Source organism: Perca fluviatilis, chromosome 17 (assembly GCF_010015445.1).
Source record: "Perca fluviatilis chromosome 17, GENO_Pfluv_1.0, whole genome shotgun sequence".
NCBI classification, from domain to species: Eukaryota; Metazoa; Chordata; class Actinopteri; order Perciformes; family Percidae; genus Perca; species Perca fluviatilis.
The window spans coordinates 12,448,091-12,592,269 of record NC_053128.1 but is presented as its reverse complement, the minus strand read 5'-3'; the positions used below and the strand labels follow the sequence as shown (position 1 = coordinate 12,592,269).

Sequence of the window (144,179 nt, the reverse complement as noted above, 5' to 3'; positions counted from 1 at the left end):
TGTTTGACATACTATACTATTACTGTTTTCGACATACTATACTATGACTGTTTGACCTAATATACTATAACTGTTTTCGACATACTATACTATGACTGTTTTACATACTATACTATAACTGTTTTCGACATACTATACTATGACTGTTTTACATACTATACTATGACTGTTTTCGACATAATATCCTATGACTTTTTATCACATTTTTCGACATACTACAGTAAAACTATTTCAATGTACTGTGCTGTGGTTTATGGTGGCTTAGAGGTTAGTGCCACTATAAAGAAAACCAGCAAGTCGGCACTACAAAGTCAGTCCCTGGTTCGATCACCAGTCTAGGCTGGGTCTCTGAATATTATCGACATTTTTATCACTTTTTTTGACATGCTATACTATGACTGTTTGACATACTATACTATTACTTTTTATCACTTTTTTCGACATGCTATACTATGACTGTTTGACATACTATACTATGACTGTTTTCGACATACTATACTATTACTTTTTATCAATTTTTTCGACATACTATACTATGACTGTTTGACATAATCTACTATTAGTGTTATCGACATACTATACTATGACTGTTTTATCACTTTTTTCGACATGCTATACTATGACTGTTTTCGACATACTATACTATGACTGTTTGACATACTATACTATGAGTTTTTAATCACATTTTTAGACACACTACACTAAAACTCTTTCAATATTCTATCCTATGGTGTATGGTGGCTTAGAGGTTAGAGCTACTCTAAATCAAACCAGCAAGTTTGCACTGTAAACTCAAACCCTGGATCGATCACCCGTCTTGGCTGGGTATTTGAATATCATCGACATTTTTATCACTTTTTTTGACATGCTATACTATGACTGTTTGACATACTATATTATGACTGTTTTCGACATACTATACTATGACTTTTTATAAATTTTTTCGACATACTATACTATGAGTGTTTTATCACTTTTTCCGACATACTATACTATGACTGTATCACTTTTTTCGACATGCTATACTATGACTGTTTGACATACTCTACTATTAGTGTTTTCGACATACTATACTATGACTGTTTTATCACTTTTTTCGACATGTTATACTATGACTGTTTTCGACATACAATACTATGACTTTTTAATCACTTTTTCGACATACTACGGTAAAACTATTTCAATATACTGTCCTATGGTGTATGGTGGCTTAGAGGTTAGTGCTACTCTAAACAAAACCAGCAAATTGGCACTGCAAACTCAAACCCTGGTTCGATCACCAGTCTAGTCTGGATCTCTAAATATTATCGACATTTGTATCACTTTTTTTGACATGCTATACTATGACTGTTTGACATACTATACTATTACATTTTATCACTTTTTTCGACATGCTATACTATGACTGTTTGACATACTATACTATGACTGTTTTCGACATACTATACTATGACTGTTTGACATACTATACTTTGACTATGACTGTTTTATCACGTTTTTCGACATGCTATACTATGACTTATTATCACTTTTTTGACATACTATACTATGACTGTTTGACATACTACACTATTACTGTGTTCGACATACTATTCTATGACGTTTTATCACTTTTTTCGACATGCTATACTATGACTGGTTGACATACTATAATATTGCTGTTTTCGACATACTGTACTATGACTTTTTATCAATTTTTTCGACATACTATACTATGACTGTTTATAACTTTTTTCGACATGCTATACTATGACTGTTTGACATACTATAATATTGCTGTTTTCGACATACTATACTATGACTTTTTATCAATTATTTCGACATACTATACTATGACTGTTTATCACTTTTTTCGACATGCTATACTATGACTGTTTGACATACTCTACTATTACTGTTTTATCACATTTTTCGACATGCTATACTATGACTGTTTGACATACTATACTATGAATGTTTTATCACTTTTTTTGACATGCTACACTATGACTGTTTGACATACTATACTATTACTTTTTATCACTTTTTTCGACATGCTATACTATGACTGTTTGACATACTATACTATGACTGTTTTCGACATACTATACTATTACTTTTTATCAATTTTTTCGACATACTATACTATGACTGTTTGACATACATCTAACTTAGTGTTATCGACATACTATACTATGACTGTTTTATCACTTTTTCGACATACTATACTATGACTGTTTTCGACATACTATACTATGACTGTTTGACATACTATACTAGTATTTTTAATCACATTTTGACACACTACACTAAAACTCTTTCAATATTCTATACTATGGTGTATGGTGGCTTAGAGGTTAGCAGCTACTCTTAAATCAAACCAGCAAGTTTGCACTGTAAACTCAAACCCTGGATCAATCACCATACGTCTTGACTGGGTATTTCAATATCATACGATATTTTATCACTTTTTGACATACTATACTATGACTGTTTTGACATACTATATTATGACTGTTTTCGACATACTATACTATGCATTTTTATACATTTTTCGACATACTATACTATGAGTGTTTTATCACTTTTTCCCACACATTACTATACTATGACTGTTTTATCACTTTTTTCGACATGCTATACTATGACTGTTTGACATACTCTACTATTACTGTTTTCGACATACTATACTATGACTGTTTTATCACTTTTTCGACATGTTATACTATGACTGTTTTCGCATACAATACTATGACTTTTAATCACTTTTCGACATACTACGGTAAAACTATTTCAATATACTGTCCTATGGTGTATGGTGGCTTAGAGGTTAGTGCTACTCTAAACAAAACCAGCAAATTGGCACTGCAAACTCAAACCCTGGTTCGATCACCAGTCTAGTCTGGATCTCTAAATATTATCGACATTTGTATCACTTTTTTACATGCTATACTATGACTGTTTGACATACTATACTATTACATTTTATCACTTTTTTCGACATGCTATACTATGACTGTTTGACATACTATACTATGACTGTTTTCGACATACTATACTATGACTGTTTGACATACTCATACTTTGACTATGACTGTTTTATCAATTTTTCATACGCTATACTATGACTTATTACTTTTTGACATACTATACTATGACTGTTTGACATACTACACTATTACTGTGTTCGACATACTATTCTATGACGTTTTTATCACTTTTTTTTCGACATGCTATACTATGACTGTTTGACATACTATAATATTGCTGTTTTCGACATACTATACTATGACTTTTTATCAATTTTTCGACATACTATACCATGACTGTTTATAACTTTTTTCGACATGCTATACTATGACTGTTTGACATACTATAATATTGCTGTTTCGACATACTATACTATGACTTTTTATCAATTATTTCGACATACTATACTATGACTGTTTATCACTTTTTTCGACATGCTATACTATGACTGTTTGACATACTCTACTATTAGTGTTTTCGACATGCTATACTATGACTGTTTGACATACTCTACTATTACTGTTTTATCACATTTTTCGACATGCTATACTATGACTGTTTGACATACTATACTATGACTGTTTTATCACTTTTTTCGACATACTATACTATGACTGTTTGACATACTATACTATGACTGTTTTCGACATACTATACTATGACTGTTTGACATACTATACTATGACTGTTTTCGACATACTATACTATGACTGTTTGACATACTATACTATGAATGTTTTCGACATAATATCCTATGACTTTTTATCACTTTTTTCGACATACTATACTATGACTGTTTTCAACATACTATACTATGACTGTTTTCAACATACTATACTATGACTGTTTTCAACATACTATACTATGAATGTTTTATCACTTTTTTCAACATGCTATGCTATGACTCTTTGACATGCTATACTATGACTTTTTTCGACATACTATACTATGACTGTTTTATCACATTTTTCGACATGCTATACTATGACTGTTTTCGACATACTACACTATGACTGTTTAACATACTATACTATGACTGTTTTATCACTTTTTTCGACATACTATACTAAGACATTTTATCAGTTTTTTCAACATACTATACTATGACTGTTTTATCACATTTTTCAACATACTATAATATGACTGTTTGACATACTATACTATGACTGTTTTATCACATTTTTCGACATGCTATACTATGACTGTTTTCGACATACTATACTATGACTTTTTATCACTTTTTTCGACATACTATACTATGACTGTTTTCGACATACTATACTATGACTGTTTGACAAACGATATTATGACTGTTTTATCACTTTTTTGACATGCTATACTATGACTGTTTTCGACATACTATACTATGACTGTTTGACAAACTATACTATGACTGTTTTATCACTTTTTTCGACATGCTATACTATGACTGTTTGACATACTATACTATTAGTGTTTTCGACATACTATACTATGACTGTTTTCGACATACTATACTATGACTGTTTGACATACTATACTATGACTGTTTTATCACTTTTTCCGACATGCTATACTATGACCTTTTTGACATACTATACTATGACTGTTTTATCACTTTTTTCGACATACTATACTATGACTGTTTGACCTACTATACTATGACTGTTTTCGACATACTATACTATGACTGTTTGACATACTATACTATTACTGTTTTCGACATACTATACTATGACTGTTTGACCTAATATACTATGACTGTTTTCGACATACTATACTATGACTGTTTGAAATACTATACTATGACTGTTTTCTACATAATATCCTATATTTTATCACTTTTTTTCGACATACTCATACTATGACTATTTTATCACTTTTAACATGCTATACTATGACTGTTTTACATACTATACTATGACTTTTTCGACATACTATACTATGACTGTTTTCAACATACCATACTATGACTGTTTTATCACTTTTTCGACAATACTATGACTCTTTACATACTATACTATATGACTTTTTTTCGACATAATATACTATGACTGTTTTCAACACATACCATACTATGACTGTTTTATCACTTTTTTCGACATGCTATACTATGACTGTTTGACATACTATACTATGACTTTTTCGACATACTATACTATGACTGTTTTATCACATTTTTCGACATGCTATACTATGACTGTTTTCGACATACTACACTATGACTGTTTAACATACTCATACTATGACTGTTTTATCACTCTTTTTCGACATGCTATACTATGACTGTTTTCGACATACTATACTATGACTGTTTTGACATACTATACTATGACTGTTTTGACATACTATACTATGACCTTTTATCAATTTTTTGACATACTATACTATGACTGTTTTATCACTTTTTCGACATGCTATACTATGACTGTTTGACATACTATACTATGACTGTTTTCGACATACTATACTATGATTGTTTTTATACTTTTTCACATGCTATACTATGACTGTTTTATCTTTTTCACATACTATACTATGACTCGTTGACATACTATACTATGACTGTTTTCCATATACCATACTATGACTGTTTGACATACTATACTATGACTGTTTTCACATACTATACTATGACTGGTTTTCGACATACTCATACTATGACTGTTTTATCACTTTTTTCGACATACTATACTTATGACTGTTTGACATACTATACTATTACTGTTTTCAACATACTATACTCATGACTTTTATAAATTTTTTTCACATACTATACTATGACTGTTTTCACATACCATACCATGACTGTTTTATCACTTTTTCGACATACTATACCAAGATTTTTAGCATTTTTTTTCACATACTATACTATGACTGTTTTCGACATACTATACTACTATGATGTTTTATCATTTTTTCGACATACTATAATTAACTCTTTGACATACTATACTATGACTGTTTTCGGACATACTATACTATGACTGTTTGACATACTATACTATGACTGTTTTCGACATACTATACTATAACTGTTTGACATACTATAATTTCATGACTGTTTTCGACATACTATACTATGACTGTTTGACATACTACATACTATGACTGTTTTCGACATAATATACTATGACTTTTATCACTTTTTTCGACATACTATACTATGACTATTTTATCACTTTTTCACACATCTATACTATGACTGTTTGACATACTATACTATGACTTTTTTTCAACATACTATACTATGACTGTTTCAAACATACTATACTATGAATGTTTTATCACTTTTTTACATATGCTATACTATGACTCTTTGACATACTATACTATACTTTTTTTGACATACTATACTATGACTGTTTCAACATACTATACTATGACTGTTTTATCATTTTTTCAACATAAGCAGCTATAATGACTGTTTGACATACTATAATACTATGATTTTTCGACATACCATACTATGACTGTTTTCAACATACTATACTATGACTGTTTTATCACTTTTTCTCGACATGCTATACTATCACTCCTTGACATACTATACTATGACTTTTTTCAACATACTATACTATGACTGTTTTATCACATTTTCACATATAATCATGACTGTTTTCGACATACTATACTCATGACTGTTTGACAACCTATACTATGACTGTTTTATCACTTTTTTCGACATGCTATACTATGACTGTTTGACATACTATACTATTAGTGTTTCTACATACTATACTATGATTGTTTTCGACATACTATACTATGACTGTTTGACATACTATACTATGACTGTTTTATCACTTTTCCCATGCTATACTATGACCTTTTGACATACTATACTATGACTGTTTTATCACTTTTTCGACCATACTATACTATGACTGTTTGACATACTATACTATGACTTTTGACATACTCATAATACTATGACTGTTTTATCACTTTTTTCGACATACTATACTATGACTGTTTTACATACTATACTATGACTGTTTTCGCACATACTATACTATGACTGTTTGACATACTATACTATGAATGTTTTCACATAATATCCTATATTTTATCACTTTTTCGACATACTATACTATGACTATTTTATCACTTTTAAACATACTATACTATGACTGTTTGACATACTATACTATGACTTTTTTCGACATACTATACTTTGACTGTTTTCAACATACTATACTATGAATGTTTTATCACTTTTTTCGACATGCTATGCTATGACTCTTTGACATGCTATACTATGACTTTTTTCGACATACTATACTATGACTGTTTTATCACATTTTTCGACATGCTATACTATGACTGTTTAACATACTATACTATGACTGTTTTATCACTTTTTTCGACATGCTATACTATGACTGTTTGACATACTATACTATTAGTCTTTTCGACATACTATACTATGACTGTTTTCGACATAATATACTATGACTGTTTTATCACTTTTTTCGACATACTATACTAAGACATTTTATAAATTTTTTCGACATACTATACTATGACTGTTTTATCACATTTTTCAACATACTATAATATGACTGTTTGACATACTATACTATGACTGTTTTATCACATTTTTCGACATGCTATACTATGACTGTTTTCGACATACTATACTATGACTGTTTTCGACATACTATACTATGACTGTTTGACATACTATACTATGACTGTTTTCGACATACTATACTATGACTTTTATCACTTTTTTCGACATACTATACTATGACTGTTTTCTGACATACTATACTATGACTGTTTTGACATACGATACTATGACTGTTTTATCACTTTTTGACATGCTATACTATGACTGTTTTCGACATACATATACTCATGACTGTTTTAATAAACTATACTATGACTGTTTTATCACTTTTTTCAACATGCTATACTCATGACTGTTTGACATACTTAAAACTATTAGTGTTTTCACATACTATAATTATGACTGTTTTCGACATACTATACTATGACTGTTTTGACATACTATACTATGACTGTTTTATCACTTTTTCCGACATACTATACTATGACTTTTTCGACATACTATACTATGACTGTTTTATCACTTTTTCGACATACTATAATAAGACTGTTTTACATACTATACTATGACCTTTTGACATACTATACTATGACTGTTTTATCACTTTTTTCGACTATACTATACTATGACTGTTTGACATACTATACTATACTGTTTCTACATACCATATACTATGACTGTTTGACATACTATACTATTACTGTTTTTCGACATACTATACTATGACTGTTTGACATACTATACTATGACTGTTTTCTCGACATAATATACTATGACTTTTTATCACTTTTCCATACTACACTATGACTATTTTATACTTTTAAACATGCTATACTATGACTGTTTGACATACTATACTATGACTTTTTTCACATACTATACTATGACTGTTTTCCACATACTATACTATGAATGTTTTATCACTTTTTTCGACATGCTATACTATGACTCTTTGACATACTATACTATGACTTTTTTCTCGACATACTATAATTATGACTGTTTTCAACATATCTATACTATTACTGTTTTATCACATTTTAGCTATGCTATGACTCTTTTGACATACTATACTATGACTTTTTTCGACATACTATACTATGACTGTTTTCAACATACTATACTATGACTGTTTTATCACTTTTTCAACATGCTATACTATGACTCTTTGACATACTATACTATGACTTTTTTCGACATACCATACTATGACTGTTTTATCACATTTTCACGCTATACTATGACTGTTTTCGACATACTACACTATGACTGTTTAACATACTATACTATGACTGTTTTATCACTTTTTTCGACATGCTATACTATGACTGTTTTCGCATACTATACTATGACTGTTTCGACATACTATACTATGACTGTTTTGGACATACTATACTATGACTGTTTTTGACATACTATACTATGACCTTTTATAAATTTTTTCGACATACTATACTATGACTGTTTTATCACTTTTTTCGACATGCTATACTATGACTGTTTGACATACTATACTATGACTGTTTTCGACATACTATACTATGACTGTTTTATCACTTTTTTCGACATACTATACTATGACTGTTTTATCACTTTTTTCGACATACTATACTATGACTTTTTATCAATTCTTTCGACGTACTATACTATGATTGTTTTATCACTTTTTTCGACATACTATACTATGACTGTATTACATACTATATTATGACTCTTTTCGACATATTATACCTATTATTGCTTTTATGAATTTTTTCGACATGCTATACTATGACTGTTTTTGACATACTATACTATGACTGTTTGACATACTATACTATGACTGTTTTCGACATGCTATACTATGACTGTTTTCGACATACTATACTATGACTGTATGACATACTATACTATGACTGTTTTCGACATACTATACTACTATGACTGTTTTATCACGTTTTTTCACATACTATACTATGACTTATTATCACTTTTCGACATACTATACTAATGACTGTTTGACATACTATACTATTACTGTTTTCGACATATACTATACTATGACGCTTTTATCACTTTTTCGACATACTATACTACATGACTGTTTGACATACTATACTCATGACTGTTTTACATACTATACTATGACTGTTTTTATCACTTTTTTCGACATACTATACTATGACTGTTTGACATACTATAATATTGTTGTTTTCGACATACCATAATACTATGACTTTTTATCAATTTTTCTCACATAATTATACTATCGACTGTTTTATCACTTTTTCGACATGCTATACTCATGACTGTTTGACATACTATAATATTATTGTTTTCACATACTATACTATGACTTTTATCAATTATTTCACATACTATACTATGACTGTTTATCACTTTTTCTACACATGCTATAATTATGACTGTTTGACATACTATACTATTAGTGTTTTTACATACTATACTATGACTGTTTTACATACTCTACTTATGACTGTTTTATCACATTTTTCGACATACTATACTATGACTGTTTGACATACTATACTATGACTGTTTTATCACTTTTTCGACATATTATACTATGACTGTTTATCATTTTTTTCGACATGCTATACTATGACTGTTTTCGACATACTATACTATGACTTTGTATCACTTTTTTTGACATGATATACTATGACTATACTAGTGTTTTCGACATACTATACTATGACTGTTTGACATACTATACTATGACTGTTTTCGACATACTATACTATGACTGTTTGACATACTATACTATGACTGTTTGACAAACTATGCTATGACTGTTTGACATACTATACTATTAGTGTTTTCGACATACTATACTATGACTGTTTTCGACATACTATACTATGACTGTTTGACATACTATACTATGACTGTTTTCGACATACTATACTATGACTGTTTTCGACATACTATACTATGACTGTTTGACATACTATACTATGACTGTTTTATCACTTTTTCCGACATGCTATACTATGACTTTTTGACATACTATACTATGACTGTTTTATCACTTTTTTCGACATACTATACTATGACTGTTTGACATACTATACTATGACTGTTTTCGACATACTATACTATGACTGTTTGACATACTATACTATGACTGTTTGACATACTATACTATGACTGTTTTCGACATAATATACTATGACTTTTTATCACTTTTTTCGACATACTATACTATGACTATTTTATCACTTTTAAACATACTATTCTATGACTGTTTTCGACATACTATACTATGACTGTTTTATCACTTTTTCGACATACTATGCTATGATCTGTTTGACATACTATACTTATGACTTTTTCGACATACCATATACTATGACTGTTTTCAACATACTATACTATGACTGTTTTATCACTTTTTTGACATACTATACTATGACTGTTTTCGACATACTATACTATGACTGTTTGACATAATATACTATGACTGTTTTATCAATTTTTCGACATGCTATACTATGACTGTTTGACATACTATACTATTAGTGTTTTCGACATACTATACTATGACTGTTTTCGACATACTATACTATGACTGTTTGACATACTATACTATGACTGTTTTATCACTTTTTCCGACATGCTATACTATGACCTTTTTGACATACTATACTATGACTGTTTTATCACTTTTTTCGACATACTATACTATGACTGTTTGACCTACTATACTATGACCTTTTTGACATACTATACTATGACTGTTTTATCACTTTTTTCGACATACTATACTATGATTGTTTGACATACTATACTATGACATGTTTTCGACCATACTATACTATGACTGTTTGACATACTATACTATTACTGTTTTCGACATACTATACTATGACTGTTTGACCTAATATACTATGACTGTTTTCGACATACTATACTATGACTGTTTGACATACTATACTATGACTGTTTTCGACATAATATCCTATGACTTTTTATCACTTTTTTCGACATACTATACTATGACTATTTTATCACTTTTTAAAACATGCTATACTATGACTGTTTGACATACTATACTATGACTTTTTTCGACATACTATACTATGACTGTTTTCAACATACTATACTATGAATGTTTTATCACTTTTTTCGACATGCTATGCTATGACTCTTTGACATGCTATACTATGACTTTTTCGACATACTATACTATGACTGTTTTATCACATTTTTCTACATGCAATACCCATGACTGTTTTCGACATACTACACTATGACTCGTTTTAACATACTATACTATGACTGTTTTATCACTTTTTCGACATGCTATACTATGACTGTTTTCGACTATACTATACTATGACTGTTTGACATACTATACTATGACTGTTTTGGACATACTATACTATGACTGTTTTTGACATACTATTCTATGACCTTTTATCACTTTTTTTGACATGCTATACTATGACTGTTTGACCTACTATACTATGACTGTTTTATCACTTTTTTCGACATGCTATACTATGACTGTTTTATCACATTTTTCGACATACTATACTATGACTCGTTGACATACTATACTATGACTGTTTTCGACATACTATACTATGACTGTTTTGACATACTATACTATGACTGTTTTCGCAACATACGCTATACTATGACTTTTTTCGACATACTCATACTATGACTGTTTTATCACTTTTTTCATTACGCTATACTATAACTGTTTGACATACTATACTATTACTGTTTTCAACATACTATACTATGACTTTTATAACTTTTTTTCTCGACATACTATACTATGACTGTTTTCTGACATACTATACTATGACTGTTTTAATTGATTTCATATACTTTATGATTGTTTCGACATACTATACTATGACTCGTTTTCACATACTATACTATGTATTCTTTTCACATATCACATTAATTTCTACTAACTTGTTTTTCACTTTTTCACATACTATACTACATTCTTTAAGCAATTTTTCACATACTATACTATGACTGTTTTCGACATACTATACTATGACTGTTTTGACATACCTATACTATGACTGTTTTATCACTTTTTCCATATACTATACTATGACTGTTTTATCACATTTTCAACATACTATACTATGACTGTTTGACATACTATACTATGACTGTTTTATCAATTTTTTGACATACTATACTATGACTGTTTTATCACATTTTTCAACATACTATACTATGACTGTTTGACATACTATACTATGACTGTTTTTTATCACATTTTTTCGACATACTATACTATGACTGTTTTCTCACATACTATACTATTACTTTTTTATTTTTTCGACATACTATACTATGACTGTTTGACATACAATACTATGACTGTTTTATCACTTTTGACATGCTATATTATGACTGTTTTCGACATAATTATACTATACTGTTTGACATACTATACCTATGACTGTTTTATCACTTTTTCGACATGCTATACTATGACTGTTTGACATACTATACTATTACTGTTTTCGACATACTATACTATGACTGTTTTCGACATACTATACTATGACTGTTTTGACATACTACATACTATGACTGTTTTATCACTTTTTCGACATGCTATACTATGACTTTTTTGACATACTATACTATGACTGTTTTATCACTTTTTTCGACATACTATACTATGACTGTTTGACCTAATTTACACATGACTTTTTGACATACTATACTATGACTGTTTTATCACTTTTTTCACATACTATACTATGACTGTTTACATAATTATACTATGACTGTTTTCGACATACTATACTATGACTGTTTGACATACTATACTATTACTGTTTTTACATACTATACTATGACTGTTTGACCTACATACTATACTATGACTGTTTTCGACATACTATACTATGACTGTTTGACATACTATACTATGACTGTTTTCGACATAATATACTATGACTTTTATCACTTTTTTTCACATACTATACTATGACTGTTTTATCACTTTTTACATACTATACTATGCTGTTTTGACATACTATACTATGACTTTTTTCGACATACTATACTATGACTGTTTTCAACATACTATACTATGACTGTTTTATACTTTTTCCACATGCTATACTATGACTCTTTGACATACTATACTATGACTTTTTTTCGACATACTATACTATGACTGTTTTAACATAAACTATAATAAGTACTATCACTTTTCGACATGCTACGACTTTTGACATACTATACTGACTTTTTTCGTTATAACATACTAACTATGACTGTTTTATCACTTTTTGACATGCTATACTATGACTGTTTACGACATACTATACTATGACTGTTTTAACATACTATACTATGACTGTTTTATCACTTTTTCGACATACGCTATACTATGACTGTTTTCACATACTATACTATATACTGTTTTGACATACTATACTAATGAATTTTTTTCGGACATACTATACTATGACTGTTTTTTTTGACATACTATACTATGACTTTTTATCAATTTTTTCGACATACTATACTATGACTGTTTTATCACTTTTTTACATACGCTATACTATGACTGTTTGACATACTATACTATGACTGTTTTCACATACTATACTATAACTTTACGACTGTTTTTTCGACATACTATACTATGACTGTTTTATCACTTTTTTCGCAACCATACTATTATGACTGTTTGACATACTATACTATACCTATGACTGTTTTCGACATACTATACTATGACTGTTTTACATACTATACTATGACTGTTTTCATTACACTATACTACATTCTTTTCAATACATATACTTATGACTGTTTTATCACTTTTTCATACTCATACTTATGACTGTTTGATATTACTACCTTATTACTTTTATACTTTTCTGACATACTATACTATGACTTTTAAATTCTTTCGACAATACTATACTATGACTGTTTCCTTTTTCGACATACTATACTATGACTGTTTTATCACTCTTTTTCGACATACTATACTATTACTTTTATAGTACTATTTTTTCGGACATACTATACTATGACTGTTTTTCGACATACTATACTATGACTGTTTTATCACTTTTTGGACATACTATACTATGACTGTTTGACATACTATACTATGACTGTTTTGAACATACTATACTATGACTGTTTGACATACTATACTATGACTGTTTTTGACATACTATACTATGACTGTTTTCATACTTATACTATGACTGTTTTACAATACTAACATGACTGTTTCGATATTACCATACTCATGACTGTTTTGACATACTATACTATTATTTTATCAATTTTTCAACATACTATAATATGACTGTTTGATTACATACTATACTATGACTGTTTTCGACATACTATACTATGACTGTTTTATCACTTTTTTCGACACTATACTATGACTGTTCACATACTATACTATACTGTTTTCGACATACTATACTATGACTGTTTTATCACTTTTTTCAACATGCTATACTATGACTGTTTTGACATACTATACTATTACTGTTTTCGACATACTATACTATGACTTTTTTTAATTTCACATAGTATACTATGACTGTTTTATCACTTTTTCGACATACTATACTATGGCTATTACTCAGTACTCATACTGTTTTTGGCACATACTATACTATGATGTTTTCGACATACTATACTATGACTGTTTTATCACTTTTACATGCTATACTATAATTTTACTCTTTTGACATACACTATACCTTTCATTATTATTTTTTGGACATATAATACTATGACTGTTTTATCACTTTTTTGACATGCTATACTATATCTGTTTATTCTATTATGCCTATATATGACTGTTTTCGACATAATATACTATGACTTTTATCACAATACTTTGCACTACTATACTATGACTTTTTTGACATACTATTACTATTGACTTCTGACATACTATACTATGACTGTTTTATCACTTTTTGACATGCTATATACTATGACTGTTTCGACATACTATACTATTACTGTTTTCTTTACATACTATACTATGACTGTTTGACACACTATACTATGACTGTTTTTCACATATTCCTAACTATCGACATTTTGATATATCACTTTTCATACTACGACTTTTTATCACTTTTTTCGTACACACGTACTATAATACCTTTTTCGACATACTGTACTCATGACTGTGTGATCACTTTTTTCGACATGCTATACTATGACTGTTTGATACTATACTGTTTTATCACTTTTTTCGACATGCTATACTATGACTTTTTATCAATTTTTTTGACATGCTATACTATGACTGTTTGACATACTATACTATTAGTGTTTTATCACTTTTTTGGACATGCTATACTATGACTGTTTGACATACTATACTATGACTGTTTGACATGCTATACTATGACTGTTTTTGACATAATATACTATGACTTTTAATCAATTCTTTCGACATACTATACTATGACTGTTTTATCACTTTTTTGGACATACTATACTATGACTGTTTGACATACTATACTATGACTGTTTTCGACATACTATACTATGACTGTTTTCGACATACTATGACTGTTTTCGACATACTATACTATGACTGTTTTATCACTTTTTTCGACATGCTATACTATGACTGTTTGACATACTATACTATGACTGTTTTCGACATACTATACTATGACTGTTTTATCACTTTTTTCGACATTCTATACTATGACTGTTTTCGACATACTATACTATGACTTTTTTATCACTTTTTTTGACATGCTATACTATGACTGTTTGACGTACTATACTATGACTGTTTTCGACATACTATACTATGACTTTTTATCACTTTTTTCGACATGTTATAGTATGACTGTTTGACATACTATACTATGACTGTTTTATCACTTTTTGGACATGCTATACAATGACTTTTTGACATACTATACTATGACTGTTTTTTCGACATACTATACTATGACTTTTTGTAAATTTTTTCGACATGCTATACTATGACTGTTTTCAACATACTATACTTAGACTTTGTAATCACTTTTTTCGACATACAACACTAAGTCTCTTTCAATATATTATGTCATGTAGTATGGTGGCTTAGAGTTTAGTGTTACTCTAAATAGAACCAGCAAGTAGGCACTGCAAAGTCAGACCCTGGTTCAATCACCAGTCTGGGCTGGGACTTTGAATCTTATCGACATTTTTATCACCTTTTTTGACATACTATACTATGACTGTTTTTGACATACTATTCTATGACTTTTGATCAATTCTTTCGGCATACTATACTATGACTGTTCTATCACTTTTTTCGACATGCTATACTATGACTGACATACTATACTATGACTTTTTAGCAATTTTTCGACATACTGTACTATGACTGTTCTATCACTGTTTTCGACATGCTATACTGTGACTGTTTAACATACTATACTTTGAATGTTTTATCACTTTTTTCGACATGCTATACTATTACTTTTCAACATGCTATACTATGACTTTTTATCAATTTTTTCGACATACTATACTATGACTTTTTATAAATTTTTTCGACAAACTATACTATGACTGTTTTCAACATGCTATACTATGACTGTTTTCGACATACTATACTATGACTTTTTATCAATTTTTTCGACATACTATACTATGACTGTTTTATCACTTTTTTGGACATGCTATGCTATGACTGTTTGACATACTATACTATGACTGTTTTTGACATACTATACTATGACTGTTTGACATACTATCCTTTGACTGTTTTTGACATACTATACTATGACTGTTTCATCTCTTTTTTGGACATGCTATACTGTGACTGTTTGACATACTATACTATGACTTTTTTTTGACATACTATACTATGACTGTTTGACATACTATTCTATGACTGGTTGATATACTATACTATGACTGTTTTCGACATGCTATACTATGACTGTTTGACATACTATACTGTGACTGTTTTTGACATACTATACTATGACTTTTAATCAATTCTTTCGACATACTATACTATGACTGTTTTATCACTTTTTTGGACATACTATACTATGACTGTTTTATCACTTTTTTGGACATACTATACTATGACTGTTTTCGACATACTATACTATGACTGTTTTCGACATACTATACTATGACTGTTTGACATACTATACTATGACTGTTTTCGACATACTATACTATGACTGTTTTCGACATACTATACTATGACTGTTTGACATACTATACTATGACTGTTTTCGACATACTATACTATGACTTTGTAATCACTTTTTTCGACATCCTACACTAAGTCTCTTTCGATATACTATGCTATGGGGTATGGTGGCTTAGAGGTTAGTGTTACTCTAAATGGAACCAGCAAGTAGGCACTGCAAACTCAGATCCTGGTTAAATCACCAGTCTGGGTTGGGACTTTGAATATTATTGACATTTTTATCACTTTTTCTGACATTCTATACTATGACTGTTTGACATACTATACTATTACTGTTTTCATCATGCTATACTATGACTGTTTGACATACTATACTATGATTGTTTTATCACCTTTTTCGACATACTATACTATTACTGTTTTCATCATGCTATACTATGACTGTTTGACATACTATACTATGATTGTTTTATCACCTTTTTCGACATACTATACTATGACTGTTTTGGACATACTATACTATGACTTTTCATCAGTTTTTTCGACATACTATACTATGACTGCTTGACATACTATACTTTTACTGTTTCGACATACTATACTCTGACTTCTTTATCAATTTTTTCTACATACTATACTATGACTGTTTTATCACTTTTTTCGGCATGCTATACTAGGACGGTTTGACATTCTATACTAGGACAGTTTGACATACTATATTATGACTTTTTTCGACATACTATACTATGACTTTTTAATCACTTTTTTTGACATACTACACTAAGACTCTTTCTATACACTATCATATGGTGTATGGTGGCTTAGAAGTTAGTGTTACTCTAAATGGAACCTGCAAGTAGGCACTGCAAACTCAGACCCTGGTTCAATCACCAGTCTCGGCTGGGACTTTGAATCTTATTGACATTCTTGTCACTTATTTTGACATACTATACTATGACTGTTTGACATACTATACTATTTCAATCAGGAGAGACTCCGTTGCAGATATGCAACCATTTAATAAGAGAAACCAAGGACATATCCCTAGGTATTTGGAACATTATTTGAAACATAATTATTTGGAGATTAGTCTCCTTTGGAAGGGTATCTATACAATTCTTTGGTTTAGGAAAACCAAACACATCCCCCAATGGAAACCAGACACTGGTGGTGGCAAGGAAAAGCCGAAGACGAACGAGAGCCGACATCCGGGAGACGACCGAGAACACCGTCCAAAGGCGGGGGAGGGATTAAGGGGGGGGGGGCGCGCGCACTGAAGTCTGAAAAACAACTGACAGAAGCAGGAGAGAGGACAGCTTTAAAACACGGTAGTCAACTGTGATTGGTTAGAACATAAGTGCCAGACTCTAATTGGTATACAGAACCGTAACACCCGCCGCCCAGCTGACGGTAAAGGGGGAGGGACCACGAATAGAAGTCTCCCTGACTGAATTTACGCTGATCTCCATTACTGTTTTCGACATACTATACTATGACTTTTTTATCACTTTTTTGGACATGCTATACTATGACTGTTTGACATACTATACTATGACCGTTTTATCACTTTTTTGGACATGCTATACTATGACTGTTTTCGACATACTACACTATGACTGTTTGACATACTATACTATGACTGTTTTATAACTTTTTTGGACATGCTATACTATGACTGTTTTCGACATACTATACTATGACTTTTTATCACTGTTTTCGACATGCTATACTATGACTGTTTTATCACTTTTTTGGACAAGCTATACTATGACTGTTTGACATACTATACTATTACTGTTTTAGACATACTATACTATGACTTTTTTATCAATATTTTCGACACACTAAACTATGACTGTTTTCGACATACTATACTACGACTGTTTTCGACGTACTATATTATGACTGTTTTATCACTTTTTCGACATGCTATACTATGACTGTTTTCATCATACTATACTATGACTGTTTGACATGCTATACTATGACTGTTTTATCACTGTTTTTGACATACTATACTATGACTGTTTTCGACATTCTATACTATGACTGACATACTATACTATGACTGTTTGACATGCTATACTATGACTGTTTTATCACTTTTTTGGACATGCTATACTATGACTGTTTTTGACATACTATACTATTACTGTTTTCGACATCCTATACGATGACTGTTTTATCACTTTTTTGGACATGCTATACTACGACTGTTTTCGACATACTATGACTGTTTGACATACTATACTACGACTGTTTTCGACGTACTATACTATGACTTTTTATAATTTTTTTCGACATACTATACTATTACTTTTTTCATCATACTATACTATGACTGTTTTATCACTTTTTTGGACATGCTATACTAGGACTGTTTGACATACAATACTATGACTGTTTTCATCATACTATACTATGACTGTTTTCATCATACTATACTATGACTGTTTTGTCACGTTTTTCGACATACTATACTATGACTGTTTGACATACTATACTATGACCGTTTTCGACTTACTATACAATGACTTTCTTATCACTTTTTTCGACATGCTATAATCTGACTTTTTATCAATCTTTTCGACATACTATACTATGACTGTTCTATGACTGTTTTTGTCATACTATACTATGACTTATTATCACTTTTTTCGACATACTATACTATGACTGTTTGACATACTATACTACGACTGTTTTCGACGTACTATACTATGACTTTTTATCATTTTTTTCGACATACTATACTATTACTTTTTTCATCATACTATACTATGACTGTTTTTTCACTTTTTTGGACATGCTATACTAGGACTGTTTGACATACAATACTATGACTGTTTTCATCATACTATACTATGACTGTTTTATCACTTTTTTCGACATGCTATACTATGACTGTTTGACATACTATACTATGACTGTTTTATCACTTTTTTGGACATGCTATACTATGACTGTTTGACATACTATACTATGACTGTTTTCGACATACTGTACTATGACTTTTTATCAATCTTTTCGACATGCTATACTATGATTGTTTGACATTCTATACTATGACTGTTCTATGACTGTTTTTGTCATACTATACTATGTCTTCTTATCACTTTTTTCGACATACTATACTATGACTGTTTTCGACATACTATACTATGACTTTTTATACATTTTTTCAACATACTATACTATGACTGTTTGACATACTATACTATGACCGTTTTCGACTTACTATACAATGACTTTCTTATCACTTTTTTCGACATGCTATAATCTGACTTTTTATCAATCTTTTCGACATACTATACTATGACTGTTCTATGACTGTTTTTGTCATACTATACTATGACTTCTTATCATTTTTTTCGACATACTATACTATGACTGTTTTCGACATACTATACTATTCCTTTTTATCAATTTCTTCGACACACTATACCATGACTGTTTTATCACTTTTTTCGACATGCTATGCTATGACTTTTTGACATACTATACTATTACTGTTTTCGTCATACTATACTATGACTGTTTGACATACGATACTATGACTTTTTATACATTTTTTCGACATAATAAATATGTATGTATGTATGTGTATATGTGTGTGTGTGTGTGTGTGTGTGTGTATATATATATATATACACACATTATGAGTTTTTCTTAGACTTAGACTATACTTTAACGTGTCCTTAAACTATGATTTCCACTATGATTTCCACTATGATCCCCACACACCCCGTCACAACGGTTGACTTCAACATTGTGGAGTCCTGTCGCTTCCTGAACACCGTGCAACCAGTAACCACTAACCTGTAAATGTACTAAATTTTAGTTCTCAATGCTTCGGTTTACATGTAGGGATCCTCATTATGCTACCGTGGAAGTGTGGTACTATTTCGAGCCTTGTTAGTAATATAGAAATAGCGATTTCTTTTTACTTTACCCGTGCCCCGACGACTAGCGTTATAAGCTAATTAGCAGTTTGCGCTACAACTGGTCACGTTTGATTAGCATGAAAACATATCCCAGAGAACGGTCGACTCGGTACACGTGTTATTAACACCTAGGTTCATTTTGTGCCGAATTTGTCCTTTAAAGTCACGTTCAGAAGCTGCAACACAATTAATCATGACCCATAATGAGGACTTCTTTAACTGACAAAAGAATTTAAGCCACCATGTGTACTGTAATTACCACTTGTGGCCACATGAGTGCTGTTAAGCAAAGGTTACATATCCTCACTTATCAGGACTTCAGCTGCTGAGAATTTGTATTAGGGCTGTTGCTGCTAATTTTGAATATCCTCAATACAGCAGGAAAGAAGCTGTTGACCTGAGTCAGAGTTGCCATTCCACTGCATGAAGTTACATAAAATGACTCCCACTGAGAACTATGTTCTCAGGGTTAAAACTCTCACCCTCCACTGTGGATCCATGATTCTGAATGTGTTCTCCACAATCACACCAGCACAAGACATACGATACTCTGAAGACGCTAAAGTCTGCATGACGACATGTTTGCAATATGGGAATTGGAGCCAGAATACCAAGGCAATTTCCCTCCAGTTGTCCATCTTGAAAGATCCTTTCATAAAGACAACAAAGCCTGCTGGAGCATTTGGGATTCATCAGACACTGTCACAATCAGATAATGGAAGCTTTCTAAAGGAAACGAGAAGCAACGGGCTTCAGGGTAAATTTGGTAACGTTTTTGAGAATCATAAGCACAAGTAATACCAATGGCATGAGAAACAGACCGATCCTCTCCACTACTGGCTCTTCTGTTCAGAGTACTGTAGTTGCATTCTTTGCACCATATTTGAAATATTTTGGACATAAGACATTTTTAACCAACCAAAGACTAAAATGTCACGATTGAACTGACCAATAGACAGAGAAGAAGCACATAAACAAACCTATTTCTGATGAAAGCAGAAAAAAAAGAAAACCCCAGAAGCTAAGACTGTGATAAAATAGTTTTATTTCACAGACACATACAAAGACAGGAAAAAAAACAGCTTATGGTGATATCTGTCGTACACATAAAGCAAAAAAAAAGAAACAAAAAAAGACTATGTACATCTGAGAATGGATGCCTGAGTTTAATGTGAGGTTTAAAAACTAAAACCAACAGGCTCCATCTGCCATCACATACTGCAGAGGAACATAGAAAAACTGAGAATACCACAAGTGTATCGACAAAAAGAGAGAAGACATCACTCGAGTGAAACAGAAAGTTGGCAATCCATAGCTACACACCTTACAAAGAGAAAACAGGTCCCATTGAACCTCAAATACAGGATGGACAGGGTGGAAAACAGTCACTAATACTGCACATGGCCCACATCAAACTCAAACTGATGGATGGTTTATAAAATTTGAAGGGTCTTTGCAAAATGTATCATAAAATATCTTATTTTTTATATTATTCCTGACTTTTATTTTGCTGTTCAGATTGAACAAATATGAACTTTGTTACCCGTGAAATTGAGCAATTATGAAACAAATGGCTTTACTCATGTCAGTTACAGCACTTTCATATTTACTATTATTTCTAAATAACTAACATTATTTATGTGGTTATGCTGAATTCAGCATAACCACATAAATAATGTTAGCATATACAGTATATATACAGGCATATACAGTATTTTGAGTAAAATGAGTGAGCAGGTAGCGTGTTTATTATCTTGATTAGGGTCACATTAACCTGACCTGAAAGGCCTAGAAAAGCATGGGGAAATAAATTCAATATCCATAATTATAATATTAGGAAATGATTGCAGACTTAATATTTGGAGGTAATATTTTGATAAAAAAAGCAACAAAAAAAACGTACATTCATTACTGGCCTATCCATTGCCAGTAAAAGAAAAATCAAATCCAGTTTAAACGAATGATTATGGGTATAATTTAATTTTTTTTAAGTTTTGTTTTTAAAAGCTCTAAACGTTCAAATGCTTTATCCTTTCGCAGCTAACACCCATCTGATATATATATATATATATATATATATATATATATATATATATATATATATATATATATATATATATATATATATATATATATATATATATATACACACACACACACACACACACACACACACACATCTTACTTCAATTTAAACAGGAAGATCAGCTCTCTGTCAAATATAATTTGAATAATTTGAAAATGTTTGACTTTCTTTGGGCATGTTTCCACAGGAACAACTGGAGAACTAAAAGTTCATTCATCTGAACGCAAAGATATGAATGAAACTGAACAATAAAGTAAAGCATGCTGGATGAAGACGAGTTTAGTAAACACATTGTCCATACAGTAATCGTACAGTAACACAGCTTCATATAACTGGGGAGAAAGACACAAATATACAATGTTGGGAAGGTTCTCCAGACATGGATTATCCTCAGTCACTTATACTTTCTCTAGGAATCTCCCTTCAGTCACTTTTGGGATTTTACATGGCAACGTTACGCTCCACAAACATCAAAAGCGATATAATTTGATTATTGACTGAATATTTATTACCATTTGCTCTGATTAGATCCCTTGTAAGAAAGATGTTTTTATTTGAATTATTTTCCAGTTAATTAAAATGCATTGTTTTGTCTAATGGGTTTCACAATTGAATTGCATGTAATGATTTGTAAAGCTGTGATTATCTGCTAATTTGTCTATTACAAATTAACATAAGATGGAGTTAAACTATGTCTGTGAAACTTTCCCTAAGAATATGTTTTTCTTCTCTACATATAAACATCATTTGTAATAACATACATTACATAAAAATGTATTTATTTAAAGTGTGATATACAATAATATACAAAAAAAAGCTTCAACTGGATCCATGCATAATATGTGGAGCTAGCTTGAGAGAACATACGGTTGTCAAAGTTTGACTCCGATGCACCTTGTGTTTCTGACACAAACTATAGTTTGTCAATCAATCAATACGGTGATAACTACACAGCTTTGGATCAACAGAACATAACCACCAGACCAACAGTATTTTTTTTTTTTTTACTGTGAGCGCCCCACTCAAGCCTCTCACTTCCATGTGTTACAGACAGGACACAAGGTTTGTAGGTGCCAAACGCAAAACTAAACCAGATATAGTTTGGGGCTTTTCATACGCTGATTACCGGCCACTGGCCACCCAGCGATCATTCATTTTTCCATGAGTTGGCGGATCGTGAGACACGAGTACAGTGAGCGAGGGTCGCTCTTGTCAGTTAATCGTGTTGTTGCTCATCTCCTGTTCACACCCACCAACCAGCACACTCTGCTACGTGAACTCCGCTTTCATGTGTGAGGTGGAGACATCCCTGCCTTATAAAGTAAGACAAGTGCAATCCCTATGTTCAGCTACACCAACGCACCCACATTACAGCAAAATCTAATGTACCACTGTAAGCTTACTGGTCCATACGGTTTGTTATATAACGTGGTGTCAAAGAAAAATGATTCCACTGAATGTTTCCATAGTAACTGCCCACAAACCATCTCAATTCTGAGTAAGTGGTGATAGTACTGCTACCATTTTGATTGTCATTGATTGTGAGAGCCCGCTCGCCATGTGAAAAACAACCCATGTCAAGGTTAGCGGCGAGGTGCACGAGGAAACCTGCATTCATTTTCATCCCATTTGAACTGCACCTACAGTAGCGCTGTCTAGGAGACACCCAAAATATCTGGGAGACTTGGTCACAAGAGAAGTTTCCCAAAAGGACTTTTAGGGGGATTATTTCTAAAAAAAAAACAGTTTAATATTCTCTTTCTAACTAAGTGTCTATGTAATGACATAATGATTGTGGTTTGTGAAAGGCAGGTCTCTTTTTCTCTGTCTCTCTATTATATGTGTCTTTCATTCACACACATTCAGTAACAGTGGATGGATGGATAGAAAGAGGTATGATAAAAGAAACAAAAGTACACCTGTGCTAATAAACCTCAGACAACAAAAGACGCATATCATGCAACATTGAATCAGTTGTCATAAATGAAATAAAGTCTCTACAACCCAACCCGCCCACCCTGGACCTTATTCTCCATGTCCATCCCTCAGGTCAGGAGCCAGCAACAGGTTGCCTCCTGTCCCTCAGATGAGACCATTAATGCCCGTAGTTGCTGCTTTGGCACCAGATGCACACACAGAGATTGTTATGCTTCCTTCACAGCATTCAGTCGGTCGGTCAGTCGATGGAATAACGGACGCACATTACTCTCTCAAAAAAAATAAAAGAATGAGAAGAGTTCTGGGAGAAGAGAGGAAAGTTGTCCCAGAAAAAAATCTTTCCCTTCCCACAAAGAAAATGCCTATGTTCTCCTGTTTGGCAGCTGCACTTCTTGTCCTTACTGGTTGCTTAAAAGTAAAATAAAAATAAAATAAAATGTTGCTCCTCTCCGAAAAGGCTGAGGAGTGAGTCCACCTGAAGCAGCATTGGTTGTGAGTGAACTCAAATGTTCTGATGCCGTGTCGCTCCCACAGTCCGCTGAGCTGCAGTGAAGTTGCTGAAGTGAAAATAAAGAAAACAGACTAGGGTATGTTTTCCCTGTCCCCATGGACAGTAGGTGGAGTCTGCTGATGCATTATGGGTAGTGCACTTAGATGTGACCAGTTAATGTGTCCAGGAAAATCTCGCAAAACATACCCTTCAGTCAGCTTTTATGTAGTGGGTAACTTCACCCAACTCCGCAAAGTTCCCTGTATGGGACCCTCGCTGATGCATTCTGGTTAATGTACGGTCAGCTTGCTACAGTGGTAAAGGCAGAGGCTGGCTCTTGGGAGGAGCCCTAGAACGGGCTGACAAGGAGAAGATGCTTGAAATCAACCTGAGAAGAGAAAAAAAAAATCAAAGAGGAGATTGGAGAAAAGAAGAGAAGGAGAAGTTGGGAGGAGGAAAACAGAACAACTTAAAAAAAACAACACATAAATCATAATGTAATTAAGCACTGCCTTAAAATCACAAATTTAAATAACAGAGCTGAATGAGCGATTTGCAGGCATACTTACAGGGTTATAATCTGTGTGCCTGCGCGTGTGTGTGTGTGCGTGTGGCTTATAATCACATGTTGGCTGGCTATCTGAAGGGTTGTCTGAATGTTGTTTATAGCAGCACTTTGAACCATTTAAGCTCCTACTAGGGCAGAGCTTTGCTATGCTCTCCTCACTGGCATAACTCCCATCTGAGGAGATGTTGTGGTACTCTTAGTGGTGACACTTAATTAGGACTTTAATTATCCCCACAGCAGAGGCTGTTCGCCATCCAGAGGTCTAAAACTATCTGCCAAACAAGCTAAACTCAGAACATAAACTGCTGTGTGGCCATTGGTGAAAACTCCACATACTCATAACACATGTGCAAGAAAGATGCGAGAGGAAAATTGAATCGGACATGAAATGCCTAAGAGAAGATTTTAAGGCGAAGAAGAACAAGCATCGCGTCTATGTGTGTCTCACATTAGGTTGGCATGGACTTCATCTTGACCATGGCGGTGAGTTCCTGTTTGGTCACATGATCACGCCGCCTCTGCCTCACCCTGGAAATATAAAACAATAAGTAAACAACAATAAAATGCCATGCTTTTAAAAAAAAATGATAATAATCTTACTCAAATACAGAGAGGAAGACCACACAGGCTGTGGCCTGTGGATGTGGGATATGTGTGTGTGTGTGTGTGTGTGTCTTACCACACGACAAAGATGAGGGAAAGGACGGTGGTGAGGATGACCACGGAGAACAAAACCAGCAGAATCACCAAACCCAAATTTCCTTCATCCTCAGGACGATCATGAGCTGAATGGGAAGAGAGAGGGAAAAAAATCAACCGGGGAGGTCAACAAAACAAGCAGGCTGGGAGATAGAGAGAGTTAAAGCAACAGAGGGGAGGGCTGACTCAAAGACGAAGGGCTGGAGAGTAAGACGGCGAGGGAAACAGAGGAACAGATGCACGACAGAAGAGACAGATGTAAAAGTGCGGTGAAAAAAAAGAAAATTAAAGTTGAAAACCACAACCAAATATAGTTAAGGAATAAGCCGGACAATAAGACAGTTCACACGTCGCTGGGTTGTTGTCCTCTCACCAACAGCAAAACCTGTGAAAATGTGTATTTCATATTTTCACACACTCGTATTAATCCAACGCGTTTTCTTTTTTTTTTTATGTCTGAGGCAAAATAAAGAGCAAAAATAAAGAGTGCTATGTGTGTGTTCTCAAATATAATTACTCTCTGGTGAGAAGTTAATTTTAAATGTGCCATTTGGGCTTTCACACAAACATGCATTTAATCAAACAGAGGGGTAAACAACTCTCGTTCACACACAAAAACAAGACAAAACTGGGTTCAATGCGAACTGTGAAACAAAGCAACAACAACAAAAAAACACAGCAGACACACACACACACATTAACAATAAAATGAGCAAAAACAACGATTCATGAGCACATCTGTAAATGAGAGTGGGCAGGACACACACGCACGCACGCACGCACACACGCACACACGCACGCACGCACGCACACACGCACACACAGTATATACACGTATATACAAGGAGACATATAGACACAGTTTTGGCAGTAGAGGCAGAAAGTTGCCGTGACTGAGGCTGTCAAATTTAAGATGGTCTGCTGTGAACCAGATGTCTTCTTCTTGTTTATACTGTATGTTTGTGTGTGTGTGTGTGTGTGTGTGTGTTTACGAATGCATTCTAGTTATATGTATCCTGCATGTGTATATTTTAGAGGTCACATTTGCAACTGCAGGCTGCTTTTTCCTGTGTTTTTGCCCATGTAATGTATACGTGAGCTGCTATGCACTTAACTTTTCATCCAGGGCACATACTGTAGAGAAGCTTATACCCTGCAGGTACAAATTACGGCAGTTATATGCAATTTGGTAATGAAGCCAGACACAAGGTACCTGTACTGCTCTATCTAGAGTATAATGAACAGTAAATAATGCCTTGTTACTGCATTAATGACTGATGCGGCTTCTCATTGGTGCCAAATAGTGGGGTAAAAAATATCCTGGTCCTGCTTCTTGACTAGCTGTGATTCACATAGCTCACCGGGCTTAAATCTAGACTGACGGGATTGTAAACGAGCAAGGAACAGCCTTGTTTCGAAACCGATCCTACCTTTGATCAACTTGACCGTGATAATAATTCCACCTTAAAGTGAGATAATGGATGTTTTGGTTTTTAATATAATGAAACAAGTTTGATTGGGTGCATTTAATTACAGGCACTGGCATGCGCTGATAGTAGCAGTAGTAAAGTATCACTTGTGGTTGAAGCAATACTAGCAATGTAGCAGTAGATGTATCAAACATAGCAGTATTACTTACACTTATAGTAATAGTAGTACAGTACCTGCACTAGCAGGATGCAATTTCTCCGGTAGACCTTTCTGGTCTATATATCCCTGCCTCTGCTGAATTATTGTTTATCTCCGGTGTACCCCGCCCCTCAAAGTGATCAATGCTACTTCACCAATAGAGTATTATTAATAGAAGTATTTTAAACTAAGTAAAGCGCTGTAACGTGGACAGATGTGATACAACAATAAAATCTGAGCGGCAGATGCTAGATCAGTTTAGCCGCTACAGAGCTCCGTCATATCAGCGGCAGTTGGTAGATGTGTTTAGCCGTGACTGTGACTGTGACTGTGAGCCGGCTACAGGCAACCGCCAGATGCCGGTCCTTTCAGGGCCCATGGTAGTTGAATTTTGCCGCGATAAATGCTGTGTCGACAAAAGTTAAGTTTAGGTACGAAAATGTCTAGAAAGTTTAGGAAAAACGTCGAAGTTTGGATTAAAACACCCCCGAGGAATTGGGGCGTTCGCCCCACGTTGGCTGAGTCCTGCGGCGGCGCGGGTTTGAGTCCAACCTGCTGCCCTTTGCTGCGTGTCATGCCCCCATCTCTCTCCCACTTTCATGTCTATTCACTGTCACTCTATAATAAAAGGGAAAAGCCCCCAAAAAATAATCTTTAAAAAATAAAAACACCCCCGAGGAACGAACGAGCGAACCCTGGGTGAAAGTATTTTGTTTTCACGGGGAGTGAACACAGCTCCCCAACTTGAAAGCGCTGTGTTTTATGCTGCTGACACCACGTTGTGCTAGATCATTTTGATACTTTTCCTGTGAATATTGGAGTTCATAAATAAGTGTTTTGGCATGCCTGGCCGAGTGGCACTGTATTGGAAGGTATTTTTTATCTTTTTTTTTATTTTTATTTTTAAAAAATGTACAAATCGCACCCTGTGTACTTGCAGTAGTACAAATTGAATAAGTAGCAGCTTTTGGTAATTGTAGTAACTGGAGAGGAGCATCTCATAACAATAGTAATGACAGTAATTGTACTAGAGTTGAGCTACAACATTAACACATACAGTATTAGGGTTGCTCCTGAATACAATCACATTCCAATTATCATTTGAAATGACTTACTGTGTGTCTTTGCGGTGGAGGTTTCGGGTTTTGTGTTGAAGGGGAAGAAATAGTCTGGCAGGAGCAGATCTGGAGATTCAGACGTGGAGGAGACTGTAGTACAAACAACACACACACACACACACACACACACACACACACACACACACACACACACACACACACACACACACACACACACACACACACACACACACACACACACACAAAAAAAAAAAAAAAAAAAAACCTTCTATTACTATTCTCATGAGTAACAACGAATATGCACACAGTACAAAGTTGGTTGATAAAGGCTTAAAAACAACTGCCAATCTAAGTTGATAGCACTAGATAGAGTACATGGATGAGCCCTGATCTGTTGCAAAATATAAAAAATGATTCCTTGTTGTGTAAGGATGTGAAGACCTCGGTAGTTGCAATTCACTCTACGGAGGAGTCAGTTAGTGAGCGTTATCTCGCTTAGAGTAAGTCCAAAATGCATCAAGAAGATATATATCTCTGCTTTACTGCCCTCCCTTTACTGGATACCAGTGAAATACAGAACTGATTGACCCAGCTCTTATCTCTACTCTCATTAAGAAGGCATGACTGGTCACCCTCTGTTTTATTACTTCTTTGTGAAACATGCAGAGCTGCAACTAACTCACTTTTAAAAAATATTAATCTGAAGATTATTTCCTAAATTAGTTTTTTTTGGTCTATAAAAAGAAAATAGTAAAGAAAATGTCTATTCCACTTCAGTCCGGTTGTCTAAACAACAGTCCAAAACCCAAAGATACTCAGTTTACTATAGTACATTATTTAAGACAAGGAACAGCAGCAACTATTTACATTTTAGAAGCTGGAACCAGGATTTGGGGATTTTTTTTGTTACTTAAGAACTGACTGAAACGATGAATAGATCGGCAAAACAGTTGGATTTATTTACCAGTAATCCATTATTAGTTCAATTGTTGAAGCTCCATCAATACGCCTATTGTATTGTCATACTTCTATCCAGAATAATGCCCTTCTCAACGTATTCTTTGAGTTTGTCTATTTATGTGACTGTATTGTGTCATCTCTCTGTCAAGCACTTTTGTCCAAGTTTGTTGCTTTTAGATGTGCTCTAAAAATAAACTGACTTAGACATAGAAATGAACATTTAATTTTCTTTCTGACCTTCCCAAGGCCTGGCGAGAAGCAGGGGACTCCATTCACTCCACTGGCTCTCAGAGTTCACCTCGTCGCGGGCTCGAAGCTGAACCTGGTGGAGGTAACCAGCCAGGGCGTCGAATATCACGACTGGACTCTCCTCCGCGTAAACCTGAGTGATTGAGAAAGAGACAGGACAGGGAATTGTTTCTGGCCTTAGTGTAAAAATCAAAGTGAAATTCTTGTGTTTTGTCACATTCTTATTTGTTTTTAAATTTCTTTTGTTGGGACTTAATTTGTAAAAAAAACGACTTGTGCATTACACCTTCACTATACAACAAAGAGTCATTTGGCATTATTATGCTAAATAAAATATCTTATTACAAGTTAATATACTATCTGCAGTTAACAAGACCAAACAGATTTCATTTATTGACGTAGGGTTTTACAAAAAAACTATGGAGGAAATATTTATTCATAATTCAAATTGAAAGTCCAAAGAGAAATTGAAAGTCCAAAGAGAAAACAAAGCGAGATGAAATTAAAAATATTATTTTTTTTTTCATTCGGCTTTGGCTTTTGAATTTAATATTTGGCTTTTGAATTTCAATTTATCATTGGCTTTTAATTTTCATTTAATATTTGGCTTTTGAATTTCAATTTAACATTGGCTTTTAATTTTCATTTAATATTTGGCTTTTGAATTTCAATTTAACATTGGCTTTTAATTTTCATTTAATATTTGGCTTTTGAATTTCCATTTAACATTGCCTTTTCATTTGGACTTGACACATGTCAATGTAAATGAGGAGGCGTGGCCCAAAGGCTAGTGGGAGGGTCTGAAACGAAAGGGGTGCAGAGGCACCTTATGAACAGCAGGGGGAGCAGACTGCTGAGGAGCACACTGTTGAGCGTCTGTCTGCAGCTTCACCACCTTGGCCTCTTATTTCACATGATAGAAAATGATGATGTAGGCTAAACACAATTGATATTTCATGCAACAACCGTGAAGTTTTCATGTAGTTACTATAATTGGGCCTGTGTTAGCGAGGTTTTTATCGCATAAAAAAGTCTCAGAAGTGAATTTAGTGGTGAAATTTTTTTTTATAATTTCCATTTGCTTTTTCACCACTAAATTCACTTCTGAGACTTTTTTATGCGATAAATTTACTGTGTAGAGTTTGAATATGGGCAGTTTTACAAACGTTGATGGCCAACTGCACATTTTCTCCGATGTTGTCAGAAGCTTCACCAGGGACAACCAGCTGGTGGCGGCCGGGATCGCCTCCCTGCTGGCCAGCCAGTGATGCTTACAGACACCGCTGACAGCTGGAGGTCTGAAAAAGTACACGGGCTGTACAAAAGGCTGTCAATCAGGAGTGATTGTTGTGAGTACATGTTGGAGAATAGCGCGGACACGCACCTCACACCGCGCGCACCACCCGGAGAAAAAAGTGAGAGAAAGAAAAAGGAGAGGTCGCAGTTCGGACGATGACGATCCGGTTGAGATTGTGTGCGGGTGCGAACTGCGATCTGGACCACACACACACACGTAGCAGAGCTACCCACACCCATGTTTCTACTGTTGCTTAATTAAATAAAAAATCAAAAGAGAGAAGTTGTCTGAGTCGTGTTTTAAACAGACACACCTGGGGTGAAGCTGGGAACCAGAATCAGCTTTAAATATAGTCCTAATGTAGTCCTCACTAACACGGGCCCAATTATAGTAACTACATGAAAACTTCACGGTTGTTGCATGAAATGTCGTTTGTGTTTAGCCTACATCATCATTTTCTATCATGTGAAATAAGAGGCCAAACCAGCCTGGTGGTGAAGCTGCAGACAGATGCTCCCCAACAGTCAGCTCCCCCTGCTGTTCATAAGGTGCCTCTGCACCCCTTTCGTTTCAGACCCTCCCACCAGCCTTTGGGCCACGCCTCCTCATTTACATTGACATGTGTCAAGTCCAAATGAAAAAGCAATGTTAAATGGAAATTCAAAGGCCAAATATTAAATGAAAATTAAAAGCCAATGTTAAATTGAAATTCAAAAGCCAAATATTAAATGAAAATTAAAAGCCAATGTTAAATTGAAATTCAAAAGCCAAATATTAAATGAAAATTAAAAGCCAATGATAAATTGAAATTCAAAAGCCAAATATTAAATTCAAAAGCCAAAGCCAAATGAAAGCCGAGATGAATTTCATCTCGCTTTGTTTTCTCTTTGGACTTTCAATTTCTCTTTGGACTTTCAATTTGAATTATGAATAAATATTTCCTCCATAAAAAACACATTTTAAACGTAAGTGCTCATGCTCATGAAGCATGCTTTCTGGTGTAGACAAAGAGGGGTATGTCTTCTTCAACATTAGTAAAAATTAATAATTGTGCTTTTTTTTTTACTTCAGCTTTATATTTTGATATGCTCTTTCTTGTTTTAAGTAGTATGTTCTGTGACTGGCTTGGATTTCAGAAATAAGGTTTGTGGCCAATCACAGTAAGTAAATAAATGTACATAAGTTTAGGTTCAATTGCTGGTGTAATGTGGGAAACTACAATTGTATTTTCTTTAATGATGCATGATGAGGTGCACAAGTTCAATCCACACTGTGCACCAATCAACATTGAAATGAAACCTTGTGCCTTGCTGACTAACCTCTGACCAGTATATGGAGCCATATGGCCTGTATCTGATCTGAAACATAAGGGGGAAAGCATCATGCAGTGGCCAGGAGGAGGGAAAGTTCCATGAGACGATCAGCCTCTTTGGATACCCTTCTAGCTCATTCACCAACACCGACTCTGGAGGGTCTGGTTTCACTGCAAATAAAGACAGATAAAAACAACGTGAGATTTAGCCATAGGTATTTCCTCTATGGTTTGCACACTAGAAAACATGTCGAAACAAAGATATTAAGTACAAGAGGGCAGAACGTAACAAATGCTTTTTTTATTGTTGCTGTTACTTTTAATCTGATGAACTGTCTAGCTTTGCAGCGTTGGGGAATGTAAAGAAAATCCAACTAAGAATCAAAACTGCAATTACCATTTTCTCTGCATATACTGTATGACCTTGATATTACTAGAACTATCCATTCATTCTATGAATCTTATCCCACAGACTCTCAACTCTTTACTTATGACTCTAAACAGACAAAAGGTATGTAGTGAGTGAGTAAAGTGGTGAGCGTCATCCATTAGGCACATCTGCCGTCATGAAGACTGTCCCAAGGACGCTGTGAATGGCTCTGCTCGAGAGCGACAAAAATACCACGTACACAGACGAGCAGCAAAACAAGATAATTGAGGTCATTATATGAGGACCAAAAGCACACGGTAACAACAGCTGTCAGGAAAAATGATGTGCCGCATTAGAAATCCTGCCATTTGCTGTTGTGTTTATCTACTGATATTAGGAAAAAGAATGAGAGTAGATAATCAAGTCACTATGGAAGCATGAAGGTGTATCCCTGAAGTTGCAACAGTTGAAAAAGCTTCTTTTTTTTTTTTTAATGGGTGTTATGTCAAAACTGGTAAAAATAAAAAAGGGGACAGGTCCAGCAATATTGCAAGCCAATCACAATAAAAGTTTTTGAATAGTACAGTAGAATAGGGCTAGTGTTTCAGTAGGGCTGGGTGTCGAGCACTGGAAACAAGAAAAACATGGTCAAACTGATACATTTTCAGAGAAAGGTGCTTCCGAGACATGTGTCACAAACATGACAAAAACTATTTTAATCACCCCATTCCTGTGTGTGTGTGTTTTATGTGATCTTACATAGCTCATGTAACTTAAACCGGACAGATGTTGTCTCAGAGCCGAGGGCGTTGTTCTCTGAGATTCTCAGGGTATGGATGGTCTGCCAGAAGGCAGGATGATCTACGTCACAGTGCTTGCGGACGACATCCACAACGCATGGCCTCCACTCCTGACCAGTCCCCCTTAAAAACCAAACAAAAAGTGTTGCATTCCGTCGGGTAAAAGGCAACCTAGGTGTGTGCCGGAAACTGTAGATACCTTCTAACTAAAAAGTCACCAAAGCTGGAAGCTGAAGCCAACGCTTCAGTTTCTTTGACACTTTAAAAGAAACTGCTGTAATGTGTCACGGTTGAAAGTTTCCACTGAGTGCCATATGGCAGAGTGAAGAGAGGAGAAGCCGAGAAGGATAGACAGGGTTCACATCGGGATACGACTCACACTACATGCACTTCATTCACAATGTAACTCTGTGGCACATGCACTATATTTAGATTCTTCATAGCCCGTTCTGAATGGGACCTTGGGCGTTGCTGTTGACATGCATTAACTCACTGTTACCTGAAGGAGGCGTTGTACTTGGCTGGCAGGAAGGTCTTTACTGAATCCACCCAGGAGCAGCGAACATGCGTGTGATTGGGCACTTTACAGGAAATGCTCAGCAGCCCAGGGGGGTCTGGGAAACAGGAGTCAGAAGACAAGAGTTTATTTTCAGAACAGAGAGGGAGTTTGTTTTTTTCAAGGGTCCTGATAGATGTTATATTTGAACGGTTTCTCTGTCTTGTCCTCAGGGCTAAAGTGAACAGCTCTGTGCTATCCCGTCCCTATCATGAACCAAAATATTTCAAGAGAGGCTTGGCCAGGACCATGGAAACCTCCTTGTCCTGTCAAAAGGAAGCCCATGTAGGAAGCAGTTTCCTGTTTGAAACAGTTACAGGAAGCGGAGGGCTTTGTCTATGTGACGGCCGATAAGACCGGTTTCCTCTGAGGAACAGTAGCGCTGTTCTGATCATCAGTGCTGTAATAAGATGTCTTGTTGTAGCCAGAGAGCAGCATGAATCAAATGTTTAGAATATAATCTCATTCATTAAAAAAGGGGGAGAGAGAGAGCGAGAGAGACAGGGGAGATAGAAACAGAGATACACTTCTTCCTCCACTGTGAAAAATTCTCTTCACTAAGAGATATACACTTTGGAAAAATAGCAAAGAAAAATAGCAAATTTCCCAATGTTAACATCAGAAGAGAAGCTGGTAGTTCTACTGGAGAAGGGACAGCAGCTCCACTGGCAGCTAAATATGGATCCGCCTGCCACAACCTGAGGGACTCACTACTATAAGATCCCAACATTACACATTGGTTTAGGATTGTACAGTAACTATATTATACAAAACTGTTAAGTACTATATTGTGTTATGTAATTGTTTTGTAATGTAGTGTGTTGCATAACTATCAGTGCAGTATAGAATCTATGTGACACCTACTGTATGTATTTAATATGTGATATGTACTATATATGTATTTTCTGTAAACTGCTTTGGCAACAACATGTTTTCTTTGTTCATGCCAATAAAGCAAATTGAATTGAGAGAGAGAAAAAAAAAAAAAAAAAAAAAAAAAAAAAAAAAAAGAGAGAGAGAGAGAGATACATTGTCAGATGACAGAGAAACATAGAGGGAAATATGTTGAGGCAAGCTCAATAGAGAGATGGGAATGTGTGAGTAGGAGAAAACTTATTTTATGCTTTTATGCTGAATTATCCAAAGACTGAAATGAACTTTGAGGGACTGGGATGCTGTGTACAACACGAGGGACGTAGCCATGTTCCTGCTGCAGAGAGTCTTTGTCTTTAAAGGTGCAGTCCCATGGCGAGAGACTAAAAGTAGAGCAGAGCTGTTAAACTCCTAAATTAGGCGCTGTAAGCCTGGACAAGTCGCTACAACACTTACGGCCCAGTCTGAGTTTGACAGAGTGGAGGAGGAGCCCCCGGTTGTCATAGCAGCTGTAGTTGCCCTGCGCTGAGTGGTCGACGTGCAGCAGCACCAAGGTTCCATCTGATGTCACTTTGTGCCATGGCAACACTGAGCTGTGGTTGAGATGCCACACCACAGGTATCCTGGTCGGGAACACATCAGAGTTTAGTTATGCTTGTGAGGACCTCCCTCACTAACCTGTGAGCGTTAACGCTCAACCCACGACTAAAACTCTTTCGTGGCATTATTGTAGTCATCAAATACCTACGTCTGCATGTTACAACTTTCTTTTGAAGATCAAGATCAAGATTAACTTTATTGTCCCACAAGGTGGGAAATTTGTCTTGGGCACTTAAGCCATGCTGCAGCCACACGAAACAACATATACAACATGATACAAATACAATACAACAAACAATAATATGACCCTAATGGTGTGTAAAACACAACATGGTGTCACACATATGGTTAAACATTACAAAAAAAAAATTCTGTTCAGTGGTAACAAGCGCAACAATAACAGTGCAATGATGCAATGAAATGATACATTGATTACATGATTACATTTGGTACTATTCTGTAGGTTTTCCTCACTGTCAACAAACACCGAGAGACTACAACCAAACTTGCAATAATACGTTTTGGACAACAATAAAAATGTCTCTATGAATAAGATATGTCAAGCTTTGGCTACACCGGCAATACCTGTTAGCAGGATCAATTAACAGTCAGGTTTTTCTTTTTCATGGGATTTGACAATACACTTCAGTTTACAACATCTTACATGCATTTGTCGTTTACTGACTTTTCTTTTCTTTGAAAAGATGGCACACATTGGCCTTCTCTCGAATCAGATAATTTAGCCTTTTTGCACCTGCTTTAGCAATGCAGGCACTACAAAAATGCTGACGATGAGATCACCATTAGGAAACTTGCAGTCTTCCTGTGAATTTGCGTGTGTGTGTGTGTGTGTGTGTCTGTGTGTGTGTGTGTATACACAAGGGTTATTTTTGTCCATTACCTTTTAGTCAAAGCTAAACAAATATGCATTATTGCATATATGAATACAGTTAGATGGCTGATTAATGCATTCTAGTCTATGGTTATAACAAATGGATGTCACCGCAACTTTTATGATGAATTTGTTCCTGTACGACTCTTGAATAAATGTAGCTGCTATACTTATGTTTTGGATTATTGAAAAAAGAAAAAAAGAAAAAAAAAAAACTTTCCAACTCCCATTTGACTGAGCTGAAAATATCTCTTTGTCATTAGAAGACAAAGAAACACAACTTCAAGGCACACAGGACATAGTTTTTTTTCCTTACCTGATTTGTGACTTCCCGCATGCCAGTGTCACATTTGACTCCAAGCGTCCGTACTGCACGCCTAACACTGCAAACACAGACATCACATAAAATATTAAAAACACGCTGTACGGAGTACGTGCACAATCTGACATACCGTGTGTCTCCATTGTCTGTATCAATGTGATTTAAGTTACACCATTTACAGTAATAGAGTCAACAGTATCACAATAACATGACCATACAAGGTTCGGGCCCCTGCAGACACTAGGTGGAGGAGACACAGTATAAAGCTGCTCCAGTGTTTCATTTTTCTGGAAGTTTATCACAACTAAAATAATATTACTCTGTAGCAGCAAATCCACTTTAAGATATCGTCAATAATAGACAGAGAAAAGCAGTTAAGCATTTGAAGAAGATATTAAGAACAAGATACAGATATAGACTAACTCTGAAAATCCATTTAGAAAACATTTTTTTGATATTAACATTCAAAACAGTCTGCGTTTGTAACGGGAAAAGTTACTAGTGCTGAGTAACAACACTCATTTCTGTTTATTTGGAAAACTGCTCATTGTCTTAAGAGTCAACATCGCCCTGTGCTCCAAGCCCTAACTTCACAAACCTGAACCTTTGGACAGAGGTAGCTGTTGTTGGACACAGGATGCAAGTCTTTTTCTTTTTACTTATTTCTGCCTAAATCACTTGTGGTGGCATCCAGCCATGCAAATAGCTTCTTTTTTTTTATCTGCTGTGGTTTTGAGATATCCATCTCTGAGATTTCTGTCTCCACCCTTACACAATGGAGTGCTCATATCATTACAACATTTGAAAAATTCAACAGGAACAATGTCATCAATGCTCACCATACCTACAGAAACCTCGATGTTTATGGAGTTATATTCCTATCTTTAATCAAGAGCGCATTCTTTCAATTTGAGAGCATTTCTCACTGATATTACGTTCAGATTTTGTAATAATTTCCCCTCAAAACCTTGCTCTCACACTCAAATAGTCACTGCTCGGCTTTGGATTTGCTCTGCTTGTGCTCAAAGTTTGTGCCCGGCTTGGATTTTCTCTGCTTGTGCTCAAAGTTTGTGCGCGCCTTGGGATTTGCTCTGCTTGCACTCAAACTTTCTGCTTGAACTCAGATATGTTGTTGTTTGGACAGATTTCCTGCTCTCAGCTTTGAACCTTCTCCTCGCACTCAGGCTGATTCTGCTCACTTGCAAAGTTTCTGCTCTCGGATTTCTCCTGCGGGCTTGGATTTTTTGTGTGTTATAACCCTATCAAAAGTCAACAACCAATAGAATGCCAGCTGTAGTGTTGACCAATGAAATGATCCCAACCCTGTTGAGGGTGCGCGTACTTTACTTTAGAACGTCTGTTGAGGGCGGCTGCTCTGTAACTCACGGTGGCCAGGAAGTGCAATGCAACATTACAAAGAATGAAACACTTTTACAAAGCTCAAGACAAATTTACATTTTGGAAAACAAATTTACATTTTAGAAAACAAATTAACATTTTGGAAAACAAAATAACATTTTAAAAACAAATTTACATTTTGGAAAAAAAAATAACATTTTAAAAACAAATTTACATTTTGGAAAACAAAATAACATTTTAGAAAACAAATTTACATTTTAGAAAACAAATTTACATTTTAGAAAACAAATTTACATTTTGGAAAACAAAATAACATTTTAGAAAACAAATTTACATTTTGGGAAAAAAAAAATACATTTTAGAAAACAAATTTACATTTTAGAAAACAAATTTACATTTTAGAAAACAAATTTACATTTTGGAAAACAAAATAACATTTTAGAAAACAAATTTACATTTCGGAAAACAAAATTACATTTTAGAAAACAAATTTACATTTTAGAAAACAAATTTACATTTTAGAAAACAAATTTACATTTTGGAAAACAAAATAACATTTTAGAAAACAAATTTACATTTTAGAAAACAAATTAACAAGATGCAAAACACTTTTACAAGTCCCGAAACAAATTTACAAATGACAGATTCTTCACGGAAAGGGAATGTACCACATACCGGAAGTGATGAGGTGTTGCGGGTGTTGCTGGTGAGCGCAGTCAATTTGTGTTGTTGAGTATATGGCGTGAATGAAGTTTATGGTGACTTTACGTGTGGTCGGTGTTTGGAGTTTTTATATGACGCCGACCTGACAGAAACATTGGAAAACGGGGGAACGTATACGACAGCGGGGCCGGATCGAAGCTACGCGGGGGCAGCTGAGTCCGTCTGCAGCTGCAGGACCTGGAGCTCACTGCCCATTCCTGGGAGCCAAAACGACACCACGCAGCTGGAGACCCAGGCCGTATTGCTGGGCCCGCTGGAGGAAGGGAAGCCCGGGAGAATCAGATCCAGGACTGAGCCGGACCGGACTGTCACAGCCTGCTGAAGTTTAAATCACAGGTTTCCTAAAGGGAGTCTGGCGGGACTCGGACTGTGGATGACGAAACATGACTTTAAGTCTCGTTAAATGAATAACTACATGCAGAAATAAATGAATCATTAGTGGGGGAGTGAGCCTGGACATTTCAGTCTGTTTAAACTTCACTTTGAAGCAGAACCTCTTAGTTCAGAAGGGTGAAGTTTCCGTTTGTACTCATATCTGTGAACTGATTATAATAAATATTCTTTGTATTAACACCTTAATTAGTCTCTTTGTCTTTTGTTTAAAAAACTACAACATCGCATGAGATTTTGACGATTTATAGTGATTTTATTTCCGTTAGACCTTTGCCTACATTGACGCTGATGCATTAAAAGACGGCCCATAGACAGTATATAAGGGGAGTGCCTCCCCTGTTCCAAGATGGCGGCTCTATTGACGCATTCGATCCATAACTGCCGTAGTCAAGGCGACATGTATACAACACCTCATCACTTCCGGTATGTGGTACATTCCCTTTCGTGAAGAATCTGTCATTTGTAAATTTGTTTCAGGACTGGTAAAAGTGTTTTGCATCTTGTTAATTTGTTTTCTAAAATGTAAATTTGTTTTCCAAAATGTGAAAATTTGTTTTCCAAAATGTAAATTTGTTTTCCAAAATGTAAATTTGTTTTCTAAAATGTAAATTTGTTTTACTTTTTGTTTTCTAAAATGTAAATTTGTTTTCCAAAATGTAAATTTGTTTTCTAAAATGTAAATTTGTTTTCCAAAATGTAAATTTGTTTTCCAAAATGTAAATTTGTTTTCTAAAATGTAAATTTGTTTTCCAAAATGTAAATTTGTTTTCTAAAATGTAAATTGTTTTTCCAAAATGTAAATTTGTTTTCCAAAATGTAAATTTGTTTTCTAAAATGTAAATTTGTTTTCCAAAATGTATATTTGTTTCCTAAAATGTAAATTTGTTTTCCAAAATGTAAATTTGTCTCAAGCTTTGTAAAAGTGTTTCATTCTTTGTAATGTTGCATTGCACTTCCCGGCACACCGTAGTAACCTGACTGTAACCAAGTTTATATATCCCCGCCCGTTTATAGCTTTATTATAAGTATATGTCAACAATGTGAACAGAATGGCGACGCCTTTCACCTGCACCCGTCAGGAAACTGGAGAAAGCTTTGAAGTGGGCGACATGAAGTTGTGTCCACAACTACGAGGGTGAGTAACATAACTTAAGCACCTAGCTAGCTAGCTAGCATATGGCCTAGCTTGATGTCCAGAAACAAATAGAGGTGGTTTAATGTACCTAAACAATGATCAATGATTACCAAATTTCTCTCTCATATTGCTCCTCATAACCACTGAAAACTGTCAAAAAAATCTAACCCAAAGTCCAATTATGGACGTTATGTGACTGATAACTGATTGATATCTGATTGATCATTGTTTAGGTACATTAAGTTACCACGTTAAGCTTTTTCGTTAAGCGTTAGAATGTCCCGGTGCTGTTGAGGGAAACTGTAGTCTATAACTTCCTGAGCGACTGATCGTCCATTTTTGCCCCTTTACATAATAAATATGGCTATGAAATGGAACATGAAATACATAAATGAGGCAATACATATATAGGCATTAGTCATTATAGTTCAATAGCCTAAATACATATGTTTTACTTATATTTATTTCCGGGGACTTTTATTTATTCCGTCTATTTATATGCACTACTATATTCAAAGGAAGTTTAGTTATCTCACAGGCTCAGACTAAAAGCAGCAGCAAGCCTGCCTGACATCAGTGCATAGCATATCACTGCAAAGTAAATAAAATATGAAGAAATCACGAAGCGGTAGATTCCCAGGTCAGCTAGAGCCGGTAACGCCAGCTCTGCAGACGGACCAGAGTCAGTCAGCCCGCGGGAAGCGAACCCGCGGGACCAAGCTCACAGGGCTGGTAGCTAGCTGCTAGCTAGATGCAGCAGCTAATATTAGAATATTAGACCCAGCACCGGAGGTCTGATCCCCATGATTTAAAACGAAAATCAAATAACCATTTGTTTTTTATACCTGTTTATGAAATGAAAATCAAATGAACGAAAAAGTACACGGACCCAGTCTGTTAAGTACAATTTCACCACTAATAAAACAGATCTAGAGATGATATGCTTTATTTGCAACTTAAATGTAATTTTTTAATTAATACAAAGCAAACTGAGCAGAAAGAACAAGTATTTTGTTGGTTTGTTTCTCTTCTTCCGGGTGTGACTTAAGTACCCGTTGAGCTGCATCACAGCTGCACTATGTGCATGGACCTGTGCCAGTCAGCACATCACTCACCTGTGTGCAGAGGACCGGCAGCTAGCACAAACCAAGAAGGTTGGCAAGTCTGATAATAATGCAATTGTAAAAATAATAATAATATAATAGTAAAATCATGTTACATACACTTATGTTTCTTGCTTAAATTCACAGGGTGCACAACCAGGCCTGGGAGAGAGAAAAATTACTGATGTCCACAAAACCAAATCAGAGAAGGTAAGGTAAGATAGTAATGATGTTAAAGCAAGCTATGTACACCTAATATATTACGTGTTGATGTCTATGAATCTGTCTTTAATAGGAGCATACTATACAAAGACAACAGTGGAGAGTTCCTGGATCGGTCTGTCCTCAAAGTGCCAGAGATCTACAAGGACTTCACCCTTTTCTGCACCATCGGGTATAATCAAAGTGATAAAAGAGAGAACAAATTATTGTTTTCTCTGTTGACATGAATAGGTGCCTGTAATGTATGTCGCATATATTCAATCAATTCAATAAATGTTGATAAGTATCACTGCTATTTCTTAAATCATTGTAGTTTTTCAGAGCAATAAGATACAGATTATTAAAACCATGTTCACATTTGCAACAAATTAAAACCCTGATCAAGGCAAATTGTTTTTTCATGTTCCATAACATTTATAAAAAAAAAACGATTACAATTAAATTTACCAGAGCTGACACTTGGTAAATAGCTTTAATTTACCATGTCAAAACAATGAGTAATTCATAACAAATTGCACAATATTTGACACAAAACCTTAAAAGTGTATGGTTCATACTAACGTTGAAGCAGTACAATGTGCCTATAGGATTTACTGTAGCAGGAACATTGATATTGGCAAACAGATGACCCAGGTTCAGGTGAGTTTGTGAGCAGGGTTATGAATAAAGATAAGATAGGCCTAGTGTTCACAAGAGGGATGATTCAGGTATGGCAACACAAATTAAGAATAATTCAATTAAATAGGAGGTATGTACAACTAGTAGAAGATAAATTAACTATACAAGAGCAATTAAGGTAAAGTTTTGAGGTGGCAAGCTAAAGTATAGTCAATAGCATGGAGTCAAGTCAACAGTGTACACCAGAATAATATATATATTATGTAATGATACTATGTTTTACGTACTAATATCCGAAAACACAAAAAAATAATAGTGTTTGATGCAGTATGGAGAACAACCAAGTCCCATATGAACCCAAGAGACTTTAAGTGCAGCTGTTGATGATGTTCACTACAAACAAAACTTGCATATGGTTGTAGTCTGCTGTCAGTAGATCTCATACAGTAGTAAGCTACATGTAGCAGTATGATGTTTTAGTCTGACCTACGCAACCCGCCTAGGTAATAACGAAAGCTGTTGTTGTTATAGTTCAACAAAACTGCAACCTATTTAAGGAGCAAATAAGAAACCATATCATTTCTAGATCTGTTTTTATTATAGTGATAAATTGAACTTAACATTACGTTTTATACAGATTGCTATGAATCTATTTTCAAACTAATGTTATATGAAGGAATGAAGACTAAATTCTGATGAACAACAAACAACAGTGATGCAAAAACTGACACAAACAATCCAGTTTCTTGTGTTCTTTCAGTTATATTACAGTTTGTTTTACTACTGGCTCTAACATGAAATTAGCCAAATCCCAGGAACAATGGTTAACCAAACGAGGAAAAAATACAAAGTAGGGTCATCACATATACACACACTGTCCGTCATATGTCGTTCAATCTAGCTAGCTATACAATAAAGAACATATATTTGTTTCTGGACATCAAGCTAGGCTATATGCTAGCGCCATATGCTAGCTAGCTAGCTAGGTGCTTAAGTTATGTTACTCACCCGTGTAGTTGTGGACATAACTTCATACGTCCCACTTCAAAGCTTTCTCCGTTTCCTGACGGGTGCAGGTGAAAGTGGCCGACCATTCTGTGCACATTGTTGACATATACTTATAATAAAGCTATAAACGGCGCGGGGATATATAAACTTGGTTACAGTCAGGTTACAGAGCAGCCGCCCTCAACAGACGTTCTAAAGTAAAGTGAACGCACCCTCAACAGGGTTGGGATCATTTCATTGGTCAACACTACAGCTGGCATTCTATTGGTTGTTGACTTTTGATAGGGTTATAACACACAAAAAGTCCAAGCGCGCAGGAGAAACTCGAGAGCAGAAACTTTGCAAGTGAGCAGAATCAGCCTGAGTGCGCAGGAGAAGGTTCAAAGCTGAGAGCAGGAAATCTGTCCAAACAACAACATATCTGAGTCCAAGCAGAAAGTTTGAGTGCAAGCAGAGCAAATCCAACGCCGAAGCACAAACTTTGAGCACAAGCAGAGAAAATCCAAGCCGAAAGCACAAACTTTGAGCACAAGCAGACCAAATCCAAGCCGAGCAGTGACTATTTGAGTGTGAGAGCAAGGTTTTGAGGGAAATTATTACAAAATCTGAACGTAATATCAGTGAGAAATGCTCTCAAATTGAAAGAATGCGCCCTTGATTAAAGATAGGAATATAACTCCATAGATGTTCACAATTTTTATTGGAACTATTGTAGCAGCACAAACAAATAATAGAACTGGGACGGCAGCACACGTTTCAGACATGGTCTCTCCAAACCTGGGCATATACAACCAAAGTTATATGTTGTGCATGGTAAACAGACCATTTAATGTGCCAGCAGACATGATGTAGCCACATAGAGATCTTTCAGTAACATAACGCCACAGTTACCCAGTTTTCTAAGTATCCATTAAGAGACACTACAGGCAAAAACATAATTTTTCAATTTTGAGTTGTTAGGCTAGTTTGCTTTCATAAAACCATGTCTTCTTTCAGACCATTGGGGGAAAAAAACTAACCCTAAAATTTCAGAAAACTTTTAATACAAAGATAATTGTCTTAGAAGTGCCCTGCCATACAAAACCGTTTTTACTTGCATTTTTTGAAATATGTTAGGTCCATATGTGTTTGTGTTATGTTGTGAATGTGAAAATGAACTGCTACCTCCTTTGTCAGCTCTAGCCACTGAAAAGAAATAAGCGGAGAAATCAGGCCAATTACAAAAGCTGGTCAGTCTGACATCATATTGCCTGAGCTCATTACTATTCATTAGCTCGCCCAGTTGGGCTGGGTAAAGGATTCTGACAGCCAGGCTCTCATTGGCTAGCTGTTAGCCAATCAGAGTCAAACAGCTTAGCTTGTTGGATATTAATGAGAACTGGCAGAAATCGAGCTGAGTCTTCCTGTAGGCTTTCTATACCACGCTAGAATGGCTTGAAACAAGGTAACCAAGGCATTTGTTCCACAAAAACTGTTACAGAGTCCATGGTAGAACTTCGGACATTACCAGAAAGTAATTAAATACATGTGGCAGGGCACCTTTAAAGCTTTAGCTTTAACTTTTTGATATTAATAAATCTCGGTTACATTCAAGCCATTGCCAAATGAGCTAATTAAGACTATCAGCTCCACACAACTCTCTCTGGATTTCTCAGTACGGCTATGTTCAGAAACTGGTGGCGTCCGGCGACTTTTTTGCGCACAGAAGCTCGAGTGAAGATAATTACCATCATGTCCATCATGTTTTTTTGTATCATGGACGAGCTAACGGTGTTGTTGTCACTAATTAGAATCCCTCATGGGGGCGACAGCAACTCCGCACTATAGCTTTAATGTAAGTAATCAACTGGGATGTTCGTGTTGTTTCATGTTGATATCCATTAGTTAAAATGTTTTACCCTATTCACCTGCATGTCTCCTCTTCATGTGTCTAAATACGTAAGAAAAAGCTGAGAAGCCAAATACAGTCAGTTTAGTGTGGGGAGCCCTTTATGAACTGAAGTAAAATAATTTGTATCAATAACTTTAAGGATGATAAACTGTTACTTTCCATCATGCAAAATTGAAAGGCAGTGTAGATTTAAAGCAATAACTGCAGTGTATACCTGAACAAATATTTGTGGTGACTAGTCATTTGCCAAGTAGATACTCTATCTGCAGTAGGTATGGGCATGTTTAGCTTGGCTCCATAATATGAAAGCTGGCATTTACAGTAGATCTGGAGTGGGAAAACATCACTTTGACTGCCAGTCTGCCACGCACACATCTTCATTAATTCTCAACCTCAATCACTCAGGCATGCACACTCCCTGCTGGCCTCTCCTCCCTCAGTAACAAACAATTTGTCCCAGGTTTGCATTTTGTTTTTCCTTCTTCATTTTTTTAAACAAACCTCTCTTCATGTCACAAGTTTGACTGGCATATCACGAAGGATAACAGCAGGTGAAGGAGTAGAAGCTTTTTGGTGAATGTTGTTATTTCATTTGCTGTATTGGTATATTTATGTTAGTTTTCCCTGCTGCAATAACCTCATGTGCCCTTCAGGGACCAACTAAGTTAATCCTAAATTACATTTTACACATACTCAAGTTGGAGGCTAAACTGAGGGCCTTTTCAATACTTGGTTTTCACTCACACCTAAAGCTCATTTTTCTGTTGTTTTAGCAGCTGCACTAAATGAAACAGCCGGGGAAAAGAGCAGCAACGTGCTCCACGGTGATTTTGTGGCTACGTTTACATTTTTGAGTGGAGGAGAAATGCAGAAAGGAGGACAATGAAACCTACTGAGAGTTTTCTTTTTGTAAATAAGCAAATGAAAGCCTCTTCATTCAGCTGCGATGTGTATGGGAAACAATTTATCATAAACAACACATGGCATGGTTAATAAATCTGAGCTACCAAGACAGCGGTAATGTATGGGCTACTGTAAACAAAGCTGTGTGACATTAGAAAGACACAACATACCTAGTAGATATCAAATCTAGATAGGACATGCACACCTTGTTCTTCATGATTATTCTCTATGTAAAAGGAAACCCGTTTAGTTTTGAATTTTCATAGTTCTGTCCACTACTGTTATCAATCACGATGCCATTTTAATCAGCAAGTTAATGGCTGAGATCAGGGAAATAGTGCAAAGAGAAGAGACAGACGCTCATACACTCCAGCTGAGCCGGATTATTTAAACTACTTATCGGGAAGTGAAACCAAAAGTGAGCCCACCGGACATTTTGGTTATAATTATTTAATGTAGGGCTGAACTATTTCAGAATAAAAAGCAGCATTTGTGGTTTATGTAGTTTTAAACAAGATGGGATTGTGCCACGCATACCGTATCACAATACACTTTTTTAAGTAGTCAGAGAAAAGTCAACTTCTAGTCTAAACTTGCTTGACATAAATGTTAATTACATCACATTAGATGTATACTTGACAGAACTGCGTAACATTCAAATTCATAATATAGACATTCAAAAGTGACATCTACTAGTGATATCTAACGATAACAGCTCCTCGAATTAACCAGAGAAAAAGGTCAAGAATATTGGTGTTGTTTCGCCGACCCCCAAAATGACCTAAAGTTTGGCAGCAACAGCTATAGTCAATATAGCCGGTGAAAAATACAGTTGCTGGCAAAACTTTAATTTTCTGTAGTTTGTTAGGAAGTATCAATCTTTTTTCTTAATTATTTCTCCCTCTGTGTCAATCTTTTCCCCTATCTCAATCTTTTTATTCAATGCCTCTCTCCCCAGTTTTAACCAGATTTTCTTTTTCCCTTTAACCACCAAAATACACACACACACACACACACACACACACACACACACACACACACACACAACACACACACCCCTCCCTCTGTTTCTGTGAGTGTGTGTATTACCTGGGGCCTTGGTGCAGTGCAAAGAGTTGGCTGGTCTGAATGTGTGTATTCATGTTTTATTGGCAGTGAAGTACATTATTCCCCAAACCCGCAGCGTTCCACTCATATCTGATTCTGCCTCTGGCAAGAGGGCCTAGACACGCGCTTGCACGCACGCATGCGCACACACACACACACACACACACACACACACACACAGGAAGGCTGCAAGTTTCTCCTCACATTAAAATCAGATGGCAGGGTGGACAAAGAAATTGCAAGCTGGATGAAACTTAGTACTTTCCAAACAATAAAAAAAAAGGACTCCAGAGCTGCCGTAGTGTCAAATTATTTGGGAAGGGAAACCTTGACAGTTTCACCTGAAGGGCCAAGGGCGAGTGTCCTTATTGTTGTAGCGGTGAATTTATCTGATTTTAGAAAGAGATACAGTAACAGGGGTAAAAAAAGAGACAGAAAGAAGGGAAGAGGGAAAGAAAGAAAAACAGAAAGAAGAGCCAATTTCTTAATGCCAGACAGATCCCTTAAGCGCTGTGGGAGGCAAAACAAAATATGCTTCAACAATACAATTCTTGTTTGCAGAGTGCTAATAAAAAAAAAACATGAATTCCAATTCAACCATAAATAAAAAACAAACAAAAAAACTAACACTGCACATCGAAAATTGGACAGAGAGAACAACTGAACAATGAACAAAGTTTCAAAAAAAGAAGAAGATTGTGCTTGGACAAAGGTGTTTTATGGTAAGATGCACTGCCTCCCTACATTTTGGAAGGGTTTCTTTCCTTCTTTCTTCTGCAGAAGCTTCAGATCCCACAAGTGCTTTGAGTCAAGATAAGTCAAGGGTGCCCAAAATAGTTCACAAAGGAATCCATGCCTGATCCTTAACAGAATGTGTTTTTCTGTGTGTGCGTTTTAAAAAGATGTCCTTGGGAAAGTGTCTTTTGGCTTGGTGTGCATGCATACGTGTGCATGTGTTACCTTCATCAGTCCGAATCTGAGCACGACTGGGACGCAGCGACCAAGACAAAAAACAGATGACTGTCAGACACACAGGACTGGACAAAAGGCCTGGCATCTAGAAAGACAGAGAGAGAGGGGGGGAGGTGGGAAAGGAGAAGGTATAATGATTAGGGATTTATTTTCAAGCCTAAGAGGTTCGGCAGTAAGCATCAACAACATCAGCAACAGCATTATTATCATCATCATCATCATCATCATTTTGAGTCCATTTTTGTACAAGTAAATGTATGAAAGGAAAATGCTTGTGAAAACAGCCAGAAATGTAACATTGCTTTCATTAATTTCCTCACCAAAAGCAACTACATACCAATGTTTAAATTGTTTGGCAACATGTTGCAGGTAATAACGTCACAAATCAGGCTATTTCTGCCTTTTCCTTATTATTGAAAATTCGATGTTACATAAAGTCCTATAAGGCAAAGACAACAAGACAACTGGTCGCCTCTATTCCTGGCTAGTGGAAATCGTTTCTAATAAAAAACAGAGAAACTATGTTGGACAGGACTTTTTGTTTCCACTGGCTTTACCAGGATCTCTGGGAAATAAAGTTTCAGTTCCACTTGTGCTAGAGAACAAAATCCATTAAGCAGTTTTGTACCGTGAATGAACTCAACACATTTTTTTTTTTTTTTATAATTTAACCAAGATGTACACACTGCAAAAAGTAGAAGCCAGTAGCGTAGAAAAAGTTAAAAAAAAGTCTATTTGTTTAGAATTATACTATGGCCTGGTGGTACAATGGAGAGCAAGGATGTGTGTGTCATACATGAAATAGACTTTATTTCTCTCTCTCTCATTTCAATTCAATAAACAATGACTGGCATGGAGTTTGATGGGTCAAGTAGCTCTGTGAGTCTGTGTTTAGGCACACCGGTGCTTTGAGCTAAAGGGTAACATCAGCATGCTAAATCGCACTAAACACACAGTACAGCTGAGGCTGATTTACTGCGTGTATGGCACATTCATAAAAAACAGCATGATCAGGGCCAGAATTTCAGTGTGGGATAGTGGGTATTGTGCATCATTGCAGTGATTCCTGCGAATCTAGCACTTATGAGGAAAATTCACGCACAAATTTGAAGCAATGTCTCGTAATGTTGAGCCAATGTTTGCACCGGTGCGGAATCGTGTGCGGAATGCGGGACGGCTGCCTGAAGGCGCAGCATCGACGGACGCATGAAAACACGAACGGCCCGCTGGCTGAAAACACATCCAGGTGTAAACCTCGCTCAGAAAAAACCCACCGCAACCCGAAAGGACTAGCGCAAACGGCACGGTGTCAACCCCGTTTATCAGACAGATAGTGGTAACGTCAATAACCAGCAGCAGTCAAAAGACAAGAATCAGACGCAACGTGACAGCTGGGAAATAGAGCTGCTCGATTTGTAAAATGCACGGCGCTGCGCCTTCTTACCGGCGGTTACAAAACGTCACGTCGTGAACATGGATTCGGCACACAAAACGGGATTTAAACTACAATCATAAATTCACCGAGTAATACAGACCTTAATAATCTGATGCTCTTTTCAGAGCTTGCCCCACTGAATTTCAGACACTGATCAACAGGACATACATGTCATTCAACTGCTTTATGCAAATATGTGATGATGATTTGATTGGCTGTATGCACGTCTATATACTGTATCTATCTAAGTAGACAGAGAAGGCATTTTGACCATTACATTGTATGCACAGACGTCACGAAACAATTACAATATTAATAAATACACATTATTCCTGAGTGCAGTGCGTGTTATTAAGAGAGTGTGGCAGAGAGAAAAAACATACAATATGCTTTCATTTGGACTGAATGGGAGAAACATTCTGGACATTAGAGCATATGACAATGACACTGTCATGGAGTTATGAGAGTGTGATGCGGTGCTGCTGATAATTTTATCCTCAGGGGGGACAGAGAGAAAGAGAGAGAGAGAGAGAAAGAGAGAGAGAGAGACTAAAAAAGGCTCTGTGAATGTGATAAAGAGTGAACGACTACATGGTGTAGGTGTTTGTGAGCTACTCAGCCCAAAACAAACACCCTTATCATACGTCTGGTGCCACTTCTTTGCACGTGAAAAACTCATCAACACTTTTGTCGGCCCCTCCACAGCGAGAGAGGGAGATTGAAGGCCCATGAAATGCATTTCCTGTTCAAATAGGATGTTCCTGAAGCTGGGGGGGGGGGTCATAAAACAGCAGTGACCGATCCATAAGAAGCACAAGCAACAGACCCATAACAGACCATTTCACACGGTTTTAAACATTTTAAATGTGTCCCAGTTCATGAATGACGTCAGCTGACAGGAAGCGAACATGGAACCCAATCTGTTGCCTAGCAATGCAATTCCAGTGAAACTGTCTATATGAAAGAAGAATGACTAAACGGTTCGCTGCACACCACAACTCTGCCCTGGAGAGTGGGAGCAATGTGATTAGCTCATGCTTCATTAGAGCTTCTTGTCATTGAGGAGAGTGAGATATTCAGGAATTAAATCATATGCGCACAAGCTCCACATACATTAGTGTGCAGTGCAACAAAATATAAAATATCAAAGATTATTAAAGAACTTTGCCCATTTTCTAGAATAAGTATACAAATATATCCGGAGCCTTCAAACCTAATAGAAAAACAAAGTGACAAATGTAGTTATAAATAAGTTATACTGTTAATGGGACTTTAAAGCCCCAATCTGTGACCACAGCAACACTCAGATGATGTATACCAAACATAAGTGTTTTGTTTTTTTAACAGTAAAACATAGAGAGTGAAAATCTGAAAGACTGGAAAAGAAGCAAGGATACAAGAAAAAGGGGAAAAAATGAACCAGTTCAGTGTGTTGCCCTGTAATACTCTTGTTCAGAATCAGAATAGGATTTATTGCCAAGTAAGTAACACAAGGAAATTGCCTTGGTGGTTGTGCATACATTAACAAAAAAGGAAAAAAAATATGAAAAGAAGGACATATGGTTTAGTGCAGGATGTGCAAAAATGTGGAGGGAATGTGCAATAGTCAGGTATATAGTGCAGGATGTTCTTCTACTTTTGTGTTGACTACATTCAATAGTGATTGCGTGGTTAAGCCGAAATCAAGTCTGAAAGGATTAAATCAGGTTTTCAGTCAGCGGCGATCATGCAGCATGTCAAAGAAAATAGTGTCTAACCGCTCCTTTAAATGTGTTTACTTCATAGAGACTATTCAATATTCATCATCCAGCTTAACATTATGAACTTCTCAATGCCATGTTTCTACAGAAAGTACAAGGGAGACATTTTCTGTGGGTCGACTAAAAGACATGATAAAGAGCTCACTGCTTTCATTTGTACAAAGTTGTTTCTCAATGTCAAACACCCTGTTCTGCTTCACAAAGACCAAAATGTGGCGTGAGTGAGGAGTTGGAAGGTTGTGAATGTGCAGTGACGGCAACTCATCTTACAATATTTTTTTTTATTTTTTGTGTATTACATACAGTGATTATGGTTTAGAGTCTTACAACAAGGCAAGCACATCAATTGTTGGATGGTTACTAAAAAGATGCAATCTACTTAGATTTGAGAGCTTTAGGCAATTTATTTTTTGTTTCCTCAAATTAGGTTGTAAGCCCAGAGCCTCTTTCCAGATATCTCAAAAGACAAGACAGGAACAGAGTAAGTAGGAGCAATGAATGGCAACTGTAAAATACCAAATCTTAGATCTAAATCACCAATCATCCTTCTCCATTAAGGGCTGTCAACTCTGGAACACATCACCAACTGAAATCAAATGATCCAGACATAACATATTTTCAAAAGGTTAAGTGCTGGCTAAAAGCAAACCAGAGCTCTACCCATTTTTGGCTAATTGTACTGTAAATTACCAATGTTTTTTTTTATTGTATTCCATATGATATTGTTCCATAATTTCCATATTGTAGTGCATTTTGGTTTCATGATCCTGAAAGCTATAGGCTATTTTAATTATACTGTACATGTAAAAACCTAACTAAGGAAATTAGTTGAAAATTAACAATAGCTATCAACTCTTTGCAGCACATTGGTTCCATGCTCTGTATTTGGAACTACAGTATGTTTAATTGCATTGCCTCTATCAAATCAAATAATTCAATACAACTCAATTATATCCTCAAACTGCAGTGGACGGTGCATCAATCTCATTGATTCAACAATACAACACCAGCTTGGCCTAAGCATGTTGTTTGTGGATCATGCCATTTATGTTGCAATGTACCAGAGAAGTCAGTTCATTGCTCTGCATTTAATTGTTTATAGCATGTACTGTAATGCTAGCAGTTCAGCTCTATACATGATTCTGTGAAATGGGTGTATTTCTTTTCTTTATGGTTCAGTGTTGTAATGTAACAAAGTACAAATACTTCACTACTGTACTTAAGTAGAATTTTTACGTATCTGTACTTCGTTATTTATATTTCTGGAAACTTTTACTTTTACTCCACTACATTTCCAAAATAAAATGTATACTTTTACTCCGCTACATTTCCCCTAAGCATCTTAGTTACTCGTTACTACAAAATAAAATCAGAAGAAATTTATTACACTGAAAAAAAGGAAGTTTGGCGAATCATTGCTGCTAAATTGCCAAGATAATGCACGCCCCATTCCAGTTGGTGACGTGATGCCTGTTTGTGGCCAAGCTGCAAAAAACAAAACAAAAACAAACATAGGCAAAAACTAAAGAAGAAGAGGAGGAAGCATAATGACTGATAATGTCATGGAAGCACCTGGTGCAGGCTCTGCCGCCATGGTAACAGACGATGACCACCCCGACGACCGTGGTGATGAAGATAACGTTACACACCTTTGGCCATAAAGTTCATAATCAAAGTTTTTTTTTTTTTTACTTTTACTTCTAATACTTAAGTACATTTAATATCAGAAAATTGATATGGATACTGTTAATATCAGATACTTTAAGACTTTTACTCAAGTAATATTCTAAAAGGAGACTTTAACTTCTACCAAAGTCATTTTCTGGTAAGATACTTGTACTTTTACTCAAGTATTGCTCTCGAGTACTTTATACAAGACTGTTATGGTTTCACTACTTTTCAATGAGATCAACGTGATGAAAACATGAAAGACATTAAAAGGTCAAGAGCTCCGATGTTAACTTGCCGACTGACATGTCATTGTTGAGTGGAGTTAGGCTGGCTGTCAATCTACGTACCGCTATTCATAAAACACGGAGGACAGTTGCATTCATTTACTGTAAACTTAAATACCACCACGTTTGTCTTATTTGAGTATGTGTGTTGTTGCATTTAAAAAGGAAATCAACATCTTCTTTGGCTTCTATTTATAGTTTTTTTTTTCTTTTCTTTTCTTTTCTTACACCTGTAGTTTGGTTCCTTTAGTCCAGACCCCCAAAAAATGAAACGATCCCCATTTAAATTTTACTTCTAGTCCATGTTGCTTCACATGGACTTTTTTTTTACAGATGAGGCAAAATTTGTACGCAGAATGTACATGAATCTCATTTATAGACAGTTTTGGAGTAATCCTACATCACCAGCACTCTATGGAGCAACAGAGGAAAACCATAACAAAGTTTATTCGTAAGTCATGCAGCACTTTGCTGCACGTTAAGGCTTAATATCTTCTCTGGTGGTCACAGAGAGCTCACAAAGAAAAGTTGGCTATAAGTATCATTAGCTGAAACCGCAAGTAGACCTCAGAAAAATGATCTGTCATAAATAGTGAAAGACACAATATGTTGTGTGTGTGTGTGTGTGTGTGTGTGTGTGTGTGTGTGTGTGTGTGTGTGTGTGTGTGTGTGTGTGTGTGTGTGTGTGTGCGCGCGTGTGGGTGGGAGGGTGTCAAAAAAGTTTTACTTGAATTAAACAGAGAACTGACAAAATACATAAAGTCAAACCCTCATTTTGAACCCCTTTTTACTTCCTAAATACTGCATAGGAGCCTTAGAAAAGATAGATCTTTATAAGGTTCCTTATAGCTGCACCAACACCTTACACGGCTCTGCTACCGTGAAGATTTGAAAGAACATGACAGATTGCTTCCTAGTTGACAGTTGTGTGTGATACTGGGCTGCACAAAGAAACTGGATTCGCGGAAAACATCCTCTGCGCGTGCGAGATTAAACCTGTAACCTCCGGTTCTTGGCCTCTCTGTGAGCGTGAGGGCCCGCTGTCAAACAGATCTACTGTTTGTTTAAACCATAAAATAAACATAATCAACGTTTCATCAGGAGAGCAAGGTGTTACGTTTGGCTTATACAAGTGATGTGAGGCTGCCAATGTCTAAACAACGGTGACGGCATGTTTGGCAAATTACAGACACTGATTAACAGTAATGTAGGTACATTTTAGATTTGGATTAACAGTGTTGTTGTTAGTGAAACTATAAGGGCGATGATGTGACAGTTGTGTAAGTCAAAAAGGATGATGCTTTAGCTTAAGCAAGAGGGACGCTATCAAACAGGGAATCACTCACTGAGTAATCTATAGAGCAACACACATCAGTGGCGTATGGTGGTGTTAAAACACCTGCATCTATTGTTTTCTAGGTAAGCCCACCCCCGGGCAGTGTCAGGATAAGCTACTGTCCCATTGTTAAGGCACGTCAACGCGCCACAGAAGCTGCAATTTTGATCAAATTCACTCAACAAATGGGCACATCGCGGTTATTATACATATTGTGTCACACAAGCAAACCTATTAATCTCTGGCCACGTACCAAAACAATCTTTTTTTCCCCCCCGTCTTCCCTGGCATCGTTCCAAGAAAATTAGCGTCCAAATGGATCCCTTTGTAAATGACTCAACACGCTACTTCATATGCCAGGCCTATAGGTGGAGCTGTTTCTGCTACAGAAATTCATCAAAAACAGAGAAGAGGAGGCTGAGCGTACTGTATACAAACAGTCAGTCAGTCCCTCCAGAAAAACGTGATTATGCGATCGCATTATTCAATGCATAATCAGCCAAAGTCTGTAATTTATGCGGGGGCCGCGTTTTTTCAAACACGCCGCACTTTCGCCGCATAAATTGCACGATTTCCGCGCAAAAGATGCAAGGCTTGCATGATTTCATAATACCCGCATTTTCGTTGCAAAAAAAGTCACATATATCTTAGCAGAAAGTTGAAAAATGTTGCGTTTACTTCACACAAGAGCAGCCATTCTCCCCTGTTGCCATGGGAACGTTATGAAGTGACGTAATTACGCGACGTGAACATCATCGAAAAGCAGGGTGTTGGGGGAAACACTTTTTTTTCTCTTTTTCATCAAACCGCAGTTTTTGAAAGTTCTTGCAATTTCATCGCATAAAATTGCATAAATATCCCGCATATTCCATCGCACTTTTTTAAGAAAAAGTGTCGCATAATGAAGGATTTTTGCCCGCAACAATCACAAAAAAACTCTGGACAACAAACTAAATTGTTCTGGAAGGACTGGACAGTAGAAGAAGAAACCAAACACAAGCTAGCTAGCTATATATGCTACCTTCGATGCTACAGCGCCGTGTGGCTGTGGGCATTAGGACGGATGCGTGTTTACGTAGGTGATGTTGTTGTTATGAGACGTCGTCGCGGGGTAAGAGGTCGAAGGCTGGACCTCGAGGGGTGTGGCGATGACATCATCGATACGCAAGTATGCGGCTCCGCCGCCCAAAACGAAGCCGCGAGGGTGGCGTTTTAGAAATTTTTTCACCCTGGGACCAGGTTTCAAAAAAGTGCGTCTTCAGGCAGTGCGTTTACAGGATTCGTTTGGACGATCGGCCAAAAAAGCGTTTCCGTGTGGATGGCCCCTCTAGCACAGCATTATTTAGCTGCAGTGTTGCCTTTGATAATATGTATACATCTATTTGGAGTCAAGAAAGAGTATCAAAGTTTGAATATGTTTTTAAGAAGGAAAAAAAACAGCAAAATACATGGTGGATTATATATTTAAAAACACAGGTATTATGGCAGAGCAACACAGTTTAGCAAATCTATCTCCCCTTGTGCTAAATAAAAAAAAATTAAAAATACTTGGAAAACCTCTTCTTTCGTTTTTTTCATGCACTACCTTTATTTGCTCAGTAATGTTTTCTTTTCCTTTTCACACTAGCTCAGTTGAAGGTTGTAACATTTGATCCCACTCAATAAAACACACCATTAACAACTTAAACACTGGGATAAGTATCATGGCCCATTTATTAACCCACCATTGGTAAATGTAAATCACCTGGGCCTGCTTTTCAAAACATATTTTAGCACTTTAAGAGCAAAATGCACATGCAGCACATTACTACATGCAGATCCAACATGGGAAAGGGATGAAAGATGATGAAATCCATTATCCAGTTAAAGTGGTGCATGTGCATCTGCCAAAAAAAACAACAAACAGATGAATAAAACAGTGTGAGACTAAGACATCCACAGTGGCTCACAAAATTGTATCCCCCAAAAGTGTACACCGAGATCTGGAAAGCTTTGTAGGGGAGCAGAGATAACCGCTATTTCGACTAGCGTCTTACGGTGTAGCAGGACAGTGTTACATTTACCACTGCGGCACTGCAACTTCACACAGCAGCGCACTCAGCACATTCAAATCTCACCGACTCCTGTCTCCCTCACTTGCTTACATTCCTCTTCCTATGTCCATCCCTCCCTCCATGCTTTCTTAAGCCTCTATACATTCAGTACATTCTGTATCCTGTAACCCAGCTGGTACACTGGTCAGCTCGTTTTGTTTACACGGACACAGGACTCTGAACAATACCTCACACTCCAATCAAACTGCGGCGTAGGATTACAGTGCTGCTCGTGAGTATAGGAACCCATGCTAAAGTTGACTAAAAAGAGAAATAAAAATGATCATCTTTTGGAAATTGATCTTAATGGCTTAATTAAAAAAAAAAAAATGAGGAAAAATCCAACCTTTAAGGACACCAGTTTTCTTTGTGAATGAATAATGTATCGTAAATAAATAAATGTCCTTCCTTAAAATACAGACTGGCATGGTTTTATTTCAGTTAGCCTAATAGCTTGTTTGATTTGCATTTAGAGATGATTTTATGGAAAGTACACCATGCCAATCTCTAGGTATGGTGAAGGCTATGTGATGATGTGGGGCTATTTTAATTCCAAAGGTCAAGGGAACTTTATCAGGATGCATAGTATCCTGGATCCATGAAATAACTGGCCTTTAAAAATAAACATCTGCCTGCCTCTATGGGAATTTAACATAGGGGTGTATATACTTATGCCCCCTGTATTTTAAGGAAGAACATTTATTTATTGACAATACATTTTTCATTCACAAAGAAAATTGGTGTTCTCAAAGGTTGGATTTTTCCTCATTTTGTTCAAGTAAGGCATTAAGATCAATTTCCAAAAGATGTTTTTTTTATTCCTCTTTCTAGCCAACTTAAGCATGGGTTCCTATACTCATGAGCAGCACTGTATAAATGGAAAACATACTCTACGCTGTATTTAGCTGATTGTGCACATCACTAGAAGTACTCCATCATTTGAGTATCGAATACTACTCACCCCGTCTGCTTCTAAGGTGGCTCGAAAAGTTTTTTTTCCCGGGCCACCTTTTAGGCCTACAGGCGGCGATTCCTTTAATTAAAACCGTAGAGCATACCACAGTGTGCCCCGTGAAAGTGGCAGTCTAACCGCCATGATATCTTGATGTGGCATTGCTAGGACTGTTGTGTTTACTATAAATGGGAAATGGCCCTTTCAAGCATAACACATAAATAAGGTTATTATTTCCCCTCCTCTAGAAATGTCTGTGAATGAGAAGTAAATATTTGTATATGAACTTGAATGGGTTGAGGGAATATTGATTTAAACGTTAAGTTTCCAAAGTCTAGCCTGTTGGTAAACCCCAAGGACACTTTTCTTCGCTGTCCACCACTTTTCAACACGTTTTTTGTCTGTTGCTTACTTTTTTTTAGATCTTGACACAACCCCCCCCCAAATCTAGTTTGCAGTCAGTCCTTGGCTACAGTTTCCAAAGCCTCGAATGCCAGAACGTTCAAGGTTCAGCAAACATATTAATGTCAAACTTTATAATGGCTTACCCTCTTCCCTTTCCTGCTTCCCTCCAGAGTAACTACAGACCAGCAAATGCAGGCTGCATCTCCCTGTACCTTTCCTTCACCCCCACGTATGTTTCCATTCTATCAATTCCCATAAATAGCTCTCTCTCTCTTATCTCTACCTCCACCTCACCATCCTTAGAAGTCTATTTTCTCTCTCCCTGCCTGTGGTTTCCTGCATTGGCCCCCTTTATTTTCCATCACTAATGCCACACAGTACAAGGTCCTGTAAACATATTTACACAAAGGTTCCACTGACACTCGAGAACAATGCCGTTCCTTGAGAGCAAAGTGCTAATCTGTCCTCTCTCAAACCCAAGCAACATGTTCCTGCTCCTACTTGAGTGCGAGTTGACACCACGCAGGAGTGTTTCTTTCCAACAGCTCTGCTGCATTTGTATCGTGGGTCTGCTCTAAGTGTTTATGATGGGCACGTCTAGATCGACTATCTCAGGTTCCACCTGAGAATGTGGATCTATTACTGGCAGACGGCCATGTTATGGCGTTTTTCCATTGCATGGTACCTGCTCGACTCGACTCGACGCACTGCGCGTCCGTTTTCCATTGCAGATTTTAGTACCGCCTCAGGGTGGCTGGTCATCATAGCGGTGCCGCAGTAAACTGCCGTGACCTAACGCGACACACACACACACACACACACACACACAACGTCGAAGGTGTGTTGTTGTTGCCGCAGCCAGAAGACACATTTTGTTTCAAATGAAGCTGGAGGCAGCAAAAAAAAAAAAAAAAAACACAGCTGGCTAAACTATTTAAAAATGGCGGGTTTGTTAAGGACACCCCCTTCTGTCGCTTTCACGTCACCTTTTGGTATCGCCTCAGCTCGCTTGGAACCTCAACTGAGGTGGTACTAAAAAAAAAAAAAAAGTACCTGTTAGCAGGTACCAGGGACTTTTTTTCGTGATGGAAAACCAAAAAAGGCGAGTAGAGGCGAGTGGAGCAGGTACCGTGTGATGGAAAAGCGCCATTAGGGGACTATGATCCCACCAGCATATTTTATTCCAAACCGTGCCCCGTGCCTAAGAAAAGACTAAACCAGGGATCTTAGGTCAGATCTTAGGTCAGATCTTAGGTCAGATATAGTAAACAATATCTTGCTGCTTCACGTTTGTGACCTTCCCTTGTCTTTTTGTGCTTCGATGAAAATGAGCCATTTTTTTTTTTCCTGACTCCCAAGTGCACAAATACAAAAGAATACAAAAACACAAAGTTGGAATGTTTCATCTTTTCTGTATATATTTGATCTAATTCCTGGAAATAAACGTAAAGCTCCACTGCACAAGACTAATGTAATAGAATTAGTATTGGCAAACATCATTTTACAAACACACACACACACACACACATATATATATCTTCCCCCAGTGAAATTCTAGCATCAGATACGGTCACTTTTCCACTCAACATGAAATTACTCTAAACCGTCTTCTCGATAAAATGCTCAGTTCAGAGAAAGCCAGACTCACAAACATCCAATGTTTTTCCCCAGATGCCAAAGAAACAAATACATGACAGTTCAGTAAAACCAGTGAAGGCACAGCTGAGTTTACTCTCATCCTATTAATGTATACAAAAACTCCCTCTGGAAGCCGCACGGCTACTGGGATCTGTACAAGTCTATTACCACAAACCACTTTTTCTCAGCAGCTGGAGGAGGTCTTTCTGAAGCTAAAATGTGAAAAACCACACTTTCATCCAGTGTAAACATGTCCCTGGTGGGCTACGATGCCCCTAAGGTGCCCTGCTACCTGCACGGTGGTTAGGAACAAAATTCTTATCTTCGCTCAGCCTACCAGTCACTGAAAAATAATGCTCAATGCAAAAGAGTCGCGACGTTAGACATCATAACTGCCAATAGTACACTAAAAAGTGTCATGGACCACTATGAGCTTCTCAAATTTCAACACTCTTCTTTCCGTAGGTTGTGTGAGAGTGAAGGGGTGTCTGATCGCAAGCCTATTCTGTGACTCACCCCCCACTAGTCACCTTTCTACTGTAACTCTTCCAGCAAGAACCAGAATAGACAGGGGAATGTAGCCATGGATATTGTCACCAGGACACGCACGTAATGCAAGTATTCCCACATGCACGGAGACGCAAAACAACAGTGAAGATCCGAATCCACAGTTTTTTCTTGAAATTTAAATTGCTACTATTTTTGTAGACTTTGCCAATCCACACCAGAACCACAACCAGAGTAATTAAAAATAATTGCAGGAGCAGAACATGCTAAAATTCCTGGGTGGAAAACATTCCTTCCAAGTCAACAGTAATAATAATGAGGTCGAGGGCAATAGCCAAAGGTAGTCTGACAAAAGTCACACAATAGCTGTTCTTAGAAGCACTGGGAAAAGGACTGCAGACGGAAGTGGAGAAGAAAAAATCATAGTAAAATGAGGTGTGAGTAATCCAATTCAAAAGAACTCTCTTTTAGGCAAGTCCTCTCTGTGGCAGTATTATCCCACATGGTGAGTCACTCACACTCTGGCATGCCACTGCACATTCAGTCAGATTTACAAGAGAAGAAGCAAGACAGTGAAAGGGGAGAATGGCAGAGAAAAGCAAAAAGAGAGAGCCGAAGACTTGGAGGGCTTGAATACAGGGTAAAACAAACAGATGGGCAGAAATGTAAACGTTAAGAGTGGCGAAGGCTGAAAAACGGTCAGGCTCTTTAACATTTTACACACACACACACACACACACACATACACACACACACACACACGCTGTCCAGTGACATAACAGATTATTACAGGATGTCCTGTTTATGAGGACAAGTCGTTAGAGTTTATGTCATAAATTAAATATTAACAAAGACTGATGTTATTCGGCCTACTGCTTGCACAATGTGGTCATCAGTGTGTGTGCAATGCGCATATTTCTTTGTGTCATTGTGCATTGTGGCGTGCTCCAGTAATGACCATGAGGAAATAATGCCAAGCAAGTTGAGGGATTAGCTAACCTACATGATACAAGTGCATGTGTGTGAGTGTGAGAGTTATGGACTATAGAGTGTGTGTGCATGTCGTGTATGTGTGCACTAAACCAACAATATAGCGAGGTCATGCCAAGATGGTGGGGGCGTATTACAATGGCTCGGGTGTTTACCCAAGTCGCTATGGCAACCACTGCACACCCTGGCCGTCTGACCTTTCCAGGCGATAACAACACTGCTGACTGACGTGTGTGTGAGTGTCCGTGTTGGAGTTCCATATGTGAAGCTCCTCGGTACAGGCCCTGTGTGTTTGTGGACACGTATGTCTTTCCCCATATGTAGAGAAATATTTGGAGATATTTTTCTGCCCATTTTATTTGTTTTTCTTATTTCACTAGCAACTGCTGTGCCAGTGAGATTAGAAAACAATCAAATCAAAACATTCAAAAAAACCAAGGTAAAAGTTAAAACTGTAAATTTAAAAAATAAAAAAAATAAAATAAATACTGGATTTAAGCACTTTCACTTTTGCGTTTTCTCCCTATTTGTTTTTCTTCTATTATTTAAAGCATCCTGTACGAGAACAAAACAGCTGGTGGAAAACGGGTTTCATGTGATAAGCCTTAATTATATACCATAGATGGTGGACGATGAAAATAGCTCACACCAATTTCAGTCTCTTTCTTTCTGCCTCTACTGCGTTTCTCTATCCTTCAATCTCTTTCACAGCCTGCTTCCCTGGTGATACTGAACGCCAATATCCGTTTGACTGTTGCAAATAAAAAAAGAAATGAAAGATCTGAGTGTGCTATTTTATTTCTCTTCATCTCTTTCCCCTCTTTGTGACCCACTGAGGTATTTTACTCTGCAGCCAACGTGGCATCATGACTTTGCGGAAACATACACGCCACTTTCCTAAAGCCAAGTGGCGTGTTATCTGTACGCATTTTGAGCTTTCCGCGTGTAGGTCTACGCTGTATACAGCGGATGTAAACATACACACCACGTGGCGTGTTATCGCGAGAACGTGCTGTGCTATTGCGAGAACGACGTCACACGCGTGTAAAAAAAAAGAAAAAGAAAAAAATAGGTTGGGTTTAGGAAAAGAACATTGGGGAAAGGCTTTAGTAACACAAAAAAAAACTACAAAAACACGATGGTGACCAACGTCACACACTTAGGAAAACAAAAAAACGGTTGAGTTTAGGAAAAGAACAGAAGGCTTTATAAAATTAAAATTAAAAAAAACTGTTGATAAACGCCACACGTGGGACGCGACCCCGGCATCTCCTGGGTGAAAGTCCTGCATTTTACCCATCCGCGGACATCCGTCCTTTCATACTACTCGCTACGGCGATAATTCACACCTAATGTAGGTCAATGGAGGACAAACGGCATTGCTAAACACGCTAAAAAGTGATTATGTGTCTTCATAACACGCCAAAATGGCATACAAATTGGCGTGTCATACATATGCCACTTCATGAGATCAGTCTTATGAGAAGGGTGTTTACAGATGAGAAGTGAAGCAAAGATGGGCCGATGACTTCATCCAAACCCTAACACCCATTTGTCCGGGAGATTTCCCCTTATCAAAATCTATTTATTTATTTGATCAAATATTTACTAATGTCAACTATTTTGGGGGTAAAAAAAAAACCCAGTAACTTACTTTTCTTCATTCTCTTTTTCTTTCCCAGCTTAACTACTTATGTCCCAGTGGAAGCGTTACACATGCCGGTTTGGTCGGGCTCTGATGTTGTCAGGGGGTCCGACGTGTGTTCACCCTGCAGGCTAATCTGATGGACCGTTGAGCAGGAAGGGAAAAACTTTGGCTTTGTGGTTGGGTCAGACTACAGTATCTGGCGCTCTAAAGACCAATTGAATCCTCACTACGTATTTTTTTTTTTTTCTCCTTAAATTTGGTTGGTCCAGGCTGGCCAGGCACATCAAATGTACCAAGGCCGATCCAAGAGAGATCCTAGCAACAGCCAATGAGAGTTTTAAAAAAGTGGAAGAAAACCACAGAAGACAGACAACAGAGACATGCAGAGGGAAAGATAAATGCTATTAGCATTCAGTAGGCAGAGAAGGGTTCGGGCAGGCTCTGAAGTGAAAAAAACGTGTAATGTGGACAGGTCTTGAGCGCACACGAGATAAGGTAGCGGTTGAAGTGGAAAAATGACGCTGTTTCCGAGGAGGATAAGAAAGACGATAAGCGTAGGAAATCTGTTGCCAAGGAAGCCAAGGCAGCGCTGAAAACATCTGGTTAGCCAGGGAGGAGATACAGACACAGGTTATACACACTTGCCGAGCTTTGATTTAGAAAAGATTGTGTATAATAATTTGGCCGACAAGGGACAAATTGAAGGCATTAAATTCTATTAAATACACCGGCTTCTCCCATGCTTATGTGTAGCCTAAACTATATACTGTACATTTTAAAAGGGTTTGGTAAATCAAATATAGCATTCATCTTGAGTTAGGCAATTATTTAACATTGTTGTTAATCCGCTTTTTGTGAACTCTTACAATAATAATATGGTAATTGTGTTAACATGAAGATTTTGACACTGCCACAAGCACTGCTAGGATGAATACATTAAGTTGGACTTTTGCAATGGCTCCGACCCTGATAAATGGAAGATAGACAGGACTATATAAACACCTTAAACCACGGTTAACGCTGAAAACAGAGAAACAGACCCTACAGAATCCAAACCTTGCCAGCACAATCTAGCGGTGGAGCTGCTGGTCGACTGCTAGGCTTACTTCCAACTTTTGCCCAAGCCTAAACACACAAGGAGTAATGGCTGCCAGGTGTGTGCAGAGATAGCACCCAGCCAATCCACAATCCAAGGCCTGAGTGTGCGTTTTAGCGCGCGTGTGTGTGTGTGTGTGAGACAGAGAGTGAGGGAGAAAAGAGTGAGAATATTATTTAAGTAATTATATGTTAAGCGATCAGAAGATGCAGAACAGCTTTTTGGCTTATTACTCAGAGCTAGAATTTTCCGTCAACTTGTTAGTCCTTTCACAAAGATAAAAATTAATACTTTGTGTGTGTTTGGCACAAGAATCACAAACCTGTACTGTGCTGTGCTGTGTGTAAGTGTGTGTGTGTTTGTGTGTGTGTGTGTGTGTGTGTGTGTGCAGCGGCAGTATCCTGGCCTTAGTTCTACAATGCAGGAATTTCCTCCAGCTCTGCCGCCAGCGCAAGATGGCTACCATATGCCAGCTATTCACACACATGCAAAGACACACATACGCACAGTTGAATGAAGACCACAATCCGGCTGGCATTCAAGTTTGGAATACTGAAGCCAACCTCACATATAAACAAACATGCCGAAATGCATAATGGCTTGTAGGCTGAACTGAAAACACACACATTTGCACTCGCGTTCACACACATCAGCGTCTATCTGTAAGCTTTAGCCACATGGCTAAATGTGTGTTTTTGATCGTACAAGTGCATGTGGATTTAAATTGGAGAAAATATAAAGACCGCAAACCCATGACAGTGTTTCCTTTAGGATTTATTTTTTTTAGCAGTGGAGGCAGGTCCGAACTCCCCCCCACATGAAATGGAACTGACACTTAGCTGCAACACAAACTAATATATTTATTCACCTTTATTCACACACACAATGAGGCATATTTTCAGTTGTGATTGAACTGTATTTTTTGAGTTACTATATAGGCCAACTTTGATCTTGACATATAGGCTAAGCATTCTGTAGCAAATAACAATAAACCCACTATTTAGCTAGCAGGTGAAGAACACAAACAACGAAAATCACCAGTTAACTTAATTTAAATTTGCAAGACCAGGCTTAAATGAACGGACAACATAACTTATATGACTTACAGTTCTGAAGGACTCACACACACGATCTGGCTTATCATCCGGACAGCGTCTCTTTTTCCATTCTCCCTCCCTCCGCTCGCGGTGTGAAGCGTGTGTCCGCGCTATTCTCCGACATGCACTCTAACAATGCAGACCCTATTTCTGATACCGTGGGGGGCAGAAATGTTGCCACGGTCAAATCAACATAGCTTGATATAACACTGCATGAACACACCACGTAAATCGGGCACGCAAATAGAGTACGCAGTTGTCCACATACACTTGACAGTTCTGTTATGCAATGGATACTCACAAAAGCTTTTTAGGTTTGGTGACAGATCAACAACATTCCCTAAAGGCACATGCATCATGCATGTAGGAATTAACATAAATCAGCCAACAAATTTTTTTTTTCTTTTGTGATTCCGTTCTCTAATCTTTTGTTTGTTTGTTTTCAGCACACTCTTTAAATGACGTGTTTGAGTATTTGGCGTGCAGGATTTCCCTCCATGCGTTTGAGGACATAGGTTTTTTTTTTTGGCTCGTGTCATTGTGTGCAAGCTTCCTTCATTTGTTTTAAAGCAGCATCTACCAAGTTGAACAACGTAATTATGGCTTGCTCAATACTGACTATGTCTGGTGTGAGAGTCTTTGATTGTATACATGTTTGCAGTTTTACCAGTAGGGATGGGGATCGTTCATTTGTATTGATATCGATACCATTATCGATACTTTTCTATTATTTGGTGAAAAGTCGAGAGGACATATTGTTAATCTTAACTGAACTAGCTGGGTGCAACGGATCACAAAACTCACGGTTCAGCTCACGGTTTTGAGTCGCGGATCAGGTCAATTTTCGGATCAGCAGAAAAGGGGAATTCAAATTATTTATCAAAAATGTAATAACAATAACTTTGAACTATAACTATAATATAACTTCTTTCACCAGTAGATTGCTGTTAAACGAAGTGATGGTTCGGAGTAATTCACCCTAGGGTCCTTTGCACCATGACCTCGAGCCAAACACCCCCCCAGAAGCTTTTTTCACCTGGGTCTAACATTAGGAGAGTTAGCTAGAGTAGCGTTATCAGCTGAATAGCTTAGCGCAGGGGCTAACGGACCCACGTTTGTATCTTGTAAGTTACCCCACTAATAATGCCTGAAATGACACCAAACGTCTACAAGTAGTACAAATAGGTTATGCTCTCATAAAACGATGGATTGGAAAGTTTGTAAGTACACCAGAAGTTTATGAACACTTGCCTGCTGGCTTCTGCTCTCTGTTGCTGCTGCTGCTACCTGCAGTTAGACGAGTGCTTAGGGCCGTCTACAAATTACTACACCGAAAAGAGTTACAACAAGAATATTTATTAATTCAATGATTAAATAACGTAATTACTCCGAACCATCACTTTAAACGACAAAAACAGATGAGAAAAGGGTATTCTTACAATAACTATGAATGCATCACGAGGTTTACCAGTTTTAAGTAAACGCAACATTAAGAGTATATCCGTCACTTAAGTCCCGTCTGTGTTGTTTTTCCGACAACAACGGTGACCAGTGCTAGTTTGTGTCTTTTAGCTCATAGCTTTAGAGGCAGACTGTTGTATGTCCCGCTGTTGGAATCCTCTACAGTGAAATACAGACACACTTTTACACCGTTTAGCTGTCAGCATTTTAACAGTGTTTAATCCAGCTACTTGTTAATGGAGGGCTCACATCAACGTCACCTGCTGCCAAGTGTACAGTTAGTGTTAACCCTGCAGTGCCCTGTTACGCTCTGCGGTGTCCTGCTACGTCCTGCATTGCCATGCTACGCCATTAACTACTACTAGTTCTAGTCATAGTTCCATTATCTTTATTGTGACTATAATTGCCACTGTTCATCACGCCCCCAACCGGCACCGTCAGACACCGCCTACCAAGAGCCTGGGTCTGTCCGAGGTTTCTCCCTAAAAGGAAGTTTTCCTCACCACTCAGGGTTTCTGCCTAAAAAGGGAGTTTTTACTTGCCACTAAATGCTTGCTCTTGGGGGAATTATTGGAATTGTTGGGTCTTTGTAAATTATAATATTATATCTGTAAAGTGTCTTGAGATAACTCTTGTTCTGATTTGATGAATCATGAAATTTCACTTGTGCTCCGACTACTACATTTCCGGTATCCTGACATCCCTAGTTGCAGCACCCTGAGAATTCAAAGAGTAGTGGTGACATTAACAATACCACTTTGTGAATTAGCTGAGGAGGCTTAGGTACGTCTGAGAATAAGCATAGCAAGGCATATAAAAAGACAAAGGCCCTCATTTATCAACTTAGAACCTAGAAACCAGCGCAGATATGAGCGCAGAATTCATCTTAGGACAGGCTTTTTACGCGTGATTCATGAAACGTTCGTATCACACCGATCAGGGCGTAAGAATGGTCATACATTCATAAATGCAGCGGCTGGAAACAATCGTAATTTAAATATCACGCCCCAATATATTCTCGGTTTTGAGGCCTCACCCCTACAACTGATGACATGGCGAGACGTCATCCGGCTGAGAAGCGGCACTTTTCAGAGGTGGAGATTGAAACCCTGATGTCTCAGGTTCATTTGCACTAACGTGTGTACGGTTGAAAACTGGTATTAAAGGCTGTAGAAAGAATGTGGAATGGAAAGAGATCACTGATGCGGTCAACAGTGTTGCCGTAATAAATCGGACTCCAGCTGAAGTTTATTTAAATTATACATCCTTAACCTATGTATGCTATAGTTCTAATAGTAATATACAGGCTTATATTGAAATCTCTTAGGCCAACATGTAGGTGTACCTATATTTAAATTAACACACAGTAGAGAACTACCCCGACCACCACCCCAACCCTGTCTCCTGACAGCAGAGGGGGCCGGAAAAACAAGCCAAAATACTGTATGTCGGTCAATGGCAGAAGTAAATCGTTCACTTGTGGCCATTAACGACACTTTAAAAGAGAAACTAAAACCTGTGCATCGTCATGTTTCGTGTAATGTATATCAATGCCAAACATAATGTTGTACCTTTAAAAAGCGAGGAATAACATCCTGTAAGTGATTAACTGAGGACTTTTCCTTCTCCTGTTAAACTGATTGTATGCTGCGCCACAAGTCCACACTGACTCGAAAACTTGCGTGCACGAGTTTAAACTTGACGTGAGATTTGATCGTAGCGTCCGCTCACGTCCATATTGATGAATGCTGAGCTTTGCGCGGAAATGACCATACGCCGGTTATATGTTCGTTTTCTGTCATGCGTTCATTTCGTAATACGACCCATAGTGAGCACAGTTCACGTGATGTGACGTGTTTTTCATACAAAGTAGCGAGGATCAGAAACCTCTGATTTTCACAAATTACAGAACAAGATTAAATCTCCAGAACTGATGTCATCTCTGTGATCTAAAGAGAAGATTTCTATTTTTTCCAGTGACATGTCCAACTTTTCTTTTGCTTGGTAAACAGCTTCATAAAGTCTGCATTTTAAATCACTTCTATGAGCTGAAACATTTTGTTCCAGCTAAGTGTCACTCAAGCACTCCTGCAAGAGAGCCCAAACACCGCAAACAGAGTGGCCAAACAGATGTTCTCCTGCACAACTTCTTGGCTGCCAAACTGAGCCACAGCAAACCTTTTTTAAAGAGTGTAGCTGTACGCTAAATTCATGGTTCAATAGGTATCGCAGTTTTAGGGGCAATCTTTAGAAGCCAGAAACTGCTTGAACACTGCGATTGCACCTCATCCTTTCACACTAAACACGCAAATGCAACATTGTGTTAAGTCAGGCTACTATTCTAAATGAAGTGTTTTTTGCATCTCTGAATTCCTGAGGTTATGTAAGCCAATAAAAGATTAGTAAATAATGAATGTGATTTTTTTATATTCTAATTCTTTAAATAATATTCTTCATCCCGTGATCCGGTTAATTAGGAATACGATCGTTAACTAAACCAGCTACAGAAAGCAAATGTTCTGGTGACATTTTTTTACGAGCTCTGGTTTGCCTGTAAAGTAAACCTAAATGAACCAAGTACAAAAAGGTGACAACGGAAACTTTTCCACAAACGAAAAATCAACTGGAACATGTGATCTGACCTCTTAACATGTTTGGCTATGTTTAACTATGCCTAACTGTTTGGACTAGGTTCAACTGGAGTCAGCTGGCAATACCAGAATATTACCGTAAACCGCAGCACTTTATGACTGTGGTTTGGAAAATTCCTTAGCAATAGCGTCCTAGTTAAGACTCCCAGTCATCTGTAGACTGACCTTAACATCTGTCAATGCATCTACCACTGTGCTCTGACTAATCGTGCAGCTTCAGAGTTGTGTGATCGCATGTAGTATGTGCTCTTGTATCATGAGTCTACTTGGTGCCGTTTGGTTCAGTATCCGAAATGTAGCGATAACAGTTTGAATCAATACCTCTGGTAGCCAGAGGAAGATGATGGCCCAACAAACATCTGTTCTGTATGAGCCAATGACAGGCTCTAAACATACACCCACCTACCCACCCACATCTGCTCTCTGTTATCCAACAAGGCCTTACACAGAGACAGACACAGCCACAGGCGCATACACAAATCTTTGCTGTGTGATCAATGGCTAGCCCTGCACAGCCAAGCCATCATCAGAAAACAGAAACAAAAAAAATCCAACATCTACATAGACGGGCAGAGACCAGATTTTGGAGAGAAAGGACATGGAAAAGATGGTTTTTGTGACACTAAAATGAAAATCTTGATATTTTGGTTAATAATGTGGAACTGATTGTAAAACAGCTGCATGTGCCTTTTTTGTGCTAACCAAACAAATAGCTAAATTTCAACCGCGGTAGATAGATCAGCCATGTGTCAGAAGATGGCTTGTCATCAGAGCATGAAAAACAGAAAGTATATCAAATGCATGAACACACACACACACACACACACACACACACACACAACACACACACACACACACACACACACACACATATACACACCATCAGAGGAGTGTGGCAGAGCAGAATCGAGTGTTTTGGCTGGCCAACCTGCTGGTTTATTGACTTTGACTGAGTTTAGTACAGCTATCATCAGCAGCGTGTGTGTGTGTGTGTGTGTGTGTGTTTGTGTGTTTGTGTGTTGCAAATGCGCGTCCATGTACATTTGACTGGCGCCACGCTACTGCTGGGAGCAATTATAAAGACATGAAGCAGATAGTTGAAGATTGCTGTTTTATGCAACGTTGAGAAACACACATGCATTCGCAGGAATATACACAAGATGACAAACGGAGTTGTCTTTAGGGGTATTATTATCATTTGCTCACATTGACACTATGTCACGACAATGAGACAAATGAATTCAAACACAAAAGCATGCTGAACGTTTAGATAGGGCCAGTCGTGCTCCAACAAACTATCCAGTACAGAAAAAAACCTGAAATCATTAAAAACACATTTTCTCTTTAAACCCTGATGCAAACCAGAACACACACACATCACACAAATAAATATCCACACAAAAGCGGTTACTTATAAGTTGCCTCATAATCCTCATGTTTTGAATTTGTCTTCAGTATCACACTTCTACTTCCTGTTTACATCATTCAAACCATTAGTGGCAAAAACCCTGATCATATTCATCCCAAAAACACATGAAAATGTGCTTATATTTTTTACTATCAACACTTTGTTTTTATGCTACATTTTTTTCCCCTCTATCTGTTCATATATTTGTTGACATACAGGAAGAGAAGCCAAACTTAAATGTTTATATATATACACACACATACACACACACACACACACACACACACACACACACACACACACACACACACACACACACACACACACACACACACACACACACACATTCACATAAAGGATTATTAGGAACACCCTACTAAGACCGTGTTTGACCCCCCCTTTCGCCTTCAGAACCACCTTAATTCTTTGTGGCATTGATTCAACAAGGTGCTGGAAGCATTCTTTAGAAATGTTGGCCCATATTGATAGGATATCATCTTCCAGTTAACCTTTGTGTTGTCCTTCGGGTCCCAGTGACCCAAAGGACAACACAAGGATTATGTACTTCCGTTTACTTTGTTGAGAATTGCTCTCTAAACAAGGGTTAATACAGCACCTTAGTTCTTGTTTGTACAGCATTTTGGTCAGCTTAAACTGTGTTTAAATGTGTTCTACAAATAAACTTTACTTACTTACTTTACAAGAAACAGGGTTTAGAGAGCAATTCTCAACAAAGTAAAGGGAAGTACATAATCCTTGTGTTGTCCTTCGGGTCACTGGGACCCGAAGGACCACACAAGGGTTAATGGAGATTTATGGGATGCACGTCCAGGGCACGAAGCTCCCGTTCCACCACATGCCAAAGATGTTCTATTGGGGTGAGATCTGGGGGCCATTTTAGTACAGTGAACTCATTGTCATGTTCAAGAACCCAATTTGAAATGATTTGAGCTTTGTGACATGGTGCATTATCCTGCTGGAAGTAGCCATCAGAGGATGGGTACATGGTGGTCATAAAGGGATGGACATGGTCAGAAACAAGGCTCAGGTAGGCTGTGGCATTTAAACAATGCCCAATTGGTACTAAGGGGCCTAAACTGTGGCAAAAAAAACATCCCCCACACCATTACACCACCACCACCAGCCTGCCCAGTGGTAACAAGGCATGACTGATCCATGTTCTCATTCTGTTTACGCCAAATTTGATGACTCTGCCATCTGAATGTCTCAACAGAAATCGAGACTCCTCAGACCAGGCAACATTTTTACAGTCTTCAACTGTCCAATTTTGGTGAGCTTGTGCAAATTGGAGCCTCATTTTCCTATTTTTAGTGGAGATGAGTGGTACCCGGTGGGGTCTTCTGCTGGTGTAGCCCATCCGCCTCGAGGTTGTGCGTGTTGCGGCTTCACAAATGCTTTGCTGCATACCTCGGTTGTAACGAGTGGTTATTTGAGTCAAAGTTCATCTTCTATCAGCTGGAATCAGTCGGCCCATTCTCCTCTGACCTCTAACATCAACAAGGCATTTCCGCCCCCCAGGACTGCAGCATACTGGATGTTTTTCCTTTTTCAGACCATTCTTTGTAAACCCTAGAAATGGTTGTGGGTGAGAATCCCACTAACTGAGCAGATTGTGAAATACTCAGACCAGCCCGTCTGGCAGCACCAACCATGCCACGCTCAAAGTTGCTTTGATCACCTTTCTTTCCCATTCTGACATTCAGTTTGCAGTTCATGAGATTGTCTAGACCTGGACCACATCCCTGAATGCATTGAAGCTGCCATGTGATTGGTTGATTAGATAATTGCATTAACGAGAAATCTTACAGGTGTTCCTAATAATCCTTTAGGTGAATATATATACTGTGTGTGTATATATATATATATATATATATATATATATATATTTATTTTATAAAAAAAACTGTACTTGAGCATGTATAGTATTACTCCCATGCCCAATTTATTTGTAGCCTGACTAATTCTGAAAATTATAATAATGGCTGACATGTCAAGCTAAGCTATGTAGTGGCTATGCCATAGACCTGTTAATAAAAAGAGTCAAAATCAAAAATAACATTCATGGGGTTGGGGAAAGATTGAAAAAAAACAAGAGATAAAGTAGTAACATTACAGTGTGTTAGTACAGCCAAAGACGTTTTCTTCATACTGGATAGAAGTGTGTTTGTGTGTGTTAATGTACATTTGGCTATCACCGACAGATGACCTTTAACACAGCCGGCAAGGAGCTTTCACCATGTGTTCAGCAGGAAGGAAACACCCTATACACCAAAGTTACACAAACATGGTAGGGGGCGCGCGCGCACACACACCCACAAACACAAACGCACAGACAAACAACATAAAAAACCCGCCCCCTACCACCAAATTCCACCCACACACACACACCACACACACACACACACACACACACACACACACACACACACACACACACGACCCCTGTTCGCTAGAGCTATGAGTCACTCTGCTGGGAACTCCATGCTTTCCCCATTACTACCGAATGGCTGACTGACTGTCCGAACACGCTGAAAGAGATAACAGAATGGAGATGACAGAAAGGGGTAAAGGGGAAAAAATTGAGATATAGACATACAGAGATAAAAAAAAATAATAACAGTGAGAAAGATGAACCAGAAGTGTGTGAAATAGTGAGAGGAAAAAGAAGACAGGCAGACAGGGTAAAAAAACAAATGTGTTTAATGTATCTAAATGGTAGTTCAACTATACACAAGGGCAAAGTTAAATAGTTTAACTTCCAGTCACAGCACACTCCAAACCAGTGGAATAAACATAATCCTATGAGAGAATAAAACAATTTTAAAATGAGAGTCATGCTTTCTCAATTACTACTGTCTGACTGTCTGTTCAAAAATGTTCCTGGAAATGAGACCAACAAAGAAGAAAGACCCAGATACTGAATAATCATTCACATTTACATTACTGGAGGATGTTCTAAACTAAACACTTGGTTGATGTTTAGGACAGATGGCAGACAGGAAGTGATGCATTTTATATGTTCACTGCAGTGACATTGACACCTCAGATATATAAATGTATTTTTCTACAAAAAAAACTTTTTTTTATTAAACAAAAGAAGCCAAAAAAATGATTAATTTTGTCCAAGTACAAGCAGCAGTCCAAGACCATTACCTGAATAAAACTAACATTTGCAAAATTGTGATTGAAAATCGAGAGCAATCTGATCAGAGAATAAGTAGTAAAGAAGATTACGAATCGGACCAGTTTGTGACAGTTCTCCATCATCGAGCTACAGGCACATTTTGGACTGTACAAAGAAGATCCTGATGTTCGATGCGCAGCCCTATAGCCACCAAAGATTCACTATACCATCACGGAAAAACACCAGGACAATGAGCTTTCACACTAGCAATAGAGACAAAAAAAAAAAAAACTAATGAGCTTTTGGCACCAAAGGAATCAAAACCATATGGTAAAATGGAAACAGAGAAAAGACATCAAATATAAAAGGGAACGAGCAAAGAAATAAATCCTGCGGTATTACTCCGTCTTGTGCTGTTATGTTTATAGTTAGGGTATGTCACATATTTTCCCGTTTCAATTGTGTAAATGCGGAAATAAGTTGTAAGCGTGATGAACTGGCATCATTTGACCACAGGGAGTCATTTGCTCCAACCCTACACTGATCATTTGGGATTTGTTTATATTTCATTTATTGCAGATTGAGCAATAGAATTGAAATTGAGAGAGAGAGAAAGAGAGAGAAGGGGGTGTAAAAGTATTAACGAGGAAACAAACAAACTTTGGAAAGATGTAATGTATGAAATATGCATAAATACCAAACAGACCAGTAGGGCCACAACTGGATTGACACAATTAACATCTGGATTACTATGGATTCTTACGGAATGTGTAAAATGCACACCTTACATTCATTGTTTTCAACATTTTTGTGGCGCACAAAGATCACAAAGCAACTCAGATGTAGGACCTGGGCCCTTGAAGAAAAAGAAAAAGACAAAAAAAAACAAAAAAAAGTGCTTTACAAGCTAGCATTGGTGGGCTACCACATATCATTCCGAACATCAAATGTAAACCACCATTAAAAACAGGGGTGTGGGGGGGGGGGAGAAAAAATGCAAAAAAAAATGTTTTGGTGGCTTAGTTTTTATGCCATGCTAAATCAAACTCTCTATGACTGGATCAAGCAAAAACATCACGCTGTAAAGCAAACAGCCCCCATACACTGTACACCAGGCAGAGGCAAAACACACACACACACACACACACACACACACACACACACGGAGTTGAGCTGCAGTGTGCCCTGTCGGATCTACAGTAGGACTATTCAGTAAAGACAGACAGTGGGGCAAACAGACCCTATATATGTCATGCTGAAGCGAACACTCAAAAAAGCCCATCAGCACTGTTCACTGTGGAATCTACAGTGTTGACTACTCAGACAAAAAGCAGACGGCAGAGCAAACACATTTCATATTTGAACGGGTGCAAGCAGGCTGAGGAGGTTAGACTTTCATCGACAGAAAAGACGTTAGCCAAGGAGAAAATCATCCACAACCTCATTACTGTCGAAGTGATTTGCTTGGAAGCAGGATGCAACACACGCTATAACAAAGTTTCTTTCAGAACAAATGAGTGACACAGATAGAGAGAGAGAGAGAGAGAGAGAGAGACAGAGAGGGCCCTCGTCAGACTGTTTGGCTCTGCTGCACGGACCTGGCTCACAATCAGCCCGACTACCCAACCTGTTTGCTTGAGATAGAAAGGCTGATTTACAGTGCACCGCCAGGATTTGGTTTCAAAGTTTGTTGATTTTAAGACACTCTGTGTTTGTGTGTGTTTGTGTGTGTTTGTGTTTGTGTTTGTGTGTGTGTGTGTGTGTGCGTGTGCGTGTGTGTGTGTGTGTGTGCCTCTTGAGTGATCCAGGAGACCGATTAAGAAGCTTGTTATAGATCAAAGGCAGTATGATAGGGAGGGAGCTTTTCAGAGTTGAAATCTGTCAAACTAGAAAGAAAAAAAAAAAAAAAAGCTCTACATGATCTCACTAGTTTACGCATTCGTTTTACTCCGTGACTGACTAACTTCTATCAAGGACAATGTGTTAAATAGAATATACACTGTATGCTATGCTTGTAACGTTACAAGTTCAGTGAGCTGATGTGTAGCTTATCAGCTTCAGAGTACATGAACTAGAGGGATTTACTTGGGCGGTAACATCAACCGAATATTAATAAGGCATTAGGTGTTGATGCGGATCTTTTGACAGTTTAATATGAAGTACACACATTACATTTTAATCTAATTCTGCATTTAGGCTTCTTATACAGTATTTTATTTTCCGTTTATTTGTAAGGGACGAGTACAGAGAAACATCGGCAGTTGCAGAAGCAGTGTCCAATGTTCTGTACAGTACACGTGTATATAGCTGATTTGCAACACCAGTCCCTTGATGGGCATTGATAGTTCAAGTAATCCTTTATATTACATGTTACAGTGAAAAACAGGTGGATGGAAACACACTTACACATATCCAAGGTAAGACGTGCTTTTCCCCCATGCCGTTGCCATCCCCCTCGGGAGTGTTATCTTAACACATTAGCCTAATGTTGACCCAGGGAAACCATCTATTTAAAAATCGTTTAACTAAACAGGGTCCACATGGCCATCAAATATGCTGATCAATCACAGGACAGAGATGCACGTTTCTCCCCACCTATTTTCTAATGTGGCATTTGATTTGACAGGTTTTGTCTCATTCACAGTATTTCAGCACTTTCTCGGTCACGTTTTGGGTGGCAGCGCGGTGGATAATGGATCGGTCCTTTAGATTCAGATTTAACACACCGACCGACAACTGCAGTTTGTTTTCACCTCCAAAAAAAGTCTCTGCAAGGCATAGTCGGTTATCTAGTTAAGAAGAGTCTGTTGGGCAGGCACCCATATGTAGAGGTTTACTCCTCGACGCGGCAGCCGCGGGTTCGACTCCGCCCTGCGGCCCTTTGCTGCATGTAATTCCCCCTCTCCCCTTTCATTTCTTCAGCTGTCCTATAAACATAAAGGCCTAAAATGCCCAAAAAATAATTGTAAAAAAAAAAAAAAAAAGAACAGTCTGTTTGTATTTTACCTTGAATAATGGTCAGTTAATTATCGTGTCTATAGAAAATGAAAGTTAGGTGCATGTTGCATATTTTCACGCTGCATTATCTCTTGACTGACATCTACCAACAACTTAACACCCCACATTTGGCAAGGCAAAACAAAGGCTGAGAATCATATCTATTTAGCGATTCTAGATTGTAAGGACAGATTAACATGTCTATCATTTCTTTTTTTTAGCACCAAGCAGTGTTTTTGAAATGCACTGATGTCAACACTGCTTGACTCATTGCAACCAACCTTAACTCGGGAAATAAAACTGTCTTCAACGCAACACTCTGTTGAGCAGAGAAATTCCAACAAACGGCAGACGGCGGACAATGCCATATTTAGCCAACTCTGATCTACCGATTATTCAAAGTAAAATGTGATAAAGTGTGAGCTCAGAACTCAGAGCCATTGTAATCGGTTTAAATTTGTTAAGCAATTTATCTGCCCTTAATAAAGTAAATCATTATGACAGTAAATATTATAATACAAAATTCTAAATACAGTGTAAACTGATATTGATTTTTCAGGTGGCTGAAATACAAGTCACCACAATGCCATTGATTTTACCTTCCAGAAAGGTGGAGTTGCTACCGTTTCCTTGACTGGTTCAATAGAAACAATAGTCACACAATAACAACTTTGGTCCAACAAAGGTGTGTTAATGCAAAGTTGCGGACTGATCTCATGAAGTGGCGTATGTATGACACGGCAATTCGTATGGCATTATTGGCGTGTTATCAAGACGCATACTCGCTTTTTAGCGTGTTTATTATTTATGTTTGGCCTCCATTGACTTACATTACCTTGCGATTGCGTGTGAATTGACGCCGTAGTGAGTAGTATGAAAGGGCGAAAATCTGCGTAGGGCGGGTGGTCGGGGTGGAGGATGGGTCAAACACAGGACTTACACCCAGGAGACCAGGGATCGTGTCCCGCGTGTCATGTTTCCTAAACTCAACTGTCGCTTTCCTCTTTTCCTAAACCCAACCTTGTTATTCTTTTCCTAAACCCAACCAGCGTGTCACGTTTCCTAAACCCAACCGTAGCTTTCTTCTTTTCCTAAACCCAACCGGTTCTTCTTTTCCTAAACCCAACCGTAGCCTCGCAATAACACGCCACGTGGCTTTAGAGAGTGGCGTGTAGGTTTACGCTGTGACGTTACAGACTGCCGTCCGCTGTATACAGCGTAGACATACACGCGGATAGCTCAAAATGCGTACAGATAACACGTTTACGCAAAGTCATGTTGAAAGTTGTGTTAATGTGATCCGACCTTACAGCGCCGTCCACAGCTCCAAACATGGGACAGTGCCAACAGCCAACCAAGTTATTGTACTGCTACTGTCCTGAAGTAACGTCCTCATACACAAACTTACGTCAGGTCACGTGGGAAAATGTTTTTTAGAAAGAACTTGAGAAAACAGCATTTTAAGGCTAAAACATACTTTGACCAAAATGTGAATGTTTGGATTTGAATACATTAGGAACACTACTGGGAAGCAACAGCGTGATACTGAACCATAAAAAAAAAAAAGCTTCCTCCTGTCTGTGTCAAAAATGAGAATGTGGACATTTTAAGCTGCTGTGTAAATATGCAAAAAACATATCGAGTGTAGTGCAGTCTTGGCTTCACTCTCATTTTTTTCTGTCACCTGTCTGCCAAATCAGATATGATCACCATGCTCGATAACACCCATTTATCGTCCTTTAAGACTGCCAACACTCCATGAAGACAACAAACCCAGCAGAAGCAATCAGGGAGGCAAAGCAAGGGCGGCAGACAGACGGCAAATAAAATAATGAAGATGTCGAAACAAGGAGGAACAGGGACAGAGAGGTTAGTAAGTAGGGCTGGGTACCGAACGTCGATACTTTTATGGCACCGAAAAAAATGTTCCGATCCTATGAGTATCGGAAAATTATTAATTTTTCGGTGCCAGATTTCGGTTCCAAAAGCGTCTGAACGCTTAAGCGCAAGCTTATCTGTCCTCTCTGCATACTGACAGAGAGCAGAGCTCCGACCCGACACACGCACACGCGCACGCGCACACACACACACACACACACACTCGGAGAGGTGCGGACCGAGTAAACTACGTCGTCGGCGCTGTAGTTTTGTTGAAGTCACAGTGAGTCACAGCAATGCCGATAAAGTGGTTTCAAGTGTAGTTAGTTTTTCAAAACTTCACGCAGACAGCGTTTGCTGCGATACGATATTAATGGCGAGCCGAAAGCGGTCGCGGTGCTGTACGACGTTACACTTCCTTACAAGCAGGCACAAGCGTGGTTTCTCTGCCCTGGTGACTGACTGACAGGCTGAGCTTGTAAGGCAAGGCAACTTTATTAATGTTACTCTGAGTGAGCAGTGTTACCAGAATTTTTACATTTTGAGAACTGTTGTGATTCACAATTAAGTTGGAAAATAAAAGCTTTGTGTTTAATGTATTTTTGTTGATGTTGAAATGGATTTTAAAACATATGGTATCGAAAAAAGTATCGTTAGGAACCGGTATCGAAACTGAGGTATCGAAATTGGCACCGGATCGAAAGATTCTGAACGATACCCAGCCCTATTAGTAAGGTAGGCAGGAAACAACTGAAAGGAGAGAAGAAGAGAGAGAAAATAGAGATGTTTCATACTTCTCTTTCATAGACATTCCAACAGAATGATGTCATTACAGTTAAACACACACACACACACACACACACACACACACACACCTTTTCTACCCCAGAGACATTTTGCTACATCATAACCGACTGTCACATAATTTAAACAGACAAGTCTATCAATTATGCATGTACCAGTCCAGTAAAAATAGTCGCCTTGTTGCAGCAGAAATGCATGAACGCAACAAGATCCACTAAAACACTCCATCTACCAAAGTCCATGTCATACGTCTCTGTCTTTGATACATCTTACACTTTAAGGTATTTATCAATCAATCAATCAAATCAATTTGAATTTTTCACATGAAATCATACGAGGTACAATTCCAGTGAAATGTGAGTGTGTAGTGTGTATGATTCATCATGAGCCACGCTTGCCTTGGAAATTACATGCTTTAAGACGTTTAAAAAAAAAAAAAAAAAACTACAAAAAAGTTCAATCAACCAGTTAAAATTTCTTAAAATGACATCTCCTCTCTCCTCCCTCATTTAAAGATCCAGGGTCAATGAATATGAAAAGAACGTTTCCCTTCTGGATACAAGATGTCTCCTACTCCACTGAAGTCCATTCTCAGCCCACGTGCAGTGGAGCTTTCGAGTTTCCACATCACACTGGTGTAAGTGCGGCATACTGCGTCCTGCTGGCGAGTCCGGGGGGTTAAACTGAGATTTAAGGTGAGCACAGAGAAACTTTACCCCCTCGGCAGACGCATGTGAAAACTCTGCACACACATCATTCTGCACGGTGAAGCTCCAACATCCAAGTCAAGTAACAATAAGCAAAACACATTTTTGAGTGAAAGAAACTACTTGAAAACCCAAGAAGAACTCAATCTGCTGCAAAAAAATAGCTAGCCTTAGTAGCCTATATATTACATATGGCCTAGAGTCCAAAGTAGGGATGCAGCGGTTAACCGATTTCACTTTTAACCACGCTTTAAAGCGTCACAGTTAATTAATCGCAAAGGCTCCGCTACGCTGTGTGTTAACTGTCTGCAAGTTATGTGTAGCAGACTGTGCAGTTCTTATTAAACCTCCTTGACAACATAAATGTTTGCGTTTGCGCACACACGGCACATCAGACGCCGGTCCAGTCACACACACACACACACACACACACACACACACACACACACACACACACACACAGTTGAGGAATGTCATTTTTGCTGATCATACACAAAGATACACATACATTATTCACACCAGGAAATGTCCCTTTTCAACCACTTGTGCTACAATTGGGGATCTGAGTTATACGTTTCAGCAGCAGTCTCTGACACAGTGTCTCACTACCGTTTGAGGAATCAGAACCTGCAACCTTAAAGCCAATAGCTCATCCTCCAACGTTAAGAGTTGTCCTGTCCACACTGTCTAAGGTTTAACCGTGCTGTAAGCCTTTCTGACTCAAAGCCAGCACTGCTAATGTCTTTAAAACCTGGACAGACGTTATTCAGTCTGTCCCAAGTTGGCAACAGCTGCCTACAAACCACATTTTAGGGATTACTGCTTGCTATTTTCAACACAATGTGTCTTTAGTATTGTGGAAGTACTTGTTTTGGTACCAATTAGCACCGATATGCACTTCGCAAAATCTACACGTCCGAGAGAAATAGAACAATTCAACTATTTTGTTTCAATAGTAAATGTGGACACTGGGCACAAAGTGCAGTTCCATTTCGCGTCACAAAGTTCCCCTGCCACCCTAACTTGTAATGGAGACAGACAGATCTATTCACTGCTTCTGAAAATGAACCCTACTGGGACAGCAAATTGAATTTGCAATAATGAATGCCTTCGTTAAACCTATTCTCTAACAAGATGGTGGATTGATGTGCTGGGCTTTAGAGCTGCTTTTATTCTATTTCTTGTCAGACATCTGGTTCACAAACAGAACATTGTCAGGTTGGCAGCGACGGCAAATATGAACACCTGCAGGGTGGGAGTCAACACCAAGCAGCCAAAATGCTGGCACAATCTTGCCACAGCAGCTTGTAAATCAATCCACAGTATTCTTCATGCTGGTTTGGCAAGTAACCGCTCGTGATTTGGAGGTAGAATTTTTATACCAAAGCAATCAATAGAGTGTTTTTCCAGCATAGACTAATATTCTGCCAAGCTCTAACAATTTCCCCAGTTAGCTGTATTTCCACAGTCAACACTGCACTGGACAGAGTAGCCACAGAATATATGGCTAACCTAATATGTAGCTTTCACTGGCAGGATTGCAGCAATATGTCAAAAGGTGCACAGCAAATTCCATATATATATATATGGTCATTAATCTTTGAGCTATTGGCATGTTGGTTACAGTCAAACATAGGCTACATATAAACCTCACATAACCTCTTCTCCTTACAATAGATGGTAAAATGGTAAAATATGTGAATTTTATTCATCTTCCTCTGTGACAAATAGATAAAAATGTTTTAGTGGAAGCCTGTAGAGGTCCAGAAACGCACGTAAAGCACATTTGCATGCGAAGGAAGCACATTCTTTAACATTTATCTAGCATGCATGCCGTTTCACAGAGCATTTACAGTTATTCACCCCAACAAGTGATAAGCTTACAGTGAAGCTGTCAGCATTAATCAGTCCTCTACCATTAGCCGTTGTAGACGTACACGTGTAAGTGAATGTCTTAAGTTAGTGGTCTAGAAGTTAATGTCTTCTCTTGTCTAAATGTGAACTAATTCAAACCTTGCATGTGATATAGCCTAAAAGGCCAACACATACCTCCACATTGTTATAAACTGAGATGTGTGCTAGAGAGCATGTCAATATTGGATAGAGTAGGACGTACTACTACAGGATTAAAGATTAAACAAGTAGTAAAGGCTATTAGTGGCCACAGTAAAATAAAGACAACTCTGAGCTTGTCCTTCTAGAAATGGATCCATTATGCAAGTGCGGTTTGAAACGTTATACTACTGCGGCCTCTCCCCTTACCGCTGCTGTGATGGCACCTTAACTTACGTATACAAATGTAAAACAAGGTAGCAAAAATACAACATCACCCACAACAATACGTATATATACGTATTGTATATGTTGAATTCCTCTTAAATCACTTTCATTTCTAGGATTACCCAGTGTCCTTTAATAGTCTTCTACAGTGGTTATCAATTATAATCTTGTAGCCTACAGCATATGATACTAGGCCAAATGACGATGATGTGACTTGAGATAATTCCAGAGTCCAAAAATGGAGTCTGCTGGCAAAAAAACAGTTGTCCTATCTAAAACAGATGTGGCAAACTTCAGATGTTTGGCATCCATTCCCATACATCAAGGAGCGAGTATAGGCTTTCTCTGCAGAGCTGCCATTATATTCAACCATCATTCATCCACAGGCAGACCTTGCACTGACAGACATTTTTTTGCTGGGAAAGGAGCGTACGTGGCCATTTTCTTTCTTTTTTCTCTCCGTTCAACAAATATTACACTTTTACTATCATCATCACACAATCGCCGCCCGTGTTGGTCAGTTGATCTCAAAAGAAGCCACAGCTCCAACCCACAAGGTTAAGCCCTACTTACGTGGCTTGGCCTTGCGGCTTGGATGTGTTTAAACTGTAGCAAATGTAGAGAATCATAGCAGAACAAGAAATGAACACGCCAGGTTGGGATTATAAGTAACGTACAACTCTCTTTCTCGCAGAAGAACTCCTCAAATGTACTGAACAATTGAGCAGAGCGCCTGGTAAGCATGAGTGGGGATAAAGTGCACGAACAGCAGCACAGAGGAGAATAAATACCCCAATCTAGGCCCCTCAGAGTTGGGTTTAATATCAAGAGCTGGCTCTGTCTGTTCTCTCTGACACACACACACACACACACACACACACACACACACACACACACACAAAAAAAAAAAAAAAAAACCACACACCCCCCACACACACACACACACACACACACACACACACACACACACACACACACACACAGAGAGAGAGAGAACAGTATGGCCCCAGACCTGGCAAGCGGCGTTCAAGTTCTTGGAGCAGCTTTCTCTCTAATTTAAAGTTGATTGCCGTGCGCCGTCTGTGTGTGACTAGTGAAATATGAGTGTGGAGAAGAGAGTATGGAGGCTTGGACTGAGTTTAGCCCTGTGTGCTTGTGATTATGGGGAGTGTGTGCGCACAAAAGTATTGGATCGTCTGCGTGTGTGCCTATGCGCATATATGTGCATGCATGAGTCCGTGTGAAGGTCTAAGTGGAGCCGCTGCATACTTGTGTGTATGTGTGTGCGTATGTGGTTTTTGGCCTTGAGCTTGTGCAGGGTTCGGACTGCCAGCGAGAGCCGTCTGCAGGGAATCAGGCGAAGCCGAAGGCCAGCTGAATAACAGTACCTTTCTCTAACTAGAATGAGGTGTTCGGAGGGGAGTTTGACTGAACTGAGCTGTACTAAAAAAAAAAAATGAAATAAAGAATAGACTAAGTCGATCTTTGTAGGTCTGTATTTAGCAAAAACAAAGCAAAGAGAGTAAATTTGAACTTATGATGGACGTGACAAATGTAAGGACTGTGATGGAACAGTGGGGCAGACGTAGGTCAGATTCCTGTCTCGGATTGATTATTTCTCTCTGAGCAATCGTGTGATTCAATGTGCGATTACTTGAGAGCAACTCTTAAAAATGACTCCCAGATTGGACTGGAACGCCAGAAAAACTCTTGATAAATGTGTTATAGCGAAGATGGGTTTTTTTTCTCAAAGGTTTGCTCTCTACAGTCATCTTACATTTAATGCAAATCTTAGAATTTAAGCATGAGCCTTCCCCTTGACTAGACTACAGTTAATATGACCACACAAAGCCAAACTCAGGCTACATTTAGGCTACATTCAGACTGCAGGCAAAAGTGGCCCAAATCTGATTTTTTTTGGGGTCAAGTGACCAGGTCAGACTTCTTCAGAAGTAGTGTGAACACTCAAATCTTGCCCAGATCTGATTTTTTTTTCCGAATCAGATTTGGACTACTTCCGTACGTGGCCCTGAATCAGACCCAGGTCTGATTTTTTTCAATGCGGCCGCAGTGTGAACAACCAAGGCGGATTTGATGCGACTTTTACGTCAATCTGCATCGACGTTTCACTTATTTCAATTATGCGCCGGCGGGAGTTAGCCCTAGACACAGACGGTACAATTACAACGCAGTCCCACCACTCCTGGCGTCGTCTCTGCATCCACACAGACCTCTGTAGGGAATTTGCAGCCATAAACCCTGCAAAAAGGCCAAAATAGCCAATTTGGCTCTCTTTCTCGTCATTCTTCTCCTCCTCAGAACCTGCTCATTAATGTCACGGCTGCCATTATACAAACATTTTGAAATAAAAGCAAAAATGATTACTTCCTCCATAACCTCCCTAACTTTAGTGCAACGGCGTGCTGCGTCTGATGTCATTGTTAGTGTTCTTTTGTGCATGCGGGTCAGTACGAAGCAGTTCACACTGGACTCTGATATGGGCCACATTTTAAAAGGTAATGTGAACAGCCAAACAAAAAAAAATGGATCTGAGCAAAGAAATCTGAATTAAGCATTAAGACTTGCAGTGTGAACGTAGCCGTAGTTATCACGTGTTGCCTTTCAGCCAGAGTGTAAATGCTTTGGAACTTTTAGGATTTTACTTTTTATTACAGAGCCACCTTGCATATTTAATTTTTTCTTACATCCTTACAGGCTCCAAAAGGCGTCAACATGTGTTGTCAGCCATGTGTGAATTAAGGGATTTCAATATTCTCAGAAATCTGAGCACCTCTAATTTCCCTTTCTTTTTGGATATCCCTGTAGACCCCGAGTCCAAAGAGCACATTTGTTCACTGAGGGTATTTATAAATAATCTTTTTACAGGTTTTTTTTTTTTTTCAGTCAGTGTTCATAAAGCAAAAATACACTCCAGTTTTACTTTTATAGAGACAGAAGACTTTGGGAATTCATGGGCAGGCTAACTTCCCAGAGGCAAACAGCAAGGCACCTGGTGTCTCTCTCTCTTGTTTTTTAGTTTTTTTTTTACTCTGTCTACATTTACTTTCACAGTGGTGAAGTGGTCGAGAGAGTGAAAGAGCTGATGTTCTGCTACACAGGTTTCAAAGCCAGTCTTCTATAATGTACTTTGACAAACTAGAGTTTAAACTTAAGAAGCATTTTCCTGCTCGGGCCACCCAGTCCGTGAAGTGAAATCCATTAACAGCAAACTTGTAACTGCCCGAGATACTGGAGGGAGTGGCCAGGTGTTTGGCTCCACTAACACTAAGACGTAACAACAATTAGCCCATTTCTGTGCTTTGACTCAGATGACAAGTTTCAATTAGCTGAAGGGATTTTAAAACAAAAGCAATAAACAGTGAGCCAACTGGCACCGAAAAAACCTGGGACATATTAACATCACAGGACTGGCTGAAGCACTTTGGTCTCTGTTTTACTGCCACATGGGAGTGCAGGAGGAAAACTGGCTCCACTTGGTCAAGGGGCATCCAACAAACTACAGTCTACGAGTGTCAACTCTTCCCTTTCATCTCTCAAGCAACCAACAGCGACGAGCCACTCGCCAATGCCTACAAAAGTCAAAAATGGCAACATGGCATCACGACTTTGCGTGAACATACACGCCATTTTCCTAAAGCCAAGCGGCGTGTTATCTGTACACATTTTGAGCTATCCGTGCGTATGTCTACGCTGCTGGGCAATAGATCGATGTTATATCGATATTGTGATATGAGACTAGATATCGTCTTAGATTTTGGATATCGTAATATCGTAATATGACATAAGTGTTGTCTTTTCCTGGTTTTAAAGGCTGCATTACAGTGAAGTGATGTCATTTTCTGAACTTACCAGACGGTTGTAAGTGTTCTATTATTTGCCTTTACCCACTTAGTCATTATATCCACATTACTGATGATTATTTATCAAAAATCTCATTGTGTAAATATTTTGTGAAAAGCACCAATAGTCAACACTACAATATCGTTGCGGTGTCGATATCGAGATATTTGGTCAAAAATATCGTGATATTTGATTTTCTCCATTTCGCCCAGCCCTAATACAGCGGATGTAAACATACACACTATGTGGCGTCGTGTGTACATGGTGTGCCGTGCTATCGCGGGACCGTGCCGTGCTATTGCGAGAACGTCACACGCGTGTAAAAAAAAAAAGGTTGGGTTTAGGAAAATAACATGGTGGAAGGTTTTATTAAAAAAAAAATTGGTTGTTAAACGCCACACATGGCTCTCTTGGGTGAAAGTCCTGTGTTTTACCCATCCACCACCCCAGACATCCGTCCTTTCATATGATTCGCTACGGCGATAATAAACACGCTCAAAAGCGATGATGCATACGCCAAAATGGCATACGAATTGGCGTGTCGTACGTACGCCACTTCACGAGATCAGTCTGAAATTGGTCAATGCAGTCACTTGTGATTGGGCCAATCCCTGTCAAACAGCCAAATGTGATAGGAACAGCCAACATTTCCTGAGAATTATTTTTTTTTTCATTATTTTGAGTATATGCGGTAGGGCTGCACAGTTAATCGAATTTTAATCACGATCACGATTTTGGCTTCCCACGATCAAATTTGCGTGATCGAGCGATATTTAAAATGCGTCATTCCCTTCATAGAACAGTTTTTGCAAAGCCAATCTAGCGCTCCATAAATCACTGTCTGATCACATGTCTCCATGAGCCAATCAGAGCTGTTCCCTGCCTGCACTGCGCAGCTTAGTTTCTAGATGTAGACAGTCACAGAGGACAGAGTAACGTGAGGAAAATTCCACAACAGGTAGCAGTCGGTCATCATAAGCCGGTCACAATGTTTACCAGTTTACCAGTAAACGCAACGTTTTGTCCCGTCTGTGTTGTTTTTCAGACAACAGCAGTGACCATAGTGCTAGTTTGTGTCTTTTAGCTCATAGCTTTAGCAGCAGACTGTTGGACGTCCCGCTGTTGGAATCCTACAGTGAAATACAGACACACTACACTGTTTAGCAGTCAGCATTTTAGCCGTGTTTAATCCAGTTACTACTGTGGCTAACGGTAGGCTAACGTTAGCTGCTGTGTAACGTGTTATTAGTGTTTACTAGCGTGACATTCAGCGATGTTTATGTTGCCTCTAACGTGGGTTTCGGAGCATCAGAGCGCAACGCAGACATGTAAGTGGCAGTGTAATGAGCCACAGAAATCCGCGTAGCTATTTCGTCCGGTAGATAGCAGGCACCACATGCGCCGTTAACGTGAACAGAAAATTGCGTTGCCTGTATCTTTCACGGCAAACATGCATGTGTGGAAAGCGGTCGCACAACAGCTGAAATGGCATACTCCTTCAAAGTATCCTTCAATAAAGGAGGAATTTAGCACAATATGGATGTATTAGTAGGAATGTAGCACAATATGGATGTAAAAGCAGTTATAATTATATAATTATGTGACAATAAAATTTGTTTTGGCTAAAATCAACAAATAATCGTGATAATTAATCGTGATCTCAATATTGATCAGAATAATCGTGATTATCATTTTGGCCATAATCATGCAGCCCTAATATGCGGTATGAATGAGAAAAACAGAACTGCTTTTACACTGAATCTAAATTGTGTTAAATGCATGAATGGATGCAGCTCGATACACCCACACAGGATAATCCCTATACCTTAGCTTGGATTTCATACATCAGTACGTACGCATAGCCTACATCACAACCCCAATGATTCATATCAAATGTTTTCTATTAACCAGAAACAAAACAACCGCCAAACAAGGAACAACCAGAAGACGCCTCAAAAACAGAAATACAAAACAAGTTCCAACTCATGAATGACAATCTCATTCGGTGCCCTCCACAACGTGTGCTCTGTACAACATAATATGTTTTCCTGTATCATCTCTGTGAAGCATCACAGACCGGCCGCGGTTGATAAACACGAGCTTTATCACTGATGATGTCACGTGACAGGATTTGCGGGCAAGGTTCAAGTTCAGCCACGGATATGCGATGTTACAAAGTGATGCAAGAGCACAGATCCCACATTTAAATCTTCCACCTGAATAACTTCCCCCACGACTTTCTTAGTGGCTTTCAACCTATAGACAGGTGGCATCTCCCTTTTTAAACATGAACTTTGACCCACATTATGCTTAAAACAGGTAGACATTTGAGAAAGAGAAACAAATGTGGATAACCTGGAGAAAAAGAGCTCGCAGCCGAGTCCCTCTGCCTCCTTCTACCACCTACCTTCCCTCTCTCCTACTCCTGAGACGCCCCCGGGGCTTCGTCTTTCTGCTTGGTGTGTTTGCATTCCTGTCGAGCTATATTTAAAGGCTTGATCCCTCCACTGGCTGGAGGAATGCACATCTGCAGCGAGACCCCGTCCCACTGTCTCAGTCCCTCTCTGTCTGTCTGTATTTGTAATTGCGGACTCAGAGCATTAACCTTTACTGCTGCCCCGGAACTATAATTGTGTATATACATATACTAAAAGAAAAGAGCAGGATACAGACTAATGTTGTTTATCACATCAACAAGTGCTTTTGGATGACTCATTAGTTAAAGGCTTCATTTTACACACTGCCAAGTGTGTTTCTGTGCTGGTGTTTGAGAGCTAGAAGCATAACAAGTCAATCAAAGCCAATGCAACAACAGTGCTTCTGATGGATTAGGCTTTCTGTTACGGTCCCTATAAAAGTGACAAATGTACAAATCAACATACAGATCACAATATACTGACGTAGGCTGAGTCTATCAAATTAAAAGGCGTTTCTTACTATGCTAATTTGTAATTCTATAGAATTTAATACTAAGCCAAAAGTATTCAATAATATCTAATAATTTGCTTTTGTGCTGCAATTTTCTTCCTACAACATTCACTAGCAAAAAGGTCTGAATTCAGTTTGAACCCAAAACACAGCTGCATCAACACCGAGTGAAGAAAGCAGCCAAGTTTATGGCAGAATTATCAGACATAAAATTACAATACATGTTCATTTTTGGGACATTGTGGGAGGTACACTTATAAAGCATATACTAAAAAAATCATATAACATTAATATGAAAAGTGCTCAGGGTGCCACACAAGCTATAGGGGGACCAACATGCAAGCTAGCAGCATGACGCATCCCCACTGTGAACAACATTGGAGTAAATCTCCCTCTGTTCCCTCCTGTCCCGTGTAGTGAGGCGGATAAACTTTTCGCCCCCCCTACACACTCGCCGCTTCCTAGCCCGTAATTCATTCCTCCCCGGTTTGAACAATTTGAATCACCAAACCTACCTTGGAAAATCTTCCCGAGTCAAACAGGCATTATTATGTTGTCGCCTTCCATAGTTGGGACTTTGTCGAGTGGTTCTTCGGTTTCCCCCGGACGGACTATCGGGGAACGAGAGCAACTAAAGTCGGACAAGGAGGAGAAGAGAAGGGGAGGAGGCCAGACAAGTCGGCCGCCGCCTCGTTGGAGGAGCCGGCTGTCAATCACCACGTTAAGTGGGCGGGTTCCTAATTGTAAAGGGATTATGGAGGCTGAGCTATCAACACTGATCCCAGGTCTGAGGAATGTTGGGTAGGAAAAAACAGATACAGGCCTCCTGCAGCAGGATTATGATGGTTTAATAGTTGCATCACTTTTCAGGGGAAATGTTGCAGCAAACAGACATGGCAGGGTGGCAAACTGAAATGCAAAACCTACAACAACAACAACAACAAAAACGTTTTAATTAATGCAGTTTTAGTTCATGGTGAAATTATGTACAACATGATCAAACTGTGTATGCATTGGGTTTACCTAGAAAAACCAGTGATTTAACAATGAATTGACTATTACTTTTATATCTTGTCTTTATGATTTTTTTTTTTATTTAATTAATAATGTATTTATATTTATTAATATAATCGTGTTTATTTTGAATCAAGGACAAAGACATTTTTAAATAAGCCAACTATAAGACTTTTTTTTTAGTTTTGATGATGAGTTTTTGCATTAGTTTAAAGGAATACGCCACCGTTTGTTGAAATAGGGCTTATCACGGTCTACCCTGGCTGTAGATAGGTGGGCCAACGCATTTTTTGTCTCAGTGCAAGTAATTAGGTTGTTTTTTTTTGTCTTTTGTTGGCTCATTTTTACTCACAACATGCTAACCGGCAACATAGGATTCCATTCACTACGCTAAGTTAACTAGCAGCGGCGCTGCCAATGTTGCACCGGACTAAAACAATGCATGCACAAAAAATGCGTTGGCCCACCTATCTACAACTAGGGGAGACCGTGATAAGCCCTATTTCAACAAACGGTGGCGTATCCCTTTAAGGAGAGTAGAGGAAAACACTGGTAAGTGATCCAAAAATATTCATGTATTATTTATGTACTGCTAACTAAAGAATAACATTCATTTCAGCCTTCTACTGGTAAGGACAAGTAGCACACAAGGGACAACTTGTGTAAAGCTCATTACAATCAAACAGATCATGGTAGACTAGACTAATAAATAGCTTACTATTTTCACAAAGCTTTTTTTTCCGGGTTTTACTCAGTCATCCAGCTTAATTGTCAATCCTACTTCATGAGACAGGACCCAGATTTATTTATTTATTCATTTATTTATGTAACTCACCTGTTGCATAATGATGCCTACAGAAACACATTAAATCCATTAATGGCTCCAGTGCCCGATGCAATAAACTGGATGACGGTAACATCTCATTATCCAAAGCAATGACCTTTTATCCTCCCTTGTGAATGTAAATGGAGGTGGAAAAAGTCATCTGTCAATGTGATGCAACGCCACATCTCAACATTACCACGGGGGTTGATTCAAAACCTCTCTGGTGCATCGTCAACAGACACTGAGGAGTGTAGGCTTCACAACGGTAAAATGTATTGCAGCGGTGTCATATTGGTTTGAATTCAACTGTACAGGTGTGCCTAAGAAACTATTTTAAGTGGGCAGTGGTGGCCTAATGGTTAAAGAAGCGATCTTGTGACTTACCCGGATAAATAAAGGTAAAAAAAATAAATAAATTGCTCAGTCTTGACTATAAAGTCTTTAGTCTTGCATGATCATTGCACATTTCATACAGATGTCATTCAAAATCTCACTGTGTGTTATAGGTTCAGCAACATGTACTACTCGTTTTTGTATGTCATATACCAAATATAGCCTACAGTACAGTAGATAGATAGATAGATAGATAGATAGATAGATAGATAGATAGATAGATAGATGCAATTAATACAGTACAATACAAGACAATACAATATGATACAATCACAATACAACACAACACAAATGCACTTTTAGAGGAGGGATACAAATACAAATACAGTGAGAATGTGGGCGCCCATGTAGCTCACCTGGTAGAGCAGGCGCCCATATACAGAGGCTCAGACCTTGACGCAGCGGCTTAGGGTTTGAGTCCGACCTGCGGCCATTTGCTGCATGTCTTGCCTGTGCATTTGATCTTTTATATATTATTACTGTAAATTAGTTTTTTAATATACATGTTAAAGTCTGGATAATATATAATATATGTTGTTTGTATATCTGGAGTTGTAACAAAAATAATTTCCCCCTGGGATTATTAAAGTATTTCTGATTCTGATTCTGATGTCTTCCCTCCCTCTCTCCCCCGTTTCCCGTCTACAGCTGTCCTGTCTATTAAAGGCTAAAATGGCCACACAAAAAAAAATACAATGGAAATGCATTGCACAGTAAATAGTTTTACAATGTGATAAATAGAGAAGGTGCAGAGAGGGCATAAGGCAATTATATAGTTATGATTGTAACTAAATATTAGCTACACAAGTACACAGTGGTGTGGAGTGTGGGGGTGCAAAAGATAAGTGCTAGCTTAAAAGTCCAGTTTCCTGACCATAGGTCAATAGAAGTACAATATTATGGCCATAATGATACAAGAAAAATGCCATACAATGATTTGTTTTAAGTGTATTGTAAAATGTACAATTAACAACACACATGACTCTAAAACATGTTTGAAAGAAAAAAATTAAAATAAAAACAGCACACAGCAGTCAAAGCTGCTCTGTTTTGGCTGTTTATTTGTGACGTAACGTTGACCTTTGCCCTGGACAGACTGGAAAAGAAAAATTTGACTGAAAGCTGTGGCAGTTGGTGTCCAGCCCAATCGTCAGGCAAACCACACTGACATCAATTATTCCATTGAAAAGGGGGATTTCCAAATTGAGCAAATCCAGCGAGCCGCTTGCTGAACCATGACCCTGTCAGTTGCAGCTTGGAAGAGTTACAGTTAGTCTCGTTAGGGACAGTGAATACCAACCTGGCCTAAAAGAGAGGTTTGTTTTTTTTTCGCAGTCTTCCTGCATGTTGACTTTTCAGTGTGAATCTATTTACATATTTGTAGTGTTGTATATTATCTTAAAAAATGTAACTTGCCTATTTGTGTTATAATACCTGTGCAATTTAATATAGTAAAGTGTTCAGTATAACCCATCAACAGGCACAACTTTTGTAAAGCTCTAAGTGCTGCATGTTTAGTTAGGCTGTCACAGTGGTTGTTAATTCAAATCTTTTGTACATTTTGAGGCTGTGCAGTGGTGGCGAACATGTGGCTCTTGAGCCGTATGCGGCTCTTTGCCTGCTCCTTTGAGGCTCTTACTGTGTGGCTGGGGGCTGTGTTTTTGGTGGATTTTTTTTTTTTTTTTACTTTTTGAAACATTTCAGATAAGTAAAAAAAAAAGAGCATTTGAATGCATCTGCCAATACATTTGCCAATTATTTTAAAATAAAAAATAATGCAGCAGAGGTTTTTTTTATGGACAGATTCTGCAACCTGAGGAAAGAAAGCAGCCACAGATCACCTTCCTTATTATTAACCCTTTCACTGCTGAATCAGATTGTTTGAAAGCCCCTCTAGTGACAAATGAGTGAAAGAGTGGCCACAACCGAGTACAACCAGACCTAAAAAGGATTGTGGATAACAAAGACTGTCAGGTTTCCCACTGAGTCAATCTAAGTAAGAAAAAAAAAACTATGAAAACTGCTATGTATTATGATTTTCATTAGATCTGGAAGTCACTGTTGCTGTTGTAATGTGGACGTGCATGTTCTTTTTTGGTGCGTGTTTTTTTGTGGCTCTTTATGCTGAACTGGTTGGCCACCCCTCCTGTAGTGTGTGGTGTTGCACCTGCTCTTTGTTTTCCGACTGCCTCTCCATCTGCATGGTTCTGCTCTTTCAGTCTGTCTTTTTGTCTGGCGTCTATCTGCCTGTCCATCTGCCAGTGCCAATGTACCTGTCATTCTGATCCCATCTGCCTATCCTTTGCCTCACCGGCCTTTATCTGTGCTTCCTCCGTCATAGCTGCCAGAGTTTTTTGTATAACATTTAGCTATCTCTATTTATGTTGCATTTACGTCTAACTTCTACATCTCTTATCTTCCACCAAATCCTAAACTGACTAGTTGCTATAGTGCCCCTTCTTGAAATCCAAAATTGTGTACCTGAAAGACAGTGACCATTGAGAAAACTAAACTTACATGCACAACTCTTTGTATGTTTATTATGTTTTTAAATTGGAAATTTACTGCTCATAATGTGTACTTAATGTATTCAAGCTTCCCTGTTATCAAACACAACTAACCATGAAAATCCAGTCACTGAGCCTCGTCAACCCACCTGTTGCATTATGTGATATAGTGTTGCTTCCCCCTGCTGGGACTTCTCACTCATGACACACTGGAGTCGAAACTGTAGGGCAGGAGCAGCAGCAGTGGCAGCAAAAACTGTCCTGTCCTGTTAGTAGTGTCCTGTACACTGTCCTGTGACTCCCAGACACTGTCCAGTGACACCATGACTGTCCCGGGACAGTCAGACACTGTCCTGTACACTGTCCTGTGACTCCCAGACACTGTCCTGTGACTCCATGACTGTCCCGCGACAGTCAGACACTGTCCTGTACACTGTCCTATGACTCTGAGACACTGTCCTGTGACTCCATGACTGTCCCGGGACAGTCAGACACTGTCCTGTACACTGTCCTATGACTCCAAGACACTATCCCGGGACAGTCATGGGAGTCACAGGACAGTTTTGAGTACTTTTTTTATACAGTATCTGTCTGCGGCCAGATTTTGTCACAGCGACAGTGTCACAATAGTGCAAGATGGAGTCCACAAAGCTTTACAAGTGTGTAGTTACGATCGAAATGAAGGCTCACACCATCTTCGGATGGGTGTGGTGTGAGCAAGTGTGCTGGAGCTAGGTGTAGGAAGTAAGGGGCCACACTGTAGCCTTAAAATTTCACGAGGCAATAATATGTCAGGGCTGCCTGTCTGTCAGCTTATTGTGGAGGTCTTCTGCCCCCTAGAATTCCAAACAATCAATTCTTCGGCAGGCAATTGACCAGTGTTTTTGGGTTAAAATTAGGGAGCGTAGCCCTCTCATTTACAGGCATACAATCAACATTTATTAAAATCTGACATGTCAGATTTAGTAGAATCTGACATAATGAATTGTGTGTCCCCATTTATAAAGATGCATTAGAATCGGACATATTGATACATTGCTGTTAGCCATCGCTCTGTTAAAAAGCTGAGGGAGAGGCATCCACAAGAGTCTGCCTTCCTGTCCGTCAGCCACATCTTTATAAGTGAGGACACACAATTAATTAATTCCACTCAGTTCAACTCGCTGACGTTTGTGCATTTATTTCAGTGCTATCAGAATAGCTGAAGCCTTTATCACATAATAACAAATGTTCTTGACAGGATGTTGATGTACCTCGGAACAGTGTGTAATGGGGTTCTGCTGTGTGCTATAGTTTGTACGGTGACTCACCGCCTGCTAAACAAGAGTAACCAGCTGAGTTTGAGTCACGTCTCCACAAAAGTTCACCCTTGTAAAGAAACTGACAAAATGTGCATTCACATATAGACACACACACACACAGACACACACACACACACACACACACTCTCCCACACACACACACACACACACCCACTCTCTCTCTCTCTTTCTGTCACATACACACACCAAAGCTGCTGATGGTTGTTAAATCCCTGCATGACGTCATTGCCAGGCAATTGGGGGGTGTGGTCTTAACTGGTTTGTTTAACATACCAGAGCTTAAATGCAGATCAGCCACGGATATTTACTGACCACACCCTCCCTCTCTCTCTCTCTCTCGTGCTCTCTATCTTTCCTTTTCACTTGCAATATTTCTCTCAGTCTGGCTCACTGTTGCTCCAGCATTCACTAGGTCAAGTCCCATTTTCTTCAATATCAGAAAGGTAAGGAGTTGTAATGTTTCTTTCTTTGTAGCCATTTCTATATCATTTGTCATTTTTGCACTTTCTGGCTCTATTTCTGTATTTTTTCAGTAACCATCTTCAATGTCTCACCTTTTTGTTTTGTTTTACTGCTTCCTCCGTGGACCCAAACACCATCAGTTTGTAGGACGCCTGCGAGTTGATTGGCAAGTGGTTCAGTTCACTTAAGTGTCCTGCTCATCTGAAGCCTTTTTGTGGAGATCCATCTTCCACCAGTTTTCCCCCTTTGTTGGCGAGCCCAGCCCGGTTAGAAGATGTATCTCCCGCTGGCAGTGGTGATATGTCTGTCAGCTATCCAGCTGTGTTTGGGAGATCAGCCTGTGGAGGAAGTCGTGACAAAAAGTAAGTACTGATATGGATAAGAAATAGGAGTGTGGAAATGGCGAGTTACAGGGAGGCAAGCAAGATAAAAAAAAAATAGATATTGCAGGACAGAGATTAAACTGAGCTACTCTGTTTCTGAGTAATTTCTTTGGGAGAGCAGACTTCGTAGGTTGATATCACGTTTTGAAAAGTGGTGACAGAATTGATAAAGGAGTAAACAACAAGAAACAAATAACCAATTTCTTTTTTCTAAAACACATTTGAAGAAAGAAATGATAGGTATCTTTAAAGCTCCACAAATACTAGCTACAACTACTTACACTGCCCTGATGTCATTACCCAGGAGGTTACACTACATATTATTTATATATTCATTATAATTACTATAAACTATTTATTGTTGTGATCCAGATGAGAGAAAGGGGCTTTTGACACTTTTCTATTTTGTGCTTATTTGAAATATGTACGACAAATTGGTATGAAATAGTCATTTCCTGATTTATCTCCTGAGTGCCCCAATAATTGGATCTGTGGATAAAAGAAAATACAAGTTAAGTCTAGAAAGACCAAGGGAAGCATGCAATTCTGACAAAAAGGCAATATAAACAAGTGTCATTGAGATTCTAATATTGAACATACCATGCAATGTGTGTTGAGATAACGTAGACAATGCAGCGAGAAAAGAGTGAATAATATTACAACAGAGAATAACTTTGTGCTGTGTACACACTCTTTTGCATAAGGATATACATAGGAACAAAACAGGTTGATTGACAGGACAATGCAACTATGCAACAATGACAGCAGCGTGGGCATCTGAGTCAGAATCATGACTAACAATTTAGAGACCATGCCAAAACAAAAGAATTACAGATTGAACTTTGTGTGTTCACATGCCATTTCAAATACTATGAAATGACACAAAGAAACAATTTCTATAGCACTTTACAGACAAACCATAAGATAAAACATCGAAAATACTCGAATTAGTATGCGTATACTCTATTTAAATAAAAGACAGAAGATATAAACATCATATCAACAAAATTAGGCAACAACTCAAGGTAATGAAGGAAACCAGCTAGTTTATTTCTAAAAGCTGGTGTACTCCCATCTGACCACTGAAACAAATGTGGAAAGTAGGCCTATGTGTAATACTGAAAAACATGCAGCACTACTAATGTCTTGTATGAGCAGACTACCTAGGCCTGGCTATATAGTGTCAAGTTAAGCAATAAAATGATTCAACCTAAAATGATTTCAAACAACTAAAAGAAGTGTCTGCCTGTATGACATATTGGCAACATAAATAGGTCACTCGTGTACTCAGTGTGTAGACGGTGACTGTGTACTGCTGTCTGGTTGGTACAGTGAGTCAGAAGGTTTGGCTTTGCCAGCCGTCTGGGAAATACATCATTGGTCAGATGCTATTTCATTTGGCAGAATGGAGTTTGGTTTGGGAGTGTTTGGAAATGAAAAATAATCTCTCAGTGGCACTCGGTACCAATTTACCAAATATGTCTGTGGCTTCGGTTAATTAAATGGTTTTACTGAGCAGATAAATCTTCTGGTTGGTTCAGCTATGTACTGTATACTGTGAATGATACACAGGATCAAACAGAAATAGCCTAGATGTACATATTTGTCATGTCATGACTGTGTTGCTCTTTCCATTTACATTCACATTTGGCGTAATAGCGATGTTTAACTTAAGCAAATAAGTTAAACATGACTCCAATGGAACAATCAGTCAGTGTTATGATCCTGCGTATTTCCATTTGGGGTTTTTATGCTCCTTCATCCTGAAAATTTGCTGTTACAGTCCAGAGCACCAAAACCCTGGAGTCCATTTTACTCTTAATACTACCAAAACTGCTTTACAACTCTGCCAACCCTCAATCATCAGGTCACAAATAAAGCAGTTTCTCTAGGAAAGATCATTTATATATAGATTGAGCACGTTAGCATGCTGATGTCACCATATTGATGTCATCATGCTGACGTCACCATATTGTTGTCACCATGCTGACGTCACCATGCTTGTTTGTACTTTCTCATGCAGATAATCGGTGCCGTCATTAAAATTGCTTTGATTTTTGTTTCAAGCGTATCTCCGGTAGCAACTAAACGTTGGTTGAAATTCCTGTTTTTGCTACAAAACAATTGCTGCAGGTTCCAGCCACACCCTGTTAAGCAATGAATAAGTAATGAATGAATAGTTTCACCATGCATTGTAACCCAATAATACAATAAAGTTGGGCGTGTTCAGAAGTGCAACAGACTACACCCTAAGCCAATAGACTTGAACCTTTCAACCTTCTGTGTTGTTGTATCGTGCAAACATGGTTTCCCGTCATAGACTTAATGTGGAGTTGCTTTTTAAAAGGCAAATTATGTAAGATGCAAAATATGTAGAATAAACCATGATTCTATGTGTATGAAATGGTGCTGTGCCACTGTAATGTCTGCTATTTGATTGAGAACATAGAGTAGGCCACATGACACTTCATTTTTTATAATTGCCCTAATTAATGCAACTATGTAACATGTACCTTGTGTCTGTGTTTAATTTCCTCATAGAGAAAGTGACTCCCCTGGGTGGCTGGTTTGAAAGGAATCCAGAGTCAGCGGAGGTTCAGGAGGCAACTAAACATGCTGTGGAGATGTTCAACACATACTCCAAGAGCAAGAATATGTTCAAACTGGTCTCCATCACCACCGCTCAGTCTCAGGTTAGATTCATCTTTCAGAAACAAAGGAACTCCCATGCAACACATCATGTCACTACCATGCAATCCTATTATAGCTTGACACCATCTAATATAGTTCTGTCCTCTGTCCACTCATCTTGTTACTATAGGCGACCAATGTGATCAACTTTAAGATTGATGCGGTCATGGTAAAAACCAAGTGTCTCAAGGCTGAAAACCATGACTTTGACAGCTGCAGGCTGGTGAAAAAGGTACATTTGTTTTAACGCCTGCGTTCCTATTAGAGGATGGATACCCGAGCCGAGTCCGTCGGGACCCGACGGGCCGGGTTCGGACAGATATTTAGAAATTATGTTCAGGTTTGGGTTGGGCTCGCTCACATCAGCGCGATAAGGCATTGAACATTTTAAATTTAAAAAAGCTTATTATGTAGGTGCGCGCCTGTGTTAACGTGCGCTTGTTTCCCCGTGTGCGCTGATGCGCTCATCTGTTGACATTTCCGAATGCCTTCCTACAGTTGCTTAATAAAAGCTGGCTTTCCACACACACAAACGTACATGTGTCATTAGTATGAAAAAAAAAAGAGATTTTATCTATGCTAGGGCATAAATATCTTAATGCTTGTTGGGCTCGGGTCGGGTTAGGTTACTGCTCTTTTGGACGCAGGCCGGGCTCGAATAGAAAAATGTGGCCCGATCCGCACTCTAGTTCCTATGTGTTAAAGACGTTATGTTCAACTCAGCAATAATTCTGTTTCACACAGTTTTAAAGATAAGCAACACATTAATGTGAATGCTTTTCTGTCTTATAATCTTTTATGGTATAATGACTGAATATGACTTATTTACGGAAGCCCTGAGAGGTAAGTGAGAAAAAAAATAATTGGTGAACCATTCTCTAAGTCTGATAGTCTGTCCTGATTTTGCCAGAATAATAATCTTTACTAGAAATAAATTTCACTTCACCGCACTCCATCCTCTTGTGGCCGAATAGAGTATTACAACACTTCAAAGTGATTAACCTGGCAAAACTTCTCTTTTTCACCCATTCTTAAAGCAACAATAGAGAACTTTTTCCACGTCACTCCCCCTACAGGTTGGAAGCGGAATTGTCCATTACATTACATTATGCAAGTTTGCCAGATCGGGTAGCGCAAGCTGTAGTTCCAATGAGACAACCTGTAGGGGGACCGAAGAGGGAAAAGTTGCTTTAAGTCGTAAACACAGGAGAGAAAACAATTTAGCTCAGACTCAGAAAATGTATCGTCTCTTATTTGCCTCTCAAAGCTTCCATACCTATTGCCGTTGACGGTACGTTAGATTTTGGAGATTTCCTCGATTCATTCAAATGTTATAGTTATTGTTGTTTCCTCCTCCGCAGCATTTGAAGTGCCGCTTTGTGGTGACTTTCAACCCTCGCAACAACGAACACGAGCTGCAGACATACAAGTGCAGGAAAAATGTGGACAATGTTTAATTAGTTTTTTTTAGTTTAGCTGTATAGCTTTGACTACATCATTGTAGTTTGATACAATGTTGATGGGTTTTTTTCTGAACCCAGTCTCAATAAAAGTTGTTTGGAAATGAGTTTTGTTACCATAATGTAAAGATTATTTGCGGTTTGCAGCTTCATATTTTTTATTCATTTATATTATGGTTTTGTATTCTTTCAAAGATATAAAAAAATGTTTTGCTTACGTGAGGGATTAAAAAAAATCAAGAGTGGTAAAGAACATGAATTTCTACATCAGTTTTTTATTTAATTGCTGGCATTTTTACATACATGAATCAACAATATGATTACACACATTGCCACTCATAACGTTTTGGAGTTATCTTGTGAAAGCTGTCTTCATTTTCTTTCAAATTTCTAAAAAAAGATTGATAGAAGATCAGTTTAACAAAGAAAACAACAAATAACACAGTTTACCTGCATTGTGACTTCAAAGCATAAATGTGTTCCCATAATTCAAACCTTTAAAAAGTCACACAGACAAAAGATGCAGGGACGTCACCCAATGGTTTAAGTACCATCGTGTGGCGTTTTGGTTTAAGTAGTTCTAATGACGTTCATTCAATCAAGCAGAAAAGTCTTAACACATGCTAAAAGCATGTCAGGAGACACAACGTTATATTGTACTATATCTTTAAACATGTATATACTTAATGGTATAGTGGAGGATTTTCCCGAATTTTAGAAAAGAACCGCCCTCTCTACTTTTTGAAAAAATGCACATGCGCAACACTCTACCTGCTCCCGAGAAGGAAAGTCCTATAAAACGTGTGCACGGTTTACAAGTTGCTGTCGGCATGGTTCATACAAGCCTACTTTCCAAAAGAAGATTTGCACTTTTTCACAAATTGAGATGTTTACCGTGTCTGTGCGGTGCGTGACTTGTGCCAGGGCTAGCATCGCTAATCATAGCTTACATCAGCTTTTACTAGCAGTGATTTTAATTTCTCCAAATAGCGTGCCAAACTTTACCTGTCGAGTAGAAACTTTGCGACTGAGGCATCAGGGGAAGCCCAACCTGTGCTTTTAGCGCACGCCAGCGTGTGAAACATTCTCCCAAAAACACTCTGGTCTTGTTTTTTTCTTCAGAGGCCTTTCTCTTCTTGTCATACAATTCGTAGACACTTTTTCTCTTGCGACCCTCAGACATTTTGAAAAAACACGGTGAGAACGGCGAGCTTCAATGACTGGCTGAAACCATAGCTCAAGCTCACCACACATATACACCTGAAAGCTAGGGACGTGCACGTACGGCGGCCTTACGTATCCATATCACTAGAATGATTGACAACTAGGAGGACCAATAGTCTTGATGATCCACCCGGAAAAAGGAAATCCTCCACTATACCTTTAATGCATTCATATAACGAAATGAAATAAACAACGGAAAATTGTCCTCGTTAATGTTGCGTATAAAATTGCTGGAATATAGTATAATATAATAACACAAATTTACCAACAACATGAGAAAACAAATACAATAAAAATATAGTATCTAGCTAACAATAGCACTGTTAATGACATTAAGAGATGTTACCTTCCGTAATGAATAACAGAAGACGTGTTCAAGTTGTTGGTGTCCATTTTTTTGGAAGTTAAAGGCATTTTCTGTAGAACAAAACAATGGTTAATATACTGTATATCAGTGGCGTAGGCAGAAATAGTATTTTGGGTGGGCCAGTACAAAAGTGAGTGGGCCATTTTCAAAAAGACTAGCAAATAGAAAGCAAAAGAAGTAGCAAATATTTACACATTTGAGTGTACATGAATGAGCCTCAAAGTTATCTTATTTAAAATGTTGGGCTCAACCTCACCTACCTCTAAGGATCATTGAGAAAAGAAATAGTCTAAAAGGGGGAATACCCCAGCAACACCAATGAACCGTTTTAAAATATAACAATGAAGTTGTTCCTCTTTTGACCCTTCTAAATTATCCATACAGTAAAATAAGATTACATTTCCAAGTTTCTTTTTCTCTCATAAAGTTACGACTTTATTTTTTTGAATATTAGCCCCCTGACTCTATAATATATTTTTCTTTTACCTACAATGGCCCTTATGTGCTGTTGTAGGCTACTAAAGAGACAAAGAAGGCATAATCAGTCTTGGCCTTACATGTATTTTACCTTCACATACATGTTTTCTAAACTCTCATCTACACATTTAATATTATTAGGAATGTACTAGTCTATATCGACGACTTTCCACTTCCAGGATTGTTCAGGTGCCGGATGTCCATTACCTTCCACTTTCTTTGTGTTGGAATTTTAAACTCCGGTGGATTTCTGAGGACTATGGTTAATTGCTCCTCAGATCTCTGCAGGGTAAATCCAGACAGCTAGCTAGACTATCTGTCCAATCTGAGTTTTCTGTTGCATGACTAAAACAACTTTTGAACGTACACACGTTCCACCAAAACAAGTTCCTTCCTGAGGCTATTTTGCTGAGGCACCATTGCTCCGTCCGGTGGTTAGCACCACCCAAGATGATTGGGATTGGTTTAAAGAAATGCCACTAAACCAGAGAACGTTTTTCTCCCATCCCGGAATGTTGTGTGGACTAGCCAGACCCTAGTCTAGAAGATCTGGCAAAGCGAGACTAGCGGTCCTTGGCGGGCTTCACAAGGAAACTCTATCCTTTAATAAAACAACCAATTGCCATTTATTCTCAATGGGTCATTCATCATGTCAGAGGAAAATTAGACTCAGTGCTGCTGGGTAATATGAGGCTGTCTGGTGGGCTGGCAAGTGTTTAAAAAGTCTATGCCACTAAACAGCCCAGGCACCACCGCGCACTACACCATTATTTCATTACAATGACAGGGTTTTCCACTTGTAAGCAGTTTCCTGTTTTACACACACACACACACAACTCCTGTTTTTATGGCTGCCTCGTTTGATCAAATGGAAATAATCTAGATTTCTGGTGAGTCATTTGCGACGCATTTCTCCAACACTCAACCTGGTTAAATCTGGTCGTAAGGGTTAGCAGCTATCTCAGCATCAAAGCAGATAAGAAAAAATTTTGCTTTACTGCATTCCTTGGAGAGCATCAGAGGTCAGCAACAAGCAGTCAGTCAGCAAAGGCAAAGTCCACACGGGGCCAGGCAAACAAAGACAACAAACAAGAGCAGAGGTTGAGCGTCTGTCATAGTGTGATTGGTTATGTCGGTGGCATGGATTCTTAATTTCCCACGAAGCTGCTCGTGGTTACGTGCCAGTTAATCTTTTCATCTCCAATCCTGTCTGTGTTTGTGAGAAGTGGCGCTGTCCTGAGTTGAAAGCCTACTTTACGGCTTTATTATCGAGTTAAAGTGATGGTTCGGAGTAATTTACCCTAGGGTCCTTTGCACCATGACCTCGAGCCAAACACCCCCCCAGAAGCTTTTTTCACCTGGGCGAGTTAGCGTAGAGTAGCGTAGAGTAGCGTTAGCCGCTGAATAGCTTAGCGCGGGGCTAATGGACCCACGTTTGTATCTCTTAAATGACCCCACTAATAATGCCCGAAATGATACCAAAGGTCTACACTAGTGTATATAGGTTATGCTCTCATAAAACGATGGATTGGAAAGTTTGTAAGTACACCAGAAGTTTATGTAAATAACACTTGCCTGCTGGCTTCTGCTCTCTGCTGTTGTTCTTTGCTGCTGTGAGACGAGTGCTTAGGGACATCTACAAATTACAACACCGAAAAGAGATGCAACAAAAATATTTTTTAATTTAACTTATTTTTTAAAGTAAGTGCTGTAATATAACTAGCAGGAGACAAGTAATAATTGAGGTAAGTTTGGAGACATTACCTTATTTAATCATTAAATTAATACATATTTTTGTTGTATCTCTTTTCGGTGTAGTAATTTGTAGACAGCCCTAAGCACTCGTCTAACTGCAGGTAGCAGCAGCAGCAACAGAGAGCAGAAGAGAGCAGGCAAGTGTTCATAAACTTCTGGTGTACTTACAAACTTTACAATCCATCGTTTTATGAGTGCATAACCTATTTGTACTATTGTAGACCTTTTGTATCATTTCGGGCATTATTAGTGGGGTCATTTACGAGATACAAACGTGGGTCCATTAGCCCCTGCGCTAAGCTATTCAGCGGCTAACGCTACTCTACGCTAACTGCCCAATGTTAGACCCAGGTGAAAAAAGCTTCTGGGGGGTTGTTTGGCTCGAGGTCATGGTGCAAAGGACCCTAGGGTGAATTAATCCGAACCATCACTTTAATAGGCGTGTGTGTCGGCCGCTGTCCATTTCCTAAGGTTCTGAAATCCAAACATTTTTTGTACTACTTTTTTTTAAAGGGTGTGCACGTGTGAGCACCCACAGAGGAAAACATAAATCGGCGCTTATGAACAAGAGCAGATGCTGGAGTGCTAAGGCTTTGGAGGCCCAACAGGTGATCTGGCAGGGAGTAGGTTCTGGGTGGCTGTTATATAGGTGCTGGGTGGGACTAATAAGGTAACGATGAGCAGGTGTGTAGGTGGATGTGTGAAGGTGGACAGCTGGTGGAAAGAGAGGGAATGACGGCTTTGAGTAAGGGGAAGAGAGAATGGCTGCGTCTCATAGCCCTTGCTTGATAGCTCCTCAACTGAACCGGAAGTTGTTCCATGCCTCCTCGGTGAAGGCCGTATCAAAGCGGTTATTTCTGCCCCGAGGACCGAGGAGCGAGCATCGAGGAGGGATCATCGAGGAGCTATTAGCCGAGGATACACAAGAGCAGCCTTCCCGGAAGCCATGCAGCCGAAGGAGTTGCTAACTCCGCCCACACAGCTGACGTATTCATGTGACGCTTCAGAGGAAAGGACGTATCATCCCCCTACAACACATTTGCTCGTTGCCTCTCTCCTCCCATGATTTCCTCGCTCCCGCGTCTCCTCGGTGGGAGGGTCTAAGACGCGAGGAAGGGAGGTGAGTGGAGGACTCGAGGAGGCAAATCTAAGGGTTAGGAGATGCAGCGAATGTCTGAGGCAGCACGGAGGGGGACACAGGTTTTGTCTTTATGACAAAATTAAGCACATCTTCTCATGTCAAGGGTAACTATATATTTCAAGACTTATTTCCACTGTGGTCCTTGATGACCAGGTAACACTTTCAAATTAAGCCATATTTACATTCAACATTTGTTTATGTGTATAGAATATTTCACTGATTCTAACTAACCTCTGAAAAAATTCATACTTCCCAAACAGAAAGCACAAAACATAAGAAGTCATGCTGGTCCCGCAACATATATTTAATAATAAACACTAATTTACAGTTATTTACAGCTGTTTCTTATAAACATATGTTGTACTTATTTTACAGATTAAAAACATGTAAGAAAAAAAATATAATGTGAATAAATGAATACAAATGATAAAAGTGACCCAGTTTGTAAGACTTGCAAATGAACCATGTATTTTGACAGTACGTCAGGTAGGTGGTATTTGTAGCATTCTCCACAGCTACTCCTTCATCCTTACAGTGATGCTAGAGCCGGTCAGTCGTCAGACGCTGGTCTCAATGTGAGGCGACATCTTAGAGGTCAGCATGTGGGACAGGAGTCTATGCTGCTGGTGGTACCTGACACAAACACACACACACACACACACACGGACACACACACGGATGGACGGACACATGAGTGAGCTGCAAATTTACTGCCATAGAAGCGGTACTACAGGGTTTTTGTTTCCAAACACTTTAAAGTGAATATAGTCTATGTACATCTGTTTGTGGGAGGATGAAGTCATGCAAACTGGGGCACTGAACTGCACAGCGTCAAACTGCATGAGTGATTGGTTGTGCATGAAGATGTTGCCGTTTCATATTGTGAGTTTAACGCCTGAAAGTCTATAACCAAACACTTTATTCCACCGCCTTTAATTTACATAATGCACTGTAAAATTTCCTCATGACGAGGTCAACTCTCTTACAATCAATTCAAGCTAAAGGCATCCTTTAAGGCATAAGATCATATACTGACTTGTTAATGACTCTCTGTATCTCTCTGTTCTCCTCCTCTCGGAGTTTCAGTAGAACCTGCTCCAGGATAGGAAGCTCCAAGTTCAGATACTGGGCTACCTGAGAGGAGATGAGATGAGAGGAGAGGAGAGGAGAGGAGAGGAGAGGAGAGGAGAGGAGAGGAGAGGAGAGGAGAGGAGAGGATGAAGTAAATCAAATCTGTAATAGGGTAATATTAAGATTGTGGCAAATAAACTAAGACTAGACTAAGACTAAAATAGCAAACTCAAAGACACTACCATATATGCTCTCACAATCACAATTATAAACACTAAAACAAATAATTATTATTCAGAGGGACATCTTTATTTGCAATGTAAATGTAAATGAATGAAATGTACTGTAACTCTCTTCTGTTTTATTTTAATATAAGATGGAGAAAGGCACAATCCTAATAACTAATACTTTCAAGTTGATTCATACACCAGCTTTAATACATTAATTGAATCTAAACAACTATGAAATACTAAATCCAGGGTATAATTTTTCTCTGATGCACTCGAAGATGTGTTTACATTACTAGAGGTTGAATTGAAATTAAAGAGACCTTCATTTTCTGTTCTGAAAAGACGGCTTTTTTTTTATGGACAAAGCCCATCAGTTCAGACCAAAGATTCGCGACGAGACGACTTGAAACTTGCAACCTCTTGCAACGAGCCGGTCTGCAGCGTTCTGAAACCTGCCAGTGCACACTAATGTGACGAGTATCATCAGAGTATCATCTCCATGGCAACGATTCGATTTAGACCCTTTTTAAAAAGGGGCTCAAACCGAACGCAGTTTTGGCCAATCGGAGGCGGTTGTGCCAGACTCCGAGTCTCGCTCTAATCTGTCAGAGGGAGAGCAGGAGTGCGGTTGTGAAGTTTAACGATGGTCGTCCCCAGAGAAGAAGTTAGTAATTTCATGGCGCAGATTACAACCCAAATTGAAATGTAAGCAACTAAAATTGCGGAATGTTACAACATTGGGTTACATTTTACTTGAAGGTACCTACATAAGAGTGACATGGCACTGTCATGAACGTGTCATAAACATTATAAACGAGTCAACCATTTATTATTAAAGTGTCATTCGTTTTTGTCACGACAAGTTATGGTTAGGGTTAGGGTTAGGGTTCATGTGTCATGACTGTGTCATGACAGTGTCATGTGTTCATGACACTGCTGAGACAGACCGGTTTAGACCGCTGCAACTTTTCGTTCTAAAACTGTTTTGTCTCGTCCTGAATCTTTGGTCTGAACTGGGCTTTAGTCTCTTTCTATTGTACATGTGAATACACTTCAAGCACTTCTGTCATTGTAGATTCTCACTGAAGGCATCAAAACTATGAATGAACACATATGGAATTATGTACTTAACAAAAAAGTGTGAAATAACTGAAAACATGTCTTATATTTTAGATTCTCCAAAGTAGCCACCCTTTGCTTTTTTATTAATAAGGGAAAAAATTCCACTAATTAACCGTGACAAAGCACACCTGTGAAGTGAAAACCATTTCAGGTGACTACCTCATGAAGCTCATTGAGAGAACACCAAGGGTTTGCAGAGTTATCAAAATTGTAAAGGGTGGCTACTTTGAGGAATCTAAAATATAAGACATGTTTTCAGTTATTTCACACTTTTTTGTTAAGTACATAATTCCATATGTGTTCATTCATAGTTTTGATGCCTTCAGTGAGAATCTACAATGTAAATAGTCATGAAAATAAAGAAACACATTGAATGAGAAGGTGTGTCCAAACTTTTGGCCTGTACTGTACAATAGAAATGTATGTGGCCAGACAATTTAAATTCTTGCATGTCAAATATTCACATTCCAGATGAAGGATTCTTCTGTCGTTAAACTCAAATCAAACTGCACCGACATACATGGATGCAACGTCTTTTACTAAATCAATAAATCTTCCAGTACTGGTGTTAGAAAATGCTTGACGTGTTTTTGGTCTGGTCTCTACGTTAGTCCCTTGGGAGGCAGGGTTAGAACACTCACATCGTTGCTGACTTCTTCTTCGTCCATGTCGATCAAAAAGATCTTCATGATGTCATCAGAGGGTCCCTGTAGTATGCGCTCCCATAGTGGCTGGTCCTTGTTACTGAGCTTCCTCTTTTCGACATCAGGCGCCAGACGCCGCACACACACACACACACACGCAGCACACACAGCACACACACACACACACACACACACACACACACACCACACACACACACACACACACACACACACACACACACACACACACACACACACACACACACACACACACACACACACACACACACACACAATCAGTGAATCATCGTAATTGCCGTCTTCCAGCGTCTGATTATGTCATCGACTGTGTAACAAACCATACCTCCACTCTGGTGAACACAGTACAGAGCAAACTCCTGGGGATCGTTCATTATCTGGAGGATGAACACACAAGACAAATATTCAAACATCTATCGTAAATCCTTATTCTCGTTTGCCAATTAAGGTCTATTATTCTATTACGATGATTTCATAAATCACATTACTTCACAGCCTATAAATCCCTGTTTTTTTTTTCCTTAAAAAGATGTTGCATGAGTACTTTTTTGAACAGCCCAAACATAATTGATTCTATTTCTTGCACATATCTGTGTAATCTATAATACATGGATTAAGCACATAATTTGCAAAATTAACCCCAATTCGGTGAGCTCTAATTCATATTCATTAACTGATTAACCCTGTCCGAACATGAAAGAATGATCAGCTCCTTCACCAGCACCGTCAAAGCTAACTGTAATACATTCTGTGTAATTCTTACTTTCATCAACAGTCAAATAAATACTGTATTCCATGAGGAATTCTAAGTAATGACAACAACACTGTCGGCGCGTCCACATGACGCAAGCCTTCGGTGATCGCGCACAATCCCCACCCCTCCTACACGCAGTGCTAGTAGCGCTTATCCCATCAAATCAAGGACACGGAGAATTAAAAACACATGTTGGACTCTTCAGAAGAGGTAATTATCTTGTAATTTTGATGTCCTGTGTGTGTCCATGTGCTCTACCAACTGAGCTAACCCAGCCATTTTGGCGTCATATTTAGACGCGCTTGGTCAGGACTCTTGGCATCACTTTTTGGCGCTCTGGGTCGGGACGTACGTTTAACTGACATGCGGCACGAGAAAGGAACAGTTAGGTTTAGGAAAAGATCTTGGGTGGGGTTAGAAAATGTACGTTTCAGTGGCACGCGGGACAAGAACGGGACACAAACCCTGATCTCCTGGGAAAGTCCTGTGTTGTTTGACCCATCCACCACCCTAACCTACCGTCTTACGGGGATTTTAGGTCTTTCATACTACTCTCTTATCTTACAGCGCAGCGGTCAAGCTGCTGCTATGCCTGGTGCGTCCAATAGAGAAGCTAAAGGGTGATTTACTGTGAGATACTGACCAAGGGTCAGTATCTCACGAGTTGGGAGTGAGAACGGGTATGGCAAAACGCATCACTGGAGCTTCTGCGCTCGATTGTCGCCGGACTACACCATTTTGTAAACATAGCCGTAATGAGAAATACAGAGAGAGTTGTGTGGAGCTGATAGGCTTAATTAGCTTTCAACTCATTTGGCAATGGGCCGAATGTAACGGACGTTCATTCCTGTAATATAAAATAATCGCGCACTAATAGCTTTAATCCTGTGAATGTCTACTTCTGAGAAAGTCCATTTAAGTCTGTTTAAACTAGATAGAAAAGAATGCAGTGGCTCATACATACTTTTGATTAAAATGACATCACCGCGATGCACGTTAGTGCCGTTGACTACGTCACTGTTTTTCTCCTGCACTTTGAAGAGCGTGTACAAAAGCTCACCTTGAACTTGGTTAGTAGCTGTTCAATGACCTGGTTTGTGTTCATACTGCTGGAGATGCGAACTTTAGTTGGTGTGCCGAAGGATGGGGTGAAGATAGCGGTCTGCAGACAATGAGAGACGGGTGAGTTACAGTGCGGATGGGAGTGAGGGAAAACTAGTGACATGTGTTACATGGAAAAGGAGGGGAGGGTTGAGCTAGACAGGAAGAGAATGATAAAAGAGAGATGAGGAATCGATGAAAACTAGGTACAAGTCATGGGGGGGGGGGTATTGAGCAGAAACCTACCTTATAGTTATAGAAGTGTCCATTGATTGAAAAGCGATGCTGTCTTTCCTTCTCTATTTGTGCTGCTGACTTCCCCCTACCCCTCCTCCTCTTGACCAACGAGGCGTCACTCATACAGCGAAACAGGTTGGACTCCGCCTCCAGCTCCGAGTTCTTCCGCCTCAGAGGACGCAATGTGGTCGTCTCATAAACAGCTGGGCCTAAAATAGCGGTGGATAGATTTATTTGATAATTTAAAATCATAATTCGAAAATGGGTTGGGTCATTCTGCACAATGAGGATTTCAACTTTTGGTACTTTTAGTACGTTTTGCGGATGAAATGTTTGTATAATATATAAATATGTTTTTTATATGTTCTTTATTTATTCATATAAAATATAAAAAAGAAGAAATATCTAATAACACAATAAAATGCACAGATGGGATAAAAAACAACAACATAAGGGCTTGTCAAAGGAACCCACCTAACAATGCCATTAAATACAGCTGTACATGCTGCCACACAATTGCAAATGAACAGAAATAGTTTTTAAAATATTTAAAGTAAAGAAAATAATAAATTCCAGACAAGGGGTACTACAAATATATTGAATGTAGGACTTGTAATTAAGCGTTAATACACTGTGGGATTGCTTTTTCTTAAAGCGCCGATATTATACTCGTTTTCAGGTTCATAATTGTATTTTAAGGTTGTACCAGAATAGGTTTACATGGTTTAATTTTCAAAAAACACCATATTTTTGTTGTACTGCACAGCTCTCTCTCACTGCTGCAGATCCTCTTTTCACCTGGTTTCTGTTTTAGCTACAGAGTGAGACATCTTTTCATCTTCTTCTTCTGTACTATCTTTGATTGCACTCGCACATGCTCAGTAGCTCAGATGTAGAGCATGTCAGCTAGCTAGCTCCATAGAAGTAAAAGTCACTTACAAGTCAGGATTAGCTGGGAGACTTCTAAATGAGGGAGCACATGTAAGTAGTTCTTTTGTATATTATGGTGAACTTGTGTGTGTTGTAGCAGTGCTTTGCTATTGAGAAAGAGGTACCATGCTAGTGTTAGCATTAGCGTTAGCATGCTAACGCTAATGCTACGAGCTAACGGTTGCGGTTAGCCAGCTCGTTTCGGATTGTGACGTCACAGTCCGAGCCGATTTTGAACAGCTCACTAGGAGACTGAAGGCAGAACACATTCAGAAACCGTATCTCACTCAAAACAGCATGGATGGATTTTTTTCAAAGTTTGTATGTGTGTGGAAGCACCAGAGACACAAAAGAACACCCCAAATACCAGAAAAAGTGTTTTTTTCATAATATGGGCACTTTAAGTAAAAAGTATACTTCCTTCACCACTACTTTTTAAATAACATTGTTGATATCGGAGGAAAATAAAAACCAACCTGGCAAAGGTTTGGTGACTATTGAGTCCTGTGGTGTGTCAGTCATCTCATCTATCTGGTGGAGGTCAACATATTCTCCCCACCGCGACATCCCCCTGCAGAGAGAGACAGACAAGGGAGGGAATCATCTCAGAGAGTTCAAACTGATTGGATTGTGGCCGCCATGTTGAATGTAAACAAGAAATCATCATCGTGTTAAACCCGCCAATAGCGCGGCAGGTATATGAGCCAGTTTGTGATTGGTCCCCACAAATTTGTAACGGAAGCAGGATAGACAAATTTACAGGTTTCCAGCCTGAGCTGCAGGGCGAAGTCAAATCGCCGGCAGATCAGGCTGGGTTTACCCAGTCTAATAGATTTGTCTACACTATAAGAAAAAAAATCTGTCGAAAAACACATACTGTCCTGGCAGAAAATTACCAGTACCTTTTTTCCCCTAAAGTTTACGGACATTTTCAGTTAATCCAAAACCGAAAAATTATGTAGATTTACAGTGAATCCTCTGCACCTTTAAAAGGACATTTCTGTTCATCCAAAACATCAGAATACTAAAAAAACACCTTTGAAGAATCATTACAGAAAATTCATATTCTTCATATTAAAACAGTTTTTTTGCCCGTATTTCTACAGACCTTTCTAAAAGCTCACATTATTGTTGGTTGCAAGAAGAAAAAATGCAGAGCAAATTATGACTTGTTGCAGGAACCAGAGTATACTCAATCGTACGCATGTAGAGAGCTGTGTTAACTGGAGAACAGGGTTGTGTAAATGTCAGCATGATCTCTCCACTGTGTTCACTGCACACTACAGACGTTTAATCAATACACATCTCTACCAGAAGCTCATATTTGGATTTACTATGTGAGGGAACGTAATGATGGCTGGTAAAGTTGACATATACAAAATTAAAATTGCTGATTTATGACCATCTCAGTACAAATGTGCCATTGTTAGCATTATTGGCCTGAAAGTCAAAAGTTACCTTGTCATGGTTGATGACAGCTCCTAATCTAACCTGTTCCCTTTTACAACTAAACAAATTACCAATTCACTCATCTTAGAATTTTTTGTATTATTCTTTCTCCGTCTTTAAAGTTGCAGTAGGTAAGACTTCTAAAACTAACTTTCTGTCATATTTGCTGAAACTGACCCTATGTTCCAGTAGAACTACATGAAGCAGGTCATTTAAAAAAAACATCTGTCTCCTCTGGCACCACCTACAGCCTGTGGGGTGATTTGCAAAAATCCACCGCTCCCTATGCAGATGCACCAATCAGGGCCAGTTGTTGGGGGAGGGGCTTAGGAGACTGTTTTGGGCTTTAGTGGAAAGTCCTGGATCTTCGCAATCCTACCTGCAGCACCTTTAACTGGTCAAATATAGATGACGTAACATCATATTGAAATGATTCCATTAGCAAAATGGAGTTTGGTAGAAGAAAATTCATCCTATTTTTTATCTTTTTTGCTAATGCCAATAAACATCCATTCGTCATATCTCTCTGTGTTGCAGACATGTAAGTGAAATCACGAAAAAACGAAAATTTAAAGCAACCTCTTGTCTCCAATGGGGCTGAGTGGACTGGTGGGGTCAGGTGGGAACATAGGAGCAAAGGTGAGCATCTGTTTATCGTCCTGTATTTTCAGCCGGATGGGTCTCCGTACTCCCCAGGAGATATTCAGGAAGCCTTCCACCACCACCTTTCCATCACCACCCTGTTACAGAGACAGAGCCATAGACACCTGCTGTAGGGTGTATAATTACAGTCACACATTCAATTTACACACCACTTCATGAACCCTGATTCAAAAAGCAGCCACGTAATCGCTAATAAATAAGAGTCCTGAAGATACTTCTTACGTCTACACTTTTTGCAACATCCTGTGATACACAGCTGAGACTCGCTGCAAAGTGATGGTCAGGCCCAAACAGAATCTGCAGATTTTTTTAATTTTGTCATTTAAAATGAAAATCTGCGGAATTTAGCAGACTGATTATTCTGCTCGTCTTGTGTTAACATTGAGAGTTTTTTTTTATTTTTTTAAATATGCAGCAAAATCTGAGGAAATTCTGCAGAAAATTCTTGGCGGAATTCTGCGTACGCAGATACCGTCTGGCCCTGGTTATGGCACACGTCTAAGGGCAATAACAAGGCTGACGAATAGAAATTAATGCACAACAAAATTGAAAATTTGGAAATGGAATTATACCATACCTGAGAGTAACTGAGGTGCAGTTGAGTGTGGTCCTTTAGGAAGCAGTTGTAGGTGTTGAGCAGTGAGAGAAACTGTGCTCTGAAATGAACACAACAGCAACATCCACCGTGCCTGTAAATAACACTAACATCCACTGTGCCTGTCCATTACATGTTTTATAGTTTAAATACACAGTTTTTTAACATTACTGTCAAAAATAAATCCAAACACGCTGTATACACTGTATATACTGTCATACCTCATATATATAAAGCACCCTTGGGACATTTCTGCGAATCTAAACTAAGAGCAACGAAAAACCAGAGTAAAATTCTTTCTTGGTCAATAAAGCTGACTCATAATACAAAGGTGTAGAAATTAGGGCTGTCAGCATCAACGCGTTAGGGCCGAGCATTAACGCGTAATTCTTTTTTTAAAAATCGCATTAATCGCATGCCGCCATTTATTAATTTATTTTCACTTCACTCAGCTTCGCGTCGTGCCTAACATGCTACTATTTTGACCCTTTGCTGCACTTTGCCATACTTCCTTGTAACACATCCTGCTGCTGCAGGCTGCAGGCATGATGGAGAAAGACAGCAGCAACACAATTCTGAATGGCGCTTCTTATTTTCCAAAACTCCCAGACGGGTCGAAAGCCATATGCACATGTGTAAAGCCGAATTAAAATATGACCGAAGCACGTCAAGCTTGAGCTACCACCTACGAGCTAAGCATAGTAGTACAGTTAACGGGACTCAGGTTGATGCTAGCAGGCTCAGGCAAAGCACTATTTTGGAGAGTGCTACTTGCCGACCTGCGGATGAAACCAAATCCGAAAACATTACTACCGCTCTTGCAAAATGGGTGGCAACTAACTGCAGACCTGTCAGCATCGTAGCAGTCTTGGGTCTTAAAGACTACGGTTGACATGTTCTTACCCGTCTTATACATTGCCGCCAAAGGGGACAGTAGTTTCACGCACGCATACACAGCATGGATGTATTAAGAGAACACACAGCCTGTAAAGCAGCCCAACTGGAACTGCTGCAAAGTGATGCTAGGTGATCACTGGACGTCAGTGAGTAATAAAGATTTTTTAGGAGATACTGCACACTATATTGATTCTAGATTCAAATGTGTGACTAGATTCACTCATTTTTCTTTTGTTTACAGTAACTAAATAAATAATAAACAAATACAAATCTTAAAATCCGGTTCATGAAGTCACTTTCTTTGCATTCATTTGATTCCCAATCAAGATACACTGGTAAGTAACTGCTTTCCATTGTTAATATGCACTTAAAAACAGTTCTGAAATGCAAAATAATAGAATTTTAATCATGTGATAAAACATGCGATTAATCGCGATTTACTATAGAAATTCAGCGATTAATCGCGATTAAAAAAAAATGTAATCGTTTGACAGCCCTAGTAGAAATCCATAACGCAGCACAGAGCAGTGCCACGCAAGAGTCACGTTTGTGTAGTCATGGTCCAAATATGGCTGATTTATGTCAGACAACATTCATTATTGCTTATCACGGAGTTTGATAAAGTATGTCGATATGTAACATACATACCGGAGTACTTTCAAACAAAAAGTGACCCACCTGGACAGTGTCCTGCCGTCCCCTGCCTGGATCACTGGGAGAAGAGGTGCTTTATTCATCTCTGGTTACTGCTGAGGGGTTAAATGAAGACATTATTCATAGCAAGGGCTAATGTCAACATCTGGAGCTCAACATGAGAGGCTGTCGACTTGTTGTGGTACTTCCTATGTCAACATGGAGTAAGGAACTACACAGAAAATGATCAACACCGCACTTGTACAACAACAGAAATAGAAAAATATAATTTGAGTCTTACCGTCTTTAACATGACAAATTAGAGCTCTCTACTCGATTCTGTTTCTTAGTCCCTGTCTTTCTTCTCTCTGTGCTTTAAATATCTCTTTTCTCTCTCTCTCTCTCTCTCTCTCTCTCTCTCCCCCTCCCGCTCTCTCTCTCTCTGAAGTTTTTGTGTTATATTTATCCCTCTCTCTCTCTCTCTCTCTCTCTCTCTCTCTTTTAGCTGTGCCTTTACTCTTTCGCTTTCTTTTTTTTGTGCTGTCTCCAAGAGATTTAATAACAGTACTCCACCCAGTAACCAGTGATGACAGTGTAGAGCCAACCGTTTGTTTATATTCTTTGGTCGGAGAAGCCTGTGAGCAGAGATTGTTGAGAGCATCCACGTGGCTTCTCTCTTTTCTATTCTTTTGAAACTCTTTTCTTTTTTTCTCATTTTTCTTGCTGTTCTTCTGAAATGGTGTGAAAGACACAGCAGTGTGAAAGCAGGGTCTGTCTTATGTGTCTCTTTCAGTCACTATTTCCACCTCTCCTTCACTCTGTCTCAGCCTGTTTTCTGCTAGAAGAAATATCTCAGGTATTCAGCAGTTGTCATCCCAGCAGCCCCAGCACTCCCCGTTCTGACTGACAGCTCACTGTTGTGAGGGACGAACCCTTTTACACCAGCAACAACAGAATTTAAAGATGCAGTAACGCAACTTTCCATGCAATGTTTATAGACTGTAAGCAAATCCCACATTACCAATCTAAAACATACACTTCAAAATGCACAAAATGCATGTGAAATGTATGTTCTCACATGTAAAATATATTTCAAAATGTCCATAAAACAACATGCACCTATATGTGAATTTATGCTTTTTCACGTTATATTACACCTGAAATGCCTGCTATCACACATTATGTCGTCTTACACAGGTTATATATCGGAAAAACACGTAAACGGAATCTTTTACACGTGAAACTGTATTTCACATATATGTTTTACATCATGGTGCATTCATATACCTTTTTAGGGCTATGTGATATGGCCAAAATCTTCTATCCGATATAGGTCATTTCATGTCTCGATAATGATATATATCACAATATAGAATGTATTTGATATATGAAATAACCACATGGTAAAGCCATATGTTTGTATATTACTGCGTGAATTAAATGACAAATGAAAAGTACTGAGTATTTTGTCATTTTACGAAGAACTTTAGTGCAAAATGAACATAACGTGCATGCATCACAAAGTAAAGCTTTGTCCAAATAACATTAAATGCAGTTCAGCCACTGTTTTTTTTCTTTTCGACGTTGCGATAGAAAACGTATAGAAAAATATGTACCAGAGACATTTTTTACCTATTATAGACAATATATAACAGCTCTACTTTTCATTCTAATAGAACTCATGTGAGAACACCTTCTTTCTAACATGACTGCAAGTTATGAGTTATACGTTAGACGTTAAGAATTACAATATGTCAATATTATATTAAATACAGAAGTGCATACAATAAGAAGACAAAATATATACTTCATATACTACAAATCATCTAATAGGGCTGAGAGAGTGAGACTGAGTGATACGATAGCTTAAATGCACATCTTTAATATTCTTTCTTAAATTTAGTGTGTAATAATTGGAATATTTTGAGTGTGTTCCTAATGCATTAGAAATGCTTTTTGTTCTGGATTTCAACATTTGCCTTGATCTACTGCTTCGATCTGACTAGTACACGATTCCCAGATGTACATGTTTGTGTCTGAACAGGCATGGCATCGGGCATTGCTGAAGACAAGCAGATGTACAAAAAAAGTTTTAAAAAGGCTCCTCATTGCAAAAATAAATACAGGCAGCAAAGCACGGAAGAAATTTGTGGTTTTTGGTACACAAAGACCAAAGATTCATCGTCTTTCTCTTTTATCTCTAACATGAGCTGATGTAAGCACTTGACTGTATCTCTTTCAAGCCTCAACACGCAGGTTTTAAAGGTTCCCATGGAGCAAATGCATCCAAACTGTTCGTGTCTGTGTGCGTCCGCATGCATGTGCTTATATTTGATTTCAGAAATCACGTGCATGTCAAAAGCCAAAGCAAAGCCATCAATGGAGAACTACTGATAAGTGGTAAACATTGCAAAGTCAATAACCTGAGTTCATGAATTCAACACAGTCGCTGTTCTATCATCAGCAGCGGCCTTTTAACCTGAGCTCAAAGGAAGGCAACTGCTGTGAGCCTGGAAGCCAAAGAATCTCATAAAACAAGACTATCAGGGATTTTTAGTTTTGACAGTTGAAGTCATTCGTGCAAAAAAAACACAACAATGTGTTTTTACAATCCAGTGTCACGACTACTTCCTCCTGTTTAGTGATCCATCGTGTTCCACTTCACTTCTAGTGAGGTGTTGGTATAAACATGAGTTTAAGGGCTTCTTGCAACAGTGCCAGCTGCTGATGTAGAAGTGAAAACACAAATAAATCAAAGCAACCCAAACGGTTGGCAATGATAACTGAATCAAAGAGTCTACATCGTGCCCCCCTTACTAGACAACACATTTTTGGGATGGACTAAAATTGGACAGCTTTTATGTTCTTCGAAATGTATCACCAATGGGCCTAAATTTAGAACGATAAAGGATGCAGTGTATATGCACAGTAAAGAACAAGTTTTTTTATTGTTAAACTGTGAACCGGAAAATATGTAGCCAGCGGGGGAAAAAGCCAAGGTATACCATGACACACCCAGTTTCTCCCTGTATTGCCTTCCTGTATGCCATTCCCCCTCTCTCTGCCTCTCCCTCTCTCTTACTCCACTCCTTTCTCTTTTGTACTGTATTCTAGTGTTTGACACTTGCTCTTTCTCACTCACATGCTCAGTTTGGACCTAAATATGATTTAATATAAGTGCAGTGCCTCCTGTAGAAACTGTTCAATTTTACATTTACCAAATTATACTGATTGACTAGACACATGTATTACTTGTATTTTTAAGCACTATATCTGTTGTGACTTTTAACAAAATTAAATTACAGCTGACCCATATACTTAGTTGTAAAAAACCTCACAATTATGAAAAAGTCATTACTTTGCCTTCATATATATATTTGCAGTCATATAGATTTTAAATTGTGACATTACTACTTGTTTCATGAAGTTGACATTTAAAGAGGAGTATGCTGTTAAATATTCACATGTACAACAAACATTAAACTCTCATACTAGGTTTTAATTAACTGTTAGACCATGGGTACATCAAGGTCAATTCTATATTAATACATGTTTTTTTATTACCTTAAAGTAGCACAGGTTGGTTCCTTTACTTCCACAGAAAAACTTATTTTAACAAACGGATGCATAAAAAATGTCAACCACACGTTTACACCTACCTGGGTAGTCCTTCAATCTCCAAACAAATGAAGCTGGTTCACTCCATGTTTGAGGTCCCGTACCGTGTGTGTGTGTGTGTGTTTGTGTGTGTGCTCATAGGTCCAGAGTACAATGCGAGTGGTTAGAGGTGAGCTTGTGTAGCACACTGTAGCAGCTGGTTAATTATTGCAGGACACGTTGAGACATTGTTGAGAAGGAGGGGCTGGCTGGCTGACACCAGAGATGACTTGCCTGCTTTGTGTATGTGTGGTGTGTGTGTGTGTGTGTGTGTGTGTGTGTGTGTGTGTGTGTGTGTGTGTGTGTGTGTGTGTGTGTGTGTGTGTGTGTGTAGAGAGAGAGAGAGAGAGAGAGAGAGAGAGAGAGAGAGAGAGAGAGAGAGAGAGAGAGAGCGCGCAAGCCCATGGATTGACAGTTTGCTGTTGGCCAACTTTCAAGATTTGTCCTCATAATCAGAATCAGTTTACTCTGTTCCAGTTTTTAGTTGCTGTAAATGTAAATACACACACAACAAAACAGGAAAGATAAAGACAAAAGCATACAGCTAAAACAAGTACAACAAAGCTGAACAAATGAAAAGCAAAACAATACACCTAAACTCCGTTATGTACGTACTACTTAGTGAAAAAATAGGTGTAGTGTATATATAAATATATACTGTATAAAAGCCACAATGACCAACAACATTATGCAGATTCTAAACAAATATTGAGCGTGTACCAGATAACTTTATATTCATTAAGTGGGTGGTTATGTACAGTATGCGTATATACATATCTATACAGTGTGCAGGATTCATAGATCGCTCCCCAAGCTGATTAGAATGTAATATGTGAATTGCAGTTGGTGCAAAAGTGTATATGTAGTAAGTTCTTATTAAATACTGAAATGTAGTCACTGAAATGATGACAGTGGTTATGAAACCTATAGACATCTAGAAAACCTAGACCCCAATTATCCAATCTTAGCTCACTTAATATGGCTTTCTGAAGCTGGGATGCCACAAGTACAGCATTGAAGAATAGATAGTATGCAGCTGGTCCTAGCAGATGACAGCTGCAAGTTCATACTGTACATGTAGAATGAAGAGAACAATAATCCAGGAGGGCTTCCTGTGGACAGACATCCAATACACATAGTAATTGGGTTCAAGCTAAGGCACCCCAGTCATGACGCTGATTTTTAGGTGGAGAGCAAAGACTCAATAATGCCAAACCAGGACAGGTGTTGCAAGCAATCTTTCAAGTGTGGCTAGGCAAGGCGGCTAAATCCCCTGTGCATATGGAATACTATAAACACAAATTAATGAGATCTTCCTCTTAATTCCATAGAGGTGCTGTTTTGGATTGGTTTTATTCCTATCCTGGAAATATATTTTTTATGTGACTATAGGGGACATCTGCCACAACCATTTCATGCATGGAGCACCACAGGGATCAGTGCTCGGTCCTTAACTATTCTCCTTCTACATGTTACCTTTGGATCAAACATATCGAAAGCACCATCTTTTTTCATTTTTATGCATATGATTCTCAGATCTACTACTTCTTTAATTAAATAGCATAATGCAACTAAGCAAAGTACAGGATTGTCTTACAGAAGTTAAAGACTGGTTATGTCAGAACTTCTTTAGGTCAAACTCAAATAATTCAAAATGTATTATATAATTTTAAAGATCACCTGTAATGCATGTATGGGATTGACTCCTGACTATATGAGACATATGACTTGAAATCCTGTGGTAGGTCTCTATTAATAATTTAAATTTCAACTTCAAGGCTAAAACTATAGAAGACTGGGCCTTTGCAGTCATGGCCCTTCGACTCTGAAATGACCTGCCACATGACATCAGGCTAACTAGCTCATTATTTAAACAACTAATAAAGTTTATTGTTTGTTTAAGTATATATAACAAAAATTTGTGGCAACCTCTAGCTCACCCGGGAGAGTGTGGGCCCCATGTAGGCTGAGTCCCTGGCAGCGGCCTGTATTCGAGTCCAATCTGAGGCCCTTTGCTGCATGTCATCCCCGCTCTCTCTCTCTCTCCCCCCCATTCCTGTCTATTTACTATCCCTATCTAATAAAATAAAAAATAAATAACAGGCATTTGCTTATATTTATAACGTATTAGAGCTAATCTGTTTCACTCTTTTCTCTGTTTTCCCTGCAGGGACAAAACTGTGGGGTTACAGAGCAGCTCCAATGGAACAAATGGGGCTTCCATTTCTTGATGCTGGGAACTTCAGCAGAGAATGGTCTCAACATGTAATCTAACCACAGAGTACATTTAGTTTCAATACAGGTCCAGCCTGAAGCATGGAGCTTTGAAAGATCTAAAAGTAAAAGTTTGTCCTGCAGTTATTAAGAATACCACTTCTCTCACAGGGATTAGGAATATTAAGAACACCACCAGGGTCAAATGTGAGTTTTAAGTGTAACCATGCCTAAGTGTTTATGCTCCCTCGATAGAAAACAGCTGTTTAGTTCAACTGTTATGAAGCAGAGCAATCCAATGCTCCACAACATAAAGGATGACTGGATGCTATTTATCTGTAAATGTCATGCCAAAGGTAGATGGATAAATGACTCGCAAATGAATGAAATACATTTTAAAACACTGTTTGCAAAACTCACAGGACTGAGTTTACTGTTGTGATTCTGGTTCAGGAGCAGTTCACTTCTGTGTCAGCAGAGGGAGTCAGAGTGTTGCAGAATGATACTGCTGAGTCAGTGGTCCCTGGCAAAGCAGTAGTCTGACACTGTAATGTGTTTTCATTTTTTCTTGTGGTCTGGTACTGGTTCCTTGAGATACTTCAGTAGTGTGTTGCCTTCATTAGAAAAAAATCCTATATCTTACACAACAGCAGCACCTAGTGGTGTGCAGTGTCAATGAAAGATCTGCTAAAATAATGTACTGTAGCTGGCCTGCTTTATGAATAGGACATGGGTGTGTTGTTTTATCTACGAAATGAAGATGGAGGGATATGAGAGTCAAAAGTATACAGTATAACAGGGAAAAAGAGCAGAGGATGTCAAAAGGGCAACTAAAATTGGGCAACAAATTCTCCTAGCTTTTAACAACAACCAATATCACAAAAAGCAACCTCACCATTGCAAATTATATTGTCCATAATATAAAATCTGAAGCCTCACACTGTAGCACGGAACAGCCACACAACAACTAACCTAAACTACATTTTTTAAAGCCGTAGACTACAGTTTTTAACTTACAGTAACAACAATGTGTAGCGGTGCCTGCTTGGGGAATACAATAGTTGACTCCATCCAAAGCAGAATGGATAAGTGAACTGAAATGCCATTCCTTTCCCAAAATAAAACAGGACATACAGGCTGGCAGGCAACAGGTGGACACAAAGGCTGCCTCCTGGTGTGTGTGTGTGTGTGTGTGTGTGTGTGTGTGTGTGTGTGTGTGTGTGTGTGTGTGTGTGTGTGTGTGTGTGTGTGTGTGTGTGTGTGTGTGTGTGTGTGTGTGTGTAAAGACATGTTAAGTAGTGAGTTGGACTATGCCTTGCATGTGTTGTGTTGTTTATCTGCATATAAGCGTAATGATAAAAAGAGGATGCAGTGTATTGGGACCTGCTGTGTTATAGCCGGTATTCTGACACTTCCCCTTTCTGATAAACACGCAGTTTATGAAAATAAAAAGTTCTCTTATCTGGTAACCAACCTTTAACGGGTGATGTGACTATTCTCTTTAATGTGTTTGTCCCCTTTATGTCCCATGTAGGGTAAAATACTGTATTATGTATATGTGTGTGTAACATGGACTAGATTGGATGTAAAAGTTAATTGGGGATATGTGACAACATAAAAATTACAGCATGTCAATGAAAAGTGGATTTGTATAATATATAGCATTGGTTGCTATTTCTGTCTTTTGACTTCTGTTTCTGCTTTAGCTCCACTGACACAAATGTGACTTGTTTCAACCTGTCATGGCTCTAAAGAGCGGAGCCTTGAATGCAGCTTGTTCTGTGCTTTGATGAGTAAACACTGTGGCTGATTCCTGTAGATGAGGATAGCTCTCCAGCACTGGAGCCGTCGGAGCTTTGAGCAAAGCTACAAAACCTGAGTGACTGTGCATGACGGCAGCTAACAGCTGCCACTGTCCATCACACACACACACACACACACACACACACACACACACACACACACACACACACATATATACAGCCAGTCCTTGGTAAGCACAGAGCTCATGGCTGTCCCTGGCTAAGACACACACAGTCGCACACAGTGAAGAAACACACCAAGTGAGAACGTCTCCTTACCTGCCATGGGAATCTAACCAACCGCTCATTCTGTACACCGGTCAAAAAGCTTTGTCAAGTCGGATCATTACAGAGACAGAATGAAGGTTGTGGAAACCATTTCAGTGTTTCTGCTTGTTCTGGTCACTTCAAGTTATGGGATACAGAGAGGTATGTGTGGTTTCCATATATGCTTTTTAGGGTGTCTGAAGCACATTTAGTTACTGTATAAAAATAGTGTTACATGTAATTCAGAATCTTATTTAATTTGTAGAAGTGTAAAAACTGTCTTGTTGCTGAGAAAGATATAATATAAATAGTGTTACATGTAATTCTGAACCTTATTTAATTTGTAGAAGTGTAAAGGTTGTCTTGTTGCTGAGAAAGATATAATATAAATAGTGTTACATGTAATTCTGAACCTTATTTAATTTGTAGAAGTGTAAAGGTTGTCTTGTTGCTGAGAAAGATATAATATAAATAGTGTTACATGTAATTCTGAACCTTATTTAATTTGTAGAAGTGTAAAAGCTGTCTTTTGCTGAGAAAGATATAATATAAATAGTGTTACATGTAATTCTGAACCTTATTTAATTCGTAGAAGTGTAAAAGCTGTCTTGTTGCTGAGAAAGATATAATATAAATAATTATCAGACAGAATATACAAAAACAGGGAAAGGAAAAATGACAAGGATAACACAATAAAGGGCTTGTATATGATCTTGCCTCTGAATGTGTGGATGTGTAGGAGTAAATGTTGACGAGCTCAGTAGGCTAAAGAACTACACAGTCAAAGGAAAAAATAAATATCACGGAGAGCATCCTTTATTCTGGCATCTGTGTTTCAACTCCTGTAAAAACTTTTCCTAAAGAGAACGCATGAGTTTCCCCACATACGTAGCATTGAGATCACCTGTTTCCACCACATCCTGCAGGGAAAAGGAGAAGGTGTTTATAGGCCTACATAGTGTAAATGTGACTAAATCTATATCCTTCCTACACTCTGGCATATCCTCTTTGAAGGCTGTTGTAAAGATGGTTAGGAACCGATTTACCTCCACCACAGCCGCACTGTGATCAGAACCTGTAAAGTGGGCACCATACATTCCTGTATTTTTGTTTTGAGTAATATAATGTGTGGGCTTTAATAAACTTCAGTGGCTCTCATCTATTTGCCATAAGTTTTGGTAAAAAGAAAACGGGTCCAGAAATATTGAAAAATGGACATCATGGGCAGTGACGGACTGGGATAAAAAAAAAAAACGGCCCTGGCATTTACAACACACCGGCCTTATTTTTGTGGCTGCATGCATAAAATAACTTTCTCTCTCACAATTAACCAAAGACATATTATCAGTAGTGGCCCATTAGGGGGGCAGCCCTTCTGGCATTTGCCCAAATTCTAGATGGCCAGTCCGTCACTGATCATGGGTCATTAAACATTTTGACGCGCAGCAAGTCCGGCCGTGGCCTTGGGACATGTGAGATGGGTACCATATCAAATGCTGGCACAATTATACAGTCACATGCACAGGCCCGCAGAGCAGACCATTGACATACAATACATGTTTTATAAGTACAGATGTAGAGTATATGCTGCAGATTGGCTCAGAGAAACAGGTGGTGTCCATGCTGTCACATTCTGCCAGGGTAGATAATGTAGATGGGTTGGGTTGCCATGGTGCAGGGCTGCAGGCTTGGCAGATGACCTGTGCTTTGCGAAATGTGTCAGTGATTAGAACGCTGAAATTAACGTGGATGGCATCTTTCTTGTTGGTCCAAGTTACTTTAGGCATCCTGTCAGTAATGACTTGCTCATAGGAGTGAGAATAATGATTTATCTGTGAATAACATTATCAGGAAATGGAAATTCCACCAAAAACCACTGTTTAAAATCAGCAACTACTGGTTTTGCAAATAGTGGAAAAAGTAGACGTCTAAGATATTGTCCGAGTTAATGGGATTCTTTCTAGAGTTACTGTCATCATACAAGGTGAAAACCATCATCAAAGTGTACATTTCTACACCCACAGTATCTTCCGTACTCAATTGTGTGTTGTATTGTAGTCTTGCATTGCCATACCTATCTCTGCTATCTATGCTTTCAACCCTATGTTGAACAGAGAGCGCCATCTATTGGGCTTGGAAAATAAACTAATTTCTGTGTCTGTAGCTATTGAGGAGGAGAGAGGGGGTGGGGGGGCAAGGTGGAGGGTGGGGGTGTGGCCTTGACCAACTGCCACTTTGCTCGTTTGAAAGCCATGATGTCTCTCTCTCATGGGTGGGTCAAATTCTCTGGGGGGGGCAAAGCAGAGAAAGGGGAGGTAACCTTCCTCCTTATGACCTTATGACCTCATAAGGAGGAAGATTCCAGATCGGGCCGTCTGAGCTTTCATTTTCTCAAAGGCAGAGCAGGATACCCAGGGCTCGGTTTACACCTATCGCCATTTCTAGCCGCTGGGTGAACTCATATTATTGTTAAAAAAAAAAAACTCATAAAGTGACATTTTCATGCCATGGGACCTTTAAGATCGGCCATGACTTGATCGAGCACAGTATTTACAAGCTGTGGCTTCAAATTAGTATTAAGCAACTCTGGATTGACAAGTGTTGTAAAACGGGGCAGTTGAGCAACGCTGAGACGGGTGAAATAAAGGGATTCGCTTTCATGTGTTCTGCTGGCTTTCATTACAGTTTTTCTGAATTGCTAAATCACTAAATTCCATTCTCTGAACCAAAGGCTCAGTGGCCTAAACCCATTTGTCGAATCAATCACTTTTCTCGTAAAACTCTAAACACATTCTCACTCGCTAAAACACATTTCACACTGTGATGCACTTGTGCTGCAAAATGGTTAGCAAAAGTTAAACACAACTACGACACAGTTGTCATCGTTTACACCAAGGGTCTTCAACGTTTTTTCAAGCCAAGGACCCCTTAACTGAAAGAGAGATGGAGCAGGGACCCCCTACTACATATATTGTATAAAATGAAGTTACATATTAAACGGGCCTACAATATTGTGTGGGCAGCCTAAGAACATTATATAGTACATACCTTTTTAGTGCATAGAATACTAAGCTATTAAAATGTTGGTATGATTTTATAAATCATGTTTTAATGTTAAACATACATGTGGTACACTGAATCCTTAGGATTAACTGTGTCTGTGGGTGGATACCTTAGGGACTACCTTACCTATTAGGCCAGTAAGCCTATCATCCATGGTTTTTGTTGCTCATAATATGTTTGATTCATGTTACAGTTTTTTCCAACTGCTTACACACATTTTCAAACTATGTCTCCTTTTTTGAAAACTCTACACACAATTCCCAAAATTGTCATAGTCATTAGATAGTTGCATGCCTGTTCTCATTTCTGAAGGTTTGAAGTATGGACGCCATTGTAAAGCTACTCAAGATGGGCTTCTCTCATGGTCAATCCGTGGTTGATCACATGATGATAAGTGTGGCCCTGATCTCATCAGAGATGGCTCTCCTCCTCCTCCCCTGTCTCTCCCTTCTCCTCCCCTTGCTCTCTGTCTATTGATGGCATCCATTGTTCAAAATAGGTAATCTGACCTTTGACCTATGTGTAGGCCTATTCTTAAGCAGTGATTGGTTAGTGTTCAGTTAAGCATAATGTGTTTGCACATGTGAGGAGTGTGTGTGTGTGACCTGGTAAATAAGTGTAACATTTTGATTGGTTGTGTTTGTAAAAGGAAAGCTGTTAGATTTTTGTGTTTTAGGCATAGAATTGTGTGTAGTGTTTTGAAAAAGGTTTTTCATGCAATTGAAAACTGAGTGAAAGGCTCAGAAATAACTTATGGTTTTGGATATTTGGTGTCTAGTTTTGCACTTTGAGTGAGAGGTTTCAAAAATCGTTTGACATGAAAATATTTTGTGTGTAAGCAGTTGGAAAAAACTACAAGGCATTTACCTTTTTGAAAAAAACTTGAAAAAGAAATTAACAATAATTTGGTGGACCCCTGCAGTAACTCTGAGGACCCCCTAGGGGCCCCCGGACCCCCTGTTGAAGATCCCTGGTTTACACAAATGTTTCTACGGAGGTGATCAAACCAATTGTAGAGAATATAAGTCAGTTCAGAATGCACAGGTGGCACAGGAGCATTACCATATGTGTTGATGTTTGATTTTGCGGTTGCACAATATTTTTTAGTGAAGAACAAAGAAAACGAAATGAAAAGCACATGATGGTATGTGCTTTTCATTTCGTTTTCTTTGTTCTTTGGCCTTTTGCAGTTGAACTACTATATTGTTCTACAAATGCCTAATATACAGACATTCAATATTTTAGTACTTGCACTACTTGCAGTGTACAATACATTCACTGTACAAGTTTTGTTCTCATTGCAAAATGTGTTTACTGTGTGAAATACTGTAAACACTTCTTTTCTGTAACTACATGCCCTGCACACGGTGTTCTCGAATTATTGAGGTAATGTCTAATGAATGCTCTGTATTGTTTAGTTATTGACTGGCTGTGTGTATGATCTGAAAGCATTGTTTGATTTTGCCAGCGGAGTGAGATGTTTTGTGAATATAGTTTGAGGATTTGGTTTTCTGTTTACCGATTTGAGAAAATGGGGTGAGGGTTTCAAGAAATATGTCTTAGCGATCGAGAAAAACTATAACTGTGTTTGATTCCATTTGAAATTAGTGTCTTAGCAAACAAATACAATGGCTGTTGAAAATGATTAATGTGTGCCCTCATGAATAAGACAGCTTTCAAGTTTGAAGCTTTCAATTGTTCTTTAATGAACACCGTGAGCCAAAATCACACCTCTGGTACTGCAGACAACATGCGACCATGTAGAATCAACATTTTGATGTCTTTTGTAATTACCCACGCACTCACTCAACTATGCAGCCAGCCAGTATTGTAAAATGTGTTCCAGCATGAGGAATCAAGACCACTTACGTATGCATGATAGGTTTAAAGATTGTAGTCCATGGGAGCTGAACCACTACAAACAATGGATGACTCCCCTGCAGACATCTGATGCCCTAACATACCACGAGAACAATACTATTTTTGTGTTTGTTCTTGATTGACCACAATGAAAGAATCAAGTAAAAAAAAGAGAAAAATCTGTATCTGTTCTGCATGACAGAAGTGGAGAGAATGCTGTTTGCAATTTAATTAAAGTATGGAAAAAACCTAGAGGATAAACTGTAAATCAAAGCAAACACCAAAGGAACCAAAGGATGTTAAATACGTTTCAGGCTCTACAGAAGGCATCTATTACAGGAAAGAAAAGGTTGACAGAGACCAAATGAATATGGGAGGAACTAAAAAAAGAATAGACACAGTTACAAATTGAGTGAGAAGGATTATTTCAGTGGTCATTGCAGAGAAATGCATAGACAAGGAAGACATAAATGCATATCTTGTAAAAGACATTTGTAGGATGGATAAGAACACAATGATAACTATGAAAAAATGACAAAGATGTACTTGTTCAACCAATTTTCATGAACAGCCTTGTACGATATACGAAAATGTATGCACACCGATACGTATATTTTACAAAAAATAGGCGACCGCCCGGCTGGTCAAGTGACGCTGGCTACAGAGCTCCAACAAAAAGGGAGTGTCGTGCGGCGATGACAGTTAAGTTTAGGTACAAAAACGACTAGTTAAATTTAGGAAAAAGATCGTGGTTTGGATTAAAACAGGACACAAACTCCAAGGCTTAAAAGCGCTGTTTTTTTGTGATCCACCTCAACCTCTTCCCTGCGCGGTCCACAGCGTTGTCATACAGTGGCATTCACTGTGGTGCATACAGCAAGAAATATGTGCAATGCTTACGAATTGATTTACTTTACGTAGCTTTTTGTACGAATGGTGCTTGTTCATGAACACTCACTTGTTGGCTATAATATCTGAACATTTCACAAGGACATTGATTTTTAAACTTATACATGCATATAGAGTGCAGCAAACTAGCAAAAACTTTTAAGCTCATCAGCAACATTACATTGTTAAGTTCATTGAGTGAAGTGATAAGGAGAGCCAGTTGGTTTGGATCAAGTAAGCTTTTGCAATCCAGTAAAGGCCAGATGTGGCCACTGTAACTGGTGTCCTCTGTAAGCCTGAACAGCACTGTATCACTTCTGGTGTCCAAACAGCAATTAATAACAAGAACCAAAGGTCAAATCCGGTGAGGCTCTTGTTTGCTCTAAATAATGAGCCATGGGGCTACACATGAGCCACAACGAAACCTTTGCTCTCAGATGTTGTCCATCTGTCATCTCAGACATAATACTGGCAATAGCAAGAGTAACATGGTGTGGAATAAAAACTCTTAAACACCAACCCCAAATCAATCTTAGTTTAGCATGCTAATAAGCTAATTAGCACTAAACACAAAGCACAAAAAAAAAAAAAGTCAGAGGAACACCAAAGTTTTTCAAATTCATCCTGAGGGGGACATGAATGGTATTCCATAAAATAGTATAACATTTTTTTTCAAACTTATTGGGATTTATCCTTTGGGAACCATGTATCTTCACCAAATTTCATAGCAATCCATTGAATAGTTCTAAAGACATTTAACTAAAAGCCAGAAATGTCAACTTGTTGGTGGCACTAAAGTCCTGGGATCACCAATCTCATTGGGATTCATGTAGGGAACACAAATGTCTGTACAAACCTTCATAACAATCCATCCAACAGTGGCTGAGCTACTGATCAACTAGTCTATATCCTCAACGTTCCACTTCCGGGATTGCTCCGTTGCCGACGGAAATTCCCCCTTATTTCACTCATTTAGCCGGATATCCGTTGCCTTGGGCTTCCTTTGTGTTGACATTTTAAACTCCGGTGGATTTCTGAGGACTATGGTTAACTGCTCCTCAGATCTCTGCAGGGTAAATCCAGACAGCTAGCTAGACTATCTGTCCAATCTGACTTTTCTGTTGCACGACTAAAACAACTTTTGAACGTACATGTTCCAACAAAAGAAGTTCATTGCCGAGGCTATTTTGTAGCGGCACCGAGGCTTTTCCCAATCATAGCGCCGCCCAAGGCAATTGTGATTGGTTTAAAGAAACGGCAATAAACCAGAGCACGTTTTTCTGCCATCACGGAATGCTGTGTGGACTAGCCGGACCCTCCTCCGCGGCGCTGTGGAGGAAGGTCTGGCAAAGAGAGACTACTGATCAACAGACCATGCCATCCATAGAGCCATGCCTCTTGCATGGCTACAAATAAGATTTTGGACTGCATACATGAAATACCTTAAAGGGGCGCTATGCAGTTTTGGCCATTTCTTTTCGCTTTTTGGTCGCAGGTTTCTCTACAGAGCTCCCCCTACAGCTTCGGCATAGATATTTGGCAGCTCCTATGTTTACTCGTGTTTGCCAGCTCAGCCCTGACTGCAGTACGCAGCTCAACGTGGGTGAAGCTAAACGTTTGACTCTGCCCACTTGCCCAATAGCAACCAAAGAGGAAGAATGTGTGTCTGAGGGAAAAACACAGGACTTTCACCTCTTAATACATCTATGCTTTCACCCCAGAGACCGGAGCTCATTTCCCACGAGTTACGTTTGCTTTCCCCATTGTTGTTTTCCTTCACCCAACCGTCCATTGCTGTCTCACGTCCTCCAGAGACCGGGGCTCGTTTCCCGCGATTCGCGTCCTCCAGAGACCGGGCTTCCGCAATTCGCGTCCCCCAGAGACCGGGGCTTGTTTCCTGCGAGTTAGGTTTGCTTTCCCCATTCTTTTTTTTCTTAACCCAACCGTCCGTTGTTGTCTTGCATCCCCCAGAGATCTATATATTTTTTTAGAATTAAAATATTATTTATTATAAAATATATATATATATATATATATATATATATATATATATATATATATTTTATAATCGCTGTCCATAGGTGCTGCATTGACATTTGAGAATGTGCTGCCCGATTTCCGCCACCAGATGGCGCCAGCACGGAGTCAAACGTGGGGCGGAGTCAAACGTTTAGCTCCGCCCACATATAGCCCAACCCCGATCTGCGTACTGCAGTCAGGTGCAATTGCAGCCATGACGAAAGTCGCAAGGGTGTTTTTTCAGCTCCCAGGCACTAGGGGGGAGCAAGACGACCACTATTCAACTCGAAAAAAGTCAAATAACCATTCCAATGACTCCAAAGCTGTTCAGTTAAGGTAAGTTAAGCTAAAAAAAAAAAAAAAACTGCATAGTTCCCCTTTAATAAAGTAGGTACTAATGAGATATTTGACCTTGGCTAAAATTGCATCCCAGTGTTTAAAACCGATGTTTAACCCCGTGCCAGGTTTCCGTTTGAAGTAGCTTTCTTTCCACTCGTTCATGAGTCAAACAGCAGCAGTGACCTCAGGTTGGGGGGTGCAGATGTGGGCCGGCCTTTCCAGCTATGTTATTTCAAAAATGTTGTTTCACAAGAGACAAGACAAGCACAATGTCCATTAAACCCTAATCCTTTCCTCTATTCTCCTTTCTTTTTCTTCTCCATTCCTTCCCCCTCCTCTGATCTCTCCTTCTCTTCTCTCCTCTGTTTTCAATTTTTCCTCTTCCTCTCCTCAGTTCATACAAAGTTTAAAGCAAGCCTGATGCCTCTGATCTGAATCCACATACAAACAGTCGCTGCCTCACCTCTGTTCCGCTGCTATCCTCCTCCATCCCTTTTCCCTTTGAACATGTCTTTTCTTTGTTTTTACTCCCCCTCTCATTTTCTCCTGCTCAAAATATTCACCCAGAGTAATAACAATGCTGAGTTGCTTTCTGAGTTGCTGAGTCTCACTTTTCCGAAAAAAATAAATAAATCTTATATCCTGCAACTCCCTTTCGTGATTAACTATATGGATGAAATATATATTCGTCACATCTTTACTTTGGAGTTACCTGGTTTGTATCATGGAAAATAACAGGTGGTTCCAATAACTTGTATACTCAGTGTACACAGAACTGGTAATTTACTAATTTCTTTTAACAAAGACCATCTGTGAAAACGAGATAGTGGAGAACAGTGTGTGCACTGGGGATGGAGCCTCTCCTTGAACCTCAAATTACATTGCTGTCCTTGCATCAACTTCTGCTTGTATAAAAAATAAATAGAGCCTAAAACTCAAGTTCAACTATATGTCTTTCCCTCTCCGTCATCCTCTCCTCCCTCCAATCCTTTTTTCTTCTTTTCTTTCTCCCTACTTTACATAAAATTGCAAAATCTATCTTCCCCTCAAGTCACCCCTCTCCTGCTCTACTGAGGTCAAAGCTGGAACAAAACCTCTGATCTGGTCCCATTAGTCAACAGTCATGAAATAGGAATGTCAAGAATGCCAAATAATTTGGCTGAAAAGATGCAGCTGTGATTCAGCTCTATGGCACATTCAGCCAAGTGTGATCATGGTCATGATATATTGTACAGAAAATCAAAAAGTCCAGTATCTGGTGATAGGGTTGATTAAAAAATACTCTGGTTGCATTTTATCCCACATGTCCCTTTTCCCAAATACTGTAACGGTTTCTTGTTTTGTAACAAAAGTCTTTTCTTTGTGTGTTCACCGCTAGCGCCTCGTATCATCACCTTACTAGAGACAGTGGATGTGCTACTGGATCACAATGCCACCTTCATCTGTGAGGTGGAGTCCCGTCCCCCCGCTGACATCACTTGGACCAAAAACAACCACCCAATAATGTAAGTTTACACCGAAACCTACAACATTCAGACACTAATTTAGGAATCTACCCTTGCAGGTTCAAGTTTATGACCAAAATGAAATGGCAATCTGTGGAGTGATAAAAAGCCAGTAACCATAGTTGCTGAGTATGGCCTTCCAAAGCCAACATTGGCAAACATGTGCCATTGGCTTCCAACTTAGGCCATCACAATGCTACAGTTAAACGATAAAATGTCAGTAAAATTAAAACAATTTTCAAAAGTTTGTGACGTCAGCATATCCTACTATAAAAAATGGCGATAAAACATGTAACACTAGCAGCTAATCAGCTAATTGCAGCACTAATTGTGGCCATTACAATGCAAAAATCTACAAAAAAGTATAAAAGATACTAACGTCAGGTGAAAATATTAGTATTCGCCAACAAGTCTTTCAAATAAAAGATTATTCCTACCCTTGAAAACAACCTATAAAAGGTTAAATAAAATAGCCGCTCTAGCGCTGGCAGGAAATACGACCCAAAAGAGCGTTTTTGATCCTCGGTCACAGTTCTAATAACCCATTGTTAACATTGTGAAAAGATCACAGTTTGGTTACATTTAGGTGAAAAAGACTTCTTGGTAATGTTTTAAGAAATTCAAATCAATATATCAGTCCCTCCAGAAAAACGTGATTATGCGATCGCATAATTCAATGCATAATCAGCCAAAGTCCACATATTTATGCGGGGGCCGCATTTTTTCACGCCACATAAATTGCCGATTTCCGCGCAAAATATGCAGGGCTTGCATGATTTCATAATCCCCGCATTTTTTTTTCAAGTCACATATATCTTAGCAGAAAGTTGAAAAATGTTGTGTTTACTTCCATGGATGTAGCTATCATAGACAGTATATAAGAAGGTAGCTATTAAGAGAAGAGCAGCCATTTTCCCCTGTTGCCAAGGGAACGTTATGAAGTGACGTAATTACGCGACGTGAACATCATCGAAAAGCAGGGTGTTTGGGGAATCACTTTTTTTTGTCTCTTTTTCATCAAACTGCAGTTTTTGCAAGTTTCCGCAATTTTTGCAAGTTCCCGCAATTTCATTGCATAAAATTGCATAAATATCCTGCGTATTCCATCGCATTTTTTAAGAAAACGTGCCGCATAATCAAGGATTTTTGTCCGCAACAATCACAAAAAAACTCTGCATTTTTCTGGAAGGACTGATATATTTGTTATGTTACTTCACTTCCGGTCACGCACATGACACAGAACGTGATGTAGTTCCATTTGTTCCTTAAAGAAATATCAAACAATATATGTGCCGTAATTGCAGCTTGAACATGTCTGATGGCGGCGTTGTTTAGTGTAGGGAAGTCTCGTATTCACCTACATCACATTTTATCATATGATTGTTCTGTGTGAATGTTCATACTGGACAAAGAGTATATTTCTAAAGCTATTAAAGCAACACCAAAGATTCTTTTGTACTTTAAAATAATGTTTCCAAAATCGTTTCAGTGGTTCATCAACTCGTAACAGGGTGAACGGCACTTAGCATTTTGCATTCGCTTTGCGGCCCTCTATCGGCTAAATTATTTATGACAGCGGTAATGGACAATTCCGCTTCCAACCTGTAGGGGGACCGAAGAGGAAAAGCGCTTTGGTGTTGCTTTAATATTTTAAGACAATTAAAACTTCTGCTCACAATCAGACTCTTATTTGTTTGGCACCCACCAGGTACTATGACCCCCGGTACATTACCAGGGAGCAGGGCCAGATGCTAAGCATCCCTCATGTAAGAGAGACAGACAATGGAGAGTACTGCTGCCTGGCCAGCAACGGCATCGGAGAGGCAGCAAAGAGCTGTGGAGCTCTGCAGCTCAAGATGAGTATGTCTGCTTTTTGTCAAGTTTGTAGGGCTGGAGTCTAGACAAGAAGTTGCAGATGAGATAGTTCCATCAAGAACAACGCACTCACAGTAGCACAACAGAGCAAAGCTCAATAAATACACCAGCACTTTTTTTCACATAGCACTTTAATTCTTCCAGTCACGTTTGAGGTTTCATATTGTCTGTACAGTCATACTGTATCCTTCCTTCATGTCCTTGGATGTCTTATGTTGATTTTAGAGTGGTTACCTCTGTAAAATAATGTTTGCATTGTGAAGCAGCAGATCGTAGCACTATGCCCAAGACAAGTTTTCCCCCTCCGGGACAATAAACTGTATTCTGTTCTATTCATTGAGATAAACAGCTAAACCATTGTATCTTGTCTCTTATGTCGTGTCCGTCTCTCCAACAGAGCCACAGATCAAACGCCATCCTACCAATCAAACCTTTCTGGTAGAATCCAAAGCAGTGCTGCCCTGTGTTACCCTTGGCAACCCCAAACCAGAGGTCACCTGGCTCAAAGATGATGAGCTTATCAATGTATGCACCCCCACACACACTTTCAACACATAGAAAGTTGGTCTCGGGAGGGAACTTGTATTTGCACCCACCTTAAAAGAAAACCTCACAAACAATATAAAATGAAGTTAACTGTTCAGACAATACAGTAATGTGAGCTATTTAAATAAGCTGGATACATGGTTAAATGTAATTTACTCATACCAGTGTATCGCCCTGTGTAACAATACTTCGTCCACAGCAATCCCCACCAATCGGTCCCAAAACGTCCCAGTTAGATAGTAAATGATGATCATAACCCCAACCGGCACCGTCAGACACCGCCTACCAAGATTCTGGGTCTGCCGAGGTTTCTTCCTAAAAGGGAGTTTCTCCTCGCCACTGTCGCAATAGCCACTGCTAATGCTTGCTCTTGGGAGAATTAATGGAATTGTAAATTATAGAGTGTGGTCTAGACCTACTCTATGTGTAAAGTGTCTCGAGATAACTCTTGTTATGATTTGATACTATAAATAAAATTGAATTGAATTAAATGCTGTAACGTTAAACATATTTTCTTTTGTAAATCGTTACACTTATTTCCCAAAGAACCAAGCACTTGTTGCTGTGTACGGAGCCCCCCTGGTCCCACTTTGTCAAAAAAATTAATTATAACTATCTTGTGGCCACGAGATAGTATCTTGTGGCCACGAGATAATACTTCTTCATATTTTATAGCCTATATTTATACTTTTTACATGTATATATGTCACAAAGTTGAGCCAGGCAGCCAGAGTTTTCTTATGTTGTATATAGTGTGGTGTTTCGGGTGTTCGTCCACAGCAAGATAGTCCACAACGAGATAGTATCTTGAGGCCTCAAGATACTATCTCGTGGCCACAAGATAGTTATAATTAATTTTTTTTACAAAGTGGGACCAGGGGGGCTCCGTAGCCGTGCCTTGTTGCATGATCTAAATCTTCTTTGAAACACACCATATGTAGCGTGTTGCTTGCTAGCTCGAAGTTTGTTGTTGTTTCCCTGACTGCATATTAGCATAAAAGAGCCCAAACACTTGGCTTTGTTTCTAGTGTTCCATAAAAATAAATTTTAAAAAAAGCTATATTTTAAGATGTTATTTCTATCTTTAAAAGTGGTCTCATCTCTCCCAGTTCAGTGACCGTGTTACCATTCTTGACTATGGTGCATTGAAGATCCATAACATACAGAAGGAGGATGCAGGACAGTATCGCTGCGTGGCCCGGAATAGCTTTGGTTTGGCCTTTTCAAAGCCTGTCACCATAGAGGTACAGGGTATGTATTTTAACGTGGTTTCACTTACTACGCGTGGTACAGTATGTATAGGATGTACTTTAAAAATAACTCTAATTCAAACCAGTGGAATGTAATTGTTTGGCTGCAGTATATGTGTATGAGTTTCTGTGTCTACACGGTGTGGTGTATGTGTGCGTGTTCAGCTCCAGCACGAATCCTGTTGGTTCCTAAGGAGAAGAGAGTAGCGTATGGAAGCCAGATTTCCCTGCAGTGTAACGCCACAGGAAATCCGATCCCCACCATCACCTGGCTGGAAAATGGGAATACTGTGAGTGTATTTTTCTGTTGAAGTCTGATGAATTTTATCTCTATTAGCCGCACATAATGTGACACTAAGGCTTTTGGACAAAGTAGACGATGTTACTGTGTAGGTTCCAAATCTATGCAACAGTATGTGAAGATGAAGGTTTCAGAAATACAACTTTATGTGCAGACTGCAATGCATGTTGGCTTTCCTGACTATCTCCTCTGTTATTGTCACAGTCTGTTCCCATTGTGTTAGGCTCTGCGGCTGACAATGTGCCAAAGAAATAACATTATTTATGGTGGCTGCTCCATGCATCCATCCATCCATCCATCCAAGCCCAATCCGCTAGGTCTCTTGTAAATGCTTGTAATCTTACTAGGAATATTGTTGTCGCCTTCACAGTGTTTGAGTTCGGCTCAAATGTCAGTCAACACGGCCAGCATCAGAGGCATTTCATCACGTAGCTGACATTGCGACACATTGTCAGCCGCAGAGCCTAACACAATGGGAACAGGCTCTGACAATAACAGAGGAGATAGTCAGGAAAGCCAACATGCATTGCATTCGGCACATAAAGTTGTATTTCTGAAACCTTCATCTTCACATACTGTTGCATAGATTTGGAACCGGAATTGGAATCAGAATCGTTAAAATCTAAACGATGCCCAATCCTAACAGTAACATTGTCTACTTTGTCCTATTAGCAGCAAACAACCGAAGAACAGACACAGGGCTAAAGACACAACAATTTACGGCATAAATACAGTGACATACTAAAGATTTTGGGAACAAATTCATTACTTGTTAAGTACCAGTCCTCCAGTGGATCTCTCTTTTGGTGTCAGATATACAGATCTGCATGTTTGCATACAGTGCCTTGCGAAAGTATTCGGCCCCCTTGAACTTTTCGACCTTTTGCCACATTTCAGGCGTCAAACATAAAGATATAAAACTGTAATTTTTTGTGAAGAATCAACAACAAGTGGGACACAATCATGAAGTGGAACGAAATTTATTGGATATTTCAAACCTTTTAAACAAATAAAAAACTGAAATATTGGGCGTGCAAAATTATTCAGCCCCCTTAAGTTAATACTTTGTAGCGCCACCTTTTGCTGCGATTACAGCTGTAAGTCGCTTGGGGTATGTCTCTATCAGTTTTGCACATCGAGAGACTGACATTTTTGCCCATTCCTCCTTGCAAAACAGCTCGAGCTCAGTGAGGTTGGATGGAGAGAGTTTGTGAACAGCAGTTTTCAGTTCTTTCCACAGATTCTAGATTGGATTCAGGTCTGGACTTTGACTTGGCCATTCTAACACCTGGATATGTTTATTTGTGAACCATTCCATTGTAGATTTTGCTTTATGTTTTGGATCATTGTCTTGTTGGAAGACAAATCTCCGTCCCAGTCTCAGGTCTTTTGCAGACTCCATCAGGTTTTCTTCCAGAATGGTCCTGTATTTGGCTCCATCCATCTTCCCATCAATTTTAACCATCTTCCCTGTCCCTGCTGAAGAAAAGCAGGCCCAAACCATGATGCTGCCACCACCATGTTTGACAGTGGGGATGGTGTGTTCGGGGTGATGAGCTGTGTTGCTTTTACGCCAAACATAACGTTTTGCATTGTTGCCAAAAAGTTCGATTTTGGTTTCATCTGACCACAGCACCTTCTTCCACATGTTTGGTGTGTCTCCCAGGTGGCTTTTGGCAAACTTTAAACGTCACTTTTTATGGATATCTTTAAGAAATGGCTTTCTTCTTGCCACTCTTCCATAAAGGCCAGATTTGTGCAGTATACGACTGATTGTTGTCCTATGGACAGAGTCTCCCACCTCAGCTGTAGATCTCTGCAGTTCATCCAGAGTGATCATGGGCCTCTTGGCTGCATCTCTGATCAGTCTTCTCATTGTATGAGCTGAAAGTTTAGAGGGATGGCCGGGTCTTCGTAGATTTGTAGTGGTCTGATACTCCTTCCATTTCAATATTATCGCTTGCACAGTGCTTCTTGGGATGTTTAAAGCTTGGGAAATCTTTTTGTATCCAAATCCGGCTTTAAACTTCTCCACAACAGTATCTCGGACCTGCCTGGTGTGTTCCTTGTTCTTCATGATGCTCTCTGCACTTTACACGGACCTCTGAGACTATCACAGAGCAGGTGCATTTATACGGAGACTTGATTACACACAGCTGGATTCTATTTATCATCATTAGTCATTTAGGTCAACATTGGATCATTCAGAGATCCTCACTGAACTTCTGGAGAGAGTTTGCTGCACTGAAAGTAAAGGGGCTGAATAATTTTGCACGCCCACTTTTTTCAGTTTTTTATTTGTTAAAAAAGTTTGAAATAGCCAATGAATTTCGTTCCACTTCATAATTGGGACCCACTTGTTGTTGATTCTTCACAAAAAATTACAGTTTTATATCTTTATGTTTGAGGCCTGAAATGTGGCAAAAGGTCGAAACGTTCAAGGGGGCCGAATACTTTCGCAAGGCACTGTATCTCCATTAGGTCTATAGTGTCCCATTTGTTTTGGTCTAAAGAAGCAGCACGCTCTTTTCTAAAGTGATTTAAACTAAATTATGTTCTCTTTTGAGACAGCCGTCACTGTACGGCTCTCCATGACAACAGCAAATTATTTTATAGTAATAGGGTGCATGTGCATGAGCAGGGCCAAATCAGGACACTAGGAACACAAGTCCACACACACATACAGTAAACTGTAATGCAAGCTACAAAAAATTACCCACGTATGCCTCTCTGTACGTCTCTCTCTCTCTTTCTGTCTCTCGACTTCACACACACACACACACACACACACACACACACACACACACACACACACACACACACACACACACACACACACACACACACACACACACACACACACACACACACACACACACACACACACACACACACACACACACACACACACACACTCGAAGATTGGCTGTGGGATCAGTGATATAAACAGCAAAGGAATTCTCATTATGGTGACAGAGGATTGAAGAGATTGCCTTCCATTTAGCCAATTATTCTCCGTTTTATCAGCTCTAATTGGGTTGCATTTGTTAATGGAGCCCGCCAGCAAGGTTCTTATGGACTTAAAGGGGTTGAATGGTTTGTGTTAACTGCTGACTTGTGACTCTGGCTAGATGTTCCGACAGCCCAGCCATGTAAGGTGGTCTCACTGGTATATACAGCTGTTACACAGGGCTGATTGAGCATTGAGGTCATAAAAAGAAAGATAACTGTAGGAAATATAAAAAGGTACCTGCGGCTGATAATTTTTAAACAAGAAACAGAACTAAAACAGATTTGGTTACCCGGAGTGCCAATTGTTCAATTGTTATGATCTAATAATCTAATGATTATGTTCTAACATGCGAGTTGTATCCACATGCAATGCTTTTTGGGACACCAGGAGAAGACAATGTTCCTGACTCATGCCAAGTGTAGTTTTTCAAAACTGCAAATATGTAACTTAATAAGTAAAAGACCAGACAGCGAGTTCTCCACGCTCTCCACACGGTATTCAAGAGAAAGGTTCACATATCAGACCAAGAAAGACACAATGCTTTATTTAGAGTTTTGTTGCAATACAATTAAAATCTTGTAAATATTGTCAAGCACTTGCACCTTCTTTTAAGATCACTGCTCTTGTTTTTGGTTAAAGTAGTTACGATCCTGCTAGAAATCTCATTTAAAAAAAAAATAACAATAAAGTTTTTATTTATTTGTGAAACATGAAATTACAAACTTGACCACCTTAAGGATGTTAAACAGGACTTTTTTTATTCAACCAGGCAACAGACATTTAGATTATGTGAGGCCGTTGTGGGCAGACAGACACCACATAACGTCTGGGTATTTAATAGTCTTGGGTGCTAGCTACAATGTGATTACAGGCCCATAATGCTTGTAAAATATATATATATGTGTGTGTGTGTGTGTGTGTGTTGTGTGTGTGTGTGTGTGTGTGTGTGTGTGTGTGTGTGTGTGTGTGTGTGTGTGTGTGTGCTGATTAAAATGACTGTGTGAGCTGCTTTTCTGGCAGCTTGTTGAGGTCATTAATTTAAGCAGGGCTGGATCGAGGCTCGTCCCAAAAACAGACGGTGTCAGAACCACGACTTCAAATATAGACGCTTCACACATCAGCAGCTTGACTCACTCACACGCGCACACACACACACACACACACACACACACACACACACACACACACACACACACACACACACACACACACACACACACACACACACACACACACACACACACACACACAACACACAGAATCTCACATATATCATTTATATAAATATATGTTAGTTGTGTGTCAAAAATAACAAGAGACATTTTATCTGGTTAACTCTGTTCAGTGTGAATACCAGGAAATCTTTTAAATGATCACAGGTGGTTATTTTAGTGCCAGACTTAATTTTATCAACTCAACACCCTTTAGACTGTAATATACTGTATTAGCAGTGTATGAGCACTGCACACATTACATCTCAAGACATTGTTTTAATTATATGATGGAAGTTTTGCAGGGCAAATTATTCCTATTTTCACAATCTGTTCACAACTCAACTTTGCATTACTGCCATCATCTGGTAAGGAGTGGGACTAAATAGACTGTTACTCTGCTTGATCACAAAATGTAAAGCTTTTCTTTCCGTTGCTGTGAATCTCTGTGATCTGAATATAGCCAAACACATAATCATCCTACCTATTTTACCCATTTCTGAAATATTTGACCAAATTCTCCCCTGGTTGTCTGGAAGTTCTCAAATATGTTCTGCAGACTGGCTTCATCTACGGGTTACAAAAAGTCTATCAGATATGCCACCATACGTCCATGGAGTCATTTACAACAAATCTTGAAGCCTTATACTTGGTAACACTTTACTTGAAGGTATCGAGATAATCGTGACATGACACTGTCATAACTATGACATGACACGGTCATGAACGTGTCATAAACGTTATAAACAAGTCATAAAAGTGTATGACTTCTGTCATTAAGTGTCATTCGGTTTTTATCATGACAAGTTGACATTGTTTGGGTTGTCTTGATTATGACAACTTGACATTAATCAAAGTGACATTACCAGAAGTTATCTTGGTCATGACAAGTTGACATAAAATTTGTTTGGGATGTCTCTGTAATGACAACTTGACATTAACCAGGATGACATTCCCAGAGGATGTCTTTGTCATGACAACTTGACATAATGTCATCCTGTTTAATGTTGAGTTGTCTTAATAAGGACACTCCAAAGAAATTGAATGTCAAGCTGTGTCATTTCACGATTATGTCGATACCTCCAAGTAAAGTGTCACCTTATACTTAGTATCTTTTGAGTGGTGTGAG

General features: G+C 38.6%; 4 protein-coding genes and 1 long non-coding RNA gene across 11 annotated transcripts in view; 2 read left to right on the top strand and 3 right to left on the bottom strand.

The window, feature by feature from the left end:
• Positions 1-25,893: 25,893 nt before the first annotated feature.
• Positions 25,894-91,509, bottom strand: il11ra (interleukin 11 receptor, alpha). The gene is made up of 12 exons (XM_039779845.1): positions 91,369-91,509; positions 49,810-49,906; positions 38,382-38,448; positions 37,030-37,196; positions 35,644-35,758; positions 35,104-35,267; positions 33,982-34,145; positions 31,354-31,498; positions 30,193-30,285; positions 27,429-27,534; positions 27,198-27,277; positions 25,894-26,569 (listed from the first exon to the last, which is right to left on the bottom strand). Exons 2-11 carry the CDS (start codon positions 49,904-49,906, stop codon positions 27,199-27,201), a joined length of 1,197 nt encoding a protein of 398 aa, XP_039635779.1. The 5' UTR covers positions 91,369-91,509; the 3' UTR covers positions 25,894-26,569; position 27,198.
• A 2,808-nt stretch (positions 91,510-94,317) lies between these two features.
• Positions 94,318-102,019, top strand: si:busm1-57f23.1 (uncharacterized protein LOC368621 homolog). Its single transcript, XM_039779835.1, has 6 exons — positions 94,318-94,402; positions 97,297-97,358; positions 97,518-97,739; positions 100,302-100,453; positions 100,582-100,683; positions 101,813-102,019. The coding sequence occupies exons 3-6, from the start codon at positions 97,652-97,654 to the stop codon at positions 101,906-101,908; spliced, it is 438 nt and encodes a 145-aa protein (XP_039635769.1). The 5' UTR covers positions 94,318-94,402; positions 97,297-97,358; positions 97,518-97,651; the 3' UTR covers positions 101,909-102,019.
• A 153-nt stretch (positions 102,020-102,172) lies between these two features.
• LOC120545481 lies at positions 102,173-105,240 on the bottom strand. The gene is made up of 3 exons (XR_005636703.1): positions 104,978-105,240; positions 103,482-103,552; positions 102,173-102,301 (listed from the first exon to the last, which is right to left on the bottom strand). It is a non-coding gene; the product is annotated as an uncharacterized LOC120545481 (long non-coding RNA).
• A 1,918-nt stretch (positions 105,241-107,158) lies between these two features.
• rassf6 (Ras association domain family member 6) overlaps positions 107,159-144,179 on the bottom strand; it is a 49,407-nt gene continuing 12,386 nt past the window's right edge. The window contains exons 1-11 of one of the 6 annotated variants that reach the window (XM_039779834.1): positions 120,900-121,057; positions 117,286-117,356; positions 115,693-115,771; positions 115,032-115,192; positions 113,480-113,574; positions 112,083-112,282; positions 111,796-111,897; positions 110,307-110,358; positions 109,940-110,058; positions 107,912-108,009; positions 107,159-107,508 (exon numbers count right to left, since the gene is read on the bottom strand). In XM_039779834.1, the coding sequence (XP_039635768.1) occupies positions 107,433-107,508; positions 107,912-108,009; positions 109,940-110,058; positions 110,307-110,358; positions 111,796-111,897; positions 112,083-112,282; positions 113,480-113,574; positions 115,032-115,192; positions 115,693-115,771; positions 117,286-117,344 (1,041 nt within the window). In that variant the 5' untranslated portion in view covers positions 117,345-117,356; positions 120,900-121,057 and the 3' untranslated portion in view covers positions 107,159-107,432. Of the gene's footprint in view, positions 107,509-107,911; positions 108,010-109,939; positions 110,060-110,306; positions 110,359-111,795; positions 111,898-112,082; positions 112,283-113,479; positions 113,575-115,031; positions 115,193-115,692; positions 115,772-117,285; positions 117,357-117,541; positions 117,637-120,899; positions 121,058-144,179 lie in introns of those variants that run through there. The other 5 variants (XM_039779829.1, XM_039779830.1, XM_039779832.1 and 2 more) reach the window with 5 other exon arrangements.
• The window catches only part of musk (muscle, skeletal, receptor tyrosine kinase), a 44,332-nt gene continuing 25,257 nt past the window's right edge, over positions 125,105-144,179 (top strand). Inside the window, exons 1-6 of one of the 2 annotated variants that reach the window (XM_039779827.1) lie at positions 125,105-125,342; positions 134,728-134,854; positions 136,563-136,714; positions 137,127-137,254; positions 138,385-138,526; positions 138,691-138,815. In XM_039779827.1, coding sequence (XP_039635761.1) covers positions 125,273-125,342; positions 134,728-134,854; positions 136,563-136,714; positions 137,127-137,254; positions 138,385-138,526; positions 138,691-138,815 — 744 coding nt within the window. In that variant the 5' untranslated portion in view covers positions 125,105-125,272. Of the gene's footprint in view, positions 125,343-134,727; positions 134,855-136,562; positions 136,715-137,126; positions 137,255-138,384; positions 138,527-138,690; positions 138,816-144,179 lie in introns of those variants that run through there. The other variant, XM_039779828.1, reaches the window with a different exon arrangement.

What these genes read in the sequence shown, in the direction of transcription:
- il11ra (XM_039779845.1), bottom strand. Translation starts at nt 49,906, where the DNA reads ATGCCAGGCCTTTTGTCCAGTCCTGTGTGTCTGACAGTCATCTGTTTT. An exon ending in GCTCCATATACTGGTCAGAG is followed by an intron (nt 31,499 to 33,981) that starts GTTAGTCAGCAA and finishes TCAATCACTCAG; the next exon opens with GTTTACGCGGAGGAGAGTCC. An exon ending in TCTCGCCAGGCCTTGGGAAG is followed by an intron (nt 30,286 to 31,353) that starts GTCAGAAAGAAA and finishes TTTGTACTACAG; the next exon opens with TCTCCTCCACGTCTGAATCT.
- si:busm1-57f23.1 (XM_039779835.1), top strand. Translation starts at nt 97,652, where the DNA reads ATGTATCTCCCGCTGGCAGTGGTGATATGTCTGTCAGCTATCCAGCTG. An exon ending in TCACCACCGCTCAGTCTCAG is followed by an intron (nt 100,454 to 100,581) that starts GTTAGATTCATC and finishes TTGTTACTATAG; the next exon opens with GCGACCAATGTGATCAACTT. An exon ending in GCTGCAGGCTGGTGAAAAAG is followed by an intron (nt 100,684 to 101,812) that starts GTACATTTGTTT and finishes CCTCCTCCGCAG; the next exon opens with CATTTGAAGTGCCGCTTTGT.